At 45.8% G+C, this 144,179-nt stretch overlaps 2 protein-coding genes across 3 annotated transcripts in view; one reads left to right on the top strand and one right to left on the bottom strand.

Moving 5' to 3' along the window:
* Positions 1-35,764: 35,764 nt before the first annotated feature.
* AVL9 (AVL9 cell migration associated) lies at positions 35,765-106,426 on the bottom strand. Of its 2 annotated transcripts, none has more exons than XR_012799203.1 (16): positions 105,761-106,426; positions 71,345-71,465; positions 68,534-68,619; positions 65,475-65,546; positions 59,336-59,425; positions 57,517-57,583; positions 56,699-56,739; positions 55,712-55,750; positions 54,881-54,950; positions 54,031-54,545; positions 48,845-48,979; positions 47,767-47,986; positions 44,557-44,663; positions 41,859-41,912; positions 40,793-40,881; positions 35,765-38,235 (listed from the first exon to the last, which is right to left on the bottom strand). XR_012799203.1 is itself a non-coding variant. In XM_075586557.1 (16 exons), the coding sequence occupies exons 1-16, from the start codon at positions 105,863-105,865 to the stop codon at positions 38,129-38,131; spliced, it is 1,929 nt and encodes a 642-aa protein (XP_075442672.1). In that variant the 5' UTR covers positions 105,866-106,425; the 3' UTR covers positions 35,765-38,128. The 2 variants fall into 2 exon arrangements, 1 of the variants encoding a protein (XP_075442672.1); XM_075586557.1 differs by having other exon boundaries at positions 44,546-44,663; positions 105,761-106,425.
* A 31,685-nt stretch (positions 106,427-138,111) lies between these two features.
* Positions 138,112-144,179, top strand: part of LSM5 (LSM5 homolog, U6 small nuclear RNA and mRNA degradation associated) — a 20,376-nt gene continuing 14,308 nt past the window's right edge. The window contains exon 1 of the mRNA XM_075586556.1: positions 138,112-138,364. Within this exon, the coding sequence (XP_075442671.1) occupies positions 138,319-138,364 (46 nt within the window). The 5' untranslated portion in view covers positions 138,112-138,318. The remainder of the gene's footprint in view (positions 138,365-144,179) is intronic.

Below are 144,179 nucleotides of genomic sequence, written 5' to 3'. Positions count from 1 at the left end.
GTACAGTGGTTGGGCTACAGTCCTGAGGAGAGATCTTGGGAACCAGAAGAAAATGTCTATACTCCACGGCTAGTCAGGGATTTTCACCAAAAATATCTTGTTAAGCCAGGATAAAGATCATTACGAGGTGGGTCTAGACCCTGGTGGGTCTTGAACCCTGATCTCTGCCTTCCAAGTCTGGAGGTCTGCCTGTCTGCCGTGGTGTAACAAGCATAACACTAAACCCTGCAATTCATGGGGCCAGACAGTGTTTGTGTGACCCAGCTGGGCGGTACTGGAAATTGGGCCCAGAGGTGGCCCAGTGTCATGCCCAACTTCCACGTCCAACTACTGGGTGCTGGGTGCTGGAGCCTTTGCTTGCTGCAGGGGCGGAGCCATCAATCCTCCATGGCCAGTTGCTCCTCCTCCCTGCATGTTTCCTCAACCAGAAGTCTGGCAGGCTAGCTATCGCCGAACAAAACTCAACAGCTAGCTCCCACCTCCCACTGTCCCACACTGATGCAGCCAGAGCCGGAGAATGCCTATCCACCCCCACATCCAGGTAAAATTCAATCTTAGACCTGGGAGGTGGGGGGAGGGGATTTAGTCTAGGGGAACTGAGTGTGGTGGTGGATTGAGTGTCAGAAGGGGGGATTCAGTGTGAGAAGGAGAGATTCAGCAAGAGGGGATGGTGAGAGAGGTGGAGCGGGTGAGAGAGGGGGAATTGAGTGTGGGTAGAGGGGAATTTAGTGTGGGGTGGGAGGATTGAGTGTGTTGGAAGGGGGAATTTAGTGAGAGAGGAGGGAATTGAGTGAGGGGAGAGGGTAAGTAGGAGGGGAGAAGTGAGAGGAGGGGTGTAAGAGGTAGCGAGTGAGAGAGGAGAAAGAGTGAGGAGGAAGATAAATAGATGGGGGGAGAGAGAGGATGAGAGATGGAGAGTGTGAGAAGGGTTAGAGAAATAGAGAGGTGAAAGAGCAAAAGAGGTGTGTAAGAGAGGGAGGGATTGTAAGGCCGCCCGGGTTTTATTTGTGGGGGCGGGGGCTTTCATTTTTTTTTTTTGCAGGGGGGGGGGTGGAAAAAATGTAGTTGCAGTACAGCCTTTCTGCTACCAGAACTGTGCTTATGTGTTGCTGTTTCTGCAGAGATCTTTCCGAAGTTACCGATTACCTCATGACCGGCACATATTCCCTACCATCAGCCAGGCCTTAATAAACCTCCCTTTCCTGTTCCCAGTTGCCTGATTATTGAAGTTTTCTTTGGTAATCTCTTTTACTGTCACATCCTGTTTGCTGTTTCTCCGTGTACCAGACCGTATTCAGAACTTAACTATGTTTGCTTCTCTTTATCCTTAACCCGGTTTGTTACTGACCACTGCTGCCTGCCTACTGCCTGCCTCTGGAGTTTGTCTGTCCGTCAACTCCTGCAAGCCCACTCCCAGAAACTGGACTCCAACGCTGCAGTCTCTTCCTGTGACAGGTATCTATGAAGGGTGAAGCTACAAGCTTCCGTTTATCTGACTTGTCAGTCACCCAACCAGAGCACTCTACAGGCTGTTGCTGACTGAGCTGATGATCCCCCCCACCCCTGCCTAGCTTAAGCTCCCATGGTGTTAGAGTAAGCAATTTCACCTTTTAGCTGGTCCCCAGTGGCCACGACTGCGTGCGCGATGGTGTGCGCGTGCACACAAGGGACAACCTTCTATGGTTGTGAGCAGGCCCCCGATGTGCGTGACCGCCTTGGCTAAAAGACAAGATTTGTGCCTTTTGGTGCGGCGGCCGAGCATTGGCCACGTCACGACAGCGATTCAGCCACCAGCCATGTGAGGTCATGGCAGAGCTCCCACCAGACTCCCCCCTCTTTCCCCCATCGCGATCTTCTCCTGTAGCTTAACCACAGAACACAGATCGTGGCTTTCACCCATGCACGTGCTGCCAGGCTGCCAGGCGCACGTGCAGCAGTGAACACTGGGGCCGTAGCCTTTGGGTCTGGAGAGGATTTCTGCAGAAGCATCTGAAGTGCGTTGGTGGTAGACATAGGTGAAGATTCACTTACACCGATGCCCGTATTGCATCCAGACTGGGTAATTAACTGCCATTCAAGGCAATTTGCCATTAATGCCAGATAGAGATGTGATTCCCTGCATTAGTGTACACAGGATCTCTAGGAGAACTGCCTGACATATTTTTGTCAAGTCATGCCTCCTTGTCGTCTAATCAGAAATGCTAAAACTAACCAGCCTCCTTTGTTAAAGTATTCTGCTGGCACTTCCAGTCTCATCAGAATACTGCAGACTTAGTGCAAGGGGGGAGATGCTGTCTCCAACATTGCTCCAGAGGTGGTGCAAATGCGGCATCCAGGCTCAGCACCATCTCTGTTTCTGAGGTAATGATGACCCAGTAGCCTGGCTGTTTAAGGCTTCCCACCACAGTCAAAACGCTTCACTGCGGCCTGGGGGGACTTTGAGCAATCTCTGTCTAATGTAGGCAGCCCAAGGGTGGCCTAATCAACATAAAACAACATAATGAGATAAGGTAAAAGGACACTCCCAAAATGACTGACCTTTGTGGAGTGAAAGCCTGCTGTATACCTGGGCCAATGACTGTGCGGTATGATATGGAGTGTTCACATAGCAACCCCTGCGTTTTATTCCACCAAACCAGGCAGCACAGAACTGTTTTACATGCAGACTTCAACAAATGATATCAGAAAAGCTACCTTATCCTGAACTTCTCTGATAAGGCTCTTTGAAGTCCAGTGATATCACAATGTCGTTCTGCTGCTAATAACTCTCCCTATACAGGTTTTGTTCATTCAGGTGAGTCCTTGGGCTCAGATGTTTATGCCATTACTATATATTTCTGTGTGTCTGCAACTTGGCACCGGACAAAGCGTTATCAACCCTGACACGTTGTGCAATAGAGTCCCTGCAATAAACCACAATGTAGATAAGAGAAGTTTGAGTCCTTAATTCGGAGTGCAGTGGGGATGCTGCTTTTATTTTGTTTGAACTTCAACTGGTGGGTGTGTGGGGTTCCTGCGGGAAACTCAGGGCCAGCACGTGATATGGGAAGTGAAAAGGAGACATATATATACTGGCGCGTTTTGGCTCCTGGATTCGCGCCAGTACCATCCAGCACCGGCTTTGAACTGTGGTTGAGACGCTGCTAGCGGTATACCAATCTGCCCTTTGCAGTCACAGTGAGTCTTGGTATGCCTGCACTTTCCATCAACAGTATGTGAGCTGGATACCTCAGGCTCTCAAAGATACCTTTATGTGAATTTATTTTATGTGTATCTTGTAAGTGCGTATTGCCTTCCACCTTTTTACCATTAAACCTTTATCTTCTTTATATTGAAGATAATGCACTAGGGGGTGCGCTTTTTCTTTTCTTTTTCATTTTAGTACTACTTTGGAAGTGACTCTCCCTTTGGATTTGGCTGCCCCTCGCCATTGGGATTGGCTTTCAAGGTTTCTCCCCTATTCAAAGATTGGACTGAGAATTCTTTGGACTTTTCATTCTGCACATTTGATTTATTTTGCATTTTGGTATCATATATATATATTTTATGTGTTAGGACATTTATTTTGTTTATTGCTCTGTGTTTTTTATAATATATATATATATATTATAAAAAAAACAAATGACTAAAAGTGTGTGTGGATACTATGTGGTCCCTATTGGTGTATAGGGATGGAAAAACAAGGAGTATAAGTATGTGTGAGAGACAGCTGTGTGTGCATACATAACACGGTACTGATACCTATACATGAAAATATGGAAGATACCACATTGTACCGCACTCAAATGAAGCTAAAGGATTTACTGAAGCATTTCGTTAGCCACAGAACGGTATCATCTATTTCTTTTTTGATTATTGAAGCTCGGCTAACACGGTACTGATACCTATACATATAGACATGTAGAGGTATCAGTACCGTGTTAGCCGAGCTTCAATAATCAAAAAAGAAATAGATGATACCGTTCTGTGGCTAACGAAATGCTTCAGTAAATCCTTTAGCTTCATTTGAGTGCGGTACAATGTGGTATCTTCCATATTTTCATGTATAGGTATCAGTACCGTGTTATGTATGCACACACAGCTGTCTCTCACACATACTTATACTCCTTGTTTTTCCATCCCTATACACCAATAGGGACCACATAGTATCCACACACACTTTTAGTTATGCTACTAACTCTCACATTTCCACACTCACCCACACCATTTATATCCGCTCCCACTCCACACACACCTTTTGTAAAGCACTGTATATACTATGGGCTCTCCATTCATGTTAATTCACACTGATACACATACACACTCTTTCATCACTTGCTTTCAGGAACCTTTTGACACCTGCAGCCATAAAACACATCCACACCGGGGGAAGGACCAGCACAGATAACATTCCAATAGACACTGTTTATAGTATAGCTTTTGCTTGCTTCATTCATTGTAACATCGCCGGAAGAAGAGATCAGTGTATCTCGAAAGCTCGCACAAATAAAAGCATTTCGTTAGCCACAGAACGGTATCATCTATTTATTTTTTGATTATATATATATGCACACACACACACGTGTGTGTTTGTGTGTGTGTGTGTGTGTGTGTGTGTGTGTGTGTGTGTGTGTGTGTATATATATATATATATATATTCACCCCCCCCCCAAAAAAAATTGAACAGCTAAACCAGATATAATCTAATTAAAGTAAAGTGCAATACAATATTGAGAACAAATCTAACACAATCTTTAGATGTTCAATATTAGAGTGTACTAGTAGAATACACCAATATGAATATAAAAAGCAATTCATATAAAAAAAAATCGGAGAGAAAATCTGAATACATTACTTACATATTGAAGGCTATTATAAAGAATGAGTTATCTTGACAGAAAAAAGAAATCGGTAAAGATGTGAAAGTGCAAAACTAGAAATATGAAAAGCAATGCCTCATAGATTGTAGAGAGGACTTTTAATTCAATGTTTGTACAGTAGCCAGTTCAGCTCCGGAGACTCTCTGCTTCAATACTGTTATTAAAATAAAAGCCGCGTGAGCGCCTGTTAGAGGTGTGCGCAGAGAGAGTGACTGACTCAGTCTCAGCGTGTCTCATACTGACTGGTGCAACCCGGTAGGATTCACACAGCGCGAGTCCCATTCAGACGCAGGGAACCCCGCTGTGTTAATCCCAATGGGCCATTACCGCCTTCTATGCACTGCACCTCGGACGGTCAATGCTTTGCACACAGAGCACAGCACATGCTGTGTGGCAGCTGATACATACAAGATGCTTCTGTAGGGTGCTGTAGAAAAAGGCTTGACAGTGGAATCGGACCAAAGTCTAAACAAATGATTTAAAAGATATTCAAAAGGTGAAGTTTATTTATTTTAATTATACGGACCTCCAGCATTCAAAAAGAACACATTGTGTGTATAAAAGGAGCATATATAGGAAAACAAAAATCATAACAAAATAGTATACAAAAAAACATAAATATCATACTGTATCAGGGCTTCAAAAGACAGTGATATCTCAAACAAAATGTACAATCGGGTGACTAGAGGCAGGTGATGTTTCTGGTATAGCGTTTGCTCCTCCAAGCATCTGATTATTATTTTTTTTTTTAAATGAAGATTTAAAGCTTTTTAGCTCAATTAGATTCCACAGAGTGCTGTTCAAAGACTGCTCTCTTTCCCCGTTTAGTTTTTTCAGTTTATCAGTGCAGAGCACAGTGGCAGCATGCCATACTTGCTTGATTTAGTATACTCTACATCTTGATTTTATTCCTTTTCTGGGTGTTGCAGCTGGAAGTCTTCCATGTGTTACATGCTAGTAAATCTGATCAAACACACTCGCATGCACACGCTGAATCCATGAATTCCAGGGATAAGAGAGGACAGAGAGGGGAAGTTTTTAATAATGACTTGCAATTTATTAGATTTTATATACTTGTCATAGATACTGATAGCAAAACATATATTGTGATGCAATTATGATATATTGAATTGTATAGACAGTGTGTAATATTCTGAGCTATACTGTGACTTGTTTCCACTATGATCTATTTTCACCATGCACTGCCAACCCCTCCAACATTATTTAGATTTCACTTCTCCTTCCCCTCCTCTTTTCCTGTACACTATGGCATGCACAATCTGTTTGCAATAAATTTACACCAATCCATGATCTATTCATTTCCAACGTTCTTTATCTCTTAGCCATTTCAGAAACCTGGCTCAATCATCTCCTATGGTGGCCTTTTCTTTAGCCACACTCTCAGGCCTGGACACAGTCAGGAAAGCAGTGTCGGTATCCTACTATCCATGTCGCACATTTCAAATCATACTCCCTTCCTTTCTATCCTTCTTATTCACATTGTTTGAAGTTCACGCTGTCTCTTTTCTCTCCTCTACCTTTGTGTTGCTGTCTATTGCCCATGTCCCAAATGCCACACGTGTGTGCTCGGGACTATGTGTGTGACAAGGATTAAAACATCCAGCTGGCTCGCTCGCCTCTCCGCAGAACACTAAAAAATGAGGAATAACTCGACCCCAAAACCATCACACTACATCCCAATTACACTGCCACCATGAAGAATAATTTAAGGAGTCCCTGTTTACTAGAAAAACATGATTGTTATTTGAGTAAATTAAAATTAATCTTTAATGATCACAATATCTAAAATAATGGTGATTAAAAAGAAATAGACCGTGGATACACACTGTTGATCCTATGTCGAGTGCTAGAGGCACTCTGGATCACTCAATAAAATAGATAGTTGAGCTTAATTGAATCAACTATCTGGAAGGGGTCCGGTATGCAGATATCCCTTGCTGAAGGTCTGACTAGGTATAAGGCCTCGGCCAGGGTGGCACTGAGCGGGCGGACGCGCTCACGCTGGCTGCGATGAAACACATTGCGGCAATGTGTGTGGCCAGCGTGAGTGGGCGGGCGCGCCTGCTCGGCGCTTAGCTGCTTGCCGAGCAAGCAAATTTGAATTTGCTGCTCGCAAGCGCGTCATGTGAGCGGCTCGCCCAATGACGGCAAACCAGCTCCGTGACGTTGTGGCCGCACCCCCCGACACGCGCGCACCTAGCCGGCCACAAATCGCCCGCCGAGCAGGGCGCAGCGCACGAGCACCAGCGCGCCCGTTCCCTACCTGGCCGAGGCCTAAGGGAGGAGATAGTGGCACCAGATGCATATACTAATGTTACATAGTTATAAAATTGTAGCTCCTATTTAGTTATTAGCTGTTAATTACAAAGCAGCCCATATATACTAATAGAGATCTCCTATCCGTGAATACGCGTGGTAGTGAACTACAGTGTACCTGCGCTCTATAATAGAGTTTTAATGCAGTGTGTCTCTCATAGCAAAAATGGCCACCAGTACATAAATGTGATACTGAATGGCAGAACAAATGTACTATTAGAGCTCTATTGAGGTGTAGCTCTGATAACACACGATATCCAGTGACTATGTTAACAGGCAAATAATGGCCAATAGTTCCAATATTAAAGTAGAGTTGTCTAGTGACAAACACAGATTATAATCTATGCTTACTCCCTCTCTCCCCCCTCCCTCTCTTCCCCTCCATCTCCTCCCTCTCCCCCTTTCCACCTCACTCTCCTCCCTTTCCCCCTCACTCTCCTCCCTTTCCCCCCTCCCTCTTCCCCTCCCTCTCCCTTCCCCCCCCCTCTCCCCCTCCCTCTCCCTTTCCCCCTCCCTCTCCCCCTCCCCCTCCTCCCTTTCCCCCTCACTCTCCTCCCTTTCCCCCCTCCCTCTTCCCCTCCCTCTCCCTTCCCCCCCCCTCTCCCCCTCCCTCTCCCTTTCCCCCTCCCTCTCCCCCTCCCCCTCCCTCTCCCCCTCCCTCTTTCTCCTCTCCCTCTTTCTCCTCTCCCTCCCTCTCCACCCCATCCTCTCTCTCCTCCCCATCCTTCTCTCCCCTCCCTCTCCCCCATCCTCTCTCCCCTCCTTCTCCCCCATCCTCTCTCTCCTCCTTCTTCCCCATCTTCTCTCCATTCCTTCTCCCCATCCTCTCTCTCCTCCCTCTCCCCCATCCCTCTCCACCCCATCCTCTCTCTCCTCCCCCATCCTTCTCTCACCTCCCTCTTACCCCTCCTTCTCCCCCATTCTTTCCCTCACCTAGTCATACAGTAGCTAAGTCCAACAGCTATTTCACCGTACTTGTTCTCTTTGACCTCTCTGCTACCTTTGATATTACTGACCACCCCCTTCTCCTGCACACTCTCCACTCTATTGGCCTGTGTAATGCAACCCTCTCCTGGTTTATGCCCCACCTATCTGACTACTCCTTCAGTGTTTCCTTCTCTATTCTCTCCTCTCCACTCCCACTTTCTGTTGAGGTCTCACTGGGCTCTGTCCTAGGCCCTATGGTCTTTTTACACTCTACCTCTTCTCTTGATGAATTTATACCGTCAGTCCACTTTCAGTATCACCTCTGTTCTGACTATACCCTCATTTACCTCTCCTCTCCTGACCTCTCCCCATCTTTCCTTTCTTGTCACCAACTGTCTCTCCACTATCCCTTCCTGGAGGTCACACTGCTACCTGAAGCTTAACAGGTTAAAAACAGAACTCCTAATTTTTCTTCTTTCCACTGTCACTCGTATACTGAACTCTCCCTCAATGTCAACAACTCCACAATCTTGTCAACAACCTTTGGCTCAACCCTCTCCTTCATTGCTTCATCAAATCCTGCAGTCTCCATCTATGGAATTCAGAATGCACATTTTTCTTACTCCAGACACAACCAAAATCTTAATTCATTCACTCATCATATCCCACCTCGACTACTATCCCACCTCGACTACTGCAACCTCCTTGTTCAGGGCATTACCCTCATCTGACGATCCATCCAAAATGTAGTTGCCAGATTCATCTACCTCCCTCGCTGCTGTTCCTCTGCTGCTCCACTATGCAAATCCCTACTCAACCTTCACACATAATCTAGCATTACATTTAAAATCCAAATCCTGGCATACAAAGTCCTCAATGGACTGATGAAGTCGCCACTACTGATGCTACGAAACGCGTAGGGTTTTTGATTGAGGACTGTGAGTCAATGCATCTATGATCATAGACTAACAGCCAGTAGCAGTGAAACCAGGAGAGGTGCTACAATTGTTCCGGGAGGACCTCTGTTCGGACGCACATTCTTGTGCGCATCTGAATCCAGAAGCGGATGCACATCACCGACCACAAGGTTTCCAGCTATCTACTGGCGTAATATCCAGATGACCCTTACCACAGATTTTCTATGCACTTGTCCTAGCGAGCATTGTGAGTGGCTTGATTTTATCTTGCTCTGATTAAACTATGTTTCACTGAACTACTCTATGGAGCCCGCGCTTTTCTCTTTTGTTTGATAGAATTCTGAGGAAGGTGGTCGTTCCTGTGGAGAGCTGTCTCCAGCGTTCTTATCTACATTTTTGTTTTTTTCTTATATTTTTTTATCTATGGCATGTTTGCTTTCCCTGTGTTTCTGTATCCCAATCCTGCCTATCTTGTGTTTCCCATTCCTTGTCATCAGTGTTTGTTCATTATTGTTTGTGTTACAGTATCTTGGGTCACACTGAAGCACAGCCACAGGTGGTGCTATTCATCTGGACCTGCCGTCCCAATCACCATTCCCCCTATTCCCACCAATACCTTCCCCGCCCTTTCCCTCCCCGTTCCCCTCTCTTTTCCCCAATAGGGGTGTCCTATTGGGGTTCAAATACACATTATATAATATTATATATATATATATTATATAATATATACAACTATGGTTGCACATGCAAATCATCTATCTTATTAGCGCTGTATATCTTTTCTGTTAGGATATATATATATATATCCTAACAGAAAAGATATACAGCGCTAATAAGATAGATGATTTGCATGTGCAACCATAGTTGTATATATTATATAATGTGTATTTGAACCCCAATAGGACACCCCTATTTGGGAAAAGAGAGGGGAATGGGGAGGGAAAGGGCGGGGAAGGTATTGGTGGGAATAGGGGGAATGGTGATTGGGACGGCAGGTCCAGATGAATAGGACCACCTGTGGCTGTGCTTCAGTGTGACCCAAGATACTGTAACACAAACAATAATGAACAAACACTGATGACAAGGAATGGGAAACACAAGATAGGCAGGATTGGGATACATATATAAATATATATATATCTCCTATGTTAGTAGGAGTTCTTAAATATGTTCTTGTTATTCAAAGACCTGTGTTGAGTCCTATTGTCTGACCTTATGCTCAGCTAGTGGGATAGCACTGGTCATAGCGGGGAGTAGGACTTGGGCCCCCAACTTAGCATATAGAAAATCAGTCTCAGGCAGATAACAAGGGGTTATATAAACCTTTATAACATCTGTATGTACCACTTAGTAAGTTTTAGTGCAAAAAAAATGCAACTGCAGGGAAATTAGCCAAGGCAGGCAGACAGTGTCCTTCGGTGGCCAGATTTGGTACTGGTGCTGTAAATTGAGTCCCATCATCTGTTGTTACCAATGAAAGAGTGACCCCACCTTTCTATTGGCTGAAATTCCAATGACTTAAATGGCAGTTAAAAAAGCATCGAGCGCCGATATCCCTTTATTTTATTTTTTTCATTTATTATTTTTTTAAAGAATTTGATATACTTAGTTTAGGTGCCGATCCTCTGCCTTTAAGAAAATCAAAATGGACACCAAATCCTGCAGGCCTTGTGGGCCAATAGGAAGCTGCAGCATCATCGGGGCATGACGTCGCAGCTGCCTAATGCTGAAAATAGCACGGTTTAGCTCAGGAGGACCCCCCTCCATTTTAAACTCCTATATTTAAAGAAAAGGTCAGGATTGCTGCTTTAATCAATTGATGATTTTGTTCACCTTAACTTGTTGGACTTCTGTGCTATGTCTAATTGTTGTTACATAGTTCACTGAATTGATACAAACTAGTATCTTTGATAGCTGATATGTACTGTAGCAGATCTCTAGAGATCATGTGCAAATGTAATCTTCTCTGGACTGTGTAGTAATTTACTTTCTTGTAAACTGAAAGATCCTGCTTAAAGCAGCATTACCCATTTTTTTTTTTAAATTCAGTGAACCAATGGGGTCCTGAGTAGAGATGTGCAAAATGTTTGATGGAATTCGAACCGGCCAGTTACATCTACGGATCAGTGACAATAAGGCATTTTCAATCTTTTTCTAACCATGCAAATCCGTTCCATGGATTCCACCAATCAGAGGACTTAAATGTAGTTACTCACACATGTACTGTAGCTAATCCAGCTATTGGCATATCTCACAGGTATCTCAGGTGTGCTCCACGAGGATCATTAAACTGTCAACGAGGAAGTGGTCTACTGTCAAAGGAAGTCAGGGGGAGGGAGCTACAGGTATGAGCACTCAGTGAGAAGTAGAACTCAAAACTTTAGTATGCTGTGAGTGACAGTGGTGCTACATGACGGATATGCACAAAGGTGCAACGTACTGTAGCGTTGTAACACTTTTTATTTCCCTTAGAAAAGTTGCATGATGTAACAGTTTACCCTATAACAGACAAATAACATGACAAAGTTGGGTGTAAAAAGATTGTTTGTACTGTTAAGTACTTGAGCCATTCAATAGCCACACTGCGGCCAGGGACAAAAATATCCACTGTGTCATCTGCCAGACACATACTGAATTGAATAAATAAACTCTATAGACTGCAGGATATAATTCTGTTGGCTTCCCACAGACAGACCACAGCACATACTGTAGTGTTATTGTGTTGACAAGTCTGAGGCACCTTATGAGGAATGGGTTATGGTGTCAGACTCAGCATGATCAGAACACACACAACCTCTGTTATTCAGGACAGCAGCTATAGTAGTGTGAGCTACTCTAAACCAGTGTTTAGACAGCACCACTGTCACAGCATACTTTGAGCTCTACTTCTCAATGAGTGCTCATACGTGTACAAAGCATTTTACCCTCGTCTCGGATAGAGTACCATATAGTATCTAATAAGCAGTGTTCTGCCATGATACACCTTATAGGCCATTTATTTGAATAGGCTGTAATGTATTCTAGCATCGAAGGTGCCGTGTGACAGAACACTGCTTAGTAAATATGGCCCACTTTTTCATCCTTTACAAGATTAGAAGTACAAGTCAAGTAACCAGGTCGCTTTGTTATATTATTTTCTCCCTGCACCTGCTTTATTTGCTGGGCTTCACTTTGTTTTCTCGTGTGTGTGTCAGAAAACCTATGTTTTATTTAATCTGACGGGCCTGAGTAACTCATAGCCCTCAGTACATATAACTTTGATAAGGATCGTAACCTTGAAAGAACTTCAAGTACAAAGTTCAACACAATAGATATCCCTTGGAGATATGATAGGCAGTAACAGTGGTGCTACCTAGCAGCTGGTTTAGCTCACACTGCTGGAATTGCTGCTCTAGTACTGAGACACCAGAGTACACCATACCAGTCATTAGATGCCTTGGATTTGTCTATTCAAAAGAGTATATAGTATGAAGTGTGAGATGCGACTCATTTAAATGTACTTTACATAGCCATTAGCATATTTCCCAGGGTACCTCAGGTGTGCTCCTTTGTTTACCACAAGTGTTTCTATTAAGTTATTTAGAGGGAGGTGTGAGAGGTTATATATACACAACTGGTGACACTATTAAATTGAAGTCCTCATTCAAACCCTATTGCAGGAATTCAAATTGTGAATCCGTTCCACGGTTTCTGATTTAAGTTAAATCCGTCAATTTAAAAAAAATAAAAAAAATAATAATAATTAATCCATGTGGCCGATACGACCAACATATTTTGAAGAATCCCGGCGGTTTTAAATGAAGCAATCATACATTCATCGGATTGGATTTGGCAGCGAAAGCTCAGGGGAAATCTGCGAATCAGCCAGGTTGGCCCATCCCTAGTCCTGATTCGCAGTGCCCTGACCTCCCTGGTCCTCACATTATTTGTGTTATTGTATGCTGGTTTCTGGCACAAATAAACTACAAATAAGGCCACAGGGATACCAATAGAAAGAAGCAACATCATCTCTTCATGATAGTGCAGCTTTCTATTACAGTAGCTGCTGAAGTGAGGCTGATCACTGCAATTTAGGAATGACTGCTGCAGTGTTTCCATAATGATATGTACTATTACCTAGACCCAAAGTAAAGTATTACGTACAGTAGTGTACATTATGTGATATTTGTAATTGTGTTTCATTTCAACAACTAGGTTTTTAAGACTAAATTTGCAACGCTTGTAATATAGCAAAGTATAAAATGATTGTTTAAATATAGTAAAGGTCACAAACACAAGTTCCAGCACTCACTGGCTATAAAATAATATAGTACTTAAGTAATAATCCCTCAGAACAGGGCATTACTGGCCAATAATGCCCTGGCTGGAAGAGTTGAAGGCCCGAGGCGAAGCCGAGGGACTTTAACCCAGCCAGGGCATTATTGGCCAGTAATGCCCTGTTCTGAGGGGATTATTACTATTATAGGCTAAATGTAGGCTTATTTCATAAATAATAGACACTTTTGTATAGTAAAATAGGTTTTTTAATTAAAATAAAATGGTAAATACATGAAACCACCTCTATATACTCTTACACTGCAGATATCTATATCCACACACTGCCGCCCCGTGTACACACACACACACACACACACACACACACACACACACACACACACACACACACAGCAGCTCAACACGCACAAACTGCTTACACACACACACACACACACACACACACACACACACACACACACACACACGAGCTCTAGACACACAACACAGCACCTCCTCTACACACACAACACAGCAGCTCTACACACACAACACAGCAGCTCTACACACACAACACAGCAGCTCTACACACACAAACTCTGCTGCTACACACACATGCTACACCCATAAACACTGCTACTGACACACACACAGTAGCTCTATACACACACACAAACTGCTACTACACATACAGCAGCACAACACACACACACACATCCACACTGCAGCCACAATAAAAAATGCAGCCACTTACTAAACTTTGCACTCTCCCCCCCCCACCTCTACACACACCACACACACACACACACTGCACCTCTATACACAACACAGCACCTCTACACACACAACATACACACACACAACACTGCACATCTATACACAGCACCTCTACACACAACACAGCACCACACAAACTGCAGCCACAAACAAACTGCAGACAGCCACTTACTTCTTGCAGACTCCACTCCCCCCCCCCCCCCCCCCCCCCCCCCCCCCCCCAATTCAACTGAATCTGCTCAGAAAATCTATCAGCTCGGGAGGGGGAGGAGTCAACCCGTGGCTGATACGTCCTGACCAATCCCCTGCCCTGTCTCAGAGCTGTTACTTCAATTCAAACAAATCCCCTGCCTGTCTCAGCTGTTCTGAAAGCTGATTGGCTGGAAATAAACACATTGAAAACTACACATTGCAAGCTACTTAAATTCCAGGCATTACTGATTGGTATAATGCCCGGAATTTTAACCAATCGGAGAGCAGGGTTTTCAATAATGCCCTGAATTTTACTGCTTTAGCCTATAATACGGATTATGCCACTATAAAAAATGATTTCATGTACACACAAGATAATACAGGGAGTAATGCAGCACAAATGCAAAAAAATACATAATTCATGTACACACAAGATAATACAGGGAGTAATGCAGCACAAATGCAAAAAAATACATAAAGTCCAGTGGTGATTGGGGTGACTATAATAGGGAAAAGGGGGACAGACTAAAATGCTTAATGTGAAAAACGCTAATGTGGATAAATGTGCCAAGACATACACCAATTGCCATCAACTTTGCACAGTACATGCTTTGCACTCCCCAAGCTATCTGAAAATGTCATGGTATACTGCCCATAACTACCCTGAAAATTTCAATGTGTTTGCTAACACACACTGCAAATTATTAACGTTAAGTACTTTAAGAAGGGCAAAATACATAATATGGACGAGATTAACGTGGATTAATGTGCTAAAACATAATCCAATAGCCTTCGAACTTGGCAGAAGACATCTTTTACACTGCCCGCAACTATCCTGAAAATTCCATGCCTTTTACTCATGTACAGTACACTGCAAATTATTCAAGTTAAGCACTTTCTGAAGGACAACAGTCTAAAACGCTTACTGTGAAAAACGCTTAATGTGGATAAATGTGCCAAGACATACACCAATTGCGTCAAACTTTGTACAGTGCATGCTTTGCACTCCCCCAAGCTATCCTGAAAATGTCATGGCTTTTCATAACATGCACTGCAAATTATGTACAATAAGCACTCTGAAAGTGGAAAATGCTTAATGTAAAGTGCTTAATGTGAATTAAAGTATCAAAACATAAACCCATTAACTTAAAACTTGGCACATGATGTGCTGTATACTGCCCATAGCTATCTTGAAAATTTCAAAGTGTTATTTACGTTAAGCACTTTAAGAAGGGCAAAATACTTAATATGGACGTGTTTTTAACGTGGATTAAGTGCCAAAACATAATCCAATTGCCTTCAAACTTGGCAGACTTGGCTATCCTGAAAATGTCATAGGCTTTTCATAATATGCACTGCAGATTATGTACATAAGCACTCTCTGAAAGTGGAAAATGCTTAATGTAAAGTGCTTAATGTGAATAAAAGTGTCAAAACATAACCCATTAACTAAAAACTTGGCACTTGATGTGCTGTATAGTGTCCACAAATATTCTGAAATTTTCAAGGTGTTTGCTAACACACTGCAAATTATTTACGTCAAGCATTTTAAGAAGGGCAAAATACTTAATTTGGATGTGTTTAATGTGGATTAATGTGCCAAAACATAATCCAATTGCGTTCAACTTGACAGAAGACATACTTTACACTGCCCGCAACTATCCTGAAAATTCCATGGCTTTTGCTCACATACACTGCAAATTATTCACGTTAAGCCCTTTCTGAAGGACAACAGTCTAAAACGCTTAATGTGGATTAATGTGCCAAGACATTCACCAATTGCCTGCAAACTTTGCACTGCCCATGCTTTGCACTCCCCCAAACTATCCTGCAAATTTCATGGTTTTTCTTAACATGCACGGCAATTTATGTGCGTTAAGCACTTTATGAAAGTGGAAAAAGTGCTTAATGTGAATTAAAGTGTCAAAACATAACCCGGTTAACTTAAAACTTGCACATGATGTGCTGTATACTGCCCACAACTATCCTTAACATTCCATGGCACATACAGTATACTGCTAATTATTCACGTTAAGCACTTTAATAAGGACTATATGTACATAATTTTGTTTAATGAACTAACCATTTACCACATTCCCTGTGTAAGTGGAGTTATTTGAGTGATGTTTATTTTAACCCTTGTGTGCCCCCCCCCCACCCTAAACCAAGGGGGCAGAGCTGTGTGTTTGTGGATGTATGGGGAATGAATGCAACATGTGAGTGCATGTCCCTCTTTTCAGTCTCCCTGATTTGAGGTACTTATTATGAAAGCTGTTGTAAGGGGGATGTGGATAGGGGAAAATCAGTAGTTACACTCAGGCCAACCCATTAGAGGAACCCTTGTGAGTGACCACCAACCTCCCAAACAGGGTACCTTAAAAGGGGTACTCTCAACATACAATCCTCATTCTCAACCTTCACACACACCTCAATCATCGTTCAGAGTATCACCAGGGGACCCCAAGTAATTTGGGCTGGACAACTCCACCTCATACATTCACTTCTAGCTCATCCAGAGTATCACAGAGAACCCAAAGTCATTTGGCTGGACAACTCTCACTTCATGCACTCTCATCTAATTCCAAGCTGCCAGGATGTCCCTAACAGTATTGGCAGATGATACTTAAGACGGGTAGTGGCAGAAACCTGTCCTAGGCCACATTCTATACAGTGCCCTCCATGAACAGTGTCAATCCCTGCCTCAACACCCTTAGGGAATGCTGATATAGCATAACCTCAGTCACCAGTAGTCTCCCTGTACTTTAAGGAGTCTTCCTGATTGTGTTAATCTCACTGATCCTGATATTGACCCAAAATCTCAGAGTTGGATAACATTACTCCAGATCTCCCTGGAAAAGGTTAACAATAAGCTGATTCTTCCTGAAATGGATTAAATATACCCCAAATCTCCATATTCTCGGGTGTAGACCTGTAAGTACCCACCTGACACTTACCTGGTGTCACGCTGTGCTCATCACAAACGAGACGGGACCACGGTGCTCTGAGGTGGGAATGGATAATATGCCACCCACAGCCACAAGGGCACGTCTTGAGTGTAGAATAGTCTGGATATCCGGTACGGGTAGTAGAAGGTACTGTTAGCCAAGTCCGGGGTTAGAGAGAGGAACGTAGTCGTATTACTGTATGCCAAGGTCGGGGAGCGGAGTGGTCGTATTGCCGTAAGCCAGGTCGGGTGCCAGAGGTTCGGAGTAGTCGAGCAGGAAGCCGGTTGGTACACAGGATCAGGACTGAAAGACAAGACAGGACTAGGGAGGCAGAGAGTGATGAGAACAGCAACTGGTTCTATGCTCAGCCGAGGTGCCAGTGGCACAGCTGAGTATATGTAGGTGCAAGGGTCCAATAGCAGAGCAGCGGTGTAGAGGTGTGTATCAGCGTGAGGCTGTGATAGGAGGCCGATTCCAGGTGAGCTCCCCGGGGTGGAGTTTGAGGGCAGGGTTAGTGTCAGTGCGCGCCTGATTTGCGTGTGCCCGTCGTCCAGGACTTTGTGCCTTTAAGAGGCAGGAGCGGGTGCACGCGCGCGCGTGTGAGAGGCACCGGGGGAAGCGGCGGGACCCACGGCGGCAGGAGCAGGAGCGGAGGCAGTGCAGGGAGCCGACACCAGTGAGTGGGGAGCGCGTCGAGGGCAGCGTGGCTCCCCGAGCCTTACACCTAGCACCTTTATGGGTACTGTTTGCCACCTGTGAGGCAAACATGGAGCAGCTAAAGATTTACCTGGTTGTTCTCAGCACTGGCTTTTCACCTCTGTGGGAGACATATCATGGCAGAAATACCATCCCCAACTCTAACAATGACTCAACTCATAACAGTGCCTCCACCCCGTTAGGGTAAAAGCTATACTCCACACCAGTATTCAATGGGGATATAACAATCTTTATTTATAATATTTTTAGATCAAAATACATCAACACTTTCCCACAGATGGCACTCCTAAGCAGGGCTCCCATTAAACCTCTGAGTGCAGGAGGTCACCCACACGACTGCACATACTCTCCCAACCTCAGGGCAGGGATAATACACATCACTTATCCTGGCCTGAGCCCCTCCAGAACATGGACAGCTTTGCAGCTGACTGCACCCATGCCCCAAAAGTGTCATACCCCAGGCTCGGGTTACCTCACAGGACATTATGGTAAATGAAACTGACCCAGTCGCTGGCCTACCTCATGCATTTCAGGGATTGGACCACTGTATCCAGGTGTGGCAGGTACGGTAACTCCCTATATTAGGACAAACCTTCAGTTGTGGGAAAAAGGCCACCCCAAGGCATCCCCTCCAGAAGGGACCCTCTTCACTCAGGTTTGAATGTACTTGGTTTATGTTTTGACACTTTAAGACACGTTAAGCACTTTCACATTATGCATTTTCCTCTTCCAAAAAGTGCTTAATGTGAATAATTTGCAGTGTATGTTAGCAAAAGCCATGGAATTCTCAGGATAGTTGTGGAGAGTGTACAGCATATCATGTGCCAAGTTGGAAGTTAATCGGTTTATGTTGTGACACTTTAATTCATCTTAAGAACTTTTACATTAAACATTTTCCACTTGCATAAAGTGCTTAACGTACATAATTTGCCGTGCCTTTTATCAAAAGTCAAGAAATTAGCAGAACAATTTGGGGGGGGGGGGGCAAATCATGTAACTGCACCGACACACTTTATTCGAGCAAATACCCAGTATGTACCTGGCAGATACCTGGAATGCGCCGCTCCTCACCTCTGACAAGCCCCGTTGCGTTTGCCTTCCCAGCCTGGGTTCATGCCTGGCTGACGGGCGGCTGATCTGTTAAATGATAATGATTAGGATTTAATAGGCTGCAATGCTTCGCGTGTCTACCAGATGGCATAAATTCATGAATTGTAATGCAGTATATATATATACTGTGCAGTATTGCAGCCAGCTGGAATAAAATGCTTCAATCCCTGCCTGGAAAATAACCCAATATACTCGGGCAGAAAACAGTCACAAACCTCAATACACCCGGGTATACCCGAATTCGTGGGACTAGCCGAGCTCGAATAAAGTGTGTCGCCAGTGTAAGGTGCAAAATTTGAAGGCAATTGGTGTATGTCTTGGCACATTTATCCACATTAAGCATTTTTCACACATAGCCATGCATAATAATGGTATACTACTTTCCTCTCTGTTGGCAGTAAGTCCTGGTAAGAACAGGTATGCCAGCAGTAGTTATGGAGGTTTTCCCTCACACCATGGTGAGGTGCCCTATGTATGGAGGGGAGTGGCTGTATGCTCTGAGTCCCTGGATAGTGACATCAGGGATGCGCCTGCCTCCTGAAGTATATAAGGCACAACACAGTTAGTTAGTTGTGGTTCCAGCAGCTGTGGGAAGTTGTTGGGAAGTTGTATTTTCCGGCATAAGGCATTGTAGGAACACTTTGTGACCCTAGTGCAGTAACTAGCGGTCCAGGTTGACCAATCTGCCTGTCTAAGCCACTCTGTGTCCAGGGACCTGGCACAGAGAGGATCTCCCTAGGAGAATAGGGAATCCCACTTCAATTTGGGAGGGCGTACCTGGCAAAGGGACAGCACGGAGAGATGTGCGGCTAGAGCCGGCAGCTGCATGGGGCAGTCTGCTACATCCCAATCTGCAATAAAGATGACCTTGTTAACGAAACCCCCACTGTGTGAGTGTGAAATTACTCAACAGTGGCAGTCACCACCACGAAGGAGTTCCTCACCAGGACCATCTCCCTGCGGAAGCACAGATCCTGATGAGGTGGAGGCGCTGCACATGATGTAAGTTGAACTCGCACCCACTACCTCAGCTACCTGTCCTGATGACATCCCCTAATACCATCAAGCGGGAGACTCAGGAGTCCTGTTGCCTACAGGTGTACCACCAAACACGAACACGTAATGGGGGTTGGTTGTTAGAGTACCCGGGCCAATGTGAGATTGGGGGGGGGGGGGAAACCCGTTACACACAGTAAGTCACAAATTTGTCAGGACAGTCTGGGGGAGTGCAAAGCATGTACTGTGTGAAGTTTGAAGGCAATTGGTGTATGTCTTGGCATATTTATTCACATTAAGCGTTTTTCACATTAAGCGTTTTAGACTGTTGTCCTTCAGAAAGGGCTTAACGTGAATAATTTGCAGTGTATGTGAGAAAAAGCCATGGAATTTTCAAGATAGTTGCGGGCAGTGTAAAGTATGTCTTCTGCCAAGTTTGAAGGCAATTGGATTATGTTTTGGCACATTAATCCACGTTAAACACGTCCAAATTAAGTATTTTGCCCTTCTTAAAATGCTTGACGTAAATAATTTGCAGTGTGTGTTAGCAAACACCTTGAAATTTTCAGGATATTTGTGAGCACTATACAGCACATCATGTGCCAAGTTTTTAGTTAATGGGTTATGTTTTTACACTTTTATTCACATTAAGCACTTTACATTAAGCATTTTCCACTTTCAGAGAGTGCTTAATGTACATAATCTGCAGTGCATGTTATGAGCAGCCATGACATTTTCAGGATAGCTTGGGGGAGTGCAAAGCATGCACTGTGCAAAGTTTGACGGCAATTGGTGTATGTCTTGGCACATTATCCACATTAAGCGTTTTTCACAGTAAGCGTTTTAGACTGTTGTCCTTCAGAAAGTGCTTAATGTGAATAATTTGCAGTGTACGTGAGCAAAAGGCATGGAATTTTCAGGATAGTTGCGGGCAGTGTAAAGTATGTCTTCTGCCAAGTTCGAAGGCGATTGGATTATGATTTGGCACATTCATCCACGTTAAGCATGTCCATATTGCATATTTTGCCCTTCTTAAAGTACTTAACATTAATAATTTGCAGTGTGTGTTATCAAACACCTTGAAATTTTCAGAATATTTGTGGGCACCATACAGCACATCATGTGCCAAGTTTTAAGTTAATCGGGTTATGTTTTGATACTTTAATTCACATTAAGCACTTTTTATTAAACATTTTGCACTTTCAGAAAGTGCTTAATGTACATAATTTGCAGTGCATGTTATGAAAAGCCATGAAATTTTCAGGATAGCTTGGGGGAGTGCAAAGCATGTACTGTGCAAAGTTTGACGGCAATTGGTGTATTTCTTGGTACATTTATCCACATTAAGCATTTTTCACATTAAGCATTTTAGTCTGTCCCGGGAAAAGGGAATGTGACAACACACACACAGGTGTAGGGTAATCAGGGGGGCAACGTTTTGGGGGGACACCCCTTCTCAGGCCCGTTCCCTCAGGTCTTAGAAGATCTTAAGGTACTTCCCTTTTATCCTAACACCCCAATGATCAGAGCAGCACTCAGAGACCTATAGAATGTCAGTGGAAAGTTCAAAATAAGCAAAATCAGTCCTGCACCAGTCCTACACCAGAGGAAGTGTGAATAAAGAAAATCAAACCATCAGGTAATACGACCATGTATCTCTCCTAATCTGTCTCTCTCTCCCTCCAAAGGTGCACTGCTGTATATAGAAATATAGTAAAGGTGTTGCATTGTACTGTAATAATTGAATCTTTGGAATTATTGTTTATACGTGTTAAAACTGTTTTATTGTAGTAATAAACTTCTTTGAACTGACAGTTTAAACATGTTAAAGGTGTTGCATGGCTCTGTGGCTCCAATTTTTTATTACAAAGTGGGGCTCCGTGAACAATGGAAAAGAAATATAGTGCGCAGCTAATAAACCAATAAACTTTTACCCAATAGAAGAAATATGGTGATTCGAACAATATAAATATATATCACCCTCAAACTTAGAGTGTGTATTTAAAACATACAGTAACTGTGTTATCAAATGGTGGCTGCAGCTGTTAATGGGTCAGGGAGGCTCAACACTCCGACAACACTAGGCAAAAAGGAAACAAAAAACAGCGCAAAACCGCATCGTGAAGTATATCAAAATATAATTAGATATTAAAAAAGGTGAGTATTAGGCGTACATCAGATATAAAGAACAAACGCATTGAGTGCATATAGCACAACAGGTTACCACTCGATAGCAGGTATCGTAAATCACTGGCAGTCACAGCTGTGAAGGTTCGTTACTTCCGCCTCACGTCCTCGATGCAGATTGTTACTGGAACTCCGTCAGTCCTGTGGTTCAGCCTCGTCAGGGGAGGATTCCTATCAGTGATGTCGGCGTGTGTAGTCACATCGAGGAGTGCGTCGCAGACGGATGACGTCACAGCGACACAAGTGATAGTCTCTTCCATACACGTGGTACGTGAATCAATCCAAAGCGGAGCAAAGTCCCAATCGCACCAGAACAATGGGAATAGAGCTCAAAGTCACGATCTTAATGACTAAAATAGCCACCAAGCAGGGGCATAAGGGCTATGGTCGTACACATAGAAGTATATTATCCTACGCGTTTCGTAGCTGACGCTACTTCATCAGGGAATGATCCCTGATGTACGCCTAATACTCACCTTTTTTAATATCTAATTTTATTTTGATATACTTCACGATGCGGTTTTGCGCTGTTTTTTGTTTCCTTTTTGCAAAGTGGGGCTCCACCTTTACGTACACTGCAGTGGAAAATGCGTCTCAGAAAAAGTCTTGTTCACTATGAAAACTAACCCATCATAGAACTGTAATAACAAAGCAGATTTATTTTCCATTGCAACGTCAGGTTTAACAGAGGGGCAAAGGGACACAATTTAACCATGTGGATACAATTACCCTACAACAAAGAAAACAATATGGTGATATACATAGGTCTAGAGCAGTGGTTTTCAACCATTTTTCTCTCGGGGCACCCCTAACTGCAGTGCTCAGTTGCTTAGGCACCCCCACAACAGGACAGGGGTCACAGAAAACACAGGACAGAGAGACTGTCACAGGAGAAAGAGACAGACAGACAGACAGAGGGGGCAGGGGAGTCAGAGGGGCAGAAAGACAGAAAACACACAGCCTCATCTTTCTCCTGCCAATGCTTCCTCCTCCTCTGTTGGCCACACCCTGCAGGCTCCTGACACCTTCTCTAGATTTGCTGCTTTACCCAGCAGCAGCCAATCATGATAGAGGAAACTGCCCTGCTCTGGGAGATCAGGGATATCCTGCGACACCCTTTTGATCCTAATGGAACCCCACGGTGCCGCGGTACCCTGGTTGGTAAACACTGGTCTAGAGGTTACTCAACCCAGAAATCAACATTTGCAAATACAAATTACACAGTTTAGCAGCAATAGATTTTAATGATCACAAATAAGCAATCCTCTTTTACCTAGTCAAATAAACAAAATCTGACCCATCTGCTGCTGGAGAAGAAGACTACTTCTTGAGCCAGTTTACTTTTATTGTTCACTATATGTTAATTTCTTAACTTTCAGTGAGGTGGGAGACATGTTCATGCTAATGTCATTTCAGTCACTGGAAGTACAGTAGCGGGGAATTCTTGATACAATGCTTTGGAGGTCACAATTTGTATATTGTACTTTGGTGCTCTGAAGCCATGTCTTCTTCACTCAATAATCTTAAAAGGAACCATAGGGAAACAACCCATCTGAGAGGGAAATGTATTAAACAGGGCTGTCCCGTCCACTAGGCCAGGGGTCTCCAAACCTGTCCTCAAGAGCCGCACACAGGCCGGCTTTTATGGATATCCCTGTTTCAGCACAGGTGGCTCAATCAAATTACATCACATGACGCACCCCATTGCCATGACAACGAGACACTGACGTCAGGCGGTGACATGTTGCCATGGCAATGTGGCATCACGTGATGCCTCGGCGCTATAATGCGTCCCGTTGTCATGCAGCGTGACATCACGGAGCGTCTCGTTGTTATGGCAATGTGCATTACGTGACGTCGCGCAGCCATGTTAACGGAATTTGGAGGGGAGGATACAGCCAAAGGCAAGATAAATATATAATAAATAGATCTAAAAAATGTTGTTATGTCCGGGTTAGCCTTCAATAAAAGGTGGCAACCCTGGCTGCTGTGTGCGTTTGTGTGTATAGAGGTGGGGGCTGCAGTGTGTGTTGGTGCGTATAGAGGTGGGGGCTGCAGTGTGTGTTTGTGCGTATAGAGGTGGGGGCTTTGCTTGGGCCCTTCAACTCTTACAGCCAGGGCATTGTTGGCCAAAAATGCCCAGTTCGGAGGGGATGATTACAACTTCAAAAATGTATTTATTTCCAATTCTTAACATAACACAAACTCTCGTCTCCCTCCTTCCCTCCCTTTCTCGCTCTCTCAGCTCCCTCACCGTGTATGTGTGTATGTGTGATTAAAATAATTAACAAATTAAAATTAAATAAATAATTGATATAAATTAAAATTAAATAAAAAAAAGTAGGCATTAATTAAAATTAAGACATTTTAAAAATGTGGCATTCCTCACCTTGTATGTATATTACACTTTGCAAAATAGGGTCTCTTTTTCTCCTTGTGGCAGTCAGTGACATCACTGCCATGCAGGGCCGCAGACAGCTTTCCCGGGGCCCAGGAACAATGTTTCGGCGGCCTTGCGAGAACCCCCCCCCCCTTCTCACACACCACCTCACACTCCCCAGTCACCCTTTCCTTCCCCCCCCCATGTATTTTTCTCCCCTCCCCACTCAACCTTCCTCCCCAATATACGTGCACACACAGTGACACACACACACACAGTGACAAACACACAGCCACTTACCTACACACAGCCCCTCCCCTCCTCATATCTCCCCCTCCTCATATCTCCTCAAACCTTCCCCTCTTCATATCTCCCCCTCCTCATCCTCTTCCACTCCCGCATCTCCCCCTCCTCATCCTCTTCCACTCCCCGCATCTCCCCCTCCTCATATCTCTCCCCCCTCCCCTCCTCATCTTTTCACCTCCCTGCATCTCCCCCTCCTCATAACTCCAGCCTCCCCTCCTCATACCTCCCCCCCCCATACCTCCCCCCTCTCTCCCTTCTCCCCCCTCCCACCCTCTCTATCCCTTCTCCCCCTCTCTCTCACTTCTCCCCCACTCTCTCCCTTTTCCCCCTCTCTCCTCCCTTCTCCCCCCTCCCCACCAGCCCGTTTTACACACACACACCTCTTAGCTCAGCACATCCTCCCCCGCTACTAAGCCCGGCCCCAACATGCTCTGACCTCCAACCAATCCCCTGCTTCTACTCTAAAGCCCCGCCCCCGGCATCCTGCTATTGAAAAAAAAAATACTCACGGCCACCGCATCCTCCTCACGCTGCCCCCACGTACCGCCGCCGACTCGCGATATGCGGTCTGTAGGGAGCCGGAGCCGGAGCAGGAGGGGGGGCGTGGTTTGAGCGGAGGGACCCGCTACTCCCCCCCTCCCTCCACGGGCTCGGTCTGCAGGGAGCTGCTGCGGGCTGCTGGAAGCTAAGCAGCTCCCTCCCCCCACAAATGCCCTCACACATGCTGACGCTGACACACACACACACACCACCCCCTACCTTGTGTAGGAAGCTGTGTGACAGCTCCCGCTCCCGCCCCCGCCGCTGATTGGCTCATCAGCGCACCACGTGACACGTCACCGCTCGGGATCACAATTTTCTTGCATCCCCTGGCGGCTGACGCGTCACAATGCGTAGTGAGCCGTGCAGCGAGGGGGGACTGGGACCGGCTAAGAAGGATTCCCCTGCTGGTGGGTAACGCCCGCGCCGTTGGGCGTCATTAACAGCGCTGACGCTCATGCTCTCATGCTCAAGCAGGAGCTTTTTTGTGTCCCAGCATGAGCGTCAGCGTGCGCGCTTGTGAGCCGGGTGGGAGGCGGGGCTAGCGCGCCACGTCATGGCTCCGACGTCACAGACTGCCATTGGCTTTTGGTGGTCACGTGACCGGCCCTGCGCTTCCCTCAGCGGGAAAACTTAAATTGTGCTGTCGGCTGCAATCCCACACGCCTCCGCACGCCTGCGGAAGCGCCGTCTAAAGCCATGCTCATTAGGGATGATGTTTCCCCTCAGCGCGGCTCAGCACGGTCTTTTTGACCATGGCCCTGGCCTTAACATTGTAAGATTTGGGGGGGCACGGTCCATTTAAAGAGGCACTCCTGGCGATTTTTTTTTTTTAATACATTTTTTTATAGTTTGAAGCAGGGGAGCTGGACTGCGTCGATTTCTGCTTCGGGGACCCCCTGCTTCCAGAGATAATTACCTCCGTTGGTGCTGCCGGTAGTAGCCCAGGCTGGGCTCACAATATGGCGGCTTAAAAGTACCGCGTGCCAATATGACGCTGCAACGTCATCTCTCATCTACCTATTGGCTCACGTGATGCAGGAACTTTACACTGCACAGAGATACCGGCAGCACCTATGGAGTATCTCGGGAAGCAGTGGGTCCCCAAAGCTGAAATCAACGAGGTTCAGATCTGGGGACGCCCTGCTTCAAACCTATTTTAAAAAAAAAGATTTTTAAAACACATACTGTCGCCTGGATTACTCCTTTAAAGAACTATTGAAAATATATAATTTTGTTTTAATGTAGATTCACTTGGCCAATTACAATGAGGATGCTAAGCTCTGCCAGTGCCTTTCTACCAATACATGGCACAGGCACACATGCAAAAACATAGATTTGACAATTCAGTTGTAGTACCACTAACATGTGCCTCTCTCAATTTTATGCTAAAAGTAAATACACCATTAAAAGCACAAGCATTTGATGTTATTTAGGGCAGAGATTCAATTCTCCCAATGGTTCCGTCTTTGTATCGCTACATGTTTTAAGATCTGAAGAATGAACCCATTCTCTACTGTGCAACATGATTTCATACTTATCCTTTTTGACAAGTGCTTGGAAATTCAGACCTTGGGATCATTATTACAAATCAATCTAAATCGACCTCTGTGGTTTATTTATTATATGTAATCCCATCTATTTGTTATAATACTAATAAAAACCAAGGTGCAAGTTTGTAACATGCCTACTATAAACCCATCTAACCAAAGTAGACAACCAATAATTTTCCAGCAGAGTACTCTATACAAACAACTATGAAGAATCCATCCTGGTGCATTATAAAGTTAATATGTGGTCTGTATTTACATACTGTATTTAGATTTTTGCATAGCTATCTGGAATATGTCTAATGCTCAACAATGTTTGTCTACTTATGGGAATGGGATGATTATACTCATTTATAATCATAGCAATTATATACATCCTTTCATTGTAAAGACACAAGGCAAAATATAGAGAACTCACATTCTGGAGCCTTGACCATGAGCTGTAAATAAAAGCAGTTGTGTGAATGTAAAATACATATGAATTAATTTTATTAAGATTCGATCACTTTTTTTATGTTGACACTTTCTCAAAGATTAAGAGAATATGTATGAATATGTATTCTCCTCACCCCCTCTATGAACACTGAACCTACTGTAGCTCCCCAGGTCAGCTGTCCACTTCATGATAAACAAAACAGGAAGTAAATATTACATGTGACTTTATGTTGCAATGATGGAAACAAAACAACTGTAGGCAACACATTCCTGACAAAAGTATAATGATGTATTTAGACTGACCCTTGCACAACGCTTTGGAAAAAAAGTAAAGTAATGCACTGAATGTGGGAGCTTTTACCATCATATTCCTATTGTCCTTGTGTAGAAACCACCTCAATTTTCAATAAAATACAATAAAGGACATAATTACTATGAGGTGCTTAATTTATGCCACCTTTGTGATCCTTGTAATGTAACATTTTAAAGTAAGGTTGCTCCAAAGAAACATGCAAGGCAATACTTACTAAGTGGTGCTGTGCTATAAGACACCTTCTAGCCTATTTACTGTAGTGCCGATGAGTTTTCTAAAACAAAACTGGGGCAATCACCAACAAGACCCAGGTACATCCTGGGTACATGCTGGGTACATGATGCAACATTTCAGTGACATTTCTGCAGACAGACTAATGGCCCATCGGATTAATAATGGGGGTCCCTGGCAGTCCCATTCAAACTGAATGGGACTGCCAGAGACCCCTGCTGTGTTAATCCGATGGGCCATTAGTCTCAGCAGAAATGTCACTGAAATGTTTGCAGCAGGTACCCAGCATTTACCTGGATCTTGTTGGTGATAGCCCCAGATTTTCCAAGGCAAGTTTTTGAATACTCGTCGGCGTACCTGTACTTGAATGGACCTTAAGAGGTATTTTAATAGAATAGCACTGCTTAATAGATATGGTCGCAATGTTTCGGACAGTCATTTATGAGGTCCACCTCTGAGATTTTTACTTCTTCCCCTAAAAACCAACCATTCCTGGTTCGTGCGTTTACATCCATGTACGCAAAGTGTGGAAGCGAGAAGAGGATATTTGCAGAGTAGTCACTTAAGTTATAATGGTGTTTGGACAACGGAAATTCTAGATGTTACACCAGACATTCAAGTGTTAAACATTTTTCGTGTATAAATTACCCCCAACAATTCGGTGAAAAAACGCACTGCAACATTGGTCCTTTTCCATGTACAATAAAGCATTGCAATTATAGTTCTGTGCTGCTGTTTATTCATTTTTGTTTATACAGAAAGATAAGCCAACATGCCCACAGTCACAAGGAGAACCGATACTGGGGTTTGTACCTCGTTCACCAGGATCAAAAGTAGTTACATTACCATTGAGCTAATCCTGGGGGCATTAAACACTTTTAGAAAACTGTAATACCATTATTTATTTAACAATTGTAGCCATTTGGCAAGACTGAAAATCTTAAAAGTCATGTGTTTTAACAGTATTTTGGTGGTGAATACACAGGGTGTTACCAACGTTTCATGCTCCTGCAAAACTGCACCACACTTCTAGAAAGAAAACATGAATTATATTAATAGCAATTCAAACTTTTCTTTCGATAAATCTGGTGCAATTTGTCCGACCTGGTTGTTTCCCAATGTTACAGCCAGGAGGCTTTAGTTAACCCCCCTCCCCCAATACCGTCCATGCAATCTGTGGCATCATATATCAAAGACTTCAAGCACTCCCACAAAGGAGTTTTCATATGGATTTCTGATTTACAGTGGATCACTGATTTTATTACGATATACCGTCTAAGTATTACAGCTGAAAGCAGTTCCCTACCCTACTTTAAAATACTCAACCTATTACCAAGCAATTCATTGTCTCTAAGTGGATCTCTCTTCCCAGCATTCCTCGTTCTAGCAGAAAACCCTATGATGGACATTACAGTACCTGCCTCTCTCTCTCTGATTGAAGAAGCGACCTTAGTTAGTAAAGGAGTACATTTACGAAGCAATCTTCTGCCAGCCAGCGCTGGAAGACAACTTGCAGCCTATTCAAGTCAATGGGTTCTACGGTGTCTTCCAGCGCCAGAAGATGTTCTATGGCAGAAGACTGCTTCGTAAATATGGGCCTATATTATTACTTTATGATGTCAGATGAGTAGGAAGGGGGACACGAGCGCAAAGATGCTATGAGTATATCAAATAAATTCAAGGATACTCTTAGTCTCAACCGCAAAGGTTTGTTGGTGAGTTCGTTCTGAAACCACTAAAAGTTTTGTAGAGAAGAGGGGTCCAATGCGCACTCACATCCAGGTAGGAATATAAGAAGGGGGAAAAAGGAAAACACAATAGTGTGATACTGTATAGAAACCAGATGCGAATAAAGGTGGTATTACACTCACATTTTTTTTAGATCAAACATGCATTTCAGTTATCAGGTTTAACCAATCTTGTGGTATGAGCTCTCCAATGGCGGGATACTTCCGATGATAGCACACTCCCGATATAGGAAGCAGAAAGAGACACACAAATAGTGTAATACTGTATGTACTAATACAGATCTTATAATATATGGTACATGCACTCACATTTTATTGTGTGGTACTGCGCTTTTCGGTTGTTAAAGTAACCAACTTATGAAGACTCGTTTAGCCACAGGATACTCCCAGCAGGAAAGGAAAAGGACGCAGGAAAGGGTGTAGTAACTTTATAATGAATAAAAATATATAAAAAGCACTTACAAAGCTGCATACATAGATAACCATAAAGATAGCTGATACCTAATCTATTAGCTAATATTTTGGAAAATATTTTTAAGTCAGTTTATTTAAGAAATTGGTCTGTAGTTCTTAGAGGCTGTAGGGTCACTTCCATCCTTGTGGATTAGCGCTATGGATGCTTGGAGCATGCTGCTGGGAAATTGGGAGTCTATGAGTATTGAGTTGAACATACTTAATAGGACTGGGGCGAGGATATGAGAGAATTTATTATAGTATAGGTGTGAAAAGTCATCGGGCACCGGAGTCTTAGTCGATTTGAGATCTTTAATAACCTGATGAACTTCTTCTAGTGTGAAGTTTTGGGCTAATTTGTCTTTATCGCCTGGAGTAATTGTGAGTTTAGCTGAATCTAGGAAGTATGTCAGTTGAGATGTCAACTGTTTGCTTTGTTTAGTCTTGTTACCGTAGTATAATTTGGAATAGAAGGTCTGGAATTCCTTGATTATCAAGGTCGGGTTAGTTGAGAGGTTATCTGATTTCTGTCTGATCGCGTGGATATTACGGTTTGTTGGAGCGGATCTAAGTCTAGCTGCCAGCATTTTATCAGGTTTATTTGATTTTTCAAAAAATTTAGCTTTAGTAAAGATGAGGGATTGTTCTGCCTTAGCTATGAGAAGGAGATTCAGTTCAGTCTTGGCCTCATTTACTTTAATTAGATCCACATTTTGGCCCCCTTTTTGGTGTAATTTTTTCAGTTCTTCCAATTTTGTTTGGGCCCTCTTTATATTGGCTTCCCTTTCTTTCTTTCTGCCTCCAGCAATGCTGATTAGTTTTCCTCTAAGGGTGGCCTTATGGGCCTCCCAGAGAACAAAGGGGGATGTTACAGAGCCTGTATTGGTTTTGAAAAAGAACACTAGTTCTTCATCTAGTATTTTTTTAATCTCAGGGATTTTGAGTAAGGACTCATTTATTTTCCATTGGGCTGATTGTGGGGGCATGTTAAGATGAGAGCATCTCATCTCCACCTGAGCATGATCCGACCAGGCCACAGCACGTATTCTTGAATAAGCACAGTATGGTATTGCTCTAAAGGAAATAAAAATATAGTCTATACGGGAATGTGAACCATGAGGAGGAGAGTAGAAAGTAAATTCCCTGTTTGTTGGATTAAGTTCTCTCCATCCATCTGCCAAATGGAGTTCCTCCAGACCTTTGATCAGGGCCTTACGATCTGACTTTCTACGGATGGTTAGAGGCCCAGTCCTATCAGTGATCGGGTCCATTGCTAAATTATAAATCCAGATCAAGTGGGTTTTGTCCCTGGAAGACAAGCTGCGGACAATACCAGACGCATTATTGAAGAGGTGGCGTTAGCTGGCAAAAATAAGATACCATCGAGAGTCCTGAGCCTTGATGCAGAAAAGGAGTTTGACCGAATCGACTGGAAATACATGTCAAAGACGATTCAGGCATTTGGAGTAGAAGGCCCTTTCCTTAGAGCCATCAAGACTTTGTACACTACACCATCGGCAAAAGTATACTCCAAAAGTTTCTCTTCTGTGACTTTTCCTATATTGAACGGAACCAGGCAGGGATGTCCCTTATCTCTGCTGCTATTCGCCCTCTGTATGGACAACATAAGAAACAAACCCAACATAGCAGGAGTTCAGGTGAAGGGACAGATATACAAAATAGCACTTTATGCAGATGATGTGATCCTTACAATAACCAAACCTCTAACTTCGCTCCCTAACCTGTACTCCACTCTGTCTTGTTTTAAAGATATCTCAGGTTTCAAAATTAATAGTAACAAGTCTGAGGCACTAAATATAAATTTGTCTAAAGACCAACTTAAATTGATTGCTCTAAACTTTAACTTTAAGTGGCAACCGAAGGCAATCAAATACCTAGGAATATTTATCACAAAAGACTATAACACCCTCTATAGGGAGAATTATCCAAGGGTCCTGAAAGCTCTCAGAGCTGACATTGGGTCATGGTCCGACCACGCTATATCATGGATAGGCAGAATACATAGCATAAAAATGAACATACTGCCCCGCCTCCTATATTTTTTCAAGACTCTGCCCTTGGTTCTAGAGGAATTTAAGACTCTACAGTCTATTATTGTGACGGTTCAGGGGATCCGTGCTTCCCAATGTCTCCCCTGCTCCCTCCGACCTTCCTCCCTCACTTCCTCGTCCATCTGTCGCTTCTTCCTCCCACACCCGTTCCTCTGCGGCATGTCCGGACGCGCGTCCAGCTGTCTCGCGCGTTCCCCGCGAGGTGCGCACACCTCTCCAGGCAACCGATCCCCTCCACGGCACTCACAGCTCGCGGCGTCCCTCTATTCCCCCACCTGCCACATTACCTCCGTTGGTCGCTTCTCCTGCTCTCTCGCCTCCCTTGGCGAGCGCCCCCGCGGTGCGACGCTCCTCGTGCTCCCTGGCACACACTTTGCGCGCGCATCCAACCCTTACAGAGGGCGCGCGCACATGCTCCAGGTATAAGCCTTCCCAGAGCCCTGGCTCCGCCTCCCATAGCGTACAAGCTACAAGTGTGATTCACCTGTCTCCTCCCTTGCTCCTTCTGACCTATCCCTGTAACCTCTCACTCAACCCTCTGCTCCTCCTTCCTCTCCCATTGGTGCTCCCTCCTTTATAATCCCTGTCTATCCTCTAGCTCATTGCTCTGCATAGCTTCTTGTGACCCCTGTGTGTGCAGTCTCTATGCTTGGCTCTCCTGTCTCTTTCAGCGCTGGTTCCTGTCCCTGCTTACCTTTGGATCTCCCTGGCTTGAACTCTGCTTTGAATTGGATTACCCTGCTTTCTCCTGCCCTTGGACCCTGCCTTCAGATACTACTACGCTGCCTTCTCCAATCCTTGAACACTGGCTTACGGACATCACCACGCTGCTCTCTATAACCCCTGAACTCTGGCACACGGACATTACTATCCAAACTCTGGCATCCTGGACGTTGCAAGTATACGTTAACCCTTTCTCAACAGGCCCGGCAACGCATTACCACACTCCGGGCACACCCTCACTGCTGTGGATGCGTGTTATAACCTTACCCACTTCAGTACTGGGGACTGGCCAGGTCAGCGGGCATACAGGTGTTACAATTATAAACAAATTTATTTGGAAAAATAAAACACCAAGAATTGGTAAGAAAATTTTAAACATACCGAACAAGACAGGAGGCCTGGGTTTCCCATGCCTTATGTCTTATTATATGGCAGCCCAGACAAGTCAGCTAATCCTATGACACTCTAACTCAGACCACAGACGCTGGGTAACTTTGGAAACGGACTTAGTTGCCCCCGTTGAATTAAGTAATTTTCTGTGGTCACTCATGTGAAAGAGACCCGAAATTCTCCAATCCAGCCAAATTATAGCCCACTCACTCAAATTATGGGACTCTGTTGCGACTCGACACCTACTTACAACACATAATTCTCTTATGACTCCATTATATGACAACTCAGAATTTGGTCCAGGAGTGGGCAGCAATGGGTTTGGCGACTGGAAAACAGCGGGTGTCACAAGATTAAAAGATGTAGGTTCAGAGGGATTTTCCAGACCATTTGAATATTTCCATAAAGAAAAAGCTATCCCAAACAATCAGTTCCTCCAATACCTTCAATTAAAGGCCTTCTATAACAAAATCCGACCCCCCAAATGGCTAACTAGATTTGAGTCACTTTGTCTAGCAGACAGAAACACGTCTGGACTGATATCTAACTTGTACGGGTACTTTGTTAGCCCTCCTCCTCATATGAATCAAAAACTAAAATATATGATCCAATGGGAAAGGGATCTGGGGGAGGAACTAGACATGGAAGACTGGAATGATATTTTTCAGACGGTTGCTACATCCTTAATGTGTATCACGATCAGAGAAAACGCCTATAAGGTTATGATGAGGTGGTACTTGACACCCATGAGACTAGCTAAATTCATTCCAGAGTACCCAACATTATGTCCAAAGGGTTGTGGAGTAGAGGCCACATTTCTCCATATGTGGTGGGGGTGTCCACTCATATCAGCTTATTGTCTGGAAATCAAGATGTGGTCACAGAGGTTTTTTGGCTTGGACCTCCCCCTAGATCCCTGGTTATTCCTATTAAACAAACCATATCACCTTCTCACGAGACATCAGAATAAATTATGCCACTTATCTTCAGCCGCAAGACGCGAACTAGCAGCAGTATGGAAGCAACCAACTATCCCCTCAATTCCTAAAGTTAAAAATAAAGTCTGGCAGATTTGCTGCATGGAAAAATTGGTTAGTCTTAACAATGATACATGCGTAGATTTCCAGGTGTGGTTGCCATGGATTTTGGGTGCTGGTCAACCAAATATTAATACCCACCTAATTTTGTTGTAAAAACTGCTATATATACTGACTATGTGTATGAATGTTATAAGATGATTTGCTAGGTTAAATTCTAAATGGATGTGTTCTTTCCCCCGTCTTTATTTTTTGTACCCTTCCCTCCCCTTCTTTTATTTTCTCCATTTACCCCTCTCCCGAAATTTTTTAATAAAAATTGTTAAAAATAAAAATAAAAGATAGCCGATACCTGAGCCATATCTTACATACCTGCTGAATAAGATAGACCATGAGAGCTGTCTGAAGCTCTGCACCCCCTGTGTGCTATCCCCTGGTGTATGGCCATCACTGGAGTATACAGAGTGGGGACACAGTTGTGTTTGGACTATCTTTATGGTTATCTATGTATGCAGCTTTGTAAGTGCTTTTAATATATATTTTTATTCATTATAAAGTTTCCACACCTTTTCCTGCGTCCTTTTCCTTTCCTGCTGGGAGTATCCTGTGGCTAAACGAGTCTTCATAAGTTGGTTACTTTAACAACCGAAAAGCGCATTACCACACAATAAAACGTGAGTGCATGTACCATATATTATAAGATCTGTATTAGTACATACAGTATTACACTATTTGTGTGTCTCTTTCTGCTTCCAATATCGGGAGTGTCCCATCATCGGAAGTATCCCGCCATTGGAGAGCTCATACCACAAGATTGGTTAAACCTGATAACCGAAATGCCTGTTTGATCTAAAAAAAATGTTAGTGTAATACCACCTTTATTCGCATCTGGTTTCTATACGCTATCACACTATTGTGTTTTCCTTTTCCCCCCTTCTTATATTCCTACCTGGATGTGAGTGCGCATTGGACCCCTTTTCTCTATGATGTCAGATGAGAAATAAAAAATAGAATTCAGAATATTTGAATCCATGCTTTACCCAAACCACGTTTTTGTTGTTGTTGCTCGGATCGACTATTGTTGGAAATACATAGGTTGTGGTGCCAGGCAGTGGCACGGGTCATATTTTGTGTATATGCCAAGATAAAACAAAAAAAAAGACGTTTTATTCTCGAAGAAAGACGTGGATCATCCATGAGTTATTGGCCCCTTATAATAACCTGCAGCAGCTTTCAAACTTTAAGAACCGTAGAACCCTTCAAAAAATAAAGTTTTGCGACTTTGTGGAACATCTGCCCTCTTATTCTATGTAGTAAAAATACTATTGCTATCTTCGGACTTTTTATATAATTTAGGACATTACAATATTTAGTCAATCATTTGAGTTTTAATTAAAAAATGTGCAAGAAATAAAGTGATTGGGTCGTGAAGAGTAAAGTACGGTATTTGCCATTACGACAGTTTTCCACATTGTAACCTCATGCAGCGCCCAAGGTTCCACAGAACAGTGGCTAAAAATCACACAGCTGAGGGAATACATTATAGAGACCAAAACGCAGTCATTCATTGCAATACTGGTTTTACCACACTGTACAATTAAAATATATATTTCTGCTCATAATAAGTTTTGAAAAGTAGGAGGCGTTTTTGTACACATTTTAGCCCGACCCGTACATACACATAATAAAACATTTATATATTAAAAAAAAAAAAAAGTATTCTGGGCAGATTCTTACGTTTCATGGACTCAAAAATAAAATAAAATAACGAAAAACATCTATTTTTTTTTTTACAGGCAAGTGATTAGAAATCTAAGAAATTAAACTCTTCCTGCCCTTGACTACTTCTCTTACAGATGTGATCAGCATTATTTCTTAACTGTAAATAGGAAACACCTAAACATTAAAAAAGGATTACAATTTTGTAACTATATTTCATTGAAACCACAAACAAATGTGTCCCCAAAAAAGGGTCCACTGTTAAAAGGTCACATTACAGAAATCATTTCATCTTGGCGGCTCTCAAACCTCTACTCTAGTACTTCTGGCCATGAAAGGTATTAAATAAACAAAAACCTAAAATAACCTATTTGCACCCAGGTGAATGCAGCTCCTCCTTTGCATTTGATTAGAATGTTGGGTGGTTGCTTCAGAATTCCGGTCTGGCTCAGGACCCTGAGGAGCGGTTTGAGATCCACTGGTTTATCGGATGGCCCTCCAATGTATTTTCAATCTCTGCTGTAGGACATGGGTGGCCAACTCCAGTCCTCAAGGGCCAGGTCATATTTTCAGGATATCTCCCCAAAAAGGCTCCACTGTTGAAAGATTTCTATAATGAGAACTTTCTCCTGGGACTTTATAGCAGCAGTCCTGGACAGCGGGAATTTTCAGTCTCTATTACTGAAAGGAATTAGGTGGAAACGAGTCCTCGAGGGCCACCAACAGGTCAGGTTTTAAGGATATCCCTGCTTCAGCACAGGTGGCTCAGTCGTGGACTGAGCCTCTTGTGCTGAATAAGAGATATCCTAAAAACCTGGCCTGTTGGTGGCCCTTGAGGACTGGAGTTGGCCACCACTGACATACATCATTAAAACGGTTCAAATGAAACCCACAGAAGAATAATGTGTCCTATGCAATCAAGATTGTAGTGACTCGCTGAGGGAGCCATTGGAACAGTTGTGCCCCCTGTTGGTCAGTTTTGTGAAATAATAGTAAGCGTTTCCAGATACTCTGTCCCATTCTGACCAACGCTGCCTATTAAAGTGGGAAACTCAGAATTCCCTCAAATATATTTTTCACTTACTCCTTTCCAAAAAAAAAAAAAAAACCCTTCATGCCAGTGGATCTATGGAAGCAGAGACCTCTGTATTTCCCGACCAAATCTCCCTGAGAAGTGTTTTTAGGCGCTTGTCGGAATGCTCAGTAGCAGCGCAGATAAGAAATGCTCGAAGTAACCACTGATTCCTGCACCTTTATAATCCAACCAGCAGGCGACCCTGGTTACTGGTCCTGCGGCTTTATGGGAAATGTGCCCGCAATCAGACCAGAAGAAGAAGACTTTGTCTTCTGTCCATATAACCTGGAGGAGTGGTGACGGTCAAATAATGGTGATGAGTCTGCGGTCACTGATATGTTACTACGGACTACAGTATATCCTTTGGCAGTATCAAAATAACAGCGTGGACTCTACATTGTGAGATAAAAGCAGTGTGTACAGTATTCCGCATTGTGCAGTGTTTGATTCTGTGTTCTCTCTAAGGCATGTGGGTCTCATTAAAAGCAGATCATGAAATCATTTTAAAGTAGCAGTGTCACACAGGGAGGGGTTTCACTTTATTACATCACCATTTGGGGTTGTGGGCTGCAACGGTCATGCGAAATATTACTGAAGAAAAAGAACAAACGCAACTGCTCACAGTCTTTCCAGCAGTAGAGAGACAGAAATTCACCGCAACCATCGCTTTAACCGATTCAAGTTGAAGACAATGTACAATTTGAACTATTTACACAGATACAACGTCATTAACTTGTGGCCTTGATATTTGGAAAGGCTCTGTATTTTTCAAGCAGCGCAACTTGTCCAGTGCATTTTCCCCCTCTAAGACAAATTAGATCATTATTGGCATCAATAGCGGATACAATCCCTGCTACTTCCTTATAAGCACAGCCATAGGGGGGCGCTAGGAAGCCGAATGAAGAAGAGTGTCACAGAGCAAACCACTGTTGCTACATTTAGTGTTTTTCCTCCAGTGGCTCCTGCGTTGGTGACTGGGTGAAGGTGGAAAGCCATGACGACATAGCCGATTTTGCACTGTTGAGCGCGCCTCCCACCGTCTGACCTGCATGAGAAGCGAAATAGAAAAAATAACCCGGCGCTTGTGACTTAATGGTCATGGTGATATAAATATATAAATGTAGCTGCTCAAAAACCCAATACAAAGAATTTACCTCTAAATTCTATCATAAGCAGAGTATAGAAAACACTTGGGGAGCGCTCAATAAATGGTGTGCAAAGAATATGCAAAGTAGTGAAATGAGTTATACTCTTAAATTACATAATGAATTAAATTGACTTTTAAACCTTGTGCTGTGGAAAATTCTTCTCACAGAACTACAAGTGCAAAACAAAGTGAATGAATAAAATGCTCTTAAAAGTGCATATATTTTGGAAAAGATTGACTTTTAAACCATATGCTGTAGAAAGGTCTTCTCATGTGGCTATATGTAACTTCAGTCTTCCTCCCAGGGTCATAAGAAATAGAAGAGAATACCAATGGTGCAGGTCATAAAAGTATATTAGCGTCAAAACAACAGAGCTTTAAAATGTACACTCACATTTAAAACTCTGGAAACATTCCTTGTAGGGTTTCTTTTGGCGTTGATGTTATTTGTCCTTCAGAGTGTCTGTTTCAGCCTCTCCTGCTCCGTGTATAAGAAGGGCGCCAAGGAGTGCCGGCTTGCTCACTAGGCAGTCACTTCCTGGTTGGTGACATCACAGAGCTCGAGTCTAGCAATATTTGGGTTTGCTCTGCTATGGCTGTTCTGAGGACCTCCCAAATCGCCTCTCACACGTCTCCAGTTGACAGCTCTCCAACTCAACGCTTTTCGCCTGTTGGCTTCCTCAGGAGAACCTGAGGAAGCCAACAGGCGAAACACATTGACAAAGGAAAAAAAGAAGTGAAAAATCAGCGCTACTAATTACATATAATTAATATGATTAAAATATAACCTTCAACCAACCCTTAAATAATGTGTAATTACACAATATAATACATAATGTGATGCAGTATAGTGTTATATAAGTGAATACTATATAAACAACCATAAAGTGAATAGTGCTCAAAGAAACCACGCTGATCCCTGACGAGCGGACCGGAGGGGAAAGAATCCAAGCAACTGCTGAGCTGTAAACCGAGCATAAGATCTGGACTTTCCTTCCGTGATTGAGACGGTGTCAGGAGACCGAGACGGCACTCGGGCTTTGACGGGTCCCTTTGACTATCGGTGGATCCTAATCTTGCTGCAGTTCGGGTGAACGCCGACTCCAGTTGGTAACGTGCCATAATTCATGTATTGCCTAAACTGAATACTTTCTTGTTCGTGCATTTATCACCATCTTCACTTTATTTCAATATATTTAATTGATTTCACTAGGAGTTGTGCGCTGTGTGTTCTTTTCTTTGAAACGCATTGAGTTAGAGAGTTGTCATCATCTGGAGACGTGTGAGAGGCGATTTCGGAGCAATCTTTTCCAAAATATATGCACTTTTAAGAGCATTTTATTCATTCACTATTTTGCAGTTGTAGTTATATGAGAAGAATTTTCCACAGCACAAGGTTTAAAAATCAAGTTAATTCATTATTTATGTAATTTAAGAGTATTTAACTAATTTCACTACTTTGCACATTGTTTGCACACCATTTATTGAGCGCTCCCCAAGTTTTTTTCTATACTCTGCATGAGAAGCAGAAGAGGACGACACCTTTGTTAGATGCAGTTATGTTGGCTACCTCTGTTCTGCGAAATAAATATCAAGCTCACTGGTTAGGTGACTTCAAAACACAAGTTGATGTCGCAGGAAGCTGCCCCTAAAGTAGAACATACGGGAATAGAAACAAATTCCCATTGGCTTCAGACTATAATTACAGCTGCCAAACTCAACATGATTGAAGCGTCCATAAATGGTAATGGCATAGGACAAGAGGGAGGGGGGGGGGTGGGGGGGAGAGGACAACTCCAGTCTTCAAGCCCTTTCAACAGGTCATATTTTCAGAATCTCTCTGCTTCAGAAGCACAGATGGCTCAATCAGTCCTTGCTTCAGCACAGGTGGCTCAATCAGTAGTCAGTCATTATGACTGCCCCATTAATTGAGTCACCTGTGCTGAAGCAGGGATATCCTGAAAACCTAACCTAATGGTGGCACTTGAGTTCTGGAGTTCGCCACCCCTGGGATAGGAAGCACTTTCCAAGCCAACTGACCTTTATTAATCTATCATGAATAATACAGAGGAACATATGCGCAGAAAGTTGTAACTGTCCTTCCAGTTTCCTGATAGGATAGTCAAAGTGTGCTTGTCTGCAAACCACACAATAAACATGCAGACGGCTTCATTAAAGCCAGCGATTCATTACAGTTGTAAATGTTTTACTTTCTTATTGTTTGGTCCTGGGTTGCTTTTGCTTGTTTTGTACCCCGCCAGAAAAATCTATTACGTTGAAAAATACCATATGGATTGCATGCGATCAATGGATTCTGGTAGTTTTCTGCAACTACTGTCAGTAATTTTTTTCAAGCAACATTTTTTTTCTTAAAAATCATTATTTAGATGTTGCTGCAGCTTTAGGTCAAACGGATTGTCTCAAACGTTGGAACAGTCCTGAAAGTTTCCCTTACCTACAACTTTCCCTGTCTGGACCATGTTTCGGCTGGTAGTAGCCACAGCATTGCCAATCTTCTTGCCACGTTCACTGTTCTGTACGGAGCTACAGAAGAAAGACTCAATGAGATCACAGCACTGGTGACTTTTGTAAAGAGTTATTTTAGGTCTGCAGGAACACTGGCCTCCAGTCATTAAGTGGAAATTAGAAGTGTCTTTAATACACTTATACTCTGGCGATCAGAATTTAACATACACTTCAAGTAATGTTTCATCTTGTACATGTTAAATATGCCACATGTCCCCTCTTTTGAAGCTCCCTAAATAGTCATGTGATGTATTTTGCTGCAATATATATGGCTAGAAGGGAGAAAAAGTGGCTCAGTGAGAAAAGCCACAGACTCTGCAAACAATGACACCGAGTTTGAATCAAAGAAACATGGTTCAAATCCCTGTGTCAACTCCTTGTGACTTTGGGCGTCACTTTATCTACATGTGCCTCAGGCATCAAAATCATAGCTTGTAAGCTTTATGGGGCAGGGACTGTGCCTGTAAAAATCCCATGTACTATACCAAGGGTGCCCAATCTTTCCCCGCTGCGCCCCCCTGCCTGCCCGCACCCCCTCTCACTTAACTTGTCTCCGGCATGAGATGATGCCGCAGAGTTACGTGACCCCACGGCGTCAAATACGCGTCGCCGAAGACCAGGTAAGGATAGTTGCAGAGGCCTCTCACGATCCCCCGGCATTTCATTCAAATGCCTTGGGCAAGAGCGCGGGGCTTCTGCAACCGCTGCACCCCCCAGTTTGCGCTCCCCTGCCCTATACTATAATTGTGAAGCGCTTTGAGTCCCATGGGGAGAAAAGCATTATATGAAATATAACTGATTATTAATAATAATTTAAAAAAAAAAATCTTTCACCAATAATTAGCACAGTAACAAAATATTATTAGGGATAGTAATGAAACACAGCATTCTAAAAATGGAACAACTTAATTGCTGAGAACGCCTGTAGCACTTATCCCAACACACATTCAAACATAATTTTGCTTAAAATGTATTGCTATATATTTTATACTTACTGAGAAAATCTTAACTTTACATCGGACACACTGTACTGGCCATGGAATGGGTGACTGAAAAACACACAGGAGAGGTTTGGCTGTAGCCTGTTGGATGTTTTCTACTGTACAGTGATTTTACGACCAATCTCATCACACACAATGAGGTTTACCAGCTGCAAAATTGGAGGGAAGGGAGTGGGGGTTGTTGTCCCATACTAAATTTGCTAAGGAACAACATTCCCAAATACTTTTTTTTTGTATGACAACTCCAGTCCTCTAGGGCCACCACCAGGTCAGGTTTTCAGAATATCCCTGCTTCGGCACAGGTGGCTCAATCAGCTACAGCAGGGATATCCTGAAAACCTGACCTGTTGGTGGGCCTTGAGGACTGGAGTTGGCCATTCCTGGTGTATGGTATACAGACTGGTAGACAGCCAGGTTTCCACCTATTCTTTTCAGTAATAGAGATGGAAAATGCCAGCTGTCCGGGACTGCTGCTATAACGTGCCAGGAAAAAGGTCTCATTACAGAAATCATTTCAACAGTGGACCCTTTTTGCGGGGATATCCTGAAAACCTGACCTGCTGCTGGCCTTTGAGGACTGGAGATGGCCACCCATGTCCTACGAAAGACATTGAAAATACATTGGAGGGCCGTCCGATAAACCAGTGGATCTCAAACCGCTCCTCAGGGTCCTGAGCCAGACTGGAATTCTGAAGCACCCACCCAACATTCTATTCAAATGCAAAGGAGGAGCTGCATTCACCTGGGTGCAAATAGTTTATTTTAGGGTTTTCTTTCTTTTTTTTAATACCTTTCATGGCCAGAGGTACTAGAGGAGAGGTTTGAGAACCGCCAAGATAAACAATGTTACAGTAGCTACATTTATTCTTGATGACCTCAGGTAAACCGCTTATGGCTGTAGTATATTTATGGCTCAATCACAATTTAGCCAGGACCAGAGAATGATTGAGACCATATATGGGTTGAAGGGCTAGAAAGAAGATACATTATTTACTGGATGGATACATGTAGTATAGAAGGAGGAGGAGAAATGAGCGGTCTTCTAAGGCCTGGGACATAGTAAATTCAAGCTCGCTGAGGCGGGCTGAGCCGATGCACAAACCCCCTGCATCTGTCATCAGCGCGGCTATAGTTTCCCCTTCCGCATGCGTGCTGATGCGTGCGAAGGCTCTGAAACTTTGCCGAGACAGGCAAGTTTCAAATTTGCCGCTCGGGGAAGCAGAGGAGCGGTCACGTGACCGCTCCCATCTAAGCTAGCCCCGCCTCCCGCTCCGCCTCCGCCTCTGCTCCGCCCCGCCCCCAGAGCACGCTCACTGCCTCGCCTGCAAGGACAGAAAAAAGCACCATTTTCAGCAGGCGAGGCAGAGCAGGAGCGCGCCTTAGCGAGCTTCAATTTACTATGTCCCAGGCCTTAACTAAAAGTCGTCTGCTTAGAAGATTTCACTTCAATACACAACAGAAAAAGTAATACTGAAAAAATAAAAACTAATTAAAATATAGTACTGGTATCTGATGCCTTTGTCTATTGAAAAACATTACCCCCTCCCACCCCCCTTAATTTTACTACATTGTACATCTCAGAAACCACTGTGATTTTCTTTGCTGTTTTTAAAGCACCCTAGTGCACCATAAAGTGATGGTAGAAATACTTCATAGCAATGACAAAATCTAAAATTTGGTAAAGCCCGTTTGATAAGATAATACAGCTGTTTCAGTGTGTAAGAGTACATGTTGTGAGAGAACTTTTACACTCTGGAATGTAATAGGTACATTAATGTCGTCAGGGAGTAAACATTACCACACTCCATATAAAATGTGCTTCCTTAGAGATTTGCTGCCGCATGTTCATTCTGATATAATCACGAAACTTCTGCAACAGGATTTCCTCATAAAGGACCACTTATGTTTGCATTGTTAGAGCATACAATATATAATCTACCCTGCAAGCAGCCATGTTCTGATATTATGTACAGACTATGTATGCAGTGTTGACTTTTAGGCTCCTACAGCAGTAGTGCCACTGAGCAGAATAAATAAATATCACACACACACACACACACACACACACACACACACACACACACACACACACACACACACACACACACACACACACACACTTTTAATTCCTTGATTGCATAGCCTGGGTTTCCGTCCAACTACTGTATTACAGAGTAGTGCTAACTAGATCCAGTAGGGGCTATGCAAAGTTTGAGCAATTCCCAAGTAACAAGGTGTTCTCTCCACCGTGCCAAAATACTTGTGCGATGGACACAAAATGGCAGCGGGGTGTCAGCCTTGCCTGATAAAAGATGTTGTTGCTTTGTATTGGTGTCCATGTTTACAGTTTTTGTAGTTTCTTTGAGGAAAAACTACAAAAAAATGACAACCTCTTTTTGCTTGGGGAACAGGGTGTCCCGGAAGATCAGAGGACCAAGGTCAGATAGAAAAATAATGTTATGTGGTGGTGGAGGGGGGGGGGGGGGAGACGGGGACTTTGAATGTATGTTGCTGCTTTAATATTATGCTGGTACTGTATTTGGGTAAAATAAACCACTCCACCAGGGGCAAAGTCTTGCCTGCTCGACCGAGTTGCTCAATATGTGGCACTGCTGCTGTAATTAACACCACTTTCTACATCGGTCCGCGCCACTGCCCGTGTAACGTGTTAGTTTTCTTACCTAGGATTTACCTCAGCGAGAGCTGGGTGCTTGTTGCTATTCCACACCCTGTAGTTGTGTGTAATCTTCCAAGCTCCCACAAAGGCCGATCCGTAGTCTGGCAGCATCTTCTCATTGTCTGAAACAAGAAGATTCCAAGCATCAGAGGAGATCTGGAAGTGGAGCTCCGCAGACTGGAGTAAAGGGAAGTGCAGGAAAATGTTATAATGTAGGACATCCTGGTATTTTAAATAGGCCTTAATAAGTGAAATTCAAAGCTTCAGCATCCAAAAAAGTAGCAATCCACTCTTAAGGTGTTTATTTATTTACTGGGTAAAATGAATTAGGAGTTTCTGGGTCCTTTTACAGGAAGCAGTGTACAGTTCAGCACAGTTTGCTGTCCCAACCAGCCTGGCCTGGGACATTCCCTTCCAATGTAGGACATTCCTGTTAAATGTGGGACAGTTGTCCACCCTAGACCCTTCCTGAAATGCAACCCCAAAATTCTACATAAATGTAATTATGCACTTAAGGAGCATGAAATAAAAAATAGACATATCTTTATTTTCACAAATGAAGGAACGTTCAATTTTCCTTTGTGATTCTATAATTATCATAGGGTGATGGGGAACCATTAATCGCTCCTCGTATTTCTTCTATGTCAAAAGAGAAGGCCTACATTCATTGGCCAAGTTATAGCAATCTACTGTAAAGTGTACAGAATACACACACACACACACACACACACACACACACACTTCTAAAACAGTTTTGCCAATAGTATGTGAGCAGTGACCTTGTTAGTTCTATGTTATACACGTTACCTTATATTTTTCTTTTTGTGTGTATGTTATATTACTGATTTTACACACTATTGTGTTTGGCAGTGGTTGGGCTTTGGACTGTAAGACCCTTTAAGAGGGAGACTGATGTGATGAAACTGTGGAATCATGAGACAGCCAATGATGGGTTAATGCTTCAATGCAGAATAAGGTTGTTTTTAAGAAGATAAGCCAGATGTCTAATAAAAGGTATAGGCAATATACACCTGCATGAAACTTGTGAGAACGGCATAAAGTTCATTGCTAAACTGACATTCCCCACAGGCAAATCTTGCCGGAAGACGAAGATGTTTGCTTCACAATGACCTGACTAACCACAAATCTGCTAATACAGAAACAAGTCCCTTACAAAGCCGTTCCTGGCAAAACGCCGCCTTGGGTGTGCGCTCTCATCGTCTCCACGCTACCTTACCCTTATACCCAACTACAGTACTTTGACCAGCCTCGCAGTTAGACGCAAGTTGAATGGAAGCAGGGGGCAGCAAGCACCGGCTACTCTCCATGCAAAGCTCGGTGTTTGTTACCGGATTACCTCGGCGCTGAACAGCTGATGTTGCTGCCTAGATCTACTCTGCAAATCTCACGCAAGTTATACTCCAGCAGCAGACAGAAGGCACTGGTAGTGCTATTCCTTATGTAGGACTCCGCTTTTGCCATCTCATCGCTTCGGCAAGTAACAGCTGATGCCGCTGTGCTAAGTGCTCCTAAGGGACTCTGTATTCTGTCTGAGTGCTAGGATGCATGTCATCTGTGCCGCTTGGCAGGAATAAGGGAATTTTTTGCATTAGGACTTTAACACTTGATCAGCAGTAGCGTAGTGTATTTGAATTGTCTATTCACAGGCTCGGTAAGGACTGCATTAGCCTACCCACCTGGTTAAATCTAGGTTTTTTGTTTTGATTAGAGCCTTGGCTATCTGTTCTCTCTTTCACTTTAATATATGATTTATCATGATCATTTAAATTATAGAGAGGGCAGTTTCGTATGTTCATATTGCCAGTTCACCATAATTGCTCCTTTATGTTACTCCGTGTTTCACAGTTTTACCCACTATCACCTCTGGGTAGATTTGTGACATTTACTGTACACAGGGCACATATATTGTATTTTTTGCTACTGCTTTTCCACTTTAGCTTTCTTCTATTCTGCTGATATCTGTACACACACACACACACACACACACACACACACACACACACACACACACACACACACACACACACACACACACACACACACACACACACTACTGTGAAGCGCTATGTACATTAATGGCGCTATATAAATAAAGACATACAATACAATACACACACACACACACACACACAAACACACACACACACGCTTTGGATTAGAGACATTGCATTTCTCAGCTAGTTACATTTGCATACCCTCCTCTCCCCTTTGTTGGGTGAGGTATACACCACTTCTGTCCTCTTCCTATGGATTGAGATCACCGTGAGGTTTATTTACACTGGTAGTGATTTTTTAGTATAATAGGGCTCATTATAGGTATTCATTCCTTGTATTGTGGTATATATAGGAGTCCCTATTATCTCTTTTTTGCTATTTGCATATGTTCGAGTTTATACAGCCTAGGGAGACGATACGCTATATGTTTTTAGTGCTTTTATCTTAGTCAGTCTGTCTGTCTCCATTCAGCTATTTGTATAATAAAGCTTACGTTTTGGTTCCCATATTTGTGTGCCCCAGTTTGGAGTTTTAGTAGGACCTGCTCTATGGGACTTACAACTTTCTTCTTCTTTGCATTTAGTACTTTCATTGACTCCAGGGAGCTCCAGCTGTAATATACAGGTTTATTATGTGGGTACTATACTTGCATTGGTAGTAGTGCTCTGCCAGTCCTTTTGCAATTAACACAGAAACAAGACCACACAAACCCAAGGAAGGGAAATAACAGAAGATAAAGTTAGGGGCGGGGAAATATGACACGACGTGTGAATGATGTAGGGTTAATGCTTTCTTACAAGTACATATACTGGTGCTTTGAGAGCGATTATTTGTCTAGACCCGGCTGCTTGTCCTCCTCACACTGAGGCAGGGCAATGCTATTAATCCTAACTGTGCGTTGTGCGTAAATAAAACGACTCTGAGAAACGTCCGTGTGTCAGACTCGCCTTCCTTCAGCTGCGCTATAGGTTTGCAGCATAAACCTAGATAACATTACTGATGATTAATGGTAATAAAAATGAAGGTAATTATACAATGACTTTTTGTCGGTGTATTGTAGTCTGAAATTGCGCTCAGCTGCTTTAGTAGAATGAGGGTCATTATTTTGCTAAACTGTAAGTGTCCCACAGTAACATGCTTAATGACAGAATAGGTTATTTAGATAAGGTATCACAGATATAGCTGTCTTTGCCGTCTAGATATTTTTACCTGGCTGTGCAGTGGCAGAAAGCATTGAATGGAGGTAGAGAGCGAACTGTGCCCTGATCCATTCGTCTCCTCCCTCCCAGCCTGTGCCGTCCAGAAACACGTCGTCCCGGTTTTCGGTTACATGCTTTACCAGGTTGTCAGTGAATCGGAGGTCGGCCGTCGTAGGGTTCAGAATCTTCCTCAGATCAGGATCATGAATCTGGAGTCGAGCTTCTTCTACCTGGGTTGACGAGAACCACACTGAATGATGAAAACGTAATGAAGAAGCCATGGACGGAAAATATGGAAGCCACTCTGATTTAGAACGACTGAGGAAAACATGCACCAGCCCGTCATCCACCTATGCAGTTTGTTTACAAGCTGCAATATGCTGGGACATATGATGTGACAGGAAGAAGAGTTAATAGGTTCGGAGGCAAACCGAGGTCTGTGACATCGTCACAAGGGTGAAATAATTAAAATGGCAGTAGGCCATCGTCGGACATAGATGATACTCTATTGCAGGGGGGCGCGCCCTGAGATTTTATGGGGAGGGGGGCAAGCAGTTAAAGAGGTCTCGCGCTGTCCCCCAGGGCATTTAAACGAAATGCAGAGGGACCGTGCGAGGCCTCTGTAACTAACTTACCTTGGCTTCCAGCAACGCATCGTCATGGTTACCCGAGGGGTCACGTGACATCGCGTTGGGCATGTGGCATCACATGACCCCCACAGCATCAATTGACGCTGGAGCCGAGCGCGGGGGGAGGGGGGGAGCGCAAGCAGGGGAGGAGAGCAGGAAAAGATTGCGAGCCCCTGCTTTAATGGGTTCTAAGGGATATCAAAAGACAGATGACAAAGGAAGATGTAAGGATGAAATTAGGAGATTTGTTGTCTTAACATGGAATAGAGGGGCTTGCAGACAAAGTACCTGGAAGATCATCAACATGAGATGTGTGTGTGTGTGTGTGTGTGTGTGTGTGTGTGTGTGTGTGTGTGTGTGTGTGTGTGTGTGTGTGTGTGTATGTATGTAAACAGCCTCCCTGGTAAAAATATATACTTTGAGACTGAGATAAAAATCCAAAGAACATGTAGTGCCCACCTCAACAATGGCGTCACTCAGATGCTTCTGTTGACGAAAAAGGATGTTTGTGGCCCCAGCTACAAAACCCCGGATGCTCACGTCGGAGAGTAGGTGATGCTGCTGCAGTGCCATGTATGGCAAGCACAGGTAACCCTGGAGAAAAATTAAACAGGTTATTGAATGCTTAAAGAACAAACAAAAGATTCAAACACACATCCACTGCCTGCAGGCCCATGAAAGCTACAGAATGTTTTGTTAAGTTCCAAGTAGTAGTGCCCAAGGAAAATACGGTAACACACGGTCAAAAGAAAAGTGTGTGACAATGTTGGTTCTCTCAGTTGACCGTCTTTCCTTCTCATCATGTGTGTGCAAAAAGGCCAGTTGTGCCTTATACTATACACAAATTTCTACCCGATTACTAGATTGTTAGCATCTTTTCAACTGAAATTAAAGATTGCATAAACAAACTAGTCTTTATGATTATTATCTCCTGGAGTAATGCTAAAAAAAAAAATCACATACTGTAGATCTGTAAGAATCTGAAATAAACAATTCTTCAACATTAAGATCCATACTTCATGGGTGCTATTCCACAAGACCTGTGCTGCAAAACCACGTATGGTCCATTCAGTTCAATAAGCCACAAGGTGTCTACTGGTGTTGGAAGTAATCGTATGGTTTATTACTTAGTAAATATGGACGTAAATATCCAACATCCAAAAATTTGTGGAGACTGCTATTATTGCATTCATGCGAGACATAACATGCATGAGGTGAATAACCTATAGAGCACATTGGGTACTGCAAGACAGGTCCTTTTTCCGCTGGATATGTTGTCCTCAAAAGATATCTCACAAGGGCAACTGGATATGTGGTGACAGGTGCATACATTAACACGGAACATCCACTGTATATAGATACGTAGTCACAAAAAACAGGTCAAATTAAGTTCTCCATTCCATGAGGTACTAGAGCACTGGTGGGCCCAAGTGCCACATGAGTCCCTTGGGGGCTTTACCTGTGGCCCTCAACTGCTGGCCACCCCACAAATTCACTCTCGCCCAAATGCAAAGGGAGTGGAGAAGTTGCTGATATGGACTAAAGCTTCTCCCTGCTCCTTTAGCGGCTTAATGATAGTGCGCTGATAAATACTGGCCCTCTTCTATGCTAATCACTAATTCGCAGTTCAAGGAGAGGAGAAGGACAGTATTCACCAGCGTGCCAGCATTAAGACCACACACACACACACACACACACACACACACACACACACACACACACACACACACACACACACACACACACACACACACACACACTACAATTGATTAAGCCAAAAGAACTTACAAATAAGGCAACTGGAATGTTATCTGTGAGTGAAGCCTACCCCTCCCCCTGTGCAGTATGCAACTTTATGACTGAAGGTGTTAAATGGTCCCTGAATGCTTATGATGTAAGGGAATGCATGTGTATGTGCATAAATCCTAATTAATAAAGTGCCCACAGTGTATACAGCGCTTTACAAAAGGTTTGTGTGGAGGGGGAGTGTATAACAATGGTGTGGGTAGGTGTAGAAATGTAAGAGGGTGTTGCATTTCTGTTTATGTGTGTGGCTACTATGTAGTCCCTATTGGTATATAGGGATAGAATTCCATAGTACATTTGTATGTGTAAGAGACAGGTGTGTGTGCATTCATATAGTGCAGTATTAATAGACATGGGCTTTAGCACTCATGGGAAGAGTTCTCTTGTGTCAGGGTAGTGGCTCATGAAGATGCGGTATGTGTGTGTGTGTGTATATATATATATATATATATATATATATATATATATATATATATATATATATATATATATATATATATATATATATATATAGTTAGCAAAATTTTTGAAATACATTGCAAGCATCTAAAATGATATTGCAATAAGTGCGTAGTTGTACAAGGAATAGAGGGGCTGAAGTGACCACTTTACAAAATATAACGTATCTGCTGGAAAACAAACACAATTTACGTATATATATATATATACACAAATACAACTGTATGCGCATCTGCAACCCCGCCTTTCCCCATTATCACCCAGCATACAGCACTTCCACTGCAGCAAGGGATTCTGGGAAATGACATGCAAATGAGCACACGGTGTCACTTTTTGCCTCAATAACCATTTTTAACATGGTTCCCTATAGGCTTAAGCTTGCTGCATGGTCACAGCTTTGAGCACAGCCAGGGTTAAGGTGCATACCCAGAAAACCACCCACAGACAGCTGTTTCGACCTTGATGGGTCTCATCAGTGTGGGGTTGATTTTAACTGGGCATGCAAAAGAGGCTATGGGATAGGCTATACCATAATACTGAGTTAAGTTATGGTGAGTAAAAAAAGTGACAAAAACCCTCCACAGGAAAGCAAATATGCAAATACAACTGTATGCTCATCTGCATGTCTTAGGCAGGTCTGCAACCCCGCCTTTCCCCATTATCACCCAGCATACAGCACTTCCACTGCAGCAAGGGATTCTGGGAAATTATATATATATATATATATATATATATATATATATATATATATATATATATATACATACATACATACATACATACACACACACATACACACACACACACACGCGAGTTTATGAACCCCAATGATAATTATGGAAATTCCATAGTTTTTCCATAATAACCATCTTGACTCAAAACAAGCCTTTTCTGAAATATCCAATAGGGTTTATATTAACCAATTCCATGTATTTTTAATCAAAATGATGTATGAATTAAACAAACAGGAAATAATTAAGAGTTAGAGTATGTGCAAAAGTAAGTGAAACCCTGTTTTTTTATCAGCTACATTAGAGGGGATAATTGGAATCAGGTGTTTAAATAATTAGGTAGCTCTTCAGGTGTGAGTTTGGGAGGCCCCACACAAACTTTGTGATCAGAAATGTTGTGTTTGTTCTTTAACATACAGGTGTGTGGAAACACATCATGCCACGATCAAAAGAAATCTGAGCACCTCAGAAAAGCAGTTATTGATGCTCATCACTCTAGAAAGAGTTATTTCTAAGGATGTGGGGCTCCACCAATCCACTGTCAGACAGATAGTATACAAATTGAGAAAGTTCAAGACCACACAGTCACTCTACCCAGGAGCGGTCATCCTATGAAAATCTCTCCAAGAACAAATCGGAAAATCATCCAGGAAGTCACAAAGAACCCCAGAGTAACATCCAAGGATCTGCAGGCCACTCTCGCCTTGGCTAATGCGAGTGTTCATTACTCAACTATCAGAAAAAGACTGAACAAGAATGGTGTTCATGGCAGGATAGCCAGGAGGCTGCCCATCTGAAGTCAAAGAGCACACAGATGATCCACAAGACTTCTGGAACAATGTTCTCTGGACAGATGAGTCAAAGGTAGAACTATTTTGAATCAATGAGAAATGTTATATTTGGCGAAAACAAAAACAATGCGTTCGAATCAATGCTTACAAGATTAAAGTGCAATGTAGTGCAGTGCAGAAACTGTGACTACAGTGCAGTAAAAAAGTGGTAAACAAAGACTCCTTTTGTCTTCGTTCTACCCTCTGAAGAACCTCGTTCAGGATATTATGCAAGCGTTGGAAAAAAGAAGAGGGGAGCGCTGACAAAAGGGATACAGCTATAGGCAATGCTGTGTGTACTGTGCATAAAAAGTGCAAAAAAAACAATATAAAAGGTCAGATCTCACAGTTCCCCAATTAAAGCAATGGACATCGCCTCAGAGACCCCCAGAGTAACAGCAAGACCTGACCCACCCCTCGACCGGCACCCGCTTTTCGTACAATGCCCATTTGTGAGGTTTTAAATATGAATGTGATTCAGACCTTTGTCTATACTGCCAATACACTGTTTTACAACGATGCTGTAATCTATCCTGCAATCATTTCTCTTATTCACATGTGACTACAACACTGCGTTCCAAGAGCCGTCACACTGGGAGCCCACACATGTGACTGAGGACATCCACCATGTTCTGTGAGAGCTGACCGTTCTATTGTTTTTTTATATTGCTTTTTTGCACTTTTTATGCACAGTACACAGGGCCGTCTTAACAAAATTATAGGCCCCGGGGCTTCCTACACAACCACTCACAGGATTAAAAATGTAAGCCGTTAATTGCGTCCCGCGAATCCGTTACACTATTTTGCTTCCATAACATTGCAAGTAATAAAAACGGAAACATTTCTCTGGCGAATGCAGACATGCCAACTCTCCGCTACAAGTCCTAATTTTTATCCTTCTACCGAGTTAGCGGGAGATTTGAATGTTGAGGCGGGTGATCGGAAAATTAGTGTTAAATTCTGGTCTTTGCATGGGGCCCCTATGCTCGTGGTGCCCCCGGGCAACTGCCCAGCGTGCCCATGCGTTAAGACGGCACTGACAGTACACACAGTATTCTCTATATCTATTACTTTTTGTTACATTTGGTTGTCTTTGTATTTTGTTACCCATTTATGGACATGTATTATTTTTACATTTACACCAATTTAGCAACTTTAAAATAATAATAATAATAATAATAGCAACTAGTAAAATCGGTAATAACAGTGATTTATCACATGCATTCTTTGGCAGCACTAGGTGAATATTTATTTTATTGCAGAATCTTGTGGATATGCCAAATTACATGAAATCTCTTTCCTGCCACTGAGGCATGTCACTGAGGAAAAAGGAGAGAGATCCAGCGCTACACGGATTTCAAGATAATGAATTTATTGTGCCACACGACGTTTCGACCAACAGGTCTTTTTCAAGTGACAAGGCCTTGTCACTTGAAAAAGACCTGTTGGTCGAAACGTCGTGTGGCACAATAAATTCATTATCTTGAAATCCGTGTAGCGCTGGATCTCTCTCCTTTTTCCTCAGTGTACTTTGAAATTCCAGGCAGGTACTTCCTTGAACCAGCAGCACCGGTAAACTGTATGTATTTGATTATATATTGTGGTGTGCAGCCTTTACCCCCCTTTACACTGAGGCATGTCACACATTTTTTTTTTTTTTTTTAAAAGACTATGTTAAACAAATAAATAATTAGATGATGTTTTGAGGTCCATAAATCAGCATGTTGGATAATCTTACTTCAGAGACGAAAAAGGGGAAACAATTTTTTTTTTTTTTAAATACCAAGGTTTTTTTCCTGTAAGAGTTCACACGACTGACCTTGGTGAAGACGGCCAAAGGCATTCCATATTGGTCTTCTTCCAATCCCGATATTAGTCCTGGAATCAATATGGTCTGTCCTGTGTTAGACTGAGGCTGGACTGTAATGGGTACACTGCCTGAGGTAACAGAGTCCTTAGTACGGATTTCAGCCTGTCCTGTTTCCATACTTCCTGTGTCCCCTTCTTTTGTGATGCATTCCTCTAATATGCTGGGATCTAGAGTCTCCCAGTCACTTTCGAAAGACTCTGGAGATGTGTGAGAGGGTGGTCTCAAGTGTTCAACACTGCCATTAGTATCCACCTCCGGGTGGAAAATAGGCTCTTCTGCCTTGTTGATCTCCACTAAAAAGCTCTCACTGTGCCCACGCTCTTCCTCCTTTGCACTTGACATCTGTGTAGCAGACGGAGAGATATAGTCCTCTGAAGGTGCAACTGACCGGAATTCCATCTCTTCTGACGTGCTCTTTCGTGGTCTATATTGTGAGCTGTCTATAAGACCATGCTCAAGCATGCCTATTTTAAAGGAAGAACAATGCACCTTAGAACAAGTTAAAACAGACTGATTAACCAACAATGAATAGTAGAGAAACATAGCTAGTAGAAATCCCTACTCCTTTCGGAGATAGAACATTAAATACCCAACATATGGATTTCAAAGTTCCCCAAACCACTATTTCATACCACATCGTGCCAATTCAAGCAGAAGTGTTAGCCCTTGTTGAATCTGTGATGTGCTGCAGATAATTTGACAAAAACTGTGAGAAAGAACGATCAGATGTATAAATGTTTTCAAAGAGGAGTTCACTTTGTCCACTTGTCTTATTGGATTATTATAAACCACATCTCACCTGGGTACAGAGACAAGACAGTCATCAATGCGCCCACCAGTCTGTTAACAGGGGAGACGTAAAACAGGACCTAAGGAAGTTGTGGAAACAGGAAGATTAACCTTGCATGGCTGCAACAGAAAAGCCTTTAGTATAATGTGCTGCTGAGTGCTCCTTAATTATAATACAGTATTTAGATTGTGCAACATGATCCAAAATTGGGGGAGCAAAGTTAGTGCTCACAGAGATTCCCAACAGAGTTGCAGAAGCCAACCTAGTCCCGAAGACGTCCTACAGCAAGTCAATGGCAGTTTTCTGTGGATTGTTGCTTCAGAACGTATTGAAAGCAAAAGTAGGCAAACGGACATGCAACAAAACAACATACACAGCACATCAAGTAAAGGTGCCAACAACCAGCCAAACCTGGACTTACCAGTAGGTAAATATCAATCAAAAGGAAAGACGGTCAGACGCACCATACAAAGTAGCAAAATAGAGATAGGTTTACTGATGCATGGGAGAAGCCAACGTTTTGGTAACAGAAGTTACCTTTATCAAGGGATACACAAAATAATGGGATACATAGGCACCATAAAGTTCTTTCATTGATACTGTACAGACCTTAGCTAGCAGTAACTGACATTTCTCCATTGAAAAGCTTTAAATAAAAAAAAGATGTTGTATTGAATGGGATTTGCGAATTATAAGTAGAAGCTAATAGGGCTAATATAACTCATTCATACTGCTTGCAAAAACTCATCGGTATTACAAAAAGAAAAGAAAAAAAGTTCAAGCTGAACAACCAAACACAATTGGCAAAAGAATTCACATTTTCTCAGATTTTTCTCTTACCCTTTTCTCAAGAAGAATCAATTTAAACAAGATTAAAACCTGCAGGAAAAAAATAAATAAACAGTTTGTAACCGCAACATGTATACTTGTTCAAATATCAGCCCTTGACTCATTGGTGGAACCAAGCCCCGGTGCAAGTTATTTTTGGGGAAAAAAGGTCCCAGGGCCCTACAGCACCTGTGGAGTGGGTGCGTCGATGGAGGAAGCCCACGCAGGTGGTGATTGATGAAGTTGGGCCTGACGTCCATGGGGCCCCTCTGTGTTAGGATTACCTAGGAGGGTTCCCCCCGCAGCCTGGTAAAGGACCTGCACACAGGTAGGTCCTGGGGAGGCCTTTAAAAATTCTGCTTAAATAAGTGCAGGAACAGCGTTCCAGCGCATGGAGGATGGGCCTCAGAAGGTGGTGGGCCCTATGACAGCTGAACCGGCTGCACATATGGCATATCCGCCACTGTCTTGACTGCACTCCTTGGTAAAGGGGTTTTGGGGTCCCCAACCCATATCTTTATAGTCTCTTTGTATGATGTCCCAATATATTTTGGATTTTTTTCCCCCTACGTCGACGATTTTTGCGTCTTTTGGGCTGTGTGCTGTGTTCATTTTTTTCACAACCTAAGATCAGCCCTGGAGTGCAAAACCCTTTTAGTGGCAATTATAAAATACAGTCCTTGCAAAGATTCTACAGGATTGTATTTGTGTGTGTAGTGTTCAAATTTTCATTCCATGACATATCATCAAAATGTCGCAGGTATGAAAAACGATATTTTTAATGTATCATCATTAATGGGATCATTATATTAGAGCATTATATGAAGTATGTTACAGGTACAATGCTGTGAAATGTGATAAACACTACAGTTCTGCGCTTATCAGCATAAAAGAGAAGTTTGTCAGGTGTGCAGATAGATTTTCATTTTGATTATTAATTTTAGATGACATATCTTCCCCTACCCCTCCCCCTTTCCTAGTAAAAAAGTGAAACTGTACCTTATGTCTAAACTGAAGTATCAGATCCCGTGGAGACAGACCTAAAATACACCGCAGAAAAAAAAATCTCAATTTTATTTCATTCCTTTTGCTAAAATTCCAGAAATGGCATTTTATTCATTCAATTCATTTATTCATTTGTGATACAGTACATGCGGCGGTTCTTCAAACGCTTGAAGTGTTAATGATTGAGCAATTAGGTCCGGGATTTTCAAGCATCCAAAAGATGCTTGAAATATGCTGCGCGCATATTTTATAAGACAGTAAAACATAACCAATACTTGGCCACTATTTATTTTAATCTTTGCTATAAAGTAGCGGCATGTTTGCAAAGACTCGGCTATAAGTAGGGAACCAGTGCACTGTAGCCAATTAAAATCTCTATTCCGTACATACATGCTCGTCAACTCTCCCTATTTATGAGGGATACCCTCGCATCATTTGGTGATCGTGATCTCTCCCTCCCACTCCCTCACTCCCTCTCGCCCCCTCCCACTCTCCCTAGTTAATTAAAAGGTCAACCACACTGAGATTTACGCATGGGCCGTGGTTCTAACACTCCCTTGGGGGGGGGGGGAACTGCAGCTTTAAAAGCCACCGTTTTATGGAACTCTTACCAAAGCTTCCCCAAAAATGTAACGCATGTGAATCAGAATATTTTGCTGGTTACAGCCGTCCTTGGTCAACTTCTCCGTGTTGGCTAATCTCTTGACAAATCATTAAAACACTTTGAACGGCAGGCAAAAGAGTTTATGCAGTGGGCAGAGTAGAGATAACGGATAATTGGCAACCAGAAGAGAAACCAAAAGGGTACTTACCAAGATATAGCTGTGATCCTTCTAATACGCTTCCTCCCAGCGAGCCATTCATATGTTCATATAGTTCCTTTTGATGAAGAAAACAGTGCTTTCAATTGACAAAAAAATGAAATCCCTGTTGACAAGGAGTGGGAAACTACAACCTGACCCCTTTTATACGATGTCTCAGTGACTGAAGCACACTCTGGGAACCTACCTGAGATATATGTGGATGCACGGCTAGAGAGCCTTCTGCCATTACAGAATCTATACCTGCCGTACCTCTATTCTCCACATCATTGCACTGTGTCATGCAGGGAGATATGTCAGATGGTGTCTTGCAAAAGATATCTACCGCCTCCCAGTGTCAGTAGAAAAATGAAAGAACACAAAGTAACTCGTTTACAAAATTATTTCCAGCGGGCCGTTGTATTATCAATCTAATTTACTGAGAGAGATAAGAACACTATTCATACTGTATGTTGGGAAGCTTTCAGTGTCAAAAAAGGCAGAGATTGTTGTCAATCTGCAAACTTGAACGTCAACAAATCAACTTCTTTAAGGGGCCACCCTATTTAGAGAACATTTTGTAAAAAAATAAATTAAAAAAAAAAGAAGAAGAAGCACTTGTGTCTTTTGTTTCCCTTAATAATAACCCTGCGGTGTAGCTTTTAATCTGTCGTATACAGATAATAGCTACTAAATAGCATTATCATCTTCACTTTCATGCCTGCATCCAAGTGGGTTAAAACATTAAGGAAAGAGAAAGGCTTCTCAAATCCAGCTCTGGGCCTCAGGGTAAGAAAGAGTTAGGGGTGGTGAAGGCTTAAAGATAGCGTTGCGTAGGTGCTACAGTACGGAAACTCCTATTCAAGTCCACAGGAGTTTGTGCGGTGCTGTCCGCTTGGCACTATCACACTTTGATGAATACCCACCCCGCTTAAACAGAGATTTAAGGGCAAATCCTACCACACACCATCTTACCACCAGTAACACGTAAAATGCCCTGATCTGCACTATTCACATGCAGTACAAGGGATTGAAAGGTGCTAGGGGAAAAGATACAGTAGAGCTCTGTTCTGCCATCATGCTGGTAGACTACACTATTAAAATTGCATGTGTGCCTATCTGTTTCTATGTTGTGTTAGTCTGATTGTGTTATAGTGTTTGTGGGTCAGACTCTGTATAGCACAATGACAAAGTGCTACATTGTTGCGAAACGCGTGGAAGGTCCTTTTGGACGGTTTTTACTTTTTGTTCAGTGATCCAATAAATTATTTTATATTTTTCTAAATTCGGGTTCCTGTGCTAGTTTTTGTGTGCTTTTCCTCCGTATTTTCCTTTTGCTTATACTCTGTACAGCACCCACCTTTAACTTTGGACTTCTTTGTAATGCATTGCATGAAGAATTGCATTCTTTGTTTTTGTGTGTTTGTCCTACTTGCTCTCTCTCTATTTATCAAGGAGACTTTATCCCTGGGAAAAAAAAAAAAAAAGATATCCCTCAACCTAATGCATGCAAGGGCAAAATTAACCCTTCGAGCATTGGGCGTCTGGTGGCACTCTGACTTCAGGCACATCTGGGTCATGTGCTCACTCTGGAAGTCACCGTGTGACTTCCGCTTCGATCAGGCTAGCCACTCCATCTAGTCCGATCTACCCCTAAAAAAACTAGCAAGTGCCTGCGACGTACTGGCTACATGATGAGAGCTTCTGGCATGCCAGGGCCCATACCGTATTAGGAACGTCTTTAGGGCACTACAAGGTTATGAGATCCTCGAAAACTATACGATAGGTTCTCTATAATGATTCTAGTGTAAGGCATAGGCTTAAGAATTACCTTCAGAATTGAGATTTGAGAAAAATCCTTCTCTTCAAAATAGGCATGAGTAATGAGCTGAAGTTTGGCTTGCAATAATCCATACAGGGGCTTGATATAAAAAAAAAAAGAAGAAAAGAAAGAGAAAACGAAATTAAACAGAATTCCATTCATTTGTGCATACCGGACTACTATGTTATGCACTATTTGTTTTCTTAATTCAGCATTACCCCCAGACAAATCAAAAATGCCATCCTACCATAAATCCGATAGATCAACACAACATGAACTATTTCTACATTTACATTTCCCCCCCCCCCAAACACTTCATTTTTGCTAAGTTTTCACGTGCACATTATTTCACTGGCATCAACCGTTAACATGGCAAACGAGATGGGTACATGTTATAAAGATAATATAATTTGTAGGAGGTCCCTTATATTGAAAACGTGTTGTTAATAAGTGAATGTTATGGGATCCCTAGCAGTGAGGCAAGGTGAGCGGTCATGTGACTCAATCAGGAGGAAGGTATGATTCACAAGATGGCTGCTGCTGGTTTATGAAAAAGGTTTGGCTTTTAGGTCACATGGTTTTACCGCTTTACAAACCCCACAGAGATTAATACGGCAACCTCTGTTGTCTTAATAAGTGTGAATGGCAGCGGCACTTTTAACCTTCCAGGGAGCCAACTTTCCATCAACTGATCTCTCAAAATTAAACTGCAGAACTTAAAAAGCATGAGATTGCTAAATACGGCAGCACAGAGGCATTCACAGTGGTAAAAATTAATGCATTTTTTTTAATGGCGAGTAGAGGGGATTTCTGTTTAAAGGAAATGCGCACACAAAGCGAAGAAAACTTCTTTACTTAAAGCTGGAACTATTGTGTTCAAATGCGGAGCACGGCTGAGCAAGTGGGTAACTGGGTCCCCTAAGCTCTAGGACAAGCACAACTGTGATATAGGAGTTACAATAGAAACAATTTAACGGGTAATTCTATATCTGCAGAACCAGCCATACGGCTTCTTTTTGGCCTAAAATCCCCAGAGTTCAATAGGGATTCTCAGCCGAAAACTGCCCAAACGGCTGCTTCAGAGTACATACTTTACTCCTTCACCTTTGTGTCTTAAGAGCAGTGGTGCTCAACTCCAGTTCTCAAAACCGCACAGCAGAACAGGTGTTCGTGATATCCTGAAAACCTGACCTGTTGGGGGGGGCTTGAGGACGAAGTTGATCACCCCTGTCTTAGCTGAACTTACATTACGTATACATGGATGACTGTGTCAGACATCAAATAATATCCAAGCGCAGAGTGTGCATGTGAAGATAAATGCCTTATTTAAATCGATTCCTTACACCATATCCCATATACGGACTGACCAGTCAGCATTTGTGCTCCTACACAGTTTCTGTGCTTCGCCAAACATTTAGGTCAACTGTACACTAATACACATTGCAACAGTTTTATACAATTCAGCCAATAGCTATGTACATTTAATTTCGAAAACCTTGAAGGCTTTTCTGGCAACCAGTCATGTCACAAGATCACTCTAGAATGCAATTGAAAGAGGTTAACGTGGGATGGGAAATGATTTGCAGAACTGGTACCCAGATCTAAATTCCCTCTCTTCATCTGTTCTAACCAGGCTCAGCTGGGAAAATAGCGGGGCTCTGTGCCGGGCAGTGGTGCAGGGCCTCTTACGGTCAGTAGCCCTCCTCATGGCACCGCAACGCCATGTGGCATCCCATTGTCACAGCAATGGGACGCCATTTGACGTCATGGCAACGGGATGCCATTTGACGTTACGGCGCCATGACGAGGGATACTGACAGCAAGAGATCGTGTGGGAGAAGGTCAGGCCAGGTCCCCGGTAGCGACAGCGGCGCACGTGCCGTACACCAGTCACTAACTTCTGTTGCTGCAGGCCCCGGTATCTCCTTCTGTTTCGGCTCACGAGGCGCTGTGGTGCGTCAGCCAGCAGGGGATACAACAAGATTGTGTTCCCGTGCGGCGATATGCGGTCACATGGTGCGCTGTGAGCCAATCAAGAGGGGAGATAGCCTGAACCAATGGGAGTGCAGCAACTGTAGGCCAATGGCAGACTAGCTATTTCAAACCAATGAGAGGGAAATAATGTATGTGTAGTAATAGAGGTCTCTTGTGCTCCAACCCTGCATCTTATTGTTTGCTTGCTCCTTGCTTTATTTATTTATTTATTTAATAGAGCTCTTTTGTGCTCCAACCCTGCATCTTGTGGTTTGCTTGCTGCGTCCCGCTTTATTTATTTTGTGGTGTTGATGCAGTGCTTTGAACTTCTGGGCTGTGCTTTGTGTTGTGTCATGGCTCCACCCCCGTCATGGCCGCGCCCGCCCACCCCATTCAGGCCACACACCCCTGCGCCTCCGATCGCACCTAACAGACCGCAGAATGCGGTTTTCAGCTGTGCACGCGCCGCCAGAACCCCAGGCTGTGCTGAAAAGCTGCGTAATACGGCAGGCATAAGCTTAGAGGGTTAAAATGGATGAGAAGTAAAGAGTGAGACACTGTGCTCATGTGCATGTGATTTCCCAGAATCCCTGGCTGCAGTGGAAGCACTGTATGCTAAGAGATAATGGGAAAACGCAGGGTTGTAGACCTGTCTGAGACATGTGTATGTGCTCACAAGTGATATTTTGATTTGCTATGCAGAAGATAAATGTCAAGGCTTCAGACAGAAATCATTCCAGGCAAGGAGAGGGCTTCTGCCCTGTCCTATTATTTCTGCAAATCCTATGTAACGGGTTTCTCCCCCCCCCCCCCAATCGCAGATTGGCCCCTCTAGGGAAATACTACTCTGGTTACACATGGCTATAATGTGGTGCACCTGCTGGCTTACAGGACTCTGGAGTCTCCCGCTTGATGTTATTAAGGGGAATGGCATCAGGACTAGCTTATGAGGTAATGCTGAGTTATACTCACTCATGGTACAGCGCCTCCATCTCTTCCAGACCCCCAGCGTAGCAGGGAGGAGTCTCTGAAAGAGAACCTCTATGTGCACCTTCTTCCTTAGTGACTCCACACACAGGACAGAAGCAATATCTTTCTCTGGCATCCTTTATTAACAGCAGACATGAGCAGCCTCCCATCATAGTGGCTTGGTCATCTAGCCACTCATTCTCAGGTTGCCAACCCAAAGGAAGTCTCTGACCGTACACTCCCAGGCAAGGGCCCTGAAAGCAGGTCTAGCTCTTCCCCTACTCCCTAATGAAGTAAGAGGTATAGTCTTCCACACCACTCCCTAATGGGAGGGCCACAAACGCTGCCAGAGCCCTTACAGGTTGCTGGATAGACTCACCTCACTCAGGTGGTGAGGCACACACACTAAATTGAGGAAGTTCTGCATATTATATAGCTTCAGTAGGCACCACCCCTCTGTCACTGTTAGTGGACACAGAGCCTGAAGTCACTTCCTTCACTGAACAATATACATCACAGGAGGTGAGGGCATACCCCATGATTACTCCTGGCAAACCTGCCCTTTTAACAGGGATTATTGCACAGGAGGAGAAAGGCATGCAACCCCAAAATTACACAGGGCTACACCTATAAGGAACCGTGTCAAAGAAAAGTACAGAGACTGAACCAAGGTCGCTAGAGTTTGTAATAAATAAGAACAAGGAATAAGTGAAAGGTCAATATTTACATATAATTGTTCTGTCACACCTCTTGATCGCAAGCATGTTTTTCTCAAAAACAGAAGATATTTTCTCAAAAACTGCCCGGTGCTCTGTATATTTCCATTCAAAATCTTATCAAGTGCAGAAGATGCTGTTCATCAACTCTTGTTATTTTCCACATTGTAAATAGTGACATGTTGCCACCTATAAATATCAAATTATGTGTAGAAGTGGCAGGCAAATCAAGTGTTTTTTGAACATGTATATAAGATTATGTCCTGATTTTGAGTACGTATATCTCAAAGTCTGCGCAGGATCAAACAAACACGCTCTCCTTGAGCACAAGACATACTGTTTTCTCCGGCAAATCATTGGAACCTGGATTTTTATTGCCTGGCTATACTTTGAAAATAAAATATATGATTTGAAAAAGTCATTTAATTCGATTTTAAGAAGAAAAGGCGCTTCTGAATGAGAAGACGCTGCCTTTTCAAGCGTTAGTCACTTCCAGAAGTTTTTTTTAAACATGTTATTCCTTAGTACAGACTGCCTTTCCTTTCCTATAAGTGGAACCGGTGAGACATTCAGGGTGAACATTTATCAGCTATATTATCTACATAAATGGCAGTAAAAGATGCGCTTGCTGTGAAAGCCGGTGAACAAATACAGTAGTGATTCATAAAGCAAACATTCTCACAATGGTAACTACAGGCATACCCCGCATTAACGTACGCAATGGGACCGGAGCATGTATGTAAAGCGAAAATGTACTTAAAGTGAAGCACTACCTTTTTCCCACTTATTGATGCATGTACTGTGCTGCAATCGTCATATACGTGCACAACTGATGTAAATAACGCATGTGTAACAGGCTCTTTAGTCTCCCCGCTTGCGCACAGCTCCGGTACAGGTAGGGAGCCGGTATTGCTGTTCAGGACGTGCTGACAGGCGCATGCGTGAGCTGCCGTTTGCCTATTGGGAGATATGTCCTTACTCGCGAGTGTACTTAAAGTGAGTGTCCTTAAAGCGGGGTATGCCTGTAGATGGTTTCAGTAGTAGAATTTTGTGTCTGTTTTTTTTTTTGTAATTGAAATTGTGCTTATATTTGATACCACATTTGTGTAAGTTTCGTAGCATACTCTATCGAGATATCAGCAGAAAACGGCTTGTGTTAAAGGATTTTCTCATCCCATTGTAGAATTTTCTGAAGTATAGGAAATCGATCATAATATTTTTTTTTGTAGGGATTGTTTAAAATGGCCACTTTCCTCATTAATTTAATGTTTCTAACATCAGCCCTAACCAGTCCAACTGTGGGATTTGTGCTCTATTCTCTCCTTGGTTAGATCACGAGCCCATTACAAAAAGAAATATGTAAACTTGCAAAACGAATAAATACTATCTTAAATTCCAATGTGCCATTACAAATGGTGCTAAATGGCTAGATGCTTTCACTTTATTGAAAGGCCAAGCTACTAAGAGATCTTAAAGCAGACGTTCCCCCTACTCTATTTATTTTTTTACTTAGTTGGGTATCAGTGGGTCTCCCTGGTGCCCAAGATACATGCCGTATATACATAGCAACGGTACCATCCGCACCAGAGGAAACAAAATGCTGATAACCTTTCTCACTTTCTGCCCCACACCTCTGGAATGCCCTTCCCCTCAATACCCGACTAGCCCCCTCGCTATCCACCTTTAAGACCCACCTTAAGACACATCTGCTTAAAGAAGCATATGAGTAGCACTGGATAATCATGGACACATGACACAAAGCTTGGCCCCCTGCAGACGCACTTACTAGTATTCCCTCCTACTGTCTCTGTACGTTCTCCCTACCTACCAATTAGATTGTAAGCTCCTCGGAGCAGGGACTCCTTCCTTAATGTTACTTTTACAGTATGTCTGAAGCACTTATTCCCATGATCTGTTATTTATATTTGTTATTTATATGACATGTATTACTACTGTGAAGCGCTATGTACATTTATGGCGCTATACAAATAAAGACATACATACATACATGATACGCGGGCCAGTAGGAAGCTGCCACATCATCCATCGCGTCTTCCTATTGGTCTGCATGATGCAGGGAATTACGGGCGTACGGGCGATAGTGTTCCCGGTATGTATGTCGTGAGGGGGTGGGGGGGGGGGGGGGAGTGTCCCCTGAGCAGAAGTCAACACGGTTTAGCTCCCGAGACCCCAATGCCGCCTCTTTCCTTTCCAACACAACAGCTCATCATAACAGATTCCCAATTGTCTTGCTTTTTATCAGCATGATCAAAACTGCTGCTAATTTACACGTCGTGTGTTGGGCACATTAAATTACATTGTAATAAAATAAACCCTCGTTAATGCTGGATGGATACAGTATCAGAGCAATCTAATTATGGAGTTACAATAGGGGTTAACAGGCTGGCACTGTGATGGCTAACATCGCTGCCAGCGTTCCTATAGGATTTAATACTGCGGAAAGAGTTATTTTCTATTAACGGTCTTACCAGCTGACTCAGCACACAAACACTTTTCTGTACCGTTTCCCGGGTAACATCTGCTAGACGCACTTTTAAAGCCTATGTAACAGAGAATGGATAGAAAACAAACAACAACAAAATCAATCAATCGGCTTTGGTTTAAGACAGCTCAGAATAAACAAGGTCTTTTTTTTCTGGTAACTACTTATCAGGTTACGAACCAGACAACGAAAAATAGCAAAAAAATAAATAAACTTTGCTTTCCTTGGGAGTGCTAATATTTTCTGTTTTAGTCTCCTGCGAGTCACATAACTGCCTGGAAAGGGTGTGTCACTATTTACAGTACTGTGCATTATCATCTGACAAATAATGACTATACAAGCAGGGTCAGTTCATCAATTAGGCGGCAGAATTTGAAGGACGGCAGCCGCTAGTTTGATTAGCGAGGGGATTTCCCCGATCTCCAAGAGCAGGGACCTTGCAAGGGGGCTGTGCAGTTTCATCCATCCTGATTAACTGCTGCTGGTAAGGCAGCTAATCAGGAGGAGGAGGGAGAGAGAGGGGGGAGAGAGAATGAGGAGAGGGAGAGAGAGGGGGGAGAGAGAGAAGAGAATGACAGAGAGAGGGGGGAGAGAATGAGGAAAGGGAGAGAATGACACGGAGAGGGGGGAGAGAATGAGGAGAGGGAGAGAGAATGAGGAGAGGGAGAGAGAATGAGGAGAGGGAGAGAGAATGAGGAGAGGGAGAGAGAGGAGGGAGAGAGAGAAGAGAATGACAGAGAGAGGGGGGAGAGAATGAGGAAAGGGAGAGAATGACACGGAGAGGGGGGAGAGAATGAGGAGAGGGAGAGAGAATGAGGAGAGGGAGAGAGAATGAGGAGAGGGAGAGAGAGGGGGAAGAGAGGGAGGGAGAGAGAGAGAGAGAAGAGAATGACAGAGAGAGGGGGGGAGAGAATGAGGAGAGGGAGAGAGAATGAGGAGAGGGAGAGAGAATGAGGAGAGGGAGAGAGAATGAGGAGAGGGAGAGAGAATGAGGAGAGGGAGAGAGAATGAGGAGAGGGAGAGAGAATGAGGAGAGGGAGAGAGAGGGGGAAGAGAGGGAGGGAGAGAGAGAGAGAGAAGAGAATGACAGAGAGAGGGGGGGAGAGAATGAGGAGAGGGAGAGAGAATGACAGGGAGAGGGAGGGTGTGTATGAATTAATCTATAAAGGTATAACATATACATTTTTAAGTTAGATATAAAACAAATCTGAATGTTAACTGCGTGTGTGTGTGTGTGGCGGTGCAATCTGAAGGTTTGCCTGGGGCGCCAAATACCCTTTGCACCGGTTCTGTATACAAGCACATCAGATATTATAATTTAAAGGCACAATTCATTTATTTCTTTTTTTAATTTATTATTTCAATAACATAGGCTTGAAGCAGGAGGTGTCTGGAGCTGAACCCCATTAATTCCAGCTCCGGAAATGTTCTGCTTCCTGAGATACAGACCTCCGAAGGGGGTGCCGTTATCTCTGCAAAGGTTAAAGCTCCTGCGTCACGCGGGCCAAAAGGAAGTGTAACCTGACATCACAGCTTCCTATTGGCTGGCAAGCTTTGAAACTCCACCATTACATGAATTCTGCTAGCGGAGCAGCTATGCAAGTATCTCGGGAGCAGGGTCCCCAGGGTTGAGATTAGTGGGGTTCATCTCCACAGACCCCCTGCTTCAATTCTATGTTAAAAAAATAATAATTAGCAAAACAAAAAAAACACTAGTTTGGATTGCCTCTTTAACTGTTTGCTGGTCTAAGTGATGTCAGCAAACATCACAAGAGCTAGCACTTTGCCTTCCCTATGTCTAACTGTTGACTGTATAACCTCTATTCATTTAATGTAACCATGTATTGTTATCATAACTCGGTGCCCAGGGCATACTTGAAAACGAGAGGTAACAAAGTAATACTTCCTGGTAAAACGTTTCATAAATAAATAACTAAAATGTCATTAGCTCAATATCAGGAGTTTCCCAGGCCCTGCCCATAGAAGGCACTAGATGAGCCACAACAGGGATTTGAATAGAATGAATACCATGTCCGCTTGGTAACAAAGTGACTTACATGCCACCTTAAAGCTGCAGTTCAAGCTGCCGTTTTACATTCCCCACCCCCCCCATTCAATATGTGCAGCAATACAATCTGCACACTGACAAGGAAAGGGTGTGTCACTTAAGGAGGGCAATAGGAAGCTGTGACATCATCCAGTGGCGGCTTCCTAATGGCCCCATGTGGCACAGGAGATTTAAACTTCCAGGAGATACCAGCTCCCCCTTTGAATTTAAGTGTCACTGGACCTAAGGGGGGTCCCTGAAGCTGAATGGCGTTCAGCTCCGGAGACCTCCTGCTTCAATCCTATGTTAAAAAATTAATTTGCCCGTTTGGATTGCTCTTTTAAACAGAATGCATTTACATTTTTTTTTTTTTTTTTTAAATAAATGTAAAATAAGAAAACATTTGGGAGGTATTTTGTTTTAATATTTATCACAAATGTAAATGAGGAGGGAGAGAAGTACTGCGTACCCATATGCTTTAGTACCTAAAACATCAGTGACTCTTCTACAGTAGCTTTCCGATTGCAATACTGCAATAGTAAGAACATGTCCGACTTATTGTCGCTTTAATTATAGAAGTATTACATATCACACGGTATTGGTATGTTGCCCAACTCTCCCTTAACCTTTGCCACTCTATTAGTTAAATGTAAAGTCGCTGTCTTCGGAGTGGGAGAACGTTGTTTGAATCCTAATCCTAGCTACACTACCTGTGACTATGAAAATCCTATTACTCTATGTTTGTGCAATAAAACATAAATTGTAAGCTCTTCAGGGTAGACACTCTGGTCCATATTTACTAAGCAGTGCTATGCCTGGCGCCTATTCACTTGTAAGGGCAGGAATAAGCCTTCTGGTGCAGGAATGGGTCTTATGGCATAGCACCTCTTATTAAATATGGTTCGGAGTGCCTATACATTTCTGTGTACACTGTCTTGTATCCTGTATAAGAAATGTATAATAGTAATAATAATTAGTATTGGGATGTGAAACTATACCTTCGCTTCAATCTGCCTGTAACAAGAAACCCCATACACTGTCCTGCGGTCTCCGCTTCTTGGTGGAAGATGGAAAAACACTGTGTCTACAGAAAGGAAACATAATTAGCTTGTCAGAATGGTAAAAGTAAAAGTTCACTACAAGTACTCACAGAAAATAAAAAGGCATTGTCCTGCAAGTCTAAGTAATTAGCTAGTAAATTCTGCTTCCTCAGCCAGGTACAGACACTTCTCTCCGCTCAGCTGCAGGTGGAACTGGAATGTTCACTTCCTGTTTTACGGCTCTGGTGGTCACAGGGCAGAACCTGCAGTTATCGCGTACGAGCTTCGGAGAGTGAATGGAAAATACACAAAGCATGGTGGGCTGTGATTTGGGCAAGCAGGGCAGTTATTAACAGCGCTGGTTTCCGACAGAGCCCTCTGCAAGTGCTGGGATCGCCACGGTGGACGAGTGACAACTTGTCTGGCCTGGTATAATTGGAGATGCGTACAAATATTTCGGAACCTTATTTGGATCCGTGAGTAACAGATTTCAGGAGCTTTACTGGTATGGAGGAGGAACACGAAAAAAGTGGTCTAGACTTGTTCTGCTTTTTTCATTTATGTTACAATTCTTGTTTCTATTGCAATTTAAGGAAAAGTATTACATTTATGCACAATAAAAAAAAAGTTATTTGTTCCGTACAAGATTCCTTTATTAACACTAGGTACAATATACACTACGGCCCTATGCTTACCACCAAATCAAATTCATATGGTAAACGGGTGAGTGAGGTCTCTACAAATGGATGACTTGGTCTAACCCCTAAATAACACAAAAGATCCAAAAGAAAGCAGATGGCGCCCCAAAAATTATTTCTGTGGTCATGCAGTGAATTTTCGCCCTACATGGTTTCAAAAGCAAAGTTCTGTAGTTCAACAACTTGGCCGGAGCCCTGGACTACTCAGCGCACACCACGCCTCCCCCCGCCGGCTCATACCCTGCTCAACAGGCCAATCCAAAGAAAACTGGGTAAGCATCGGCAGCCCTGCAACTGTCACAGAGTAGCGACGCCACAAGTTATTGACCATGAGCCTACCAAAGCTGAGCGATTATGACATAGTTTCTATTACTACGGTAACGCAGTACTTGTGTCTATTGAGTTTTTTTTTGCTTGTGTGTTAAACAAGGAGTATGACTTTTAGGTTGGTTTCTGAGCTGCTTGATGAGACAGTTTTACAATAGCTTCTACATACAGTAGATAGAGCACCCATGTCTTTCACAGGACCCCGTCTGGCTTCCTTCACCGCTTATGTCATACGGTAGGTTAGTCTGCAGACAAGGATTCTGGGTATTGACATGCAAATTAACACCCAGTGGCAATGTCACATTTAGCTTCCACATTATTACATGGATTCCCCAGAGCTTTTGACTGCTGCTAAAAAAAAAAAAGCTTATACAAATATGCCTGGATGCTGCCGAATCAGTGCACCCACTCACAGACAGCTGTGGACTGGTCAGTTTCAGCTGGGTTCTGCACTGTGGATCTGGTTGTGGTTGCAAGCCAGACACACCATTAGTTTATGATAAATGGCTTGTCAAAGCAGAGACTTCCATAGTCTGTCTCCTGCTGCTATTGAATGAAACACAGGCCCTTTAGCTCCAGTTCTTACAGCAGATGAGGATTGGTAACAATATGACTTCTGTGTATAGATATGGCATTATTATTATTATTATATACAGTATACAATGTATTTAGTTTGTGTGTAAATCACTTAGGCCTGATAAATTCCTTCTCATAAAATATATTGCTGCTTCTATTGCATAAGCAAAGGCCCATATTTACTAAACAGCGTTCTGGCCAGTGGGGGATTTCCCATTAGGCCCGGGCCTAAGTTAGCAAAATTTGGGGGCGGCAAATATTTCTGCCCCCATATACTTTTGCCGCATTCTCGGGCCTATTGGGCCTGATGGGAAGTCATTTATCTGTTGCGGCCACCTCCTTATCTGGTGCCCTGCTTCTCCTCCTGAACCGCCACGTCAAATGACGCTGCGGACATCACCAACGTGACATCGCACAGCATCAAGTTGCCATGGTAATGCAACGTCATGATGTCATTTGACGCTGCGACGTCACGTTCCATGGCAACGAGGCGCCCTGACGTCACGGTGACATCGGCGGCGTCATTTGACGTTGAGGTTCAGGAGAAGCAGGGCGCAACATCAAATGACGCCGCGGATGTCACCAACGTGACGTCAAGGCGCCTCGTTGCCATGGAACATGACATCATTTGACACTGCGGTTTACGAGGAGGAGGGGGGCGGCAGGTAAGGAAGCAGCCGCAACAGCTGTGCCTAGGGGCGGTGGATTTTGAAATCCAACGCTGCTTCTGGCATAAGACACCTTAAGCTCATTTCCTTGAATTGGCTGGAAGGTGTATGCCGGCACCAGTGGGTGTCTCATGCAGTAGCACTGCTTAGTAAATATGGGTTTTAATGGCTATGCAATAATGATGGTTTCGGTCGTAGTCAACGATGAATGTTTCTTCAGTGTTCACCGTCTTTTATTTTCACTGTCTGTAGTTCTTTCATTTTTGACACATCCCCTCCTGACTAATGGTTTGAAGTTTCTCTTTTTCTCTCCGATTGTAAGTTTGTGTGGTGTTAAATATATAATAAATATGACCTCAACATCAGCCGAGTAATGATCGATGCACAAATACATGGTAACTGTTCATTGTAAGAAGTGGTAATCTACAAAGGTTTATGAACTACTGCACACGATGAGCTACTAGTGTGGTGCAGAATGTGTCCTCTATCTGTAATTATACCTTCTTGGAAGTTGTGAGCTCCATCTGGCAAAGCAAGGAAAGGCAGGTACTTCCATTCTTCAGGTAAAACGTGACTATCGTGTCCCTCACCGGGGATCAAGGGAGGGTAGGAGAATTCCACCTGTAGAAAACAAAAAAGTTATATATGTCATTTGAAATTGGGACAACAAGGCTTTCTGCTCAAGTGCAACTGACACACATGACACACACACAACTAGGGTTGCCAGGTGTCCGGTATTGAACTGGACTGTCCTGTATTTGGATACTCTGAAATGAGAGGTACTGTAGTACTGGACATGTATGTGTCCGGTATTTTCCTCCCTGGACATAGTGACCTGACGCACCTGTCACCATTGAGTCCAGTATTTTTGGAGAAGCCACCTGGTAACCCTACACACAATCCCTGCAAGCTCTGAACCCAACACCTACCACATATATACATTTGTGTCAAATGGAATTCTTTGGGTGTAACCAAATGTACTGTACACCAGAGGTGAGCAAACTGGAGGGGTGGGGGGGTGGGACCCTTACAGAGGCCTTGCACTCATTTTAATTAAATGCTGGGGGAGCACGCAAGGCCTCTGTATACTCTCTCTGCCTGCTCTCCGGCGGCTTCTGGTGACATCGCCATGGCAACTTGATGTCAAATGACTATGTAGGGTCACACGCCAGAGAAAAGGTAAGAGGGGGGGGGGAGCACAAGCAGACATGGAGGCGCAGACGAAAAACAAAAAGTCCCAATGCTACATCCAAATAAAGTATATAGTTAAATACTTCTCTGTTTGTCTTCTCATAATTATCAGTCTTTTAGTAAAACTCTTTGGTCAAAGCATTATAAGACTGCAGCCTCGTCACGGCATAACCACTCTGCAGGTTTTTTAACATCAACGGTGAAACTTCTCATTTACCTCAGCAATGGAGGGAGAAAAGGCCGTAATAATCCAAATTCTCCACATGTGTATGAAAAAACCTGCTACTTAAAAAGTGGGAAGGGCGAGCTATGAAACAGAGAGGAGGGGTCACTAACCTCCAAACAACTGTTACCAGTTGACAATTAAGCACACACAATCCCTGCAAGCTCTGAACCCAACACCCACCACATATATACAGTATACAATATACATTTATGTTAAAATGATTGCTATTGGGTGTGACCAAATGTCATGCTGTGACGTGGCTGCAGGCTTATAACACTTTGGCCAAAGAGTTTAACTAAATGACCCATAGTGATGAGAAGAAAAACAGATGCTGCAGTTCAAACAATATCCTATGTGTGGTTTTTTTTTTTTAATAAATCAGTTCTGTACTATGAGAAAATACTTGTAGCATTTTTTTAAAAACAAATTTTAAAGAAATGTTTAATGTATTCTAATGTAGCAAGCATTTTTATTTCTATAGTAACCATTTACAAAGTCACACCCACTTCCCCTTCTGAGACAGGCTCTGGCTCTTGAGCCCCGCCCTCTCTCTAGCAGTGCACCAATTGTATCTAGTGCCTGCCTGTTCCACACATAACGTTACATTGTGGGTACTGTTTTGCTTCAATGACCGAATTAAATAACCCAGAGCAAAGCGATCGATTACAGGAGAACGGATCAATCTGCAATTTAGCTAATCACTTGTCAGTGTGCAGATTGTATTGATGGACATATTGAATGGCATTTTTTTTTTTTTTTAAACTGCATTTTTTGACTACATACTTTGTAATTTGGATGTTGGATTGGGGCTGTGTGTGTGTTTATCAAAATGATACACTTACAAGTCTATGCGCAAAAGGCTACTGTAGCCCTTTCCTATAACACAGATACTGTAGACGCCCTGGATATTGCACACAGGGACAATTTATGCTGTACAGTACTTACTTTCTTCAATCTCTTCAACACTGGCCCACTGAGCATTTTATTATTGATATTACTATCCCATCTGTATATTGCCTAGAACCAAGTTTAAGTTGTTGAATACAAAATCATGTTTTAGGGACAGCTAGAGACCTGCATATTAAGTCGCGCCAGAGTTTAAAAAAAAGGCAGAGCTGCCAATGCAAATGGAATCATGTCGCCCCTCAATCAGCCTCCAAACTGGATTGCAGCATCCTTTCTTCTATAAAGGCGGTGTTAACCCCCTTCCTTCTAATCCCTTCCCGACATCCTTATCTGAAGCTCAGGGATGGGCATAAGGATGTTTTTTTCCCCAATTAATTTTACAATGTAATTTATGTAAACAAAAACTCATGATTTGCAATTAAAAAAAAGTTGTATTTTGTTTTAAAGTAATCAAAACAGTTCATTTTTGCACTATATATTGTCACCATGATGCGTTTAACTCTTGCAGTCCTCTATTGACGTTTCTGGTACATCATAGGCCCTTGCTCGCTTTCTAGGGTGCGAATGCACAGACAGAACGGCCAGCCCAATCACATGACACGGAAGAGCCACAGGTATGCCGGTGCCACTAGACGCCCGGTACTTTAACAGGTTAAGGAGCTGAAGGAGATGCTGGGCTGAAGGAGTGGCTCAGTGAGTAATGACACTGACACTGTAAACAATACCCAGGGCCGGCTTGTCATTTTGCGGGGCTCGGCGCAGGGGCTTTCGAGGGGCGTCTTACCTGGTCTGGTGGGCCTTTCTCCTCCACAGACGTCGCGGCGTCTCATGACGTCACGATGCCATGTGGCGTCACGTTATGTGGCATTGCGTTGTCATGACGGGACGCTGTAGGAGGGGAGATGCCGGGAGCTGCCGCCGGACCAGGTAAGAGACACTTAGAGGCCCTGCGCTCTCCCCCGACAATCAGTTTAACTGTTGTGGGGTAGAGCAGAGCTCGGTGCACAGGCCTCACCGGCTCCAAGCCGACTCTGATCAATAACACAGAGTTTGAAGCCTGGTTCAAATACCCGTGTCAGGTCCTTTTGACCTTGGCCTAGTCACTTTATCTTCCTGTGACTTGTCCAAGGTCCCTCCCCGTAGGCACCAAAAATATAGATTGCAATATCATCTGGGCAGGGACTGTGTCTGTAAAAATATCCTATGTGCTGCGTATATTGTAACTGTGAAGCCCCATTGGGAGAAAAGTGCTATATTATAATATCGTTATCATGGGAAATTTGAGGGTTATTGCCCAACCTTACTGAGTTCCTGGCCTCTGCATTGTGAAAATGGATCAAGTTGCAAACCAGACACCACTTCTATAGAGTACAAGCCCTGGTTACACTCAAAGCCCCGATTCAATATGGTTACAAGGGGGTTAGCAAACTAAGTGGCCTTCGTTCTCTGCAATGGCAGTGAATGCATCATTACCTGTGTATTATCCCGCTTTTCATCATAATAAATAGAAGCCAAAGAGACGAGAGACCACCTGCCAACAGTCGTGTCAGCAGAACAAGGTGATGAAATGTTTGCAGCAGAGAATCCATTATAAGCTAGAAGCTCGACTGACTACTAATGCAAACACAGCCTTGGTACATGCAGTAGTGCTGTACCTACAAGAGCTCTGAATGCTGCAAAACACCACCACAGAATCCAAGGCTTAAAACAGTTGCATGCTTATGTACCAAGTGATATAAAAAGGCAGTAGTCTCCAAAAGGTGTATTACTCCATTATTGTGTTAAACGTACCACCCCTATTTTTTTTCATTAACTTTGACCTACTGATTCATCCTTTGATATGTCATTTACACAAAGTCTCTACCCCAAAAACATAGACAATAAGCCACAGACATCCACCTACTCCACTCTCCTGCCCTGTCCATATTTCACTTCCGATAATCTTCCTTCAAGACTTTTACCTCCTCTCGTCATCATATTTTCCTATGGAAAGCATGTTGCACAGCAAACATCTTTAAAGACAAAGCCATAAATGTACTATTTATATCTAAAAAAAAAAACATAATACAACCCAGGATTCCCCAAATGCGCCATTCTTATCTCTATTGTGCCTGTAGGAAGTCTGTTGTATGTCCCATGCGGGGGCTGTGGGAATCCTTTCAGCAGTTCTACTGATAACGGTTTCAAATAAAGACTCCATTTACCTTATCAAAGAATTTCATAGCCCTTAGCACTTTTGGAAATAACATTCAGCTAATGATCGGCGGTTTCCGAATAAGTAGGGAGAGTTGGCCCATATCCACAAGCCTAAAGAATTAGCATGAGCTTCACAGCAGAATCTGCAGGGAGACGACTAAGTGGCAAATAAAAATGAGTACTGCTGAGAATGACTTTCCACAGGACACTCCTGTAAGCAGGGCCGAATTTCCCAATAGGCAGAATAAGCACGTGCTTAGGGCATCAGCAAAACAGGGGCACCACAAAAAAAGATGATTTAAAAAAAAAAAAAAAATTTTTTTAAGAATTTGATATTTAAAAAAAACACATGAAAGTAGTCACCATGGGAAAAATCTAAACTTTGTTGGATTTTCTTACACTCCACTATATACTTTTCCCCATGTTTCTGTTCTCTTTCATCATTTATCCCCACCTCAACCAGGGGGTGTACTACTAACGTAGATCTAAATACTGCGAGGAAATCAGATCCTGTCATGTGTAGCAATACATTTTTCTGAATTATGAATACTTGATTCAATAGATATACAGGCATACCCCGCTTTAAGTACACTCACTTTAAGTACATTCGCGAGTAAGTACATATCGCCCAATAGGCAAACGGCAGCTCACGCATGCGCCTGTCAGCACGTCCTGAACAGCAAAACCGGCTCCCTACCTGTACCGAAGCTGTGCGCAAGCGGGGAGACTATAGAGCCTGTTACAGATGCGTTATTTACATCAGTTATGCACGTATATAACGATTGCAGTACAGTACATGCATCGATAAGTGGGGAAAAGGTAGTGCTTCACTTTAAGTACATTTTCGCTTTACATACATGCTCCGGTCCCATTGCGTACGTTAATGCGGGGTATGCCTGTATAGATAGAAAACGGAGGTAACATTGGCCCTGTGTTGACAACTTTGGCCCAACATGCAAAAAGTTGAGCATTTTTTTAAAATCGAATATTAAGTGCGAAATTTGGAAAATTTGTACGCGTTGATTTGTAGGTCACAGTAGGTGCAACATCTGCCGTTTCAAATATCATTCTCATTTTCACCGTTAGATGTCAGGACCGACGCCATTTTATATGTTCGTGCTCGTTGCTGCATCCCTACTACGCGGCCTATGCATGGCTTTGCGTAACCCCCACATTGCGCGCTTAATCTCATTTCGGTAGGTTTTGGGCGACGCGAGCCATAGAAAGGTTAGAATCCCTATACTAAAAATTTTGTTTCAAAATTTAGTATTTCGTATGTACAAAACGTTGGTCTAATTTTCAATACTGCAATTATTTTCAAAGCAAATGTAAGTGTTATACTCTTTTATTAGTAACATTAAATAAAATGTAATAGTTATCATGACAAATATTTATGCGTTCTGTATTCATTTTTGGTCAATAAAAAATTAAGCCGTTTTTATTGAAATTGTAAAAAAAAAAAAAAAAAAAAGACAAAGCGATTTTAATTTCAGCACATGTAAGTTTTATGTCATTTCGAAAAATAAAATGTTATTTCCCGGTTTAGTATTGTTTTTATTTAAAATTATATAGGGGGGCACCGTAATCTTTTCAGAGTTTAAGGCCTCTAAAGGGTCTTAATCCTCCGGCCCTGTATGTAAGAGATCTTTGAGTACAGGTAAAAAAAAAAAATAATAATAAAGGAAATAACCAATTATTTAAAAAAAGTGAATAATCCTCATTGAGCTGAGGCGTTTCTCTTGGACTAAGGCCCGTTCTATACGGTGTGTGGCCGTGCGCATGCTTTTTGTTGGTATAGAGTCTCAGTGCTGCCAGGAGCGACAGGTACTGTGTGTGTGTGTGTGTGTGTGTGTGTGTGTGTGTGTGTGTGTGTGTGTGTGTGTGTGTGTGTGTGTGTGTGTGTGTGTGTGTGTGTGTGTATATGTGTATAGATTGTGTGAGTGAAATAATGGCTTAAATAAGATTTTTTTTTAAAGAAAAATAAAAGTTGAATAAATAAAAAAATAAATATTTGTGCACTCATTGACACACACACACACACACACACACACACACACACACACACACACACACACACACACACACACACACACACACACACACACACACACACACACACACACGCACACACACACACAATCTTTATTTTCTGGTCTTCCCCGCTGTCTGTCGGTTCCACGCTACCTGCCGTGCGCGCGGCCCTTGTATAGAAGGGCTGACTAACCTCAGCCATCTATAACTCCTGCGTGCGCACGGCGAAGCGCGCGCCCGCACTACAGAACCAGCCTAAGTATTAGCAAGTTCACGTGCCTGTGACAAACGACTCATTGACATTGAAGGGAAGTCATCAAATGCTAAAGGGATCATTCCATGATCTACTGATAGAGGAGATATGTTACTTTTAGTATTTTATTATTAATGCTCGCCACTCGGGAGGCAAGAGGGTTAATTCCGCAATAAAAGACAAAAAGCAGAACCGAGAAGAACAATCCACACAAACGTTTACAGGATTGGGATACTGACTGATTAAGTTATCTGTATTACTTCCTGTTTATTAAAGGGGATTTCTCTGGAACCATGGGGGTCCCCCCTCAGAAATTACAATAGTGGCGTTTTGCTCAGGTTAACACCCTGTAAAAAAAGTGGCGACTAAAAAAGAAAAACGAGTAGATACATACTGTACTCTGGCTATATCTTTATTGGGTTTTTCTAAAAAAAAACCTATACAGTATCAAATAAAAATACCACTTGTGATTACATTTGCATGTATAAGACAGGTCTGCAACCCTGTCTTTCCCCCATTATCTCTTAGCAAACAAGACTTCCACTGGAGCCGGGGATTCTGGGTAATGACATGCAAATGAGCACGCACAGCGAGTCCGACTCCAAAGCATATACAAATGTTTGACGTGTTTCAGACGATCTTCATTTCGCTGAGCTTTACCGCATAGCAAATCATGACTATACTGCCTAATTATTCAACATACCATACAATATACCAACATACCAATATTTAACATATTCATACCTAAAAAGAAAACATATGGGACCTGGAGAACTTGATTTCCTTGATCTATCAAAAACTTGTAGAGAAAAAATGGTAATGGTGAATAATACATAAATAATAATTTTCTAAAATATACTGTGACACATGCACATAATTGTATTTTACAACATTTCTAAAACGGTTATATTTTTGGGTAAAAGGTTGATAAAAACACCAGTGTTTACTTGTCTAGCTGCACAGGATAAGAAGGCTGGCATTTAGCGTACCAGGAAATACTGAAAGTATCCCATGGTTCACACAAGGTTGAAAAGCACTGCAATAGGATACAGAACACAACCCTGTCATTATCTGCAGAACGGGTTTGTGTAGAGCAGAGGGAGAGCGTGAGCGTTGGAACAAAGCAGCTAGACAAGGAGTCTTATGTCATGACAGGTGGTGACTGTAAGAAAGTCAACCTACATGGGCTTCCCACCTGTTGCTCAGGTAACCACAACCCCTGGGAATTTCCTTCCCTGAAAGAACTGTCATAGTAATAATGAAACGCCACACGGCAAGCATACGATATAGCCCACCCTCCCCAAAACACTCAAATGAAACTGCTTCGTATGAAAGTACATGAATGTATCCTTATTAAAGCAGCAATGCCCCCCAGAAGGCTCTAGTAGTTTAACTCCTATAATGTAGTCTCTTGCCACCCGCTCCTTGCTCCCTCCCTCCCCCCCCCCCCCCCCGCTCGCAACGTGGGACGGAGGGGGAAGTCACAGCCAGCTGAGCTCTTCTGCGGCCGCTCCCCCCCCCTGATCCGAACGTGGATATGTGCAGGGGGGTGAGGTGAGGTGCATTGAGGTGAGGTGCAGGGGGGTGATGTGAGGTGCAGGGGGTGAGGTGCAGGGGTGATTGGAGGTGCAGGGGTGATTGGAGGTGCAGGGGGGTGATTGGAGGTGCAGGGGGGTGATTGGAGGTGCAGGGGCGTGATGTGAGGTGCAGGGGGGTGATTGGAGGTGCAGGGGGGTGATTGGAGGTGCAGGGGGGTGATTGGAGGTGCAGGGGATTGAGGTGCAGGGGATGTGATGTGCAGGAGGGGGGGGGGGTGATGTGCAGGAGGGGTGATGTGAGGTGCAGGGGTGAGGTGCAGGGGTGATTGGAGGTGCAGGGGGTGAGGTGCAGGGGTGATTGGAGGTGCAGGGGTGATTGGAGGTGCAGGGGGGTGATTGGAGGTGCAGGGGGGTGATTGGAGGTGCAGGGGGGTGATTGGAGGTGCAGGGGGGTGAGGTGCAGGGGATGTGATGTGCAGGAGGGGTGATGTGAGGTGCAGGGGGTGAGGTGCAGGGGTGATTGGAGGTGTAGGGGTGATTGGAGGTGCAGGGGTGATTGGAGGTGCAGGGGGGTGATTGGAGGTGCAGGGGGGTGATTGGAGGTGCAGGGGGGTGATTGGAGGTGCAGGGGGGTGATTGGAGGTGCAGGGGGGTGATTGGAGGTGCAGGGGGGTGATTGGAGGTGCAGGGGGGTTAGGTGCAGGGGAGGTGATGTGCAGGAGGGGGGAGGTGATGTGCAGGAGGGGTGATGTGAGGTGCAGGGGATGGGGTGCAGGGGTGATGTGAGGTGCAGGGGTGATTGGAGGTGCAGGAGAGAGTGATGTGAGGTGCAAGGGGAGAGAGTGATGTGAGGTGCAGGGGGGGAGAGTGGTGTGAGGTGCAGGGGGGGGGAGAGTGGTGTGAGGTGCAGGGGGGGAGAGTGGTGTGAGGTGCAGGGGGGGAGAGTGGTGTGAGGTGCAGGGGGGGGAGAGTGGTGTGAGGTGCAGGGGGGGGAGAGTGGTGTGAGGTGCAGGGGGGGAGAGTGGTGTGAGGTGCAGGGGGGGAGAGTGGTGTGAGGTGCAGGGGGGAGAGTGGTGTGAGGTGCAGGGGGGGAGAGTGGTGTGAGGTGCAGGGGGACGGAGGGGGGAGTCACAGCCAGCTGAGCTCTTCTGCGGCCGCTCCCCCCCCTGATCCGAACGTGGATATGTGCAGGGGGGTGAGGTGAGGTGAATTAAAGTGAGGTGCAGGGGGGTGATGTGAGGTGCAGGGGGGTGATGTGAGGTGCAGGGGGGTGATGTGAGGTGCAGGGGGGTGATGTGAGGTGCAGGGGGGTGATTGGAGGTGCAGGGGGGTGATTGGAGGTGCAGGGGATGTGATGTGCAGGAGGGGGGGGGGTGATGTGCAGGAGGGGTGATGTGAGGTGCGGGGGGTGAGGTGCAGGGGGGTGATTGGAGGTGCAGGGGATGTGATGTGCAGGAGGGGGGGGGGTGATGTGCAGGAGGGGTGATGTGAGGTGCGGGGGGTGAGGTGCAGGGGTGATTGGAGGTGCAGGGGTGATTGGAGGTGCAGGGGTGATTGGAGGTGCAGGGGTGATTGGAGGTGCAGGGGTGATTGGAGGTGCAGGGGGGTTAGGTGCAGGGGGTGTGATGTGCAGGAGGGGGGAGGTGATGTGCAGGAGGGGTGATGTGAGGTGCAGGGGATGGGGTGCAGGGGTGATTGGAGGTGCAGGGGTGATTGGAGGTGCAGGAGAGAGTGATGTGAGGTGCAAGGGGAGAGAGTGATGTGAGGTGCAGGGGGGGGAGAGTGGTGTGAGGTGCAGGGGGGGGAGAGTGGTGTGAGGTGCAGGGGGGGGAGAGTGGTGTGAGGTGCAGGGGGGGGAGAGTGGTGTGAGGTGCAGGGGGGGGGAGAGTGGTGTGAGGTGCAGGGGGGGAAAGTGGTGTGAGGTGCAGGGGGGGAGAGTGGTGTGAGGTGCAGGGGGGAGAGTGGTGTGAGGTGCAGGGGGGAGAGTGGTGTGAGGTGCAGGAGGGGAGAAGGATGTGAGGTGCAGTGGGGTGGGATGTGTGTGGTGTGCAGGGGGGTATTGTGTGTTTGATGTGGAGAGGGAGTATTATGTGTGTGTGTGAGGGGGAGATGGGGGTATGAGAGATAGATGGGGAGTATCGCAAAGGTTGATAGTGAGGGGTTCTGGGAGGGGGGAGATATGAGGATGATGATGAGGGGTGCTGGAGGAGATATATGAGGATGATGATGATGATGATGAGAGCTGCTGGAGGAGAGATGATGATGATGATGATGATGATTTTACCCGTGTGGCCCAATTTTTTTTTCCTTGGAGCAGTTCGGCCCTTCTCGCTTTACGAGTTGTGCAGGCCTGGTATATATATATATATTTTTTTTTTACTGTTAAAATCATGATTATCTTTAGCTTCCGGGGTTACCATAGTAACCTTTAGATTTGCACTGGTCTCTCTGCGAAGAGCTCCATTTTAACCTCCTGGACACTAAGGGGTAGACCCGCAAAGTGCTCAAGTCAAGACAACAAACGTCACTTTACCTAAATAGTTAGTGACTGTTACCTTCTCTGACTTTAATGGACATCCACAAAGCTAATTTTTATGCAAAAAAACAGCCACTCATTGGCATATGGCTAACGCAGTGCTAGCTGTCGGTAATCCCAAATTGCGTTACCCATATGCCAAGGAAGACAAATCTGTAAAGGCGGCAATCACGTGATTGGTTGCTGTACCATGTGACACTATGACAAGTTTTTGCCATCCGGTGGCTTAAGAAAGAAGATGTCGACAGCTACTGTACAAATGAATAAGAAGAAAATAAGAGGTTAATAGAAATAATTACAGATGAAGATTCTTCAAGCAACAGAAAAAAAAAATCGAGGGCTGTGGACAAGCGAAGGATCCCACCAGGCCACGCATCTCATGTTAACATCCCGTTAAATCACTAAAGGGAGCTTTGTGTATCTGCCCCATACTATTTTAAATGCTTATATCTCCTGAACAGAGAATCAGACATGGGGGGGGGGGGGGGAAGTGTTGGAAAGAGGAGCAAGGGGAGAGCTCTTCAAAAATTGCGAACAGCCCGGACTGCTGCTTAAAATGTCTTGGATGGCTCAAGGAGGAAAGGCTCCATGAGTCAGCAGTATATTGGAGGTAAAGGAGGAAGCTGCCATAAAAAAAAAAAAATGTTAGTTGTCATTTATTTAAAAGAACATATGAATGGAATAACTTTTACAAGCCGTTCGCGCTTCATCCCAGCCTGTTTGTGCGGTCACAGACTTATGCCAGCCCAGGTAAAAATAAAAAAATAAAAAAGACTTTACATAGAGACAAATACACAAATAATACCAGCTATGAATCATTTGAAGTCCCTACTTTTTTTGTTGTAATGTACCGGAACTCGGGGGCCCCCTGATCACTGGGGATCCCCCAATTCCCTTGAAGCTTCTTATACAGGGTTTTGACATAAGGGGGGGGGGGGAACAAACTACAAATATGGCAGCAGAGGCATGAATAGAAAGCGGAGAGATCTTCTCCCTATGGCGTGGCAGATCTCTGATGGCAGCCAGAATAACACAGCGACCATATTGTATCCACCGGTCAGTGCACCTCAGCTCTTCTAAAAGGAACAACCCCCAGTTCAGGTAATATTACACTATGTAAAACACTACCTACTGCACCCCAAAAATAAAGAGAGTAGCGCAGACTGATGTTTTAAGGTTTTAACCCAATGTAGTCAGTTTGTTTAAAAAAAAATGCATTTACTTGGCAATCCTAATTGCACGCTTCATTTTAAAATGATCCAACCGTTTTCTTCTTTTGACAAACACAGGGGGGGAAAAAAGGATTTATGTGGGCTCTTTTCTAACAGCTGCCTGATACTCTATCTCCGCCTTGATTATAGCCACATGGTACTGCAGCATATTCCACATTCAGGTATGAAATTAAACTAGCTCCTACAAAGATAAGTATTCACTGCATGCGCTGAAATATTGTGTGTTCTGTAAAAAAAAAAAAAAAAAGGGCTTCCATTTAAAATGGATGAAACATTACAGTTGGTACATCACAATTGCAGAGGAACAATAGATGTAGGGGCCTTAATTAAAACGAATCAATCATACAGACACAGCAAGCTAACAGGCCCATACGGATTTTGGAGTGAGGGCACTTGAGACATTTTTGCAGCCACAGGAATCAAACAGACTTACTACGTGAATACATCTTTTATCATGATTTCTAGGTGTGCCCCGGCTGGGGTTTTTCTCTCTAATGTTTATGGCGTTTACGTGAGCTAGTGCATTCTTAATCATAGTAAATTCAATACATTCCAAATATGAATATTACACAGCACTCAATGCTTGCCATCTGCAAAACAATATGTTTAGTTCATTACAAACAAACGACTCGCATGTCAAGTAAAACTTTGGATTAGCATCTACCTGCTTTGTTTTGAGATGGACCAAATCAACTGCTTGGCAATAGTCAAGTTTTGCTTGTATACATATTCTCATAATTAACTGGTGGCCCCTGTCAACATGCTTTGAATAGGTTGTAGCTGGAGAGAAGTTTGGCTCAAACAAATGGGACCAGATTCTTCTCCAGCACTGGCAAGATGTCTTCACAGCATGTGTTTGGCAATTTCAGCTTTTGACAGTCTACATTTTGGTAGTTGGGGTTCACTAGAGCAGTCACCGAATTGTGTTTTGAACCTGGCTCACCCACACCAAAAGACCCTACTCTTTTTTTTGTACTGCAATGGAGGCCTCTCCAGTATGGAAGGAACTGAGGAAGCTCTTAAACACTTAATGTCCTGTTTGGAGGTAAAGCAGAGAAACCCACCTTGACACATATGGTTCACCGCTTAATTGATAGACCTTCGTAAATTATATAAAAAATACTTATCATGGTTGGGGCATAGGCAGTCTGAATTCCGATATGCTTCAGATAAACACAAAAAGGCATCCCATCGGGATAGGAAGATTCAAAAATAGGTCACATATCCTGGTAGAGGCTGATTTTGTAGCAATGAGAAAAAGTGGCAGAGATAGGGGAGTCAAATGGACCTTATCTGCCTGCCACCATGTATATATTTCCAAGTTGAGCATCACTGGTCGCACCTCTAAGCCTATTGAACATTTGAAAAAATAATAGAAAGCGGGTTACACGATTATATTACAATAGGTAATAGGCCTATGATATACGATATACGATATAAGATTAACTTCGGGTTCACAATAGGAGGCAAGATTATTGCACATCTTCCACCAGGACTCGTTTTAGTTATTTTAGAGTTGGATGGACTTATTATCCCTATGTGACATTCAAGATTTTATGAGCAAAATACTATTAAGCCTCTCCTAGAGCGCAAGACAGTTGACTTTTCCATCTATTGTATTGTATGTCTTTATTTATATAGCGCCATTAGTGCACATAGCGCTTATATATCATGCGATACCCTGAATGGTAACTACAGGTACTGTACTTTTGTCCCATATTTATATGGTTGGGATAGTGTGGGATGGAAGCGTTTTGCTCTGTTGCCGATAGGACTATTCTCTGGTGAGAGCCAATAAAGCCATAAGATACCTTGAGGTCCGTGGGCTGCAAGGGGTCTAATGTCAGACAACTGCTTAGTAAATATGTTCCTAATGCGTTAATGTACAGGACATAACTAGTAATATTCATGGGCAGCCACAATATGGAAAGTACTATATTGCTAAATGGGGAAACCATTTTAAAACACTCTTGCAACACAGAGGTTAAATGACAAAATGGGATGCAGTTGGTTTCCTCTTTTTTTCTGTACAATCTTTACCCACGCTTAACACTTGATTTATTGAAAGAAACACACTGGTCTGAATTGCAAATAACCAACACAGAGGTGCTATATATAAAGATTTGTGTTTTTTCAAAAGGAAATGAAAGTGAGCTTTCCATTATAAAACCATTTACAGTACTGACCGAAAATCATGTCATTATTGATGTCTCAGAAACATTTCAAACACTAGAAATGTGCGCATCTACTTGCATTTGTTTTGTACGGCAAGAAACCCTCATCAGTAAATTCTGATTTATGGCGCATGCCTGTAGTTTAAAGTAACATTTACAGATGTGCGCCACAGACAACATCCAAACTCAGCCTCCTAATCCAGGGGTGCTCAATTCCAGTCTCCAGCCCCCCCAGTCAGTCAGTCAGTCAGAGCCACCTTTGCTGAAGCTAGGATATCCAGAAAACCTGACCGGTGGGCGGGAAGTGCTTGAGGACACGAGTGTCTTTCTCCACTCCCTAGCGTACTTTGTTTTTCTTTGTGAAAAAAGTTGATGCACACACTGCAGAACATATACAAATTGGTTTTATACATTGGCGAACGACTTGCTATTCTTCTGTGCGTCTATTGTACGACAAAATCACTTACTGTATAGCAACGCTTTGTACATAACCGCCCAGGTGTTAAAACACTTATTTATTTATTTTTTAAGGAAAAAGTGAATTCTGGGACATTTTACAAGTTTGTGTCAGTGTATGGAATAATAATAGCTTATTTTATTTATAGCGCTTTTCTCGCAATGGGACAGAAAGCGCTTCACAATACAGTATAGTGAGGGTGTAAGCAGCATTGTACATAGGATAGTCCCTGCCCTGCAGAGCTCACAATCCATGTTTTTGGTGCCTGAGGCACCGGGAGATAATGTGACTTGGCCAATGTCACACAAGAGCGGATACCAGAAATTGAACAAGGTGCCCTGCTTCAAACTCAGTGCCATTGTTATCAGTCGGTGCTGTTACTCACTGAGCTGCTCCTCCCTGCATTGAAAAAAAACAACAGCACTCTGCTGACCCACAAGGTTTTTGCATCACATTTCGAACCGCAGTGCAAGGATTGCAACAACAATCGCCACAATCTTTTGTGTGTGTGTGTACATTACACTGGCGACACACTTTATTCGAGCTCGGCTAGTCCCACGAATTCGGGTATACCCGGGTGTATTGAGGTTTGTGACTGTTTTCTGCCCGAGTGCATTGAGGTATTTTCCAAGCAGGGATTGAAGCATTTTATTCCCGCTGGCTGCAATACTGCACAGTATATATATACTGCATTACAATTCATGAATTTATGCCATCTGGTAGACACGCGAAGCATTGCAGCCTATTAAATCCTAATCATTATCATTTAACAGATTAGCCGCCCGTCAGCCAGGCATGAACCCAGGCTGGGAAGGCAAACGCAACGGGGCTTGTCAGAGGTGAGGAGCGGCGCATTCCAGGTATCTGCCAGGTACATACTGGGTATTTGCTCGAATAAAGTGTGTCGGTGCAGTATGTTAGACCAGCCTTTCAAAGCGATACCAGAGAAGATGCGTAATTAATCGTTAAATGTTTACATGACAATTCATCGTCTTAGTGATGTCATCATTTCGCTCAAACGCAATCCGTTACATAAACAGAAAAAAGGCAATCTCCACTGAACGAAAACTTTATTTTATTCTTCTAAAATTAGTAGCAATGACAGCATGTTTACTAACACACACTTCTTGCAGGCCGTGGAGAAGGGACGGTCAGATTACGACGCACCTTATAAAGGCTACGGCGATGTCGGGGTACTTTTTAAAGGAGCATATGGAGCAGGGGGTTTCCGGAGCTGAAATGCATTGATTTCAGCGCCGGTGGGCGCACCGCTTCCAGAGATTCTTACCTCAGAGAGGCGTGCCGGTCTGTTTAAATGTCCTGCGTCACGTGGGCCAATAGGACGCCATAAGGGATGACATCACAGCTTCCTATTGGTCGGCGGGACATTTAAGCCGTCATTATGTTAGCTCAAACTACAGTACCCCAGCCAGAGGTGCTACCGGCACCCCCTTCCGAGGCAAGTATCCCGGGAAGCAGGGGGTCTCCGGAGCTGAAATTAACACGGTTCCGCTCCGGAGACCCCCTGCTTCAAACCTAATAGTAAAAAATAAATCACGTTATGCATTATATTTAATGCAACAGATTTGTTTCACATGTTCCATATCCTGCTCTACACTGGAAAAGCAATAGACATGTCAGGGAATTACTACGGACGGCCTATTCTTTCAGTTCATGCAGCCAGAAACTTTACAGAATCATCACTTCAAAATATAATACTCACTTCTGAAGGCTAGTTTTAATCAGCGTCTGTTTTATGATATGGTAAATTTATATAAAAAAGCGTCAGGAAAAAGAATGAATGGGTTTAAAAAAAAAAAAGGGTCTGTGACATCATCATACGGGTGAAGAAATTAAAATGGGCCGGACAAAATCGCAAGAAAAAATGACCATCTTTGGACAAGGACGGTACTCAATTGGATTTCAAAGGATAGCAAAAGACAGACGATGACCAAAAGTACGATGAGAGCGTTAAAAATCAGAAAATGTGTTGCAGCAACTTGGGGGAGAGAGGCTTGTAGTCGCAGTACCTGGAAGATCATTGGGGAGGCCTTCATCAAGTACGCGATCAGTAGCTAGGATAAGGTGCCGGCTCACAAAAATATGTATATGGTGTATAAAGCCAGCACACTCATTTTATAAAATTGTGCTGGCTTTATACACCATATACATATTTTTGTGAGCCGGCACCTTATCCTAGCTACTGATCGACCTATTGGAAAATCGGCCTTTTTGGACCCCCAGTGCAACCTTTATCAAGGTTCTTAGGCCCAGCAGAAAGGATGGAACACCCCACAAGGGATTGTCCAATTGTTATCGCACTCTAACCCAAACTGCCCCCGCTAGACACAGCCCTAAGCTACAGTAGCTGTAAAGGAGTTAAACCAGTAGTGCCTTAATGATTGGCTACATGCATACACACACACACACACACACACACATTGTTTTTCTCAAAAAAGGGAACATGCAATTTTATAGACGTCACACACGGTCGCAGGCAAATGGGTTGTTTGGATCCTGTGCTGGCACTTTCAAGGGCGTTTGCGAAACACAGCTGAGGAATGTAATAAAATGTATGTACAAACGCAAACAATTTTTGACCGGCAGAAAAACTGCTACATCCACATTTTTTCCTTTCGTATACACTGTAGTAATTTATTCAATCAGCTCCACCATATATAAATGTGAACAACATTAGGCAGCTGCTCTGTAACTCTACCTACCTTAAGGTCCTATTTCATAGGCTGTGAAGTGGCTTTCCCATTGATTGTAAAGTCGTATGCTTTGTTCGAATGAACGAATGAACGATGCTGAAACCTTCCCAATCAAGTAGAAGTCAGCTTCACGGTATATTAAAAAAGGACTCGTCACCTACCTGTGTGCACGTGACTTGTGAAAGGGGTAAACACATCTAGTTATCCAGCCGACTCACTGTATCTCACCACAGGGCACTAAATATGAGCAATATCTCCCCAAAAACTGTCACACGACATCTCAATTACGCTGCCACGAATAATTGAAGGTCTTACCCACAGGAGTCCATGGTCCCATTTTTATTAGAAGAAAACCCCCAATGAAGCAAAATGTGTCAGAAAATGCGGTTAATCTATTAGACTCCTCAAGAAGTTTACGAGATTGAAATGTGAATTCCTGTGTTGTTTGGTTATTTTCTGAAATACTACCAGTGCCATGCGCTACCGCAGGGAGACAGTCAGAGATCAGGGAGGTTAATGCATGGCTAAGGCCCCGGACATGTTACCTGCTTGCTGGCGGAAGCGCGCTGAGGCGCGCTCCCGCTCAGCACTGAGCCCCTACAGCCGCAATTAGAGCGGCTTTAGTAGGGGCTCACCTGCGCTTCCGCGCGCTTGCGGAAGCGCAGGTCTTGGGGGAATTTAAAATTCCCCCGCTTGCCGGCGAGACAGGCCGGTCACGTGAGCGGTTCGCCCAATGAGGGCGAACCAGCTCCGTGATGTCACTGGCCCGCCCCCGGCCAGTGACGCGCCCGCCCCCTGACGGTCTGTCCCCCTTCTACCCCGATCCATGTCTCGTGTGTGTGTGTGTGTGTGTGTGTGTGTGTGTGTGTGTGTGTGTGTGTGTGTGTGTGTGTGTGTGTGTGTGCCTTTGTGTATGCATGTGTGTGTGTGTGTGTGTGCCTTTGTGTATGCATGTGTGTGTGCCTTTGTGTGTGTGTGCCTTTGTGTATGCATGTGTGTGTGTGTGCCTTTGTGTATGCATGTGTGTGTGTGTGTGTGCCTTTGTGTATGCATGTGTGTGTGTGTGTGTGTGTGTGTGTGTGTGCCTTTGTGTATGCATGTGTGTGTGCCTTTGTGTGTGTGTGCCTTTGTGTATGCATGTGTGTGTGCCTTTGTGTGTGTGTGCCTTTGTGTATGCATGTGTGTGTGTGTGTGTGCCTTTGTGCGTGTGCGTGTGTGCATGTGTGTGTGTGTGTGTATGTGTATGCATGTGTGTGTGTGTGTGTGTGTGTATGTATATGTGTGTGCGTGTGTGTGTGCGTGCGTGCGTGCGTGTGTGTGTGTATGCGTGTGTGCGCGTGTGTGTGTGTGTGTATGTATATGTGTGTGCATGTGTGTGTGCATTGTGTGTGTGTGTGTGTGTGTGTATGTGTATGCGTGTGTGCGCGTGTGTGTGTGCGTGAATATATTTATCAAAGTTGCACAATGTTAATAAATAATTTATTCTCACAACATGTCTTTTTTTTTAAATTTTTAAAATATTATATAATACACACACACACACACACACACACACACACACACACACACACACACACACACACACACACACGTTCCCCAGTGACACACACACTGACAGCTACCAACACACACAGTGATACCCGCCTCCCAAGCGCTTGCTGTCTCCTCTGTAAGGACAGCAAAAAGCTCCAGGTAGAGCGAGCGGCAGCAAGCGAGAGCGAGCAAGCGCCAAACATGGCCAAGGCCTAAGAAAGTGGTGCAGGAAGGAGGGGTTTGGGTTTTTAGAGCACTGGGACTCCTTTTCTGAGAGGTGCCATCTATATTCTAGGGACGGATTGCACCCCAATGAAGAGGGATCTTTTGTGCTAGGGGGGAGAATGCTAAAAAGGTTGGAGGAGATTTTAAACTAGGATGGAGGGGGGAGGGGAATGAAACAGATAATGAACTAAATGGAATAGATGAGGATACAAGGTGGTATGGAGGTAGAATGGGGGCAAGTGCAAGTTTGACAAGCAGTGAGACACCCATAGTAAATAGAGATAATACTAGAAAACTTCTAAAGACTAAACCAAGTGGGAGCAGAAAGGAAGGAGCAGATAAGATAATAGTACAGGCTGAAAAAAAACTTAAATGCATGCTTGCTAATGAAAGAAGCCTGACAGATAAAATGGGGGAGCTTGAATTAATAGCTACAAGGGAGCAGTATGATATCATAGGCATTACTGAAACATGGTGGGATGAAACTCATGACTGGACAGTTAATTTAGAGGGTTATTCTCTTTTTCGGAAGGATCGAACAAATAGAAGGGGAAGTGGAGTATGTCTATATGTTAAACCGGATCTAAAACCTATTATAAGGGATGATGTCTATGAAGGGAATGATGAAAATGTAGAGACCTTGTGGATAGAAATTAGCAGTGGAGGTAAAAGTATAAAGAAAACGTTTGTGGGAATATGCTATAAACCACCAAATATCTGTGAGATTGAGGAAGCTAAAATACTTTTGCAAATGGAGAAGGCATCAAAACTGGGTCATGTTTGCATAATGGGGGATTTTAATTATCCAGACATAGACTGGGGCAATGAGATTAGCGTTACAACAAAAGGAAACAGGTTTTTGGGGGTGCTTAAAGATAATTATATGACCCAAATTATTGAGGAACCAACCAGGAGAGGGGCAGTTCTGGATTTGGTCATATCAAACAAACAATGTAGAAGTAATAACAAATATTCAAGTCCTGGAACATTTGGGTAACAGTGATCATAACATGGTCTCATTTGAAATAAATTATCAAAAAACAGATTACTTGGGTTCAACAAAGACTTTAAACTTTAGAAAGGCAGATTTTAATAAACTGGAGGTCTAATCTAGTAGTAATACAATGGGATGATGTTTTTGCAGGGAAAAATGTAGAAGATAAATGGGCAGTCTTTAAAACATTGTTAGAAAAACACACTTATCAGTGTATACCCTTGGGTAATAAGTATAAAAGAAATAAGTCAAAACCAATGTGGCGAAATAAACAGGTAGGGGAGGAAATGGACAAGAAGAGCAAGGCGTTTAGATTCTTTAAGTCAGAAGGGACAGAGACATCGTATCAGAATTATAAGGAATGTAACAAAAATTGCAAAAGAGAAATTAAATTAGCAAAAATGGATAATGAAAAAAGGATTGCAATAGAAAGTAAGGTCAACCCTAAAAAGTTCTTTAAGTACCTTAATAACAAACAGCATCCGGAAAGCTGGGGAAAACGGAGCCATGTTTCACTGTGAGATAGGTAGGCATATTATTGGAGATAAGGAAAAAGCAGAGGTATTAAACAAATTCTTTGCCTCTGTGTTTACCAGGGAAGAATCAAGTTCAATAGTAGCACCACAGGATGAAGCCACAACCTCCATAATAATGAACAATTGGTTAACTGAGGAAGAAGTTCATAAGCGACTTGAAAAAATTTAAGTAAATAAGGCACCTGGCCCCGATGGCATACATCCAAGAGTTCTCAAGGAGTTAAGCTCAGTAATAGCAAAACCATTATATTTAATATTCAAGGACTCCATTTCCACAGGCTCAGTACCACAAGATTGGCGTAAAGCAGATGTGGTGCCTATATTTAAAAAGGGAGCTAGATCACACCCGGGGAATTACAGACCTGTAAGCCTGACTTCAATAGTAGGGAAACTACTTGAAGGTTTAATACGGGATAATATTCATGAATACCTAATGGAAAACAAAATTATTAGTAATAGTCAGCATGGATTTATGAAGGATAGATCTTGCCAAACTAACCTTATTTGTTTCTTTGAGGAGGTAAGTAGGAATTTAGACCAGGGTAATGCAGTTGATGTGGTCTACTTATATTTTGCAAAGGCTTTTGATACGGTTTCACACAAGAGGTTGGTGTACAAAATAAAGAAAATTGGACTCAGTAATAATATATGCACCTGGATTAAAAACTGGTTAAAGGACAAACAGCAAAGGGTTGTCATAACTGGAACTTTTTCAGGTTGGGCTAAAGTCGTGAGTGGAGTACCTCAAGGATCGGTACTTGGACCCCTGCTTTTTAACTTGTTTATTAATGACCTTGAGGTTGGGATCGAGAGCAAAGTCTCCATCTTTGCTGATGATACTAAATTGTGTAAGGTAATAGAATCAGAGCAGGATGTAATTTCTCTTCAGAAGGACTTGGAGAGACTGGAAACGTGGGCAGGTAAATGGTAAATGAGGTTTAATACAGATAAATGTAAGGTTATGCATTTGGGATGCAAGAATAAAAAGGCGACTTACAAATTAAATGGAGATATATTGGGGGAATCCTTGATGGAGAAGGATTTAGGAGTGCTTGTAGACAGCAGGCTTAGCAATAGTGCCCAATGTCATGCAGTAGCTGCAAAGGCAAACAAGATCTTATCTTGCATCAAACGGGCAATGGATGGAAGGGAAGTAAACATAATTATGGAACTAGAGAGAGTGCAGAAAAGAGCCACCAAATTAATAAAGGGGATGGACATTCTAACTTATGAGGAGAGGCTAGCTAAATTAGATTTATTTACATTAGAAAAGAGGCATCTAAGAGGGGATATGATAACTATATACAAATATATTCAGGGACAATACAAGGAGCTTTCAAAAGAACTATTCATCCCACGGGCAGTACAAAGGACTCGGGGCCATCCCTTAAGGTTGGAGGAAAAGAAATTTCACCAGCAACAAAGGAAAGGGTTCTTTACAGTAAGGGCAGTTAGAATGTGGAATTCATTACCCATGGAGACTGTGATGGCAGATACAATAGATTTGTTCAAAAAAAGGTTGGACATCTTTTTTGATGGGAAAGGTATACAGGGATATACCAAATAAGTAAACATGGGAAGGATGTTGATCCAGGGATTAATCCGATTGCCAATTCTTGGAGTCAGGAAGGAATACATTTTTCCCCTTACTGGGGTTTTTTGTTTGCCTTCCTCTGGATCAATAAGTAAGTATAGATATAGGATAAAGTATCTGTTGTCTAAATTTAGCATAGGTTGAACTTGATGGACGTACGTCTTTTTTCAACCTCATCTACTATGTAACTATATAACCCCTCGGCTGAATTGTACTTTTGATGCAAATGCATTGTTTTTATGCTCACAACATTGTCCCTGTGACAAGTACAATGGAATACAAATCCTTGATGCTCCATAACCCTTGAAAAACATATCAACTCACATAAGTCCAATATCCCAACCACTTAGGGGTCCACTGCATGGCTCATGACATTCATGCTGGTGCTGGCGTCCAAGATTACCCACAGACCATGGTCTGGGAATTCATGTGTGGCGATTTTTAAGTTTGCCTCCCTGCATGGAGTGCTACGTCATCACGTTTTGTCTCCCGTCACAAACACGGGCCAACCTTTTGTGGGTGTGTCTTAGCTCATTAATCTTTCGGGACAGAGAGAATTATTTTAAACTCGAATGAATCGTAGTATAAAATATCCTATAACTCTCCCGCTATAAACCTTAAAATAATGCTGCCCTCATCTTTGCATTCAATGATTTGCATGCACGCCTGGATATGTCTTGACAGGGCTAATTTTAATCTTTGAAGGGGAAACAAATATCTGACATATGCAACGCCTTAGATTTTGTTGCATCTGCCCAACTGGGCCCCCACCACAAATTACAGTAGTATTTTGTATCCTTGTGAATTGCATTAGGTTTCAATTATCACACATTTTTAAATCTGTAAGGACAGGGAGTGTGTCCCCTCTCTCTCACCTTTTGTCTGCTAGCCAGAAAGGTCTCAGCAATTTTTAAGCTGTCTTTGATATACAATGTTATACCAGGTCAAATCTCTGGTACATCTGCACATAGTGTGTGACCAGTCACTACAATTACAAACTTCATTTTTTCCCCATTATTAAATTGGCTAATTAATGCAAAGACTATGTTGACCCAGGAAACATCACAGGAGATAGAGAAAATAGGCATTTTTTCAAATGAAAGTTAACCCCCTGGTTACTGTATGGTTAATACAACTGAATAGGTTAAAGGCATTGACATGACAGGGATAGATACATTCTATTAGAAAAGCTACAGGTCATCTTAAATCCAAGTAATATTCATACAGGAAAGAGATATATTTCAAGCTATTTTATTCTATACAAGAAGCAGATAGACTCAAGGATGAAGTGGTTAATGATACTAGTAATAGAACCCAAAGCATGCAGAAATCATTATACACTCAATTAAAGTTGCATTTTGCGCTACTTGTCTGTTAAAAAATAAAAAAAATTCCGTTCAGCAGAATTCATTATCTGGCGTCGGATAAGCCGTTCAATGGATGACGGACTGTCGTATAGCGAGGACCAACTGCACGCGCACACCAGGGGAGTCCCCTAGAGATGCTCCGTTGTTCCCCCCTATGATCCCATGATCTGGCACCGGGCAGAATATGTGACCTCTTGACACAAAATTGGCAACGGAGCCAGGGCATGGCCAGCAGAAAAGCAGCGACATCCCGAGATGACACTTCAGGTTTCTATTAGTGACCCCCTGGGCCGTGACCATATTTGTCGTTTGTCGTTTGTGTTGATCACGGCAAAATAAATGAAATAAACAAACTGCAAGTATCTTGGGAACTGGCGGGTGCCTGGAAATCTGTGGACCTTGGATGAGCTGCCTGGGTCAAGTAAGATTGAAAACTATATGCAGTACAACAATTTGGGGGGGATTGCAGTTTTGGTGTGTGGCATCGGACTTAGGATGTCAGCCAAGAGAACAGCATCCGGAAAGCTGGGGAAAACGGAACCATGTTTCACTGTGTAACAACCAAGTCATCAGATTGATCCCTGCTTCTGTCTCTGTAATGTCTCCCCACTTAACACTTGGATTGAGGCACTCCTTTTCCTATTGCTTTAGGTCTTAAGTGCTTATTCCCATTATGTGTTATATTATGTCACGTGTATTACTGCTGTAAAGCGCTATATACCTAAAGGTGCTATATAAAGACAAACAGACAGACAGTACATACAGCGAACGGAGCTGTAACGTAGGCACAGGGGAGAGTTTTCCATGCAACAACAGACTCAACTACACAGTCCAAGATTTTGGGCCGTATTTACGAAGCTGTCCTCTCCCCCATTGCAAGGTGTCTTCCAACGATGGAAAATGCCTTTCGGCAGAAAGCTGCTTAGCAAATATGAGCTTCTTAGTTTTTAACAAATTGCCTTTTTGTTTGGTCTTGAACACATGCTCCGTCTATGAAATGAGCCAGTAGTTTTCTGTTGCTGATGTAAAAATAAATGTAATTTTTTTGGGTGGTATCACATGGTGGTTTAAAAGGAATGTGGGACATGCATGAACTTACTGAGAGCACATTAGGAATCCGTAAGAGATAAAATAACCAAATACCAACACACATAACTCTAGATCCCCAGATCTTTATCTTGCATTTAATGCTGCTTAAAAACCCTGCAATACAACTACAATAAAGCAGGTCTTGTCTCTTGATTCTAACAAAGATCCTGCATAAACGCCAGCAATACAATGTCATTAACATACACACATATATTATTATATTATTTGTTTTGGCTGTGGAGCACAGAACACGATCTGTGTGTAAGTAGCATAGAATGAGGACGCCTCCCCTTCTGTTATCAGTCATAGAGCAATCACATAGTCCCTCCGGCACTCAAAGGGTTAAATACATTGATAAACCATTCCCAGACTAGAATTGAAAAAGCGCTCAATCCACATCACTTAAACCCTTCATAAAAGTACTCTCCCTCCCCCCCCCCTCTGTATAGCGCAGCATGCAATGTTTGCATTATATGTAAGCAAACATATACAGTACAAGCATAACTGTAGAGCAGTGATTCCCAACCTTGATTGTTTGGAGGAACACTCTGAAGTTTTTTTAAAAAAATCTCGGGGACCACTATCTGGCTGAAACATATTAGGTTAATTTCACACCTCACGAGCCCACTCTATTTCCCACCCTCTATCCATGTATTTCTCTCACTCACTCTCCTGCCTCCCATGTATTTATCTTCCCTGTCTCACTCTTACTCCCTCTTTTCCTCACTCACTCCCCCCCTCTCCTCTCACTCGCCCTTACCTTCCGTCAGTTACCCCACTCACTCAATCCCCCCCACAAAATACATACCAAAAAACCCCACCCCCCTAAATACTTGTAACCCCACCCCACAATACATAATAAAAATACCCGCCCCCGCCAATACATATTAAAAATGCCCCTGCCGCCCCAATAGATTTTAAAAAATACAAAAATCGGACCACACGGGCAAAATCATCATCCTCATCTCCCCCAGCACCCCTCATCATCATCCTCCTCCTCATATACCCACCCCCCCTGCATCTCACATAACCCACCCTGCATCTCACATCACGCTCCCCCCTGCATCTCCCTCCTCCTGTTGCTCCGAAGCCACCACAGATTTCCCCCCTGTGTGCGAATCACTCACCCCTCATACCGATCCCCCATCCCAGCACCCTACTAAAGAAGGCCGTGTTCTGCACCCCCCCTCCCCCCCGCCCGCCCCGCTGGTAATGTTACAGTGCTACCAATCCCCCATATGAATCTCCTCCCCCATCCCATCTGCCAACCTCAGGCGGCAGAAAGCGGCAGGCAGGAGGCGGGTGCAACCAATCAAACCAGTGAATGAACAGGAGGTTTAAAAAGGCAGGAAGCTGCAAGAGACATTGAGATTGTTTTTCCCCAGAGAGAGCAAGAGACTATTCCCCAACCAGGGGACACTGGTTGGTCTGGTTCCCCAGGCCTGCAGTAAGCAGGGCTGCTGGGACTCGCACCCAGGCAGAGTAGTGCCATGAGGGTCACAAGCTGCTGTATGGAGCAGATGTACCAGGAACCGGCATTCCTATCCTGCTGAGGGAACTACATGGAGACCCTGAGAGGGATTTCCCAACAACCTATCTGATAAGGACTTTATATTTTCAGTTGACATTTGCATAGTATTGTATGTTTTGAGGCTGGTAACTGGCTTAATTGCCCAGCCAGGTAGGAAGGTCCGAAGTCCGAAGTGGTTAGTAAGGCTGGGGCCATGGTGTCTTCGCCCACGCGGAGGCTGGGAAGTAAGCGGGTGCTTTCCCTGGCCATGGTGGACAAGCTGTTGGGGGCGTGCCTGGGGGCGTAACAAAGCTGGTTCGCCCTCATTGGGCGAACCGCTCACGTGACCGGCTTGTCACACTAAGAAATCAGTTTCAACTGATTTCAAGCGCAAAGCGCGCCCCCTCCTGCTTCCGCCTACACGCCGCATGGACGTGATCACTGCCTTAAGGCAGTCTAAATCGCTCAGCGTGCAGACACGTCCGCACGGTCTCGGCACTATGGCCTCAGCCCAAGTCTCCCAAGAGGAGTAGGGTTTTATTTTATGGTTTGGGTTTCTTAAAGTTAGTGTGTCTATTATTTAGTTGTTGTAAAGAATAAACCACTGCAGTTACAGCCTAACCCAATGTTTGGCGTCTTCCTAACCCTGCCACAAGGCCGTCCTGCCACAACACACATATACATACACTCAGAAACCAGTGAATAGGAAAGGGTCAATAAACCTGGAGATCAAGCATTGCGAGCCTATTTACTGCAAGCACAGAGATGGGCATGTTAGATTAAAGCAGCGGGTATTGCCTGGCTGTCAGCTCTTAAAATTGATTTTTTTTCTATTTACTCTGCATGGGACTTGGTTGAAAAAGGTTTGTAGGGAAAAAACAACAACAAAAAAAAAACCATAGACGCCCAACACCGGCCATTACTGTTTTTCACAGTGAAAATTATTTCTAATGTGCTTTGAAGCAATTCAATTTGTATAGTGACAAATGTATTTTGGGAATCAGCAAACTTTAAGGGGTCATCTGTGGATCAAGGCGATGGAAGAGTCAACACTAAACTCATGCCAAGATGTGCATTTTCAACCAAGGCTTTCTGAACCGATTCTGCGTTTGGCGATGGCATTAGGAATACTGTAGCTAGATAGGAGGCAAGTGATGCCCAGATATTAGGATATACAAAATTGACTTTTTGTATGTCTGTATTTCTGTCTCTTAGAGGCACTCCTGGCGGGAGGTTTGAAGCAAGGGGTCTCCGGAGCTGAACCACGTTAATTTCAAAGTCTGGGGACCCCCTACTTCCTGAGACACTTACTTCCATATGGGGTGCCGGAAGCAGCACAGACGGATCATCATTATAGCAGATTAAATGTCCCGCATCCTGTGGTCCAATAGGAAGCCGTGACATCAACCCTTGCAGCTCCTATTGGTCCGTGTGGCGTGAGACATTTAAACTACGCAGAGATACGGGCACCACCTTCCGAGGTAAGTATCTCATTAAGTAGGGGGTCCCCGGAGCTGAAAATCAACATGGTTCAGCTCCGGTGACCACCTGCTTCGATCCTATAAAAAGAACCCCCACACAGCTACAACCAGAAGTTTTATTTTACTTTAATTTTTTTTTGGGGATGCCCAGGGAACCCAAGGGTTATTAGGAACCCTGATTGGAAAACAAAACCCACTGGACTAGCAGGTTTGTCTACTGGGAGAGAATACTTGCCTGGCGGACACAAAATAGCAGCGAAGGTCAGGGCTTGCCCTAGCAGCCTATGGAAAGCTGCAACATCCTCAGGACATTGTGACTTTCTATGCATGAAGCCGCGCCCATATTTGTAGTTCTTTTGTGGGAAAAGGGTGGGGCAGGGCGAGGGATTTCTGCTTTAAAATCCGGTGTACGTATTTATGGCTGTGGTTGAGACTGTCCGTCTGCCAATGCTTGAGGCTCGGAGCCTCCAGTTGAAATACAGCAGTGTAAAGATGAATGATTGAGTTGATAAATGATCGGCGTGTTGTGTTCTGGGAAGTCACCACTATGCCTATTGGAAATGAATCCAGAAATCAGGGTGCTTTATTGGTCAAATGATCCTGGCATATAATCCCACTGTTGATAAACACACATTTGAGAAAATCAAACCTTCTTATTAGGTGTCAGGTTTGGCTAAAAGAAAGCATGAATCGTCCATATTTAAGGTCACTGCTATTACTACACTTTGACACCTTAACACATATTTTCTGGGTCTATTTTAATGGCCTTCCACGTTGCTACTGCTGTATCAAATATATAAAAAAAAAAAGAATGTGTAAGGCAATGTAAATATTCTCATTAAAAACTAGTTTGCCAGAGGGCAAAAACTGTTCCTGCTAATGCCAAATATTTACATTGCACAAGTGTGCCTCCCAGCGAGGGAATGCCGACTTAGTAACAACTGAACTATTAACCACTGTATTTACCCTGACAAAGAGGCCAAAAACGCATGAGGAGGTGAAAATATAGGCTGGAAAATAATACGCTATGGTTACAAATTTCCACATCTACCAAGAATTGAATTATGAAGCACCAAAAAGCTTTGCGGGCCCAGAAACAAGACCAGGGTCGGCTTGAAGGCGGTTCCATCGGTGCCACTGTACCAATCCCTGAGTTTATAGAGGGCCCACGCTCTTCCCCCACGACAATTAAACAGATTACCGGGGGAAGAGAGCTGGGCCTCTGTCTCTTTGCCTCAACGCCGCATTGTAGGAGATGCCGTTCTGGAGAAGGTACGGGGCCCCGCCAAAAAGCCCACTGTGCCAAGTGCCACAAAACTCCTAGTCGGCCCCGACTACAGGATCATTCATGAAGTAGTTCATCACATTCAAGATATTTTACAAAAAGGTAAAAGTACTCACTAAATAAAATGCGTGTAAAAAGTTGGAAGAAAAGTTCAAACTTCTAAACATCCCAACGAGTCTGACAATGATGTGTCTCGAGATACAAGAATATCTACCAGCTTCATTACTTAGGCTGCGCTTATAGTGCCAGCGACAGCGACGTCGTGTTAAAACAAATGCATTATCGCCGGCGCTTATAGTGGATGCAACGGCGTGACGGAGCGACAGCGCTACCAAAATTCTGGTAGTCAGTGGAATTTGATTTTTGGAGAGACGGTCTCCACATGTGACTGACTTATAGCCAATCAGGGAGCTTCTCCGCCCGTCTGCCTTCCCCCTTGCTGACGTCACTGGCCTTGCAGCCAGCGACGTCTCCAGAATCTGAAATAGAACTCTCGCAATGGCGACGGCGAGGGTGACGTCATCGGTCGCCGTCTGTATATGCACAGCCTTATGCGTTTAAAAGGGAGAAAACAAATGGACCTACGCAGAAAAAGGATATTGTAGCAGGGGAGGCAACCAGAATTTTTAGAAGCCAGCATTTTGTTAAGCGCACGCAGGGCTGGGGAGGGGAAGAGTTACGTTCCAGCTAGACTAGACCCCTGCCGCTGTGTGTCAGTGTATATCTGTGACACACACACACACACACACACACACACACTCTCTCAGGCTACTCTGTTACACACACAGAGATAAAAGACAAAAAAAGCGCAAAACGCAAATAGTGAAGTATATCAAAGTAAATATTTTAGTGATAAAGAGGTGAGTATTCTGCGTACATCATAAATGAACAATATTCGCATTCACGTGTAACGTTACACGTGAATGCGAATATTGTTCATTTATGATGTACGCAGAATACTCACCTCTTTATCACTAAAATATTTACTTTGATATACTTCACTATTTGCGTTTTGCGCTTTTTTTTGTCTTTTATCTCTTAGTTCGTGGGAGTGCTGAGCCAATCTTTTATTATAGCTGCATACGCTGACACCAACGGTTTTGTATGGTTCATATGTTCTTATCACTTCCACAGTAGGGTAGTGCCTTATGTAGTATCACATTTTGTTGTATATAATATGAATATATAAGGATTATTTTATATGGTTCACTATTAGACATTGTCTTCTACACGGTTAAGTTGTCTTTTGGGTTGCGCACCTTATTTCTATATCTATTACACACACACAGACCTCACCCAGCCACACTGTCAGTGTCGCAGGGCTGGCCTTAGCGGGGCTGAACGCAGACAGCAGGGCCCCACGGTGCAAGTAGTCAGTGGTACTTTATATGCCGTCTCTCCTCCTACAGCGTAGCGGTGGCATATGACATCGCGTTTTCATGGCAATTCATGACTCTTTGGTTCCAATAAATATTACCTACAAGCATATGCTACCTATTAATATGCTGCAAGCCACCGTTCCAGCGCTGGAGAAGATTTTAATCCTGCTCATTTGAATAGGAGTTGAACTCTTCTTCAGAATGGAGAAGGTAGTTTCCCTTTGTTTTACAGGTGCAATCCCACAGTCGCCAGCTGTCTTTTATAGGGGTCCCTGAATGAGACGCCGTACACACGTCACTGGAATTAGTTCACTTTGGTCTTAGGAGCGATTGTCCCTTTAAATATATGAGTCACTTATTCTGCACAGACGAAAAGCCTCTCTGCAAGGAAAGAGAATCAGCGGGCACTGCGAGCAAAAAGGTATTGAGGCTGGACTGTGCTAAACAAAAATGCCTTTATTAATCCATGAGCAAAAAATAGAATAAAAAAAAAAAAAAAAAAAAAGAGGGGAATAGATCCCCTGTGCGCTCCAACGCGTTTCACACCTATGGGGCTTTGTCAAAGAGTTCTGCACAATGTAGCTCAGGGCCTTAATAACAGTGACCGTACTGTATAAATATTGGTCCTGATAATGGTTTTAAACGTTGGTAACCAAAATCATACAAAACCAATAAATAACAACATTTCCAACAATGTATAAAAGATTTTTTAAAAAGTGAAGTCGTTTCTAGCTTTTATTTGTTAGACAAATATCAATCTGAAATGGAAATAGTCATGGACACAATGTGCAAATCAGAAGAGCACGTTAAACATAACGGAATGATAATCATTTGGTACAGTGATGTTACATTTGGAAATCCGGCAGCTACAGACTTATTGTACCCCAAGCTTTTAATACTACAGGTCAAATAGGATGTGTTTCCCGGCCTTTACACAGAAGTAAAAGAACTACATAAAAGAGGCCATCGCTCCAAGGATGTGAAGGATGTCATTAGGATGCATTAGTGATCTAGTGCAAGATACAGGTTTGGCTCAATAAATAAATGTTATTGTGCGGGAACAGAAGATAGAACATGTATAACCAGGTCATTACAATTCTAGCATTTCAATGACACATTTCACAACTGAATAAATCAGCAGAACAGTGTTACATTAACATAAAATGCCAAGATTATAGAACAGCATTGCACACCTCGGATTGTAATGGTTCACACATTTTTCCAAATGTATTTATCTCAGGACAAAATAACTCAGATAGAATACCCTAGACCAGTGGAGCGCAAACTGGGGGCGCTAGATTTTTTTTTTTTGGGGGGGGGGGGGAGGGGCGCGGGCAGTTGCAGAGGTCCCGCGCCCTTCCCCGAGGCATTTAAATAAAATGCCGGGGGATCGCATGAGACCTCTGTAACTCACTTACTGTGGTTCAGAAGCTTGGTGTCAGGTGTCAGCATGGCAACGCGGTGTCAAATGACACCGTGGGGTCATTTGATGTCAAGGTTGCCACGGTATTGTGACGTCACACGAACCCAGCAGCGTCATATGAGGCCGTGCGAGGTAAAGTGAGGGGGCGCTCTGAGAGCAGGCAGGGGGGGCGCCGCAAATAAAATTTGCGCACTCCGGCCCTAGATGAGGGGGGGGGGGGGTTAATCCCAGACGCACACGCCTAAAATGTACCTCCTGGGGCTGCGCTGACTGACCTGCTAGGCACGGCCGTCTTAACAGCATTATAGGCCCCCGGGCAAAGCAGTGCACTGGCCCCTGCCAACTCTCTGCTACATGTCGTAATGTTTCTCCTACCGAGTTAGCGGGAGATTTGAATGTTGAGGCGGGTGATTTGAAAATTAGTGCTAAATTCTGGTCTGTGCATAGATTAGGATGGGGCCCCTATGCTCGTGGGGGCCCCGGGCAACTGTCCAGCGTGCCCATGCGTTAAGACGGCACTGAGTCACGGCCGTGACCGGCAACATCGCTTCTCCAGCTTCCATAAGGCTGAGATTATAGTAGGCACGCGCGCGATAGAGCGCATGGTGTCGCACGCGCCTATCGCTCGAGCGATCCCTGCACTGAGGTCAGAGGCCATGGGGAGCCGTCACAAGGCTGGTTTGGCCTCGTGATGCAGCCGCCGCGCAAAAAGACAAATTGGTCTTTGCAAAAATCTGCCGTGCGGTCGCTCTGCATCGCTAGCACAGTCGCGCGCACTATGGGCAGCCTCATAGGGAAGAGGTAGGTTGTTCTCGCCGCTCTATAATCTCAGCCCAAGGCCCGTAATATAGTGGGCGCGCGCGCAGCAGTTATAGTTGGCTGTGGTTAGTCAGCCTTTCTATAATAGGGCCGCGCACGCACGGTAGTGAGCATGGAGTCGGACGATCGGAGGGAAGACAGGGAAAAGTAAGCTTTTGCGCCACTACCGCCGCTGTAATGTGTATGTATGTGTGTGTGTGTGTGTGTGTGTGTGTGTGTGTGTGTGTATGTATGTGTGTGTGTGTGTGTGTGTGTATTTATCAACATTGCACAGTAAAAATAATTTTTATTCATACATGACACACAAAAAAAGGGACACAAAGGGGATAATTCTATACATGCCAAAGCTGCCAATTGGGCCGCCTATAGAATTAGCCGCAAAGATGGTGCATGATCACCAGCAGGGGCCCCTGCATCACTTCACTTACCGGGATTCAGCCAGCTGTGAAGCGCTGCCATAGCACAAATGACGTTGCGGGTCTATGTGACGTCGCACACATCAAATGACGCCGCGGGTAACGTGACGTCATGACCCCGTAGCATCATTTGACGCGGATACCAGGTAGGGGCGCGAGAGTGGGACACGTGGGACAGGGAGCGCAGCAGGAAAAGTTTGCGCTCCTCTGATCTACAAAATAAGACTTATCAGGGCCGACTAAAGGACTTTAATATGTACAGGATTTGATAGAAGGGAGAGGGAGGGTTATGATGGAAACTTTCAAACATATAGAAGGGTTTCAACAAAGTACAAGAGGGAAGCCTATTTCAGAGAAAGAGACATGCTAGAACAAGGGGTCATGTTGTGCAGCTGGAGGGTGGCAGCATAAGGGGACACGTGAGGAAGTGCTTCTTCACGCAAAGGGTGGTGTGGTGGATTCGTCGAATAGGCTCCAGAGGTGGTGGGGGATAAAACAGCAAGGGAATTCAAACATGCTTAGGATAGACATAAGGCGATCCTAAATATGAAAAACATCCATGGATCAAATAGATTATGAAGTTTTACAGTCCATAGGAAAATTGGGCACACTAGATGGGCCAAGTGGTTTTTATCTGGCGTCAAATTCTGTGTAAATGTTGATAGAAAAAAAACAAAAAAAACTGTGGAAGGAGAGTACTCTGGGTACGTATGAATTTAGAGCCAAGAAATGGCATGTTTGGGAGCAGAAGAACCAGGGCAGGAGGGGGAACTTGGGACCAGGTGCACAAAAAAACAAGTACGGTCCTCCAGCAGTCGCGGGAGATGAAGCGGAGCACAGCCACGAAGTTAGCAGAGTACAGCGTGGATGGTGAATTCAAAAGTTTTATTCAACAGACAGCTGATGGATCATCTGACGCGTTTCAGCCACTAGGGCCTTGTCAAAGCGGCTTCACAGTATACATCAGGAGCTCAGCCGGCGTGGAGCTCACTACGCAGCTCACACCGAGCAACGAGGATAACACTGCCGGTCAGGTGACCGCCCCACTTCACTTGTGGGGTCTAGTGGGGTTGGCGGTGCAACAAGTATTCCTGAGCTGCACACAACCGGATTCCCGCGCCACCGCTCCCCCACAAACCGTGAGTTAATAGCAACAATTGGTGCCCTAAGCTGGGCTAGTTGCTGATTCGAATTTCTTCACTCTCACATGTGTACACCTTATTGGCAGTGACTTTTTGCATGTAGCTCTGAAGCACCTTTGAGGATTATCTGTATCCTGTTATACCTTGCACAAAAAAACAAGATGAGTATTTTAAAGAATGTGCTACCGGGCAAAAAAAAAATGGTCTCCTTGGGAGGCACTATTTAATCCTTAACAGGCATCTGGAAAATAAAATACCTTTTCACCCGAACCATAATATGGCAGCTTAACCATCACCGTCTAAATCCTATTAATCTGGAAGACAATCATTGCAGACTATGGTAAATAAGGGGTAAGGTTGGTATTTTACTAGCAGGTGTAGAGGGGGCAGATAAGGAATACGTGCACCAGAGCAAGAGGGTGCATCCCAGGGATCAGAAAGACCAGGTTGGTATCTTACCAGATGGTGTAGAGTGGGCATGTTAGGAATAAGGTGCACCAGAGGAAGAGGGGGCATCTGGGTGGACAGGTGCCCCTGAAATAGAGAAGGCACCTTGATGAACTAGAACAATAGGGGATGTGCAATTTGGATAGTGTAGGTGATTGGGTAGCCAGGTAAACAACAAGGTGGCATTTGCATGTTTTATACACATCCCTCTACAAATCTCACCTGGCAGCCCTTCTTGTGGTGAAACCCGACCACCACGATATGAAGCACAGGGCCCTCTCTGCTGTTTCTGCCGCCGGGGCTCTCCTCCCAACCATGGGCATCCATGCGTGACGTCAGTAGCGGAGGAGATAACACCTGTTATACCACGACCACCAGGGGGGTGCCCCGACTCCTTCCTGGTCTTGTTGCTGCTGTGCTTAGTGATGTTATAATATCCCAGGATAGAGTGCTGCAGATCACCTAGGATAGAATGCTGCCAATCAAGTGATCCAGGATAGAATGCTGCTGGTCACCCAGGATAGAATGCTGCTGATCAAGTGATCCAGGATAGAATGCTGCTGATCACCCAGGATAGAATGCTGCTGATCAAGTGATCCAGGATAGAATGCTGCTGATCACCCAGGATAGAATGCTGCTCATCAAGGGATCCAGGATAGAATGCTGCTGATCACATAGGATAGAATGCTGCTGATCACCCAGGAGTTGATAACCTGGGATAAATCCCTTTTCCTCGCCGTTTTTTTTCTCTCCCTCTCTCCTTACCCCCTCCCTCTCTCCCGTTATTGCTTCTGTCTTTATTTCCTCCCTTTTCCCCTCTATCTCTTCCTCCCTCGCTCTCTCTGCAGTCAGATATCTCACTGACAGCCTTCCAGTGACGTCACAGCGCCAGCCCACCTCACCTCCCCGTTCCTGAATGTGCATGGCGCGTCATCTCTAGCTGCATCTGATTGGGTGACGCCGCAGCCACCTCCCTCTATCATAGGCACAGGTTACCGAAAGAAGCAAAGCGCTGCCTGACGCATGATCGATGCGGCGGCCATTTTTTATTCGGGCACATAGAAATAAATGCATTAAAAAAAATTATTTTATAAACTTATGAAACCAAGCTGATATCAAAACAAATGAAGTCACAATAAAACAGACTTATTTTCGGGGAGGGGGGAGGGAATCCCTATCATTAGGGAAAAGTATTTTGTTGTAAATAAAAGTTACATGAACATTGTATTTGTTCATTTCAAAACTTTCATTTGAAAATGTCATCATAATTTCCCTTTCTGGCCCTTTTCAGTTAGTTTTGTTGTAGCCTTAGGCCTCGGCCAGGGTGCCGGCGCCGCTGAGCGGGTGCTCAAGCTTGCGGTGGCCGCGATGAAACACATTGATGAGATGTGTGTGGCCAGCGTGAGCAAGCGCGACGCTTACCTGCTTGGCGAGACAACCAAGTGAGCGGTTCGCCCAATGAGGGCGAACCAGCTCCGTGAAGTGAAGGCCGCGCCTCCTGACACGCCCCCTCAAGCACGCAACTGGCTGGCCATGAAACGCCCAGCGCCTGACGTCATGGCGCTTGAGCGCCAGCGAGCGCTCTCCCACCCTGGCCGCAGCCTTAACCAATAATAACAAGCAGAACTAGTTTAATAAACACGTTTTTTTCCTTGATGGGAGGTCTGCAATATGCAGTTCTGCAGGAGAGATAGAAATCAGCTCCTTCCAGTTATTTTGGGGCATTTGTGTCTGTAGGTATGTAGAAATGTATTTATATAGCGCCCACAAGGTAAGGAGCACTTTACGAAATGATAACATTTTTACACGGAAATGTAATTAAATAACCATCTTTCATTTTGTTTCCTGATCTTTGTTGTCAGATTTCCTATTACTCTTTTGAAACAAAAACGCCACCATTTTGCTAGTGTTGTAATAATCTGCTATTCTCTGCACACTTTCCTTTCTCATCGCCAGGTAGCAGTCCAAAAACAAGATTTGAGTTTTTTTGTATGGAAAACCATGTTGTCATCGGCTTAGAAGGAAATAATAGTTTGCCCCCTGATGGCCCAATGCAGATGTAGCCATGTCTGTTTGGCTATCAGTCTACCCTCCCTGGCACGCAAACCCTGGTAAGAGCAGGCAGTGCAAGTACCAATTATGGGTTTTCCCCACACAGGCAGCTTCCTTGAGTGACAGGGGAAGAGGTGGGGTTAGGTCTGTGTTCTGCCCAATCCTGGGTTCAGACCTAGAGCCTTCCCCCTACTGTACTTAAGGGAGTTGCAACCCCAAATTCATTAGTGTCTCTACCGTTGAGGGAGACAAGGTATCACGCAGGGCTGCTGTGCACTGGCAGGCCCTTGTCCTCTTCCTAAGGGGAGAGTGAGTGATTACCTTTTCCCCTGGTCCTGCTAAAGGGCTGGGGAAGAGCAGGGTCTGCTGCGGGGGTTCTAAACCCGTAGTGAAGGTCCCGGGACCATCCTAAGTTTGGAGACCAGATCAGTGACTGTATTGGGCAGGCCTGCCTTGATACTGTGATTGCAGAAGAATAAAACTGGTTCCAGTTATCTATACCTTCCACCTGGTGTGTAATCTTTCTGGGGGGAGAGGAAACCGTTCTACTGTGGGAGATTGCCTCCCTATATCTGGAGCCTACAGCAGATGGAGGCGCTGTGTACCATGGAGAAAATGTCGGGTATATACCCCAGAACCTTGTCCTGCAGCCCCCACAACCATCGGCGGACCACTAAGCATCCTGTGAGCAAAAAAGGTAGCATGCACCATCACCTTGTAACAGGGGATTCTCCCAAAGGGTGGGTGGAACACTGTTACGTAGATAATAAGATTTATATGGAGACATTACAATAAAATGGTGCGGCACATTTCTGTCAGACACAAGTAGATGTGATACTTTAACACATGTATAGTGTGGGTCCCCCATTCCCCCCCCTCACCCCCCCTCCCCCGGTTCCCTTACCTCCCGGCGGGATCGCGCTGTACAGCGGAGGCAAGGACGGGTGCTGGGGAGGTTGCGGTGGTGGCTGGAGAGGCGAGCAGGTCACCAGGAGCTTTGCGGTGCACCCGGCTAGCGGGGGCCGCCATTTTAGATTGTGCGCATGTGCAGAACAGCTCAGATGTGCGGGGGCCATTAGGGAGCTTAGCACATGCACAGAGTATCCCAGAGAAGCAGCCCTGAAGGGATAGGGGACGAAGGGGAACTACAATCCCCAGCAGCCCAAGGGTTTGTAGACACGTGTTGCGGCTATGCCAATGGGAAGGCCAGGTTTACAGAGTAGGAGATTGAAACATTTGGCGCTTTCAAGACCACGCTAGTCGGAGCAGGGACACAGAGAGGTGAGGGTGTATGTGCAGGTTGTCTGTGGCCCCTGTACTAGACCCCCCTGACAGGCCCCAGCTAGGCCCAGACTCCCGTGCAAGCTTGTGGCTGCTACAGGGACAGGCCCTTAGGCAGGGACACTGCCCCATTAGCTGAGTAAGCATTAGGGATACAGCTGCAACGATGCACAGTTCTGATTGTCTGTGATCTGGGACCAGATCAAACTGAAAGTTGAACAGAGACTATATACATGTGGGACACTCCAGCTGGATACCACCCACGTGGAAGAGGACTCATCGCGGAGGCAGACATTATCGCTGGATCAGCGAATCCTGTATACCTATCAGCCGGCGCGCCCTGGTGCTGGAGCACCCGGGAGGTACATATACGCCAGTGCACCAACTATTTATACCTAGACTAGTGGGCAGCGCTGTCTCACACACCGGGGTTGGGTGTGGGACTCTTTGGGACACGGTGTGGGTACACAGTGGTGGGTTACGGCCGTGTGAGGCTTGATGGGTAGCTGTAACCAGTAGCATTATTACCCTTCTTACTGTTATATTTGTTGCCAGTAAAGGTCATTGTTGTTTTACATTGTGTGTGATTATTGTCACTGGGTCCTGTGAGGGGCTCCTCCCACTACGTTGGGATACCTCTCAGGTGGAGGCGCTGTACCGATACTATTATCATGTCATCCCAGGCTCCCTGTGGCGGAGACCCCTGTGAGCCAACAGGTAATTGCTGCACCGGTAGCCTTCTTGTTTAGGGGGAAACAGAGCTACACATGGTTAAAAAGAGTGCACGCTTTTAGGACCACTAAAGTCCCTTGAGGCAGATTTTTTTCCCGAAAAAGGGACCTTTGTGGTCCTAAAAGCGAACACCCTTTAACCACGTGTTAGCCAGTACAGGTATCATTCCTACCCTAGTTTTGTGTGTCTATTCTACTGGCTAACACGGTACCTCTATTTCTGTATACAAGAATTGGAGCGCAACTCTAAGAAACCACATGTTGGATAGAAACAGCGTTGCCAGCTTCTATTGAAGGCTAACCCGGAGCCTTTTTGCAATAAACATTTTTACATTTATTTATCTTACCTGTGGCGGCCTCTCCCGTATCTCCTCCATCATCTCCCACTGTAAGCCCAATTCAGCATGGCTCCGTGCCGTCAAATGGCGCGCGTCGCCAAGAAGTGACGGCATCACACAGCGCCAAGTTGCCATGGCACCGGAATGCCACGTGACGCCCTGTTGTTATGGCAACAGACTGCCGCTTGACGCTGTGACATCACGTAGCGTCCTGTTGTCATGGCAACGGGGGTCACGTAAGTCATGCAACGCGGCACCATTTGATGTCATGCAGCCATGTTGACGGGATTTGCAGGGGGCGATGCCGCTACTGCCGCCCAGAGATTTTTCAGCTAAACCGTAGCCCGGAGATAAGTGGCCGAAACCCGTAGACTCCGGGTCAAACCCGTAGAGGCGGCAACCCTGGGTTGAAAAGAAACACAAATAATGCAATCCTCTGTAATACAGTATGTACTATCTAGTAGAATGGTAATAGATGCTGGGCAATCAGCTGCCGGACATCTTGAAAATACGACATCCAACTTCAGAGTGGGGAAAAGATATCTTGCACCCATTGATGTTACAGGGATATCCAGGGTGGCTGTATACTGCTGCAAGAAGGGAAATCACCTTTAGACCACCCAGAGTCCCAATGCGGACCCTGCTTCAGACCTCCGCCGGTACTCACTCCCTAAGGCTGTGGTCCCAGTGACTGCCACAGCGCACGCCTCGGCGTGCACTGTGCGAACAAGCACCGGCCCCCCAGTCACTCAGGGCCGAGTACATGCGTCGGTGCACATTCAGCTGCCGCGATGTACTGCAAGATTCCACACACTCAAAAAAATTGTGTGTGGAACTTGCGACGGAGCCCTGGCCACGCCCCCGCCGGCGGTTCAGCCAATGTGGGCGAAACAGCCGCGTGAGGTCATGGCCATGCCCCCTCAAAAAGCTGACCACGCCCCCTCTCATCGCAATCTCTCCCTCTCTGCTGAAGACCGCAGATCACGGTTAGCGCTGTGCACGTGCCGCCCCCCCCCCTGCCAGGCACGCGTGTCACAGTGAGGACTGGGACCGCAGCCTTACTCCACCTGTGCAACAGGGTTCCGTGCAGTCAGCACAAGTTCCTAGTGGGGAAGGGAGAGCAACAGTCCGGCATCCCAACGGTCAAAGGAGAACTCAGCGGTTATAGTCCAGCCCTACGCGTTTCACAGAAGATCTGCCTTCTCAGGGGAAGACCAGCTTGAGAGAGGTGCAAAACGTTTGCCCAAGGTTGCGAAATTTGAACTTTTCCAGCGACAAAAAAAAAATGCGTGATCCTGTCTGAGTTTGCAAGCCATTCGCCAAGCATTAAGTCAATGTTTATGGCAATTTAGCTTAATACGCTAATTTGTAAAAATCTCACAAATCTCTAGATTCACTTAATACTGGGGCTATAAATACGGTACATACAGTACCATATTTTATTAACTGTCAGGTGATGTTTCCGGTTTCCCTGAAAGCTTGCAAAATCTATCTAACCCAGGCTGTGCTGAAAAGTTGTGTAATACAAGGACATGCTTGACAACGAGAGGTAACTCTCAATGTATTACTTCCTGGTAAAACAATGTATAAAAAAAAATGGCAGGCATAAATTTATAGGGGTCTGTGGCAGGACGGCCTGTAGCCGAGGTCAGGGAACAGTCCACACGTATAGTTTCAGGATAAATAAAAACGTTCAGTGGCTTTATTTCTCCACAGTAACATAACATGCGGGTACACTGTCCCTTTAACAAAACAAATCCTGCTCCACTTTGGGAGAAAAACTGACTAATAACACAGCAGACCTATCTAGCAGGCTGGCTGGCTAAACCAGAACCAAACCATAAGGGTACTTTAAGCTGTCAGTAAACAAATGAATAATCCTTACTTTAGTTGAAGTAGTCTTTGGTGAAATCCCTCTGGCTAAGGGCTCACGCAGCAGTGTGCTTCTCTCTCTCTCTCTCTCTCTCTCTCTCTGTCTGGCAGCTACTGCCAGTCACTTGATCCTTTATCTACCTTGCTGGCTCTCAGGTGTCAGCTAAAGAGTTCTGATTTCCTAACTTCCACCTGAGTTAACCCTTATGAGTGCTGGATGAAGCACTCAGACATATGTCTCCCAGGCGTAACTGATAGGAGTTGACTTCACTCTGTCACATACCACCCCTGTTTGTGTGTGGCTAGTGTCCCACACGGCTGAAGCCCGACCCTCCACTCCTTCCCTTGACAAAAAATCAGCATCTCCATGGTCCTTTCCAGGTCTATGCTGAATATCAAAAGAGAAGGTTTGGAGGGCAATATACCACCTGGTCAACCTTGGATTTGTGTCCTTCATGGTGTTTAACCACTTCAAGGGCGCATGGTCAGTGACCAGGGTGAAGTGTACTCCGGCGACATAATGTCTCAAGGCCTCAATTGCCCATTTTACAGCGAGGCACTCCTTCTCAATAACGGAATACCTCACTTCCCTTGGGAACAGCTTCCGGCTGAAGAACAGTATGGGGTGTTCAACACCATCAAATTGCTGAGACAGCACTGCTCCCAGTCCTACCTCTGAGGCATCCGTCTGGATGATGAAGGCCTCTTTAAAATCTGGGCTCCGAAGGGCGGGGCCCTCTGACATGCACTTTTTTAGCATGTCAAATGCGTCTTGGCACTCCCAAGACCATTTAACTTGGGTCGGGGCACTCTTTTTTGTCAGATCTGTTAGGGGTGCAGATATTTCTGAAAAATTGGGGATAAACCGCCGGTAATACCCTGCTAACCCCAAAAGGGAGCGGACCTGTGTCTTTGTCTGTGGGGTGGGGACTTCCTTTATGGCGGCCACCTTGCTAGCTAGTGGCCTTACTATCCCTCCCCCAACGGCATAGCCCAAGTACTTTGTAGTGGATTTACCCAGGGCACATTTTTTTGGATTTGCAGTGAGCCCTGCTTCTCTTAAGGACATTAGGACTGCCCTTAACCTTTTTATATGAGACTGCCAGTGTCTGCTATAGATGACAATGTCATCCAAGTAGGCCGCGGCATATGCCCTATGGGGTCGTAGTACCTTGTCCATTAACCTTTGGAACGTGGCTGGAGCCCCATGTAACCCAAATGGCATAGTGACGAATTGGTATAAACCGAGAGGGGTGGCGAAGGCAGTTTTGCATTTGGATTCTTCCGCTAGAGTTATCTGCCAATATCCTTTCGTGAGATCTAGGGTGGAGATATACTCTGCTTTACCAAGCGAATCAAGCAATTCATCCACCCTAGGCATTGGATATGCATCAAATCTGGATACAGCATTTACCTTTCGCAGATCCACGCAAAACCTCACCTTCCCATCTGGTTTAGGGACCAACACGATAGGGCTACACCATTCGCTGTGGGATTCCTCGATCACGCCCAATTCCAACATGTCTATTATCTCCCTCTCTACCAGGTCTTTTCGGCCCTCTGGCAATCTATAGGGACGGGACCGTACTTTTACGCCAGGTTCTGTCTCAATCCTATGGGACACTAAATCAGTCTGCCCTGGCAGCTCAGAAAAAACATCTGGGAACTGGTCACATACATCAAGTAGGTCTGACCTTTGTTCCGTTGTTAACTGCTCTCCCATGGGAACCTGATGGTCAGTGTACGTACTACCATTTGGAAGCTTTGGACCCAAATCCGTCTCTCCTTCCCTAGGGTGAATGAACAGCGATCTCATCATTTTCCAGGGTTTCAGGAGGTTCACGTGGTAGATTTGTTTACCCTTCCTGGACCCTGGTTGAGAGATCTCATAGTTCACATCCCCGGTGCGGCGGAGAACTTGGAAAGGACCCTGCCACTTCGCAAGGAGTTTACTCTCTGATGTCGGTAGTAGTAGCATCACTTGGTCCCCAGGTTGGAAGACCCTCAAGCGAGCATTTTGGTTGTACTGCCTTTCTTGACGTTCTTGAGCAGATTTGAGGTTTTCCTTCGCAAACCGACCTATCATGTCTAGGCGGTTTCTAAGGTCTATGACATACTAAAGGGTATTCTTGGAGGGGGAGGGCTCCTCCTCCCAGGATTCCTTCAGTAGGTCGAGAATACCCCGAGGTTGGCGTCCATATAGGAGCTCAAACGGGGAGAAGCCTGTGGATGATTGGGGAACTTCTCGTACCGCAAACAACAGGAAAAGGAGACGTTCATCCCAAGCTCGCTTTTCAGTGTCCACAAACTTCCTAAGCATAGTTTTTAAAGTACGGTTAAACCTCTCTACCAATCCATCAGTCTGAGGATGGTAGACCGAGGTCCGGACGTTTTTTACCTCCAATAACTTCAGGACATCCTGCATTAACTTTGCCATGACATTTGTTCCCTGGTCAGTTAACATTACTTGGGGAAGTCCTACCCTAGAAAACAGTTCTAACAGCCTGTGAGCAACCTGTTTAGCAGTGGCTGATCTCAGAGGGAAGGCCTCAGGATACCTGGTGGCATAATCAACAACAACGAGTATAAATTTATGTCCCTTCGCAGAGGGTTCTAAAGGTCCAACCAGATCTACCCCAATTCTCTCAAATGGGATGGCTACCAAGGGCAGAGGAACCAAAGGAGCCGGCTTCTGTTCTTTTTGGCTAGTTAACTGGCATTCAGGACATGTCTCACATAGTTTCATGATGTCACCATATATGCCTGGCCAGTAAAACCGGGACGAGATGCGGTCCGTGGTCTTATCTCTGCCCAAATGACCACCCCATGGGAGAGTATGGGCTAGGGTAAACACTGTTTTAATCAACCCTTTAGGGACTAGCATCTGTCGAATGACCTCCCCTGTTTGTGTAACCTTATTCACACGATATAGTATGTCATTCAACAGTTCAAAATGTGGAAACACTTTTACACCTTGTTCATCTATTATCTTGTTGTTGACCTGTACCACCTTCTCATATTGTCTAGCCAGAGCTGGGTCCTCCCTCTGCCTCTGACGGAAGTCAGGAAGATCCAGGTCTGGCAACACTCCCGTATCTATCTGTTCCCCACCCTGGTCATCCCCGGCCATGACCTGCAGTCCTTTGGGCTGACTAATGTTACCAAAAGTCCCAGCCTTTCTTAACCACTCCTCTTTTTCCGCACGTCTCTGTTTACGTGTCTTTGGGACATGGTGTCTACGGGGGAAAATCTCTGGGGAAAAAGGGAACAAGTCTCTGGGCTTCTCCGGTACCAGAGAAGTAGGCTCCGTAGGAGTAGGGGCCAACAATGTTTCGAGGTAGGGCCAGTCTCGGCCAAGTAGAACAGGAGCAGGTAGCCAGGGAGCAACTCCCACTAGTAGGCTAGCCTCTTGATCCTGGATACGCAGTGTAACGTTCGCCGTCGGGTATCTCTTTGTATCCCCATGGATACACTCGATATTCCAAGGAGAGTCATAAGATAGTCTATTGCTTGGAATTAGGCCCTCTAGGATCAGGGTTTTTCCAGAGCCCGAGTCCAGCATGGCATTTACTTTTGTCCCCTCCAGAGATGCTGGGACTAACCACGGATTGTGGTCCCCTCGGAGACAAGCTGTGGCAGTGGTTCTGCCATATGCACAGTCCATTTCCTCATCTCCTGAGTCCGCAAACTCGGTCGTCCGCGGAAGCTCTCGACGGGGCTTGGTGTTTGGACCTCTCCGCTGTTGGATGGGGTCCCCCTTCTGGTTGGTGGGGTTATCCTCTCCACCGGGTGGGTGACAGGAGTCCAGGTTCTCTGGGAATACTGTGGGTGGCGGCCTCCCTTGAGTGATCCAGTGGCCTCGGACCCAGGATGGGCGTCTCTGCGGGAGTTTGTACCAGGAACCCTCCGAGATGGGAAAGGGTCTTCCGATCGGGTTGACTGGATCTCCCAATCTGGCGGGTTGTAGACCCCTCGATTGTCTGCTCTCCTGCCTCTAGTATCACCGAAAGCAACTGGTGTTTGCACCGGCCGTTCCCAGCTATCCTGTTGGGTATCGTCGCCCAGGAAGTTTTCCACCAAGCGGACCGCTGAATCCAGGGAAAATGCAGCGTGTCTTTTTACCCAGGAGCGGGAGGAGGGGGGCAGTATTTGTATGAACTGCTCGAGCACAAACTGTTCAAGGATCTCTGCCTTGTCATGTTTTTTCGGTTGTATCCACCTGGCACATAAGTCTACTAAGCGGTGGGCTACGACTCGGGGTCTGTCTCGGTTTGTATATTTGACTATCCGGAACTGCTGTCAGTAGGTCTCTGGCGTGAGGCCTAGGCGATCCAGAATAGCAGCCTTTAGTTTCTGATAGTCCATGGCCTCGTCCGCTGGAAGAGCCTGGTAGGCTGCCTGAGCTTCCCCTATGAGGAGTGGAGCCAGAGTCGTTACCCAGCGATCAACTGTCCAGCCGTGGGCCGTGGCTACCCTTTCAAAAGTGAGGAGAAATGCCTCTGGGTCTTCGTTTGGCTTCATTTTAGGCAGCATCACCGGTGGGTTATTTGGAATCCCTGGTCTGCCTGGGGTTGGGCCTTCGACCAGCAGTTGGAGTAGCTTTTCCTCTCGCCGGGCCTGTTGCTCATCTTGCTGGGCTTGTCGTTCAGCTTGCTGGGCTTGTCGCTCATCTTGCTGGGCTTGTCGCTCTGCTTGCTTCTCTGCTAGCTGGAGCTGTTGCTCAAGGAACTGAGAAAAAAAATTCTCCATTTTTTCCATTTTTTTTGTGTGGCCCTTCAGATACAGGGGCCGTCCGACTTCCCACTTCTGACACCACCTGTGGAAGGACGGCCTGTAACCGAGGTCAGGGAACAGTCCACACGTATAGTTTCAGGATAAATAAAAACGTTCAGTGGCTTTATTTCTCCACAGTAACATAACATGCGGGTACACTGTCCCTTTAACAAAATAAATCCTGCTCCACTTTGGGAGAAAAACTGACTAATAACACAGCAGACCTATCTAGCAGGCTGGCTGGCTAAACCAGAACCAAACCATAAGGGTACTTTAAGCAGTCAGTAAACAAATGAATAATCCTTACTTTAGTTGAAGTAGTCTTTGGTGAAATCCCTCTGGCTAAGGGCTCACGCAGCAGTGTGCTTCTCTCTCTCTCTCTCTCTCTCTCTCTCTCTGTCTGGTAGCTACTGCCAGTCACATGATCCTCCATCTACCATGCTGGCTCTCAGGTGTCAGCTAAAGAGTTCTGATTTCCTAACTTCCACCTGAGTTAACCCTTATGAGTGCTGGATGAAGCACTCAGACATATGTCTCCCAGGCGTAACTGATAGGAGTTGACTTCACTCTGTCACAGGGTCCCATGTTAAAATGGGTAAGAAGTAAAGAGTGGCCCATGCCATTTGCATGTCATTTCCCAGAATCCCTGGCTGCAGGGGAAGTGCTGTATACTAAGCGATAATGGAGAAAGACAGGGCTGCAGATCTGTATGAGACATACTGTAAGTATCCGCGCTGCGGATATAACCTTCTTTACAGGCCGTTCAGGCTCCTCGGCGGCGTTCCCCGCCACTGGCCACTGTCCCCGCACCTCCAGGCCGCGCGCGTCACCCCTACGGGCGCGCGCGGACCCAGGCCGCCATTATTTGGCGCTGGCCGCCTGACTCCACATCCGCTGACGCGGCGCACGCACCTTGCGTGTCTCTGCCCCTGCCCCGTCAGCTCCGCCTCCCAGGTTCCTCTTCCCCACCTGACCCTTCCCCTGTCCGTCCCTCTGTTCCTCCCCTTCTTCTGGCTACTCCCAAACCCTCCGGTACGTCTCTCCTTTCCTCCGCCTCCTCTGACGCGGCGCACGTACCTGGCACGCCCCTGCCCCATCAGCTATGCCTCCCAGGTCCTTCTTCCCTTTCTGTTCCTTCCCTTGTCTGTCCCTCCGCTTCTCCCCTCACTCAGACCACTCCCAACGCCTCTGGTAATTCTCCCCTATCTGGGTCTTACTCAGGCCACTCCTCTGTTCCTCCCCTCACTCCGATTGGTCCCAAAATCTCACACTCTGCTCTCCTATCAGGTCCTTCTTCGGGCCACTCCTCCATCACTCCCCTTCCCCTGATTGGTCCCAGCCCCCCATTTAATCCCCCTTCACAATTTCCTCTTTGCTCTGCATAGCTTCTGTACCTTGGTGCTGCCCGCTGTTGCCTGGCCTTTCTTGTCTTTCAGTGTCTGTTCCTGTCCCTGGAAATTCTGTTGACCTCCCTGGATTTGACCTTTTGCTTTGGACTCTACTACGCTGCTCTCTGGAACCCTTTGGACTTCGCTTTGGACTTTCTACGCTGCAGATTTCTACAACCCCTGGACACATCTCACGGACAATCTACTACACTGCTCTCTCTACTCCACGACCCAGGCTTACGGACAATTGACTACGCTGCTCTCTCCAATCCACGACCCTTGGCTTACGAACTTTACCCTTCTTTGCCGGAGCTGTCAAGTACGGTATAATTTACATTCTTGTTACCCGGACCATCCACGCTACTTCCCCACTCTGGACGTGCCCCCGTTTACTGTCAGGTGTGTGGTATTACTCCTTTCTACCTCAGTCCCGGGGTCTCGTCTGGCTTGTGGGCAGGCCAAGCGTTACACTCTGCTACAGCAGAGGATAATTCACCTTACACAGCAGTGGCCAGGAATTTCACACTTCCTGGCTGTGACCCTCACTGAAGCTGGCTCTACAGGACCCTGTCCCTATCCTAGGGTGCGTCCCTGTAGCAGCCACAAGCTGAGGGTGAGTAGGGCCTAGCTGGGGCCTAAGGGGAAACTTCTGGCTTAGTGCAGGGGGGCTACTTTCCTCCCTGCACAAACACACCCTCCCCTCTCTGTGTCCCAGCTCCTATTGACTCGCATGGCATGGTCTGTGCACAACAATGTATCTTCTCCAGCAGGAGAAGCTGCAAGTCCTATTGGCTCCCTGGCGTCAGGTGGCCTGTCTGCCTCTATGCATTCTGGGGGCTGTAGTCCCTGGCCAAGCTCTTTAACATTATGGCCGCGTGCTCCTGCTCCGCTGCGCATGCGTAACCCTGTAATAGCCACCACTAGCTCTAGCTGCTCCTGCTCACCTGTAATGGCCGCCGCTATCTTTGCCAACCTCTGCGCTTGGCCCTGCGCATGCGCGAACTCCCATGCCAACCCCAACATGGGCATCGCTACTCCATGGGCTACACTGCGCGTGCACGAACTCCCGCGCATGCGTGAATGCGCACAAGATGGCGGTACCCTGTTGCTGATGTCGCCAGGAGCCCCTGGCGACGCACTCGCCCCCGCAGCATCCCCTACCTGAACGATGGTGAGTGAGCGAGAAAGGGGGAACCAGGGAGCCAGAGGGGACCTGGTTACATATGTTTTAATTATAATTATAGCCTGGCCTTCGGCAGCTATGTATTCTTCTGGGCCTTTCCTCTGTCAGTCCTGTTAGAACAGGCAGTGGAAAGGTTAATTCCTTCAGTTGGCCTGTTTTGCATTTCAGCTCTGAGTATGTAGCAATATTCAGGGACAGGCCTAAGCAACCTTTGAATGTGTTAATCCAAAGGGTGGATATGGGTTGGAACACCCCCTGATGTGTGTGTGAGCCAATCGGTATCCAGCTTTGAGTAGTAATGATTCAAAGCTAGAGACACTCCCTGAGGATATTCAAATTGAGACATATTCCCAAATTCAGTTAGTGATCAGTTAGTCTAGAGAAAGAGCAGAGAGAGACAGCAAGCCAAGAAGAGGTCTCTCCCTCCTGCCCCACCTGGATAAGGAGGGGGGGAATTCAAGCTGCCATGAGCAGAGAGGCAGAGATTACACCATGCCTGTGATATCATGCTGTATGCTGTATGCTGTCTGCACACCTATGCTGAATAAAGATCCACAGAAAAGAAGCTGCTGTGTGTGTCCCCCCAACTAAAAATGATCCTTGCATAGCTGGTGGTGGGCCACTCTGAGCTTGACCTGCTAATATCGTCGAATAAGAAATAAAAAAAAACATCAGCCTGTCTCAAGTATCAATTATAATTAGAGATTCCGGTTTTAGGTTTTAACTAAAAAAACACATCCGATTGATCACCTTGCACTTTCAGTTAAGAAAAAATAAACACTGAAGCCCGGTGTTTCACCGGGTTTCCTAATTATAGGGATTCATAATTATAATACAGATGTTGTCAAACTCACCTTAACCAGATGGTAGAAAAAGAAGAGGGGAAAAGGATAAATAGCACAGGTATAAACAATACCGTGTGTACTGTGCAAAAAAAGGTACCATAAACTAATGTAGGAGGGTCATCCCTGACTACTTTTCTGCTCAATGGGCTGGCAGTAAACCATGGTCCTATCCAGGGCCGTCTTAACAGCATTATAGGCCCCCGGGCAAAGCAGTGCACTGGGCCCTGCCAACTCTCCGCTATAAGTCGTAATTTTTCTCCTTCTACCAAGTTAGCGGGAGATTTGAATGTTGAGGCGGGTGATAGGAAAATTAGTGTTAAATTCTGGTCTGTGCATAGATTAGCATGGGGCCCCTATGCTCGTGGTGCCCCGGGCAACTGCCCACCGTGCCCATGCGTTAAGACGGCACTGGTCCTATCAGGTTGCCAGTAGTTGGTATGGGGTTTTCCCCCTAACCTTTGGTATTGCACTTGAGTGACAGCAGAGCGTGGTACATCCTGTTGTAGCTGGGACAACGGGGTGCCCGCCTTCTGGCTGTACTTAAGGGCAGGACTGCCCTAAAGTTAGCACATTGTTCCTTCCCTCTGAGGAAGGCAGGTCACACAACTGGGAGCCTGAGATTGGGGTCTTCTCATGTGCTCTTCCCTCCGGGGAGAGTGAGTGTGGACCATACCTCTGCCTCCGCTAGGGAGGTGGGGAAGAGCTAGGATGGCTGTGGGTGCCCTTGGCCTGTAGTGGCGGTCCAAGGACCATCATCCAATGAATACTGACAGACTGTATACGGCAAAAGACTGCTGTGTAACTGTGACTGCAGAGTGTAGTAATAAACCCGTTCCTGTTTGCAATATACCTCTTGCCTGGTGCGTGACCTTACTGGGGGGAGGGGTAATAAGTTCTACCGTGGGAGATCACCTTCAGTTCCTGGAGTCCACGGCTGATGGAGGCGCTGCACTGCTAAGGAGATATGTGGGGTATGAATCACAGAAGCCTATTCCTGTGTCCCCACTACCATCGGCGGACGACTCAGCCCTCCTGTTGCCAGCAGGTATATGCACCATACACCCTGTAATGGCCCCTATCTGCGATTAGGTAATGGAAACACTGTTACACTAATATAAAGGTCAGATCTCACAGAATATGGTGGATGTCCTCAGTCACAGGTGTGGGCTCCCAGTGTGATGCCTCTTGGAACGCAGTGTACAGTTGTAGTCACATGTGAATAAGAGAAATGATTGCAGGATAGTGCAGGTTGTCAAACAGTGTATTGACAATTTAGACAAGAGCCTAAAACACACTCACATTTAGAACCTCACAAACGAGCATTGTACGAAAGCGGGTTCCAGTCAAGGGGTGGGTCAAGTCTCACTGTTACTCAGGGGGTCTCCGAGTTGATATCAGTGGCTTTAATCACGGAACTACAGTAGTGCCAGGATATCGCCTCGGAGACCCTCTGAGTAACAGTGAGACTTGACTGGCACCCACTTTCGTACAATGCCCATTTGTGAGGTTCTAAATGTGAGTGTGTTTTAGGCTCCTGTCTATACTGCCAATACACTGTTTTACAACCTGCACTATCCTGCAATAATTTCTCTTATTCACTTGTGACTACAACACTGCGTTCCAAGAGGCGTCACACTGGGAGCCCACACCTGTGACTGAGGACATCCACCATGTCCTGTGAGAGCTGACCTATACATTGGTTTATTGCACCTTTTTCTGCACAGTGCACACAGTATTGTTTATACCTGTGTCATTTACCATTTTGCCAGCGCTCCCCTCTTCTTTTTCTACCATTTGGTAAGGACCCTGAAAGAGTGTCTTCAGAGGGTAGAGCGAAGACAAAGGGAGTTTTGTTTATTTTGAAGAGGCAGAGGCCCCAGCATGGGGTCATAGGCTCCTTAAGGGCTGCGACGTCCTGATTGGCGAGAGCTGGGGGGTTCAGCTAACCCCCCTCCCCCTTCCCCCACGGAGTGGGAACACTGCTTGTCCCCTCCCATGCAGGGGGAGGGGGGAGAGGGTATAAACAGTGGGGCCCCAGGGGAGAGAGACAGAGCTAACGGAATTTTTTCTCTTACCTTACAGGATTTTGCTGCGGACCTGCACATTTTCCCAGTTATGATGAAAGGCCTCGTGGATTACAGCAGCTCCCCGCTGTGTGAAGACCCCCGAGCCCTGCCAGCCTCACCCACCAGGATCCTAATGATGCAGCTGCAACTGAGGATCAGGTAAGTGTGCCTGCCCCGCGCAGATCCCAGCGCAGAGGTGCGGGCAGCAACCCCCATGCCCCTTCCCAGCTGGGTCCCCAGCCGAGCACAGGCGTCTCCCGCCAGCGCCCGCTCCTTCCCACCCCTGCTCCCAGGCTCTGCTCCCCTTCCCGCTGCAGCCTCCCGAATTATGCCCCTGTGTAGCCTCGCCGCCCGCCCCAGCTTCCCTACCACATACGCGGTCCCGCCGGGCTCCCTGCCGCCAGCCTTCCCGCCTGGAGGACCGGGTCTCGGGGGGGGGGGGGCCACTCCGCCACCGATTGTGCACTGCCTTGCCACCATCAGCCCCTGCGCCGCCAGCCCACTCACCACCCTGCCGGTGACGGCCGCATGCTGCCCAGTGCTCCCGATGGCCAGGTTCCCCCCTACCAGCCAATCCAACCACAGGGACAAGCATGCGCCGCGTGCACCGGCCGGGGCGCGCGACAGACGGACTCCTCGCCCCCAACCCGCTTACCCCTCTGGCCGCGGGGACAGCCGGGTTCCACGTGCGCCGCCCGGTGCGCACACTGGCCACCTCCACCAGCCTCCTCACCCCGATCGCGGGGACTATCAGGCGCTAGCCCCGCTCCCCCAGATCTCTTACCCGTCCGGCCGCTGTTGGCTCCTCGGCGCCATTTCTCACCTCCCTCCCACGTGCACCATCAGGGAGGGAGGGGCGGTCCTCCCCCGTGCAGGCTGCTATGAGCAAGGGGAGGGGGGATTTCCCTCCCCAGGTTCATTAAGGGGACAGGCAGGTCTGCAGAGGCAGGCTGTTCCTTGGCCCTCCTCTGCAACAGTGCCACCATGAGGCCCCTGGAGGTACTGCAGGGCGACCTCAATTTCACCCCTCAGGGCGACCTCAACCTTACCCCTCACAGTACAAAGCAGACTGTGAGCAGGGTTACAACCGTGAAACACCAACATATTATATAACCACACGACATACCCAACCACCCCACCTACTTACCTTCCGCTGGCAGGGGTGCAGGCGGTTCAGTTTATAACCGTCCCAGCCACCGGGGGCCCCTGCCCCTCCCACCCATGGCGACCCAGGCCCTGGATCCCGCATGGGGCCGCAGGCGGGGTCCTCTCAGTTTTCGCAGGAAGCGATGGCCAATGACTGGTCATTACACGCATGGAATGTGGACCAGGACCCCTACCCACCTTCACCGACGCATGGCGAGGAGGGGGACAGACGCCGAAGCCAGTCGCCGCGCTTCAGGTCCAGCACAGCGCAGGGTACTGACCCGAGCAACGAGATTCCAGGTAAGGAAATAAATCCTAGTCAAGTACGGGTAATAACGATTCAGATAGTGACAGCGACATTTCAGAATCTGAGAGCGCAGCGCAATTTCACAAAACCTGTATGTATAAATTCCTAAAGAGACAGCTAGCGGTGATTAACCGGTCACTTAAGGCTAGGCCAAGCGGTGCAACGCAGGAGGCAGCGCGGGAGAACAAGGCCCCCAAAATTAAGGACGACAGCGTAAGCGCCAGCAATGTAAGGGAAGGACACTTACGCCTGCGCTATGACTTCTCTCCAGTCGGGTTACACTCCTTGAGAAAGACCATTTCGGTTGAAACGCGTGGGAGGCGGTTCTCTTTTTTCTGTTTGTTGATGTATCCATTTTATGTAGTTTCATAAATTATTTTTACATTCCTTCACTGGTGAGTTTTGATCTAGGTAGGAGCGGCAGTACTACTAATCAATTTTTCTATCCTGTACCACTACGATCGGACGGACACCGAGGAGGGAAGCCAGACACCCGCTCTGGGTGCGACGCCAAGCCAGGAGGCGCGGGGGGGACCAGTACCAATTGTGAGTAACTTGCTACTCCATACCAGTTCTTATTTAGGAATCGGGACAAGGCAGCCACTTATAGTCATTAGCATGGGTCTGCACCCATTCTACCCCGCACGTACCTCCATACCAGGCTCACAACTCCGTTATATGCTCCGATACACAGCTTCACCACCCAGGCTTGTTCAGCCACTATTTACCTGCTTGCCCTGGAAGTAACTAGACGGATTCTTCTATCTACACCCAAAGTGAGATAATAAAAGGGAAAGTTCACGGACGTACACGACCTTTTTTTGCTGAAGGGTTTCAGGCCAGGGAAAAGGCAAAGGCTACAGGTGAGGAGAGAGCTAAAAAGTATAAAACCATGGACAACTGGCTAAGAGGTTACCTTGTGTTAGCCAGCTGCCTGCTGGAGAAGCACCCAGAAGAGGGTCTGAACATCCTTAGATACATAGACCTTATATGCGACACATATAAAACATATGGGGGAGCATCGTGGTAAGAATATGTTTAGAATTTGGTAACCACACGCGCAAGTCACAATCTTAAATTCGCCTCTATATACCCGCACGTCGTACGGGAGAAAATGACCAAGGAGGTATGCCTGGGACGCATGGCTGGACCGTTTCACTCACTGCCCATACACAATGTAATCATACCCTCGTGGGCCCCCCCCCCCCGAGTCCACACTTTGCAAGAGGCTTTTAGAGCTCAGCGCTAATGAGAAACATGGGGGTTCCAATAGCTGTAGATAAAACAGAGGGCCCAGTCAGCACCTTATCATTCCTAGGGATTGAGATCGATTCAGTGGCCGGGGAATCTAGACTGCCCAGGGATAAGGTCATCAAACTGAGGGGCCTTATTCAGGAATGTTAAGGTGCTAGGAAGGTTACACTAAGGCAGATGCAGGCACTGCTCGGGCTCCTAAATTTCGTATGTAGGGTCATACCAATGGGCAGGACTTTTCAATAGGAGATTAGTTAAGTCGACTGCGGAGGTATCCCGTCCACTGCACCACATCAGGGTCACTAAAGAACTTAGAGCCGACCTGGGTGTCTGGGAAGCTTTCCTCCAGGACTTTAATGACAAAAGTTATGGATAGAAGGGGGCCGTAGTAACCAGGAGCTAGAGCTGTTCAGACGCGGCGGGGTCGCTAGGCTTCAGTCCTTACATCAAAGGGGAATGGTGTGCAGAACCATGGCTCCAGGCATGGGTTGACACAGGTTTAACTAAGGATATCGCCTTCCTGGAGCATTTCCCCATCATAGTGGCGGTAGAGCTTTGGGCTAAGGAGCTCAGTAACAAACACATAATATTCTGGTCTGACAACCATGGGGTGGTGGGAACAGTAAACAGCCTCCCTGCAACATCAAGCCCAGTGATCCAGCTGCTGCGGAGGCTGGTGCTGCTCTGCATGCGCAGCAACATCAACTTTAACGCCAAGCATGTCCCGGGGAGATTAAACATGATAGCAGACGCCTTATCGCGGTTCAATCGGACAGCGTTTAAGTGAACAGCGGCAAATGCCACAGGTCTAACATGCCCATGTCACCTTGGGCAGATGGGGATTGCGGACTTATGGACCTGATCCAGAAGTCGCTAGCCCCTCGCACTTGGAGAACCTACCTCCAGGTTTGGCACACATGGCTAGTATTCAAGCAAAAGGACAGAGTCGAGGGTAAGCGAGGTAGCAGCGCGCGTATCATTAGCTTCCTACAGGCCCAGAAGGCAGCTGGGGCGACGCAGACCAGGGTTGGGGCCATAGGTGGCTGCTGCACTCCTTGTTGCTGCTGTGTGATATGAGGTTGGTTTTTTTCTGCACTCCTTGTTGCTGCTATGTGATATGAGGATGTCTGTGGAACTTCAGTGAAAGGATGCAAACTTGCTAATGCAGATATTGCTGGCTACTCTGTGTATGGAGACATCACGCTGGGGGAACTGGTTGTTGTACACCTGAATGTGGAATACCTAATAAAAAGAAGGTTCAGAGAACAGCAAAAGCCTCTTCCATTCTTCCCAGGGTCTGATGCTGCTGCTTCTTTAAACAAAGGCTGGGACGCAATCTTTCACAGCTAGGAGGAAGGTAAATAAGGCCATGGGCAAAATTCATCCTCTCTAGCGGCGGTAAAACTCTTAAAGCGCAGAGAGACTGACACCAAGGAGTGCAGCTGGCACAGAAGGGACTCTGTGCATCTATCACCAAAGGGGTTGGAGGTGTTCTTAAGTAACATCAAGGGTTTTTTTGCGGGAAGAATTAAGATCAGAGGTCGCAGCTTTGGGTGGGCGTGTCGGCCCCAGGGTAGCCAGTGCCCAGCAGAGGGGCCTCCGGGTGGCGGAGCTGCCGCGCCAGCCAAGCTCAGGAGACGGAGAAAGGGTGAGGACTTTAGGGTCCGTCCCTCAGCTGGAGCCCCTAGAACAGCTCGGCAGGCTGCAGGCGCCGGCTTTAGGGCTGGGCCGGCCTATGCCCAATCAACGCTGGTAAAAGGCTGGGCGCCAGCTTTAGGGCTGGGCCTAAGCTGACCCTAGGGGCGGGAGGGGGAGGGAAGCAGCCCAACATCGGCTGAATGAGGATCTCCCCCTTCCATCTTACAGTGCTTTGGGCGGGGGGAGGGAGCGGGCCAATTGCTGGCTGCCTGGGCAAGGATCTCCCCCCCCCATTCACATGCTACGGGCGGGGGGAGGGAGCGGGCCAATTGCTGGCTGCCTGGGCAAGGATCTCCCCCCCATTCACATGCTATGGGCGGGGGGAGGGAGCGGGCCAATTGCTGGCTGCCTGGGCAAGGATCTCCCCCCCCATTCACATGCTATGGGCGGGGGGAGGGAGCGGGCCAATTGCTGGCTGTCTGGGCAAGGATCTCCCCCCCATTTTGCATGGAGCATACTTGGCTGGCGGGCAGGCTGGTAGGATTTTAACAGCAGATGTTAAAATAAAGCTGTGACCTTTTCTTCCAACATTGTGTGGTCTCCATTATTTGGTTTAGCGTCACAAAGGAGGGGCGGCGCATAAAGCCTTAAATCACTTTAACTGCACTGTATTCACCGGTTTTGCACTGCACAATATTGGACTTTTATTCTGTGAGCATTTATTAACATATTTAATGCTCACTCAATTTTATGCACATTAAGCACTTTATTATTCTAAACATCTAGAGCGCTGGGTGAATATTTATCTACGTCACCTTTACCAGAGCCGGAGAAAATAATAGGATATTCCCGCCGCTCTGGGGAGTGAGAATTGCGGACAGCCTCTGTATGTAAAAAAACGCAGACGCCTGGTGTTTTTATGCTCTTTACCTAATCTGTCCTGTGATAAGTCTACCTGCAAAGTGTTATGTCAACAACCGACAGGTAAACTGCAGATCCAGTTATTTCCCCCTCTCCTCTTTAGTTTGAACTAATGTTGTTGTCGTCATTACCCAGAGATAACGGGAAATGACAATATTTAGCAGATAAGTTTCAGGCTGGCTGAACGGCTTAGCGGGATCCAGGAGTCCAGCTACTACCTGAGCTCCAGGCAATTTGATGTTGAGCAGAGGGCGAGATGTTTGTTGAACATTGGGAGAGGGAGCATAGCTGCCAGGAGCGACCCCAGTAGTTCACAAACAGTCACCCTACATCAACAGCCACGGGACACCTGGCCTGGTTAACCCCCCTCCCCTTTCATCGACCCTTATAAGGCCAGATTTAAACAGACTTTCACTGTGATTGAATAATTCAAAGGAAGCAAATTACAATGATAAACTGTGTAAGTAGATTTTTTTTTATACTGCCTTTGGGAATGCCCCTTTAAACCCTGTGGTTTCTTGGGGCCTTATTCTGTAAAATCCAATCCGGCGCTATCACATAGAAAGCCTTATTGACATCAATGAGTAAGTAAATGGGGCTTTAAGCCTTAAGCTCTTATTCAACGTGGCATTAAGAAACACCCCTGTGCTAGAGAACAGGCCAACCGCCTTCAAATTAATGGAACTAAAATCTTCCCCAGCTGAAGAAACGGCTTCACAGCATAATGTATAAGGGCCTTTGTATTACATCTAGTTATTCATTCTGTTTCCCCCCCCTCAAAAACACTGTAACCAAATTCCTCCCCATTGGGGTTTCTTTATTTTCTGCATACCACACAACTGTAAATAGTGAACATAATGATTAACAAAAGGATTTGCCACTGGTAATCTCACTTTCTGTTTTTATACACTATATTTGCTTCAGATGTCCTGTTGTACATCTAATATTATTTTTATTGCAAGAACGCCAAAGTGCAAGAACGCCAAAGTGCATAAGTCACGTGTGCAATGCTGTTATTAATAAATGAATACTATATATTATATTATATTATAATTAAAACATCATTTTTTTTAACCATTTCTACAAATGCAACATCAGCCACAAGCAATGCAACTTTTCCTAGATGTTAACCAGGCCTCGTTATATCACTTCAAATTCTGTAACAAATGAACTAGTACTGTTTAATTATTTTGGATCTTCTATAAGCTATATTTGGTGTTTTAGACAATTCTTAAAATATGCATCATATAAGAATATATCTCAATATCATTTAAATTTTTGTATTATTAGCATTGACTCAAATGTACATTAACTAAAAAATCTAGTAATTAACCTATCGGCTAAATTTTGGGTATTTATTTCGAGTCCATTAAACCGTCAAAAAGGTAACCATGATAACCTTGGGAAAGCACCATTTGGTACGAAACGGATGTCAGTTTGTGTGAATGAATGTTTCGATGCTAATGCAGGTTGAATGAATCACTGAATATACTGTATATAACTTGACAGTATTCAAAGGTGCTCTCCCACTTATAGAGACGGTGCAAAAGTGACCTATTGGTGGTTTCAGTGGTTAAAAGTAGGTAACTGGTGTCTTAAAAGTCAGACAGTATTTTAAAATACTGAAACTTTTCATGGCTGCATGGTAACCAAATGCTTAGGAGGGTTGCTATGATCTTTATGTAGCGGGTAACCCCTGGCTACTATTCTACACTATGGGCTGGCAGTAAACCCTGGTATTTACAGGCTTGCCAGTAGTTATCATGGGGTTTCCCCCTTCCCTTTGGTACTGCACTTGAGTGACAGCAGAGGGTGGCACATCCTGTTGTAGCTGGGACAACGGGGTGCCCGCCTTCTGGCTGTACTTAAGGGTAGAACCGCTCTAAATTGGGAAGTTGTTCCTTCCCTCTGAGGAAGGAAGGTCACACGACTGGGAGCCTGAGATTGGGGCCTTCCCATGTGCTCGTCCCTACGGGGAGGAGTGAGTGTGGATCTATACCTCTGCCTCCGCTAGGGAGGTGGGGAAGAGCTAGGACAGCTGCAGGTGCCATTGGCCTGTAGTGACGATTCAGGGACCATCTTCAGTGATAGCTGATCTGAGAGACTGTATCCGGCAGAAGACTGCTGAGTACCTGTTGTGTTACTGCAGACCATAGTATTAAACCGTTCCTGTTTGCAATATACCTCCGGCCTGGTGTGTGATCTAACTGGGGGAGAGGTAATCAGTTATACCGTGGGAGATCACCTCCATGTCTCTGGAGCCTGTGGCAGATGGAGGCGCTGCACTGCTAAATATTATGTGGGGTATGAACCCCAGAAGCCTGTTTCTGTGTCCCCAAGTCATCGCGGACGACTCGGCCCTCCTGTTGCCAGCAGGTATATGCACCATACACCCTGTAATGGCCCCTATCTGCGATTGGGGGGGGGGTGGGGGAGGGTAAACACCGTTACATTTATCTAATCTCTTTTATAACTAGACTGTTTGTGGCACCTTGTAGCCAAAGACAAAGGCCATTATTTCCATTCACTTGTTAGAAGCCCATTAGGAAATGGGACAATAATGAGGGACATGTTCAGTAGCACAGATTGGGAACCCTTACTCTATACTTTAAGCCTCCTAGCATCCACACGTCAGCTCTCGCTTATCTGGACACAGTCTTACTGATTTTTAACATCAGTAGTCACATACAGTAGACTTAATGGGATTGTCACTGAAACAAAATAGTACTATTCCATTAAAATCCAAATTTTTGGGGGCCTCAAACGCCCACATCTTACTGATTTCGGTCCTTGGATGTTTAATTGTTTGTGTTTAATTATGGTGCCTGGAGCACAGGTAAACAATTTGAATTAGAAGGAGCTGTCACTGGAATCCAAACTACCACCTCAATGACAGTGACATCATCACTGCTCTACTCCTTCTAAATGCAATTGTATTGACATGGTTCATTTTTTTTAGATTCATATCCCAAGTGTGCTTCTGAGCTACCCTAATAGGCATAGGATGTAGCTCCGAAGGTGCAGTCCCCGAGACGCTATTTTGAAAATCAATGTTGTTCTTGTTAATGTCACGTTTAATAAATCCCTACGCCACGTACAGCAGCAGTTAGCTTTCTATTTTCAGAATGTAGTACTCCAGAGATGCATTCTCTTGTTTCATAGATTGGATATTGCAGCTGTAAATAACTGTGAAATACATTTTTAGGCAGCACTGTGAACTAGTGACTCGGAAAAGCTCCTGCTTTGCTGTTTAAGTCACTTCCTTATTTGACAGTTAAAGTAGCAATCCCACTTGAAGGTGCATTCTAATGTAAGAACATTTAACATACTGTATAACTATGGATCATCTTCATTTCACTTGAGTGGAATTGATGCTTTGATGCACAATACACAGCTTCTCACCATATTGATGAGTGCCTAAAAATGGCTAAGCAGTTGCCAATGCTGCTATAAAGCTGAAACATGACATGAAGGGCTTTCAGTTAAGCAAGATACAGTATGTATTCTCCAGGTGATGCTTTGCTCTCTTTGGTTGATAAAGCCCAGGTTTTAAATTCGTACCAATAAGCATTCAGGGATCTGTAGTACTGCTTTTCCAAGAGTAGGACTAAACATCTCTGAATGGTATGTTTTGTGAGTTTAAAAGCGAGGATTAGATCAATATATCCTGACAATTTGTAGTTGAGTTAAGTAACTGGGAACATGAAACATCTATATAGCTTGTGTCTGTACTATGAAAAAGTATATGTAGTGTAGCCCTGTGTAATTTTGGGTTTACATACCTCTCTCATTCTGTGCAGTAATCCCTGTTAAGAGGGCAGGTTTGCCAGAAGTTATCATGAGGATTGGCCTCACCCCCTTGTGATGTGTAAGGTGTAGCAAAGGAAGTGACAGCATGCTCTGTGTCCACTATTTATGACACGGGTGGGCCTTCTGGAAACTATATATTACGCATCACTTCCTAAAGTTAGTCTGTCTGTTTGTAGAGTTCAAGTCTGCTCTGTCTGGAATCAAGTCTGTGAAGTTCAAGTGTCAATAGTGACACAGTGACAAGCTCACCCCACACTGTGTCCAGGGCTCTGGCACAGCGGGTAGTCTCCCTTAGGAGAGAGGTGGCAGAAATATCCCTGGCTCTATTACAGAGTCAGGAGGGAACTTCCTTATGATGTGCAGCTATATGATGTGTGGCTAAGTATCGGCCGCTATGATGGGTGGTCTGCCATGCAAGATGCAAATAAAGATGCCCTTGATTCAAAGACCCTTCTTGCCTGTGACTGGAGTTAATCAGGATGAAGATGCACCCAGGAGTTCTCATCTAGAAACTCTTCCCTGCTATCGTGGGGATCTGGAAGGGATGGAGGCGCTGTACCAACTGTGAGTAGAACTCAGCATTACCTCATACGCCTGTCATGGTGAAATCCCCACTACCAACGACTGGGAGACTCAGGAGTCCTGTGAGCCAGCAGGTGCACCACACTACACTGACATGTAACGGGGGGCAGTTTCTACACCTAGGGGCCCATATGAGATTGGGTAGGGGTCGAACCGTTACAGTAGGCATTGAGGCACCCCACATACAGCAGCAATGCTGGAGCAAGTCAAACCATTGTCTGTTAATGACAACAACAAAAAACAAGATGGTCGCTGGGGTCACCCAACAAAAAAACTGATAGAAAAGGAGAATAGAAAAGGAGAAAAAAAAACATGGATTAAAATCAAAAGAGTTATCACCCATGTCTATAACATGCAGGCACATATCTTATTGTAAATGTTAGAGTCCATTACACTGTATACATGTACGAACTTGTTCTTATGTTCAGAAAGGGTTTGTTATCTGAATTATATATTAAATGCCCTAATGTCAATTTCAATATTCAAACCATCTGGCTTTCAAGTTTTTAATTTAAATATCCAGTATGTTTCTTTCTGTTCAAGTTTTTGTAATCAATCTCCTCCTCTCCAATGTAAAGGGCATGGTCAGCGCTTAGGCGCTGACCCGCGCTCACGCTTGGCAGTGAGCCCCTGCAGCCGCAATGAGAGCGGCTTTAGCAGGGGCTCGCGCACGGTTCGCAGGCGTGCGGAAGTGTAGGCGACAATTTTCTTTAGTTTAAGCGCTTACGGGAGCGCAGGGTCGGTCACGTGAGCGGTTCGCCCAATTAGGGCGAACCAGCTCCGTGACGACACTGGCCCACCCCCTGACACGCCCCCGGATAGCGCGCGAACTAAGGCCAGGGAAAGCACCCGCTTTCCCTCAGCCTCCGTGCGCCTCCGCACGGCTGAAGTCTCTATGGACTCAGCCTTACTCTACATGTTCCCACATTCTATGTGTGAGTGCCACAGGATTCCCCACTGTCACATAATCACCATGACACGATGTTAGCTATTCCCTAAGCATTTTGTGATGCTTTTGGCAACTTCCTCAGCGTTCTAGTGATTACGTGATGGAGGAGGGAGCGGAGCCAGAACCGAAGCTGTAACACACACTTTTACTCACTCGGCTCACAGGCGCCTTTCTGATTTAACTTCATATCGGCAGATAAGCTTTTAACGTTTTTTGTACAATGTGACTGCGTCTATCTATCATACGCCTCAATATGTTTTCATTTGACATAAACTGAATCACACTATGGGCGTATGCGCTTCATTTGTTTTGTTAGGATACAATTACTGTTCACAACACTGAAAGTGGGCTTACCTTCAAATATTAATAGTGGAAAATTAAGCGCAATAGAATGCAACCAACACAACAAATAACCAATAATCCCAACAAATTGATAGTTGTGTTCAAGTGATAAATGAACAAATCACTCACATAGGTATCAGCAGAAGAGTGTCTTGTCACGCTCAACCTCTCTTAAAGAATGTATATAGAGAGAACATAGCGTGATACAGTTTAATGAACATACATACAAATACGGTGGAAAAAGGGCACACTCACTTTTTCCCAATCTTTAAAAGCATTGAGTACTATAAGAGCCCACTCACACCTCTCTGGATCGCCCGAAGTTCCCCGGAACAGAGCCTCCTCGTTGGCAAAACCCCACGCCTGTAGCTTGGATCCTCATGGCTGTTGGCGTCCTCGTCGGCACTTCCGCACCTGTGTGCGCTGCAGATACTGTGGCTCACCGGGGACAGGACTCTTTGTTGCCGGCTACGGGATCCTCAGAGGGACAAAAAACCCTACACGTTTCACCTTATGTTTCTGTAACGCTCGGCCTGCCCACAAGCCAGACGAGACCCCGGGACTGAGGTGGAAAGGTTAAAACCACACACCCAGCAGCAAACGGGGGCACGGCCGGAGTGTGGTAGTAGCGTAGGTGGTCCGGGTAACAAGAATGTAAATGATACCGTACTTGACAGCTCCGGCGTAGAAGGGTTAAGTTCGTATGTCAAGGGTCGTGGATTGGAGAAGGCAGCGTAATTGATTTTCCGTAAGCCTGGGTCGTGGAGTGGAGAGAGCAGCACAGTAGTTTGTTCGTGTGCCGTGTCCAAGGGTTGTAGAGGTCTGCAGCGTAGAAAGTCCAAAGCAAGGTCCAAAGGGTTCCAAAGAGCAGTGTAGTAGAGTTCAAAGCAAAGGGTCAAATCCAGGGAGGTCAGCAAAGATTCCAGGGACAGGAGCAGCACTGAAAAGATAAGAGAGGCCAGGCAACAGCACACAGACAAGGTACAGAAGCTATACAGAGCAAAGAGGAAATGGAGACGAGGAATTATATAGGGGGCTGGGACCAATCAGAGAAAGGGGAGTGACAGAGGAGCGGCCCGAAGAGGAACCTAATAGGAGAGCAGAGTGAGGAAGTTTGAAACCAATGGGAGTGAGGGGAGGAACAGAGGGACGGACAAGGGAAGGGACAGAAAGGGAAGGAGGACCTGAGAGACAAGGCAGATGGGGAAGGGCGTGCCGGGCATGTGCGTGACATCCGAGGAGGCGGAGCATGGGGAAGGTGCACCGGAGGATCTAGGAGCAGAGAGAAGAAGGGGAGGAGCAGAGGGACGGACAGGGGAAGGGTCAGGTAAGGAGGGAGAAGCGGGAAGGCGGAGCTGACGGGACCAAAGCGGCGACACGCAAGGAGCGTGTGCCACGCCAGCGGAGGCGAAGTCAGGCGCCTGTCGCCAACCAATGGCAGCTTGGGTGCCCCTGCCCATTCACTGCTTCCCCCTCTGCCCAATCACTTCCCCCCCCCCCTCTGCCCATTCACTTCTCCCCCCCCCCCGCGCGTGGGCAGGAGGTGCAGGGAAAGCAGCCAGGAGCGGGGAATGCCGCCGGGGAGCCTGAATGGCCTGAGAAAAAGGTAAGGATGCGCTGGACGCGGGTATACCCGCAGCGCGGATCCTTACAGTTTCTTTCGGCTTCCTCAGGGGTTGTTACCTTCAAATATAACTATAGGTTATAGGTCCAAGTCTAGAGATTGCCCCCCCACACAGGGACCTGGAGTGGCTGCTCCGCTCAAGGTTTCAGGTATAAACGATCTTTTATTCTGAATGCCACAGTGGAAAATCATTCCAGGGTGACAGATGTTCCATCATAAAATATAATATCCTTAAACTTTTCTCAACTCTCAATCCATGCACGTGCTTGGTCAACTCTTAAAGAAGCATATGAGTAGCACCGTAGATATTACTAGACACATGATATATAAAGCTTGGACCCCTGCTGAAGCACTTACCAAAATGCCCTCCTACTGTCTCTGTACGTTCTTTCTACCTACCAATTAGATTGTAAGCTCCTTGGAGGAGGGACAACTCTTCCGAAATGTTATGTTTATGTCTGAAGCACTTATTCCCACGACCTGTTATTTGGATTTGTTATTTACGATTGTCACGTGTATTACTACTGTGAAGCGCTATGTACATTAATGGCGCTATATAAATAAAGACATACAATACAACTTTTTTTAATCTTGTTAACATCCCTAGTTATGGGATAGGCTCTGCAATAATATTTAAAAAAAGGAGTTAGAATGGGAATATGGTACAATATTCATGCGTATAACGTGGCCTGTGCAGAAATAAACTGTACAGAACAGCACTTTACCTCACATGTCCAAAAGTCCAACCCAAACCGCGTTTAATTAGTCTGATGCTGGACTCAGGCACTGGAATATCATGCTTGTGATGCAGAATATTCCTAACCTCTGCATCAAATCGTGAATTATTTTCCAGGTTTATCTCATCCACCAGCCAAATCGCCTCACTGTGAAAAGACAAAAAGATAAAGATGAAAAAGAGTACAGGGGCATAATGTGCACTACATACTGTATGAAAAGCACATGAGAGGGGCAACTGTATACAGTAGTGTATTTACTCGGTTCTGAACCTGCAGACCATCCTTTGAACCTTTGTCTTCCCTTGAGCATGATGCCTATTACACAGCGTTTGTCACCTGGATGCTCCCTTGCTGCAGCCACCAGTGGATTTTTGTGGTTGTGAAGTCCTTCTTGTACATGTGCATTATTTCAATACTAGCTTCTTTGTTTATTTTTTGGGTCATAGTTGCTATTTAGAATGTACTATTGAATGCTTATTGCAGTTTCATTATGCAGATTGTATACCATTGTAAGTGTGCTGTAGCAATAAAGCTACAGGAACAGTCCTACTTTTGACACCTTGTCACAATAGACACCCAATCACCAACTCAGCCCTATCCAACATTAACACGTTGTATTGAACGTATGTATGCATGTTTCCCCAGTAAGTGTGAAGTGACCAACTTTTGACATCAGAAAAGACGTGAGCTGTACTGTATATAAAATCACACAACATTGGATTGTCATACAAAGAGGTAGAAAAGGCTGATTTAGATCAGAACTCTTCTGCTGCATCACTTTTCTCTATCTTTTGCTTCAACGATGGATCAATCCAGCTTCTAAAGACACAAGAACCTGCTTATTGCTGTACCAGTTACAGCTCTAAGGATCCTAAAAAGGCGCCGGATACTTGTCGATAATAAAAGACAACCCGTGACCCCTAAAAACACTTGTGCAAAGTAAATAATAAATAATAATAAACAATAAATATTTTCATAAATCTTACATCGAAGTACAACGTAATACATGTTCCTCTAATTTACTTTAATACATATTTCATCATTTATAAAGACTGACTGTGTGTGCTATCTGGTTTCTTACCATTGAAAGAGTGTATGAGAATAAGGGTTGGGTTACATTACACAGAACAGTACAAAACAGGCATTATTGTAGCAATAGCCTCAGAATACTGTGCATTAATCATATCAAACACACAGATACCCAGTAAGCCCATTTAAGCCCCAAAAGTTACCACAATATATATATATATATATATATATATATATATATATATATGTGTATATAAATGTCAAAAAGGAGTGCTACTGGGCATGGCAATATATACTACAAACAAACACAAACATGGAGCTGATTATGACAGATCAATTATGATCATTCTTCCTAGTATTGTAAAGGTTATTAAGAATTTTAATCAGTGTTAGGACCTGTGAATTATGGTCATGCCCTGGAGGGGCCCACAGGCTTACAATGCTTTGATCAAAGTGTTAAACTAAATGACCATTTTATTCAAGAGATATATTGAATAATGTGTCACTGTGTATTTTTGCCATTGGATGTAGCACTGGGCTCTGTTTGTGTTTGTTTGTAGCATTAATCATATCGTTAATATCATATTGTATCATTAATGCAAAGCACTATGGCAGCCACAAAACACCTTTTGGCAGCTGCGATCACGGACCGCGACATGCAAAGAAGTACCGGGGAATTGCACTTGTATGTATGTATATCTTTACTTATACAGTGCCATCCAAGTACATTATGCTTCACAGCAGTAATACACGTGACATAATATTATAACACATAGGGGCCTATGCAGAGAGCAGCGCTATTTCGAAATTCGCCATTTTTTGGAGAAAATCGCGCAGAAAGCAGCAGAAAATGGCGAGTTCCGAAAAACGCGCCAATTTTTCTTTTCTATTTGTAAAACTCGCCTCGCGGCTGGCGAGAACCTCAATCTCGCCAGTTTTAAAAATATCCGTATGCAGAGAGGCGCGAACGGCATCTAGCGGCTGTTCGCGCCAATAAAATGGCGCGATTGTCTCCGTTTTGCCTCGCCAAAAAAAACTGCCGCTCGCGGCCATTGCAAAGGGAAAAAAAAAGGCGCGAATTTGTTTTAACACATTTCTGAAGCGCGCATCTCGCCAATTTAAACTCGCCACACGCATCCATGTTAAACATAGCAGAATTCGCACTTTTCTGCATATGGAGATTAAAACTCTCCAAAAAAGCTACTTTTTAATAAATTCGCCAATTTTAAAATTCGCTGCTCTCTGCATAGGCCCCTTAGTGGGAATAAGGGCAACAATAGGAAAAGGAGACCCTGTCCCAAAGAGCTTACAAGCTAAGTGGTTTTGGGTGGTCACAGGAACAGTACGTCTTGCTACATCTGTAGGTTACTAAAGGCTTGGCAATAAATGTTGTGAACATTGGTTAGTGCCCCTCTATTACATTTTTGAACTATATATTATTGTATTTGTAGCCTACACTGGGGTATGGGATGCACTGTGATCCAGTTTGGATGTATAAACATAGATATACATCCTGGATTACAGTGCATCCCATCACTTGGCAGCCTCTTTGATAATGAGGATGCCCGGTGTTTATTTACTGCGGCGGGTGTTCTACTTCCGATGCAAGCCCCTGTGGACCTCATGTTGCCAGAAACAAAGATGGCCGCAGCTGCCTCAGAAGTAGTTGCCAGCACGTGTGGTACGTCACCGCACCGTCCTTTTGCGTCAGGCTGTCTGCCTGCCGATTGGTCGCGACTAGTGCGTCTGCTAAAGAGCCTGCGTGCGGGGCAGGATCAGCGCGGCGATCGCATGCACCAGGTGGCGGGAGGCGGATAATTACGAAAAGAAAGAGAAGGATTACAGGAAACACAGGGAGACAGAGATAAAACCGAGGCGGGTGTGAGGAAGAGGAGAGGAGACAAGACTCAAGATGGCGGCCAATGTCACCACCAATCCGTCTCAACTGCTGCCGCTCGGTAATGACCCCGGGGGCTTCCTGTAGCTCGTGACGTGGGTACCGGGTAGAGCACGATGCTATAATGTCCTTCACATGCACTGTGACGTCACTCGCCTGTAACTCACTATTCAAGTGAAACCCTCCCCCCCTGCCCATTCACTTCTCCCCTGCCCATTCACTTCTCCCCTGCCCATTCACTTCTCCCCTGCCCATTCACTTCTCCCCTGCCCATTCACTTCTCCCCTGCCCATTCACTTCTCCCCTGCCCATTCACTTCTCCCCTGCCCATTCACTTCTCCCCTGCCCATTCACTTCTCCCCTGCCCATTCACTTCTCCCCCCCCCTGCCCATTCACTTCTCCCCCCCCCTGCCCATTCACTTCTCCCCCCCTGCCCATTCACTTCTCCCCCCCTGCCCATTCACTTCTCCCCCCCCCTGCCCATTCACTTCTCCCCCCCCTGCCCATTCACTTCTCCCCCCCCCTGCCCATTCACTTCTCCCCCCCCCTGCCCATTCACTTCTCCCCCCCCCTGCCCATTCACTTCTCCCCCCCCTGCCCATTCACTTCTCCCCCCCCCTGCCCATTCACTTCTCCCCCCCCCTGCCCATTCACTTCTCCCCCCCCGCCCATTCACTTCTCCCCCCCCCGCCCATTCACTTCTCCCCCCCCCGCCCATTCACTTCTCCCCCCCCCGCCCATTCACTTCTCCCCCCCCGCCCATTCACTTCTCCCCCCCCGCCCATTCACTTCTCCCCCCCCGCCCATTCACTTCTCCCCCCCCGCCCATTCACTTCTCCCCCCCCGCCCATTCACTTCTCCCCCCCCGCCCATTCACTTCTCCCCCCCCCGCCCATTCACTTCTCCCCCCCCCGCCCATTCACTTCTCCCCCCCCGCCCATTCACTTCTCCCCCCCCGCCCATTCACTTCTCCCCCCCCGCCCATTCACTTCTCCCCCCCGCCCATTCACTTCTCCCCCCCCCGCCCATTCACTTCTCCCCCCCCCGCCCATTCACTTCTCCCCCCCCCGCCCATTCACTTCTCCCCCCCCCGCCCATTCACTTCTCCCCCCCCCGCCCATTCACTTCTCCCCCCCCCGCCCATTCACTTCTCCCCCCCCCGCCCATTCACTTCTCCCCCCCCCGCCCATTCACTTCTCCCCCCCCGCCCATTCACTTCTCTCCCCTCCGCCCATTCACTTCTCTCCCCTCACCGCCCATTCACTTCTCCCCCCCCGCCCATTCACTTCTCCCCCCCCCGCCCATTCACTTCTCCCCCCCCGCCCATTCACTTCTCCCCCCCCGCCCATTCACTTCTCCCCCCCCGCCCATTCACTTCTCCCCCCCCGCCCATTCACTTCTCCCCCCCCGCCCATTCACTTCTCCCCCCCCGCCCATTCACTTCTCCCCCCCCGCCCATTCACTTCTCCCCCCCCGCCCATTCACTTCTCCCCCCCCGCCCATTCACTTCTCCCCCCCGCCCATTCACTTCTCCCCCCCCGCCCATTCACTTCTCCCCCCCGCCCATTCACTTCTCCCCCCCCGCCCATTCACTTCTCCCCCCCCGCCCATTCACTTCTCCCCCCCCGCCCATTCACTTCTCCCCCCCCGCCCATTCACTTCTCCCCCCCCGCCCATTCACTTCTCCCCCCCCGCCCATTCACTTCTCCCCCCCCGCCCATTCACTTCTCCCCCCCCGCCCATTCACTTCTCCCCCCCCGCCCATTCACTTCTCCCCCCCCGCCCATTCACTTCTCCCCCCCCGCCCATTCACTTCTCCCCCCCCGCCCATTCACTTCTCCCCCCCCGCCCATTCACTTCTCCCCCCCCGCCCATTCACTTCTCCCCCCCCGCCCATTCACTTCTCCCCCCCCGCCCATTCACTTCTCCCCCCCCGCCCATTCACTTCTCCCCCCCCGCCCATTCACTTCTCCCCCCCCGCCCATTCACTTCTCCCCCCCCGCCCATTCACTTCTCCCCCCCCGCCCATTCACTTCTCCCCCCCCGCCCATTCACTTCTCCCCCCCCCGCCCATTCACTTCTCCCCCCCCGCCCATTCACTTCTCCCCCCCCGCCCATTCACTTCTCCCCCCCCGCCCATTCACTTCTCCCCCCCCGCCCATTCACTTCTCCCCCCCCGCCCATTCACTTCTCCCCCCCCGCCCATTCACTTCTCCCCCCCGCCCATTCACTTCTCCCCCCCCGCCCATTCACTTCTCCCTGCCCCCCCCCTGCCCATTCACTTCTCCCCCCCCTGCCCATTCACTTCTCCCCCCCCTGCCCATTCACTTCTCCCCCCCCTGCCCATTCACTTCTCCCCCCCTGCCCATTCACTTCTCCCCCCCCTGCCCATTCACTTCTCCTCCCCCCCCTGCCCATTCACTTCTCCCCCCCCTGCCCATTCACTTCTCCTCCCCCCCCTGCCCATTCACTGCTCCCCCCCTGCCCATTCACTGCTCCCCCCTGCCCATTCACTTCTCCTCCCTCCCCTGCCCATTCACTGCTCCCCCCTGCCCATTCACTTCTCCTCCCCCCCCTGCCCATTCACTGCTCCCCCCTGCCCATTCACTTCTCCCCCCCTGCCCATTCACTGCTCCCCCCCTGCCCATTTACTTCCCCCCCTGCCCATTCACTGCTCCCCCCCTGCCCATTCACTGCTCCCCCCTGCCCATTCACTGCTCCCCCCTGCCCATTCACTGCTCCCCCCCCTGCCTTTCACTGCTCCCCCCCCCTGCCCATTCACTGCTCCCCCCCCTGCCCATTCACTGCTCCCCCCCTGCCCATTCACTGCTCCCCCCCTGCCCATTCACTGCTCCCCCCCCCTGCCCATTCACTGCTCCCCCCCCCTGCCCATTCACTGCTCCCCCCCCCTGCCCATTCACTGCTCCCCCCCCCTGCCCATTCACTGCTCCCCCCCTGCCCATTCACTGCTCCCCCCCTGCCCATTCACTGCTCCCCCCCCGCCCATTCACTTCTCCCCCCCCGCCCATTCACTTCTCCCCCCCCGCCCATTCACTTCTCCCCCCCCGCCCATTCACTTCTCCCCCCCCGCCCATTCACTTCTCCCCCCCCGCCCATTCACTTCTCCCCCCCCGCCCATTCACTTCTCCCCCCCCGCCCATTCACTTCTCCCCCCCCGCCCATTCACTTCTCCCCCCCCGCCCATTCACTTCTCCCCCCCCGCCCATTCACTTCTCCCCCCCCGCCCATTCACTTCTCCCCCCCGCCCATTCACTTCTCCCCCCCCGCCCATTCACTTCTCCCCCCCCGCCCATTCACTTCTCCCCCCCCGCCCATTCACTTCTCCCCCCCCGCCCATTCACTTCTCCCCCCCCGCCCATTCACTTCTCCCCCCCCGCCCATTCACTTCTCCCCCCCCGCCCATTCACTTCTCCCCCCCCGCCCATTCACTTCTCCCCCCCCGCCCATTCACTTCTCCCCCCCCGCCCATTCACTTCTCCCCCCCCGCCCATTCACTTCTCCCCCCCCGCCCATTCACTTCTCCCCCCCCGCCCATTCACTTCTCCCCCCCCGCCCATTCACTTCTCCCCCCCCGCCCATTCACTTCTCCCTCCCCGCCCATTCACTTCTCCCTCCCCGCCCATTCACTTCTCCCCCCCGCCCATTCACTTCTCCCCCCCGCCCATTCACTTCTCCCCCCCCGCCCATTTACTTCTCCCCCCCGCCCATTCACTTCTCCCCCCGCCCATTCACTTCTCCCCCCCCGCCCATTCACTTCTCCCCCCCCGCCCATTCACTTCTCCCTGCCCCCCCCCTGCCCATTCACTTCTCCCCCCCTGCCCATTCACTTCTCCCCCCCCTGCCCATTCACTTCTCCCCCCCCGCCCATTCACTTCTCCCCCCCCTGCCCATTCACTTCTCCCCCCCCTGCCCATTCACTTCTCCCCCCCCTGCCCATTCACTTCTCCTCCCCCCCCTGCCCATTCACTGCTCCCCCCCTGCCCATTCACTGCTCCCCCCTGCCCATTCACTTCTCCTCCCTCCCCTGCTCATTCACTTCTCCCCCCCTGCCCATTCACTGCTCCCCCCCTGCCCATTTACTTCCCCCCTGCCCATTCACTGCTCCCCCCCTGCCCATTCACTGCTCCCCCCCTGCCCATTCACTGCTCCCCCCCCTGCCCATTCACTGCTCCCCCCCTGCCCATTCACTGCTCCCCCCCCTGCCCCATTCACTGCTCCCCCCCCCCGCCCATTCACTTCCCCCCCCGCCCATTCACTTCTCCCCCCGCCCATTCACTTCTCCCCCCGCCCATTCACTTCTCCCCCCCGCCCATTCACTTCTCCCCCCCCGCCCATTCACTTCTCCCTGCCCCCCCCCTGCCCATTCACTTCTCCCCCCCCCCTGCCCATTCACTTCTCCCCCCCCTGCCCATTCACTTCTCCCCCCCCGCCCATTCACTTCTCCCCCCCCTGCCCATTCACTTCTCCCCCCCCTGCCCATTCACTTCTCCCCCCCCTGCCCATTCACTTCTCCTCCCCCCCTGCCCATTCACTGCTCCCCCCCTGCCCATTCACTGCTCCCCCCTGCCCATTCACTTCTCCTCCCTCCCCTGCTCATTCACTTCTCCCCCCCTGCCCATTCACTGCTCCCCCCCTGCCCATTCACTGCTCCCCCCTGCCCATTCACTTCTCCTCCCTCCCCTGCCCATTCACTGCTCCCCCCTGCCCATTCACTTCTCCTCCCTCCCCTGCTCATTCACTTCTCCCCCCCTGCCCATTCACTGCTCCCCCCCTGCCCATTCACTGCTCCCCCCTGCCCATTCACTTCTCCTCCCTCCCCTGCCCATTCACTGCTCCCCCCTGCCCATTCACTTCTCCTCCCCCCCCTGCCCATTCACTGCTCCCCCCCTGCCCATTCACTTCTCCCCCCCTGCCCATTCACTGCTCCCCCCCTGCCCATTTACTTCCCCCCCCTGCCCATTCACTGCTCCCCCCCTGCCCATTCACTGCTCCCCCCTGCCCATTCACTGCTCCCCCCTGCCCATTCACTGCTCCCCCCCCTGCCCATTCACTGCTCCCCCCCCCTGCCCATTCACTGCTCCCCCCCCTGCCCATTCACTGCTCCCCCCCTGCCTATTCACTGCTCCCCCCCTGCCCATTCACTGCTCCCCCCCCCCTGCCCATTCACTGCTCCCCCCCCCTGCCCATTCACTGCTCCCCCCCCCCTGCCCATTCACTGCTCCCCCCCCCCTGCCCATTCATTGCTCCCCCCCCCTGCCCATTCACTGCTCCCCCCCTGCCCATTCACTGCTCCCCCCCCGCCCATTCACTTCTCCCCCCCCGCCCATTCACTTCTCCCCCCCCGCCCATTCACTTCTCCCCCCCCGCCCATTCACTTCTCCCCCCCCGCCCATTCACTTCTCCCCCCCCGCCCATTCACTTCTCCCCCCCCGCCCATTCACTTCTCCCCCCCGCCCATTCACTTCTCCCCCCCCGCCCATTCACTTCTCCCCCCCCGCCCATTCACTTCTCCCCCCCCGCCCATTCACTTCTCCCCCCCCGCCCATTCACTTCTCCCCCCCCGCCCATTCACTTCTCCCCCCCCGCCCATTCACTTCTCCCTCCCCGCCCATTCACTTCTCCCTCCCCGTCCATTCACTTCTCCCCCCCGCCCATTCACTTCTCCCCCCCCGCCCATTCACTTCTCCCCCCCCGCCCATTCACTTCTCCCCCCCCGCCCATTCACTTCTCCCCCCGCCCATTCACTTCTCCCCCCCGCCCATTCACTTCTCCCCCCCCGCCCATTCACTTCTCCCTGCCCCCCCCCCGCCCATTCACTTCTCCCCCCCGCCCATTCACTTCTCCCCCCCCGCCC

Source organism: Ascaphus truei, chromosome 2, assembly GCF_040206685.1.
Source record: "Ascaphus truei isolate aAscTru1 chromosome 2, aAscTru1.hap1, whole genome shotgun sequence".
In the NCBI taxonomy this organism is placed as follows: domain Eukaryota; kingdom Metazoa; phylum Chordata; class Amphibia; order Anura; family Ascaphidae; genus Ascaphus; species Ascaphus truei.
The sequence above is the reverse complement of the archived record's forward strand: the minus strand, read 5'-3'. Positions and strand labels throughout refer to the sequence as shown.

Bases quoted from the DNA above. Each gene is read 5' to 3' on its own strand.
- AVL9 (XM_075586557.1), bottom strand. From the start codon at position 105,865: ATGGATGCCCATGGTTGGGAGGAGAGCCCCGGCGGCAGAAACAGCAGA. The intron at 54,546-54,880 runs GTGAGATGTGGT...CCTTTAAAATAG, and splicing joins TGTCTTGTCTCTGTACCCAG to GCATGCTTGAGCATGGTCTT. The intron at 38,236-40,792 runs GTAAGGGAAACT...CTTCTCATGCAG, and splicing joins CCAGACAGGGAAAGTTGTAG to GTCAGACGGTGGGAGGCGCG.